Here is a 144,179-nt window from a genome sequence, read left to right as displayed (position 1 = left end):
GGGGGAAGGAGAGAGGGGGAAGGAGAGAGGGGAGAAGGAGAGAGGGGGGAAGGAGAGAGGGGAAAGAAGGGGAGAGGAGAGAGGGGAGAATGAGAGGGGGGCAAGTAGAGAGGAAAGGAAGGGGGAAGGAGAGAGGGGAGAAGGAGAGAGGAAGGAACGGGGAAGGAGAGAGGGGAGAAGGAGGGGGGAAGGAACGGGGAAGGAGAGAGGTGAGAAGGAGAGAGTGGAGAAGGAGGGGGGAAGGAACGGGGAAGGAGAGAGGTGAGAAGGAGAGAGTGGAGAAGGAGGGGGGAAGGAACGGGGAAGGAGAGTAGGGAGAAGGAGAGAGGGGGAAGTAGAGAGGGAAGGAAGGGGGAGGAGAGAGGGGAGAAGGAGAGGGGGAAAGAAGGGGGAAGGAGCGAGGGGAGAAGGAGAGATGGGGAAAGGAGAGAGGGGGAAGGAGGGGGGAAAGGAGAGAGTGGAGAAGGAGAGAGGGGAAGAAACAGGGAAGGAAAGAGGGGGAAGGGGAAGGAAGGGGGAAGGAAAGAGGGGCGAAGGAGAAAGGGGAAGGAAGGGGGACAGAGAGAGGGGGAAGGAGAGAGGGGGAAGTAGAGAGGGAAGGAAGGGGGAAGGAGATAGGGGAAAAGGAGAGGGGGGAGAAGGAGAGAGGGTAAAGGAATGGGGAAGGAGAGAGGGGAGAAGGGGACGGGTGGGGAACAAGAGAGGGGAAGGAAGGGGGAAGGAGGGAGGGGGGAAGTAGAGAGGAAGGGAAGGGGGAAGGAGAGAGGGGAGAAGGAGAGAGGAGAAGGAAGGGGGAAGGAGAGAGGGGGAAGGAAAGAGGGGAGAAGGAGAGAGGGGAGAAGGAGAGAGGGGAGACGGAGAGGGGGAAAGGAGGGGGGAGGAGAGAGGGAGAAGGAGGGAGGGGAAAGGAGAGGGGAAAGGAGAGAGGGGAGAAGGAGAGAGGGAGGAAGGAGAGAGTGGAGAAGTGGAGAGGGTTGAAGGAAGCGGGAAGGAGAGATGGGAGAAGGTGATAGGGGAAGGAAGTGGGGAAGGAGAGAGGGGAGAAGGAGAGATGGGAAGGAAGGCATTGATTAAGAAATAGGAAACGACAATGTATCTAGAAATGGAATAATCTAGTTCCAAGAATGCGAATTGGAAAACAGTTTATTGGATGAATGTCCTGTTCCTTCACACAATGCAACATCCTGACAGTATCGACGGATCCATTCCTCTTCACAGGTGGGTGTTAATATCTCTTCTGAAGTAGTGAGGTGTTTCCATTGTCCTGTTCCTGGAGGGTGTCCTTGCTGGGGCCTCTCTGTCTGACCCGCTCCTTGTGTGGCTTTAGTATTGCTGGGTTGTGAAACTGCCCTTAGGGCTTTAAGATATCTCTGGTGCCGTGTCATGTCCGAGGGACCAGGAAGCCTAATCCCTTGTATGCGTGCTGTCTGATTCGGCTTGTGAGCTGCTCGGGAATTCTGGGTGTTCTGGTACAGTTTGGCCAATTTTGCATTTGTGGGCCTATCCTGGGTTAGCAAATCTTTTTCTACACTAATTGGTCCTGACCTGAAATTTATCCAACTATCGGTGGTGACTGATTTGCACTGACCCCAAATTTTTTCCAAGTGTGGATGGTTACGGATTTGCACTGACCCAAATTTTTTCTAATGTCGTGGGTTACTGATTTGCACTGTCCAAAAATGTTTTGAAATGTCAGTGCTTACTGATTTGTACTGACCTGTAATTTTTACACTTTTTAGTGGTTACAGATTTGTACACACCCAAAATTTATCTAAGTGTCAGATATTACTGATTTGCACTGCCCCAAAGTTTGTCGAAGTGTCAGTGTTTCCTGATTTGCCCTAACCAGAAATGTCTCCATGTGTCAGTGGTTACTGATTTGTACTGACCCGAACATTTTCTCAGTATTGGTGGTTACTGATTTGTACTGACCCTAAGTTTTGCTAAGCGTGGATGGTTACTGATTTGCACTGACCCAAAATTGTTTTAAATGTCAGTGGTTACCAATTTGTACTGACCCGTAATTTTTCCACCTATCGGTGGTTAATGATTTGTACTGACCCAAAATTACTCTCAGTATCGCTGCTTACTGATTTGTAATGACTTGAAATTGATCCAACTCTCAGTGGTTACTGATTTGCACTGCCACGAATTTTTTCCAACTGTCGGTGGTTTCTGATTTGTACTGACCCCAAATTTTTCCAAGTGTGGATGTTTACTGATTTGCCCAGACCCAAAATCTTTCTTAGTGTCACTGGTTCCTGATTTGTACTGTCTTGAAATTTTTCAAACTGTCACTGGTTCCTGATTTGCACTGACCCGAAATGTTTCCAACTGTCTGTGGTTACTGATGTAAACTGACGGGAAATTTTTCAAAGTCTCGGTGGTTACTGATGTGTACTGACCCAAAGTTTGTCGAAGAGTCAGATCTTGTACTGACCCCAAATTTTTCCACCTGTCGGTGGTTTCTGATTTGTACAGAGCAGAAATTTTTCAAACTGATGGTTGTAACTGATTTGTATGGACCTGAATTTTCTCTTAGTGTCAGTGGTTACTGATTTGCACTAACCCAGCATTTTCTCAGTCAGTGGTTTCTGAGTTGTACCAACCCGAAAATTTTTCCACCTGTCAGTGGTTACTGATTTGCGCTCACATGAAATTTTTCAAACTGTCGGTGGTTAGCGATTTGTACTGACCCCAAATTTTTCAAAGTGTTGGTGGTTACTGATTTCTACTGACCTGAACCTTTTCTAAGTGTGGATGGTGACTGATTTGCACTGACCCAAAGTCTTTTGAAGTGTCAGTGCTCACGGATTTGTACTGACCCGTAATTTCTCTAACTGTTGGTGGTTACTGATTTGTACTCACCAAATATTTTTCCAAGAGTCAGTGCTTACTGATTTGAACTGACCATAAATGTTTCCACCTGTCGGTGGTTACTGATTTTCACTGACTGGAAATGTTTTGAAGTGTGAGTGCTTACTGATTTAAACTGAACCAAATATTTCCAACTGTCAGTTGTTTTTGATTTGCACTGACCAGAATTTTCTTTCCATGTATCAGTGGTTACTGATTTGTACTGACCCCAAATTATTCTCAGTTTTGGTGGTTACAGATTTCTACTGACCCGAACTTTTTCTAAGTGTGGATGGTTACTGATTTGCACTGACCTAAATTCTTTTGAAATGTCAGTGCTCACGGATTTGTACTGACCCGTAATTTCTCTAACTGTTGGTGGTTACTGATTTATACTCCCCCAATATTTTTCGAAGTGTCAGTGCTTACTGATTTGAACTGACCCTAAATTTTTCCAAATGTCGGTGGTTACTGATTTGTACTGACCCTAAATTTTTCTTACTGTCACTGGTTCCAGATTTGTACTGACTTGAAATTTTTCAAACAGTGAGTAGTTACTGATTTGCACTGCCCCAAAGTTTGTCGAAGTGTTGGTGTTTTGTGATTTGCACCGACCAGAATTTATTTCCATGTGTCACTGATTACTGATTTGTACTGACCCCAAATTGCTCTGTATCGGTGGTTACTGATTTCTACTGACCTGAACCTTTTCTAAGTGTGGATGGTGACTGATTTGCACTGTCACAAATTATTTTGAAATGTCAGTGCTCACCGATTTGAACTGACCCGTAACTTCTCTAACTGTCGGTAGTTACTGATTTTCAGTGACTAGAAATTTTTCAAAGTGTCCGTGGTTACTGAGTTGTACTGACTCAAACTTCATCCAACTGTCGGTAGTTACTGATTTGTAATGACCCGAAATTATTCCAAATGTCTGCGGTTACTGATTTGTACTGAACGCAAATGTTTCTTACTGTCACTGGTTTCTGATTTGTGCTGACTTGAAATTTTTCACACTGTCAGTGGTTACTGATTTGAACTGTCCCAAAGTTTGTCGAAGAGTCAGTGTTTCAACCAGAATTTTGTTTCCATGAATCACTGGTTACTGATTTGTACTGACCCCAAATTATTCTCAGTTTTGGTGGTTACTGATTTCTACTGATCTGAACCTTTTTCTAAGTGTGGATGGTGACTTATTTGCACAGACCCAAAGTCTTTGAAACGTCAGTGCTCACCAATTTTGGGTGATTACTGAATTGTAGTCACCCAATATTTTTCTCAGTGTCAGTGCTTACTGATTTGCACCAACCAGAATTATTTTCCATGTATCAGTGCTTACTGATTTGAACTGACCATAAAAGTTTCAAACTGTCAGTGGTTAATGATTTTCACTGACTAGAAATTGTTTGAAGTGTTAGTGCTTACTGATTTGAATTGACCCTAAATGTTCCCAACTGCCAGTGTTTCCTGATTTGCACCGACCGGAATGTTTTTTCCATGTATCAGTGGTTACTGATTTTTACTGACCCCAAATTATTCTCAGTTTTGGTGGTGACTGATTTCTACTGACCCAAACCTTTTCTAAGTGTGGATGGTGACTGATTTGCACTGTCCCAAATTCTTTTGAAATGTCAGTGCTCACCGATTTACACTGACCCGTAATTATTCCAAATGTCAGTGGTTACTGATTTGTACTGGCCTGTACAATTTCTACTTTTTTGTGATTACTGATTTGTACTTACCCAATATTTTTCGAAGTGTCAGTGCTTACTGATTTGAACTGACCCTAAATGTTTCCACCTGTCATGGTCACTGATTTTTACTGACTTGAAATTTGTCTGTCAATGGTTATTGATTTGAACTGAACCAAATTTTTCCAACTGTCGGTTCTTATTGATTTCTGCTGACCTGAAATTATTCCAAGTGTCAGTGGTTACTGATTTGCAGTGCCCTGAAGTTTGTCGAAGTATCAGTTTCCGGATTTATACCGACCAGAATGTGTTTTCCATGTATCAGTGGTGACTGATTTGTACTGACCGCAAATTATTCTCTGTGTCAGTGGTTACTGATTTTCACTGACTAGAAATTGTTTGAAGTGTCAGTGCTTACTGATTTGAATTGACCCGAAACTTTTCCAACTGTCAGTGCTTCGGGATTTGCACCGACCAGAATGTTTTTTCTATGTATCAGTGGTGACTGATTTGTACTGACCCCAAATTATTCTCAGTTTTGGTGGTTACTGATTTCTACTGATCCGAACCTTTTCTAAGTGTGGATGGTGACTGATTTACACTGACCCAAATTCTTTTGAAATGTCAGTGCTCACCGATTTGAACTGACCCGTAATTATTCCAAATGTCAGTGGTTACTGATTTGTAATGACCCAAAATGTTTCTGACTGTCACTGGTTCCTGATTTGTACTGACTTGAATTTTTTCAAACTGTCAGTGGTTCCTGATTTGCACTGCCTCAAAGTTTTTCGAAGTGTCAGTGTTTCCTGATTTGCACCGACCAGAATTTTTTCCATGTACCAGTGTTTACTGATTTGCACTGACCCGAACATTTTCTCAGTGTCGGTAGTGACTGATTTTTACTGAGCACAAATGTTGCTGAGTGTGGATGGTGACTGATTTGCATTGTCCCAAAGTTTTTCCAAGAGTCAGTGTTTTGACCAGAATTTTTTTCCATGAATCACTGGTTACTGGTTTGTACTGACCCCAAGTGTTTCTAAGTGCGGATGGTTACTGATTTAAACTGTCCCAAAATGTTTTGAAATGTCAGTGCTCACCGATTTGTACTGACTCGAAATTCATCCAACTGTCAGTGGTTACTGATTTAGAGTCGTAGAGTCATAGAGATGTACAGCACGGAAACAGACCATTCGGTCCAACGTGTCCAGGCCGACCAGATATCCCAACCCAATCTAGTCCCACGTGCCACACCCGGCCCATATCCCTCCAAACCCTTCCTATTCATATACCCATCCAAATGCCTTTTAAATGTTGCAATTGTACCAGCTTCCACCACTTCCTCTGGCAGCTCATTCCATACAAGTACCACCCTCTGGGTGAAATCTTTGCACCTTAGGTCTCTTTTATATCTTTACCCTCGCACCCTAAACCTTTGCCCTCTAGTTCTGGACTCCCCGACCCCAGGGAAAAGACTTTGTCTATTTATCCTATCCATGCCCCTCATAATTTTGTAAACCTCTATAAGGTCACCCCTCAGCCTCTGACGGTCCAGGGAAAACAGCCCCAGCCTGTTCAGCCTCTCCCTATCGCTCAAAACGTCCAAGCCTGGCAACATCCTTGTAAATCTTTTCTGAACCCTTTCAAGTTTCACAACATCTTTCCGATAGGAAGGAGACCAGAAATGCATGCAATATTCCAACAGTGGCCTAACCAATGTCCTGTATAGCCACAACATGACCTCCCAACTCCTGTATTCAATACTCTGACCAATACAGGAAAGCATACAAAAAGCCTTCATCACTATCCTATCTACCTGCGACTCTACTTTCAAGGAGCTATGAACCTGCACTCCAAGGTCTCTTTGTTCAGCAACACTCCCTCGGACCTTACCATTAAGTGGATAAGTCCTGCTAAGATTTGCTTTCCCAAAATGCAGCATCTCACATTTATCTGAGTTAGACTCCATCTGCCTCTTCTCAGCCCATTGGCCCATCTGGTCCAGATCCTGTTGTAATCTGAGGTAACCCTCTTCGCTGTCCACTACACCTCCAATTTTGGTGTCATCCGAAAACTTACTAACTGTACCTGTTATGCTCGTATCCAAATCATTTATGTAAATGACAAAAAGTAGAGGACCCAGCACTGATCCTTGTGGCACTCCACTCATCACAGGCCTCCAATCTGAAAAACACCCCTCCACCACCACCCTCTGTCTTCTACCTTTGAGCCAGTTCTGTATCCAAATGGCTAGTTCTCCCTGTATTCCATGAGATCTAACCTTGCTAACCAGTATCCCATGGGGAACCTTGTCGAAGGCCTTACTGAAATCGATTTAGATCACATCTACTGCTCTGCCCTCATCAATCCTCTTTGTTACTTCTTCAAAAAACTCAATCAAGTTTGACAGACATGATTTCCCACGCACAAAGCCATGTTGACTATCCCTAATCAGTCCTTGCCTTTCCAAATACATGTACATCCTGGGACTCAGGATTCCCTCCAACACCTTGCCCACCACCGAGGTCAGGCTCACCATTCTATGGTACCCTGGCTTGTCTTTACCGCCCTTCTTAATCAGTGGCACCACGTTTGCCAACCTCCAGTCTTCGGGCACCTGACCTGTGACTATCGATTATACAAATATCTCAGCAAAATGCCGAGCAATCACTTCTTGAGCTTCCCACAGAGTTCTCGGGAACACATGATCAGGTTCTGGGGATTTATCCACCTTTATGCGTTTCAAGACATCCAGCACTTCCTCCTCTCTAATATGGACGTTTTGCAAGGTGTCACCATCTATTTCCCTGCATTCTATATCTTCCATATCCTTTTCCACAGTAAATACTGATGCAAAATATACGTTTAGTATCTTCCCCATTTTCTGTGGCTCCACACAAAGGCCGCCTTGTTGATCTTTGAGGGGCCCTATTCTCTCCCTAGTTACCCTTTTGTCCTTAAAGTATTTGTAAAAACCTTTTGGATTCTCCTTAATTCTATTTGCCAATGCTATCTCATGTCCCCTTTTTGCCCTCCTGATTTCCCTCTTAAGTATACTCCTACTGCCTTTATACTCTTCTAAGGATTCACTCGATCAATCCTGTCTATACCCTACATATGTTTCCTTCTTTTTCTTAACCAAACCTTCAATTTCTTTAGTCATCCAGCATTCCCTGTACCTCCCAGCCTTCCCTTTCACCCTGACAGGATTATACTGTCTCTGGACTCTCGTTATCTCATTTCTGAAGGCTTCCCATTTTCCAGCCGTTCCTTTATCTGTGAACATCTGCCCCCAATCAGCTTTTGAAAATTCTTGCCTAATACCGTCAAAATTGGCCTTTCTCCAATTTAGAACTTCAACTTTTAGATCTGGTCTATCCTTTTTCATCACTATTTTAAATCTAATAGAATTATGGTCGCTGGCCCCAAAGTGCTCCCCCACTGACACCTCAGTCACCTGCCCTGCCTTATTTCCCAAGGGTAGGTCAAGATTTGCGCCTTCTCTAGTAGGTACGTCCACATACTGAATCAGAAAATTTTCTTGTACACACTTAACAAATTCCTCTCCATCTAAACCTTTAACACTGTGGCAGTCCCAGCCTATGTTTGGAAAGTTAAAATCCCTGAACATAACCACCCTATTATTCTTACAGATACTGAGATCTCCTAACAAATTTGTTCCTCAATTTCCCTCTGACTATTAGGGGGTCTATAATACAATCCCCAATAAGGTGATCATCCCTTTCTTATTTCTCAGTTCCATCCAAATAACTTTCCTGGATGTAATTCCAGGAATATCCTCCCTCAGCACAGCTGCAATGCTATCCCTTATCAGAAACACCACTCCCCCTCCTCTCTTGCCTCCCTTTCTATCCTTCCTGTAGCACTTTTATCCTGGGACATTAAGCTGCCAGTCCTGCCCATCTCTGAGCCATGTTTCCATAATTGCTATGATATCTCATAAATGTGAGGTGATGCATTTAGGCAAGACTAATTCGAGATTTGATTGGATTTGGTTCAGAACTGAAGGCTTCTGATTAGAGTGGATGAGATTCCCTACAGTGTGGAAACAGGCCCTTCAGCCCAACCAGTCCACACCGACCCTCCGAAGAGTAACCCACCCAGACCCATTTCCCTCTGACTAATCACTATGGATAATTTACCAAGGTCAATTCACCTCACCTGCACATTTTTAGACAGTGGAAGGAAGCTGGAGCACCCGGAAAAAACCCGCACAAACATGGGGAGAATGTGCAAACTCCACACAGACAGTCGCCCGAGGCTGGAATTCAACCTGGGAGCCTGGTGCTAACCACTGAGCCACCTTGTCGCCCAAATACTGGTGCGGTCAGACCTGCTGAGCTTCCCCAGCAATTTCTTGTTTGGATTTCAACCCCAATCCAGTTGGTGATGATCACGGTCTTGTTAAGTGTGTTTGGGAATGGGGAGGGAGCTGCTAGCAGGGTGATGGTGGGATAGTGGGGAGTATAGCTGCCTTCCAAGCAGTTAACCCGGGTTCGATTCCCAGCCATCGCAGTGTTGGGGTTTGTAAACAGCCTTTTAAAGGAAAGGCACTGGGATAAATTGAGGAAATAAATCTTTCATTCTGTGGTAAACCGGATCTGTCAGATTGCTCCTTGCTTTTCCTGGCGATGGTTCCTGTGAATTGCAGTGTGGAACCGGGCAGCATTACTCGGCATCTCGGAAGCTTTCCCCTCTGCTGCTTCCCATTTCTTATTGAAATATTGGTTGCAGCACAAGGATGGGTTTGTTTTGTTCGAAAAGTGAGAGACTGCTCCCATCAGGAACCTGAAATAATTACAGAAGCCGCTGGAAACACTGAACAGTTCTAACAGCTTCTGTCGTGGTGGGGAGGGAGGGTTAATGTGTCACATCTATACAAGGATAAAATAAACTCCAGCCACAAAACAGTCAGAGTTCCTAAGTTTTACAAACGTCAGTATAACATTTTTCTGAGCCATCAATTCACCTTAAACCCTTCCAATGTGGAATAGCATCTTTCTGATTCTCTCTTTGAGAGATGTCCCTCAGTGAGCTCCTCCACCATTCTTTCCATTTCACTGGGGACCCACTATCCGCAGTCTCCAATCAAATGACCTGAACTCAGACACACAGAGATCTTAAAGAGTGACACAATGCAGATAGGAAGTTGATTTCATTTCTGTTTCTGAGTCCAATCTTCACTCAGTGAGACAGAGTCAGGTATTCAAGGCTCCAACAAGAGCTGGATTCTGCTTCTGGTGATTGTCTTCATTCAGTGAGAAGGAGGGCCGTGGGCCGGAAGGAGCTCATCATTGTGCTTCGGGTTGTCCTGCTCAGTCTGCAGCATTGCAGGCCGTGGGAGCAGGGCAGTGGGAAAGGTACCTCGTGTGGACTGCAATAGGACTTTCCACACATTGTTCCAGGCCAGTTACAGAGCTCCAGGAATTCTGAATGCGGATCTGAAAAATGCATTGATTGAAGGAGGAGGATCAGGAAAACAGGATAAAGCTGATGAGATCAGCAGGATTTCTCGGTCTAACTCTGTACCATACTTTATTTTCTGCTTCATAAATCTACAATCTGGAGCTGAACCCACTCAGAGCAATATAAGCTCAGAAACAAATCATTCAGTCCAACACATCCATGCTGAACTGATATCTGATGTCAATCTCATCCTATTTGTCAGAATCTGGCCCATGTTCCTCTGAACCCTTTTTAATTCCTTCACCCACCCAGAGACCTTTTAAATGTTGTGATTGTACCAGCCTCCACTACTTCCTCTGGCAGCTCATGCACACAGTGCCCTCAGTGAAAAATGTTCCCCTTAGGTCCCTTATATGTTTCCCCTCTCAACTTTAACACATGCCATCTGCTTCTGGACTCCCCCACCATAGGGAAATCACCTTGCCTTTTTAGGAGAAAGTGAGGTCTGCAGATGCTGGAGATCAGAGCTGGAAATGTGTTGCTGGAACAGCGCAGCAGGTCAGGCAGCATCCAGGGAACAGGAAAATCGACGTTTCGGGCATAAGCCCTTCTTCAGGAATGAGGAAAGTGTGTCCAGCAGGCTAAGATAAAAGGTAGGGAGGAGGGACTTGGGGGAGGGGCGTTGGAAATGCGATAGGTGGAAAGAGGTCAAGATGAGGGTGATAGGTCAGACTGGGGTGGGGGCGGAGAAGATTGCAGGTTAGGAAGGCTGTGCTGAGGTCGATGGATTTGACTGAGACAAGGTGGGGGAGGGGAAATGAGGAAACTGGTGAAATCCGAGTTCATCCCTTGTGGTTGGAGGGTTCCGAGGCGGAAGATGAGGCGCTCTTCCTCCAACCGTCGTGTTGTTGTGGTCTGGCGATGGAGGAGTCCAAAGACCTGCATATCCTTGGTGGAGTGGGAGGGAGAGTTGAAATGTTGAGCTACAGGGTGGTTGGGTTGGTTGGTCCGGGTGTCCCAGAGGTGTTCTCTGAAACGCTCCGCAAGAAGCCGGCCTGTCTCCCCAATATAGAGGAGGCCACATCGGGTGCAGAGGATGCAATAGATGATGTGTGAGGAGGTGCAGGTGAATCTGTGGCGGATATGGAAGTTTCCTTTGGGGCCTTGGAGGGAGGTGAGGGGGAAGGTGTGGGCGCAAGTCTTGCACCTCCTGCGGTTGCAGGGGAAGGTGCGGGAGTGGAGGTTGGGTCGGTGGGGGGTGTGGATCTGACGAGGGAGTCACGGAGGGAGTGGTCTTTACGGAATGCTGATAGGGGAGGGGAGGGAAATATATTTTTGGTGGTGGGGTCCGTTTGGAGGTGGCGGAAATGACGGCGGATGATGCGCTGTACATGGAGATTGGTGGGGTGGTAGGTGAGGACCAGTGGGGTTCTGTCCTGGTGGCGGTTGGAGGGGCGGGGCTCAAGGGCGGAGGAGCGGGAAGTGGAGGAGATGCGGTGGAGGGTATCGTCGACCACGTCGGTGGGGAAATTGCGGTCCTTGAAGAAGGAGGCCATCTGGGTTGTACGTTTTTGGAACTGGTCCTCCTGGGAGCAGATGCGGCGGAGACGAAGGAATTGGGAGAATGGGATGGCGTTTTTACAGGGGGCAGGGTGGGAGGAGGTGTCGTCCAGGTAGCTGTGGGAGTCGGTCGGTCCGTGTTGATTCGGTCGCCTGAGATAGAAATAGAAAGGTCAAGGAAGGGGAGGGAGGAATCTGAGACTGTCCAGGTGAATTTGAGGTCGGGGTGGAAGGTGTTGGTGAAGTGGATGAACTGTTCAACCTCCTCGTGGGAGCACGAGGCGGCGCCGATACAGTCATCGATGTAGCGGAGGAAAAGGTGGCGGGTGGGGCCAGTGTAGTTGCGGAAGATGGACTGTTCCACATATCCTACGAAGAGGCAGGCATAGCTGGGGCCCATGCGGGTGCCCATGGCTACTCCTTTCGTTTGGAGGAAGTGGGAGGATTGGAAAGAAAAGTTGTTCAGGGTGAGGACCAGTTCAGTCAGTCGAAGGAGAGTGTCAGTGGAAGGGTACTGGGTGGTACGGTGGGAAAGGAAGAAGCGGAGGGCTTTGAGTCCTTCGTGATGGGGGATGGAGGTGTACAGGAACTGGATGTCCATGGTGAAAATAAGGCGTTGGGGACCGGGGAAGCGAAAATCATGGAGCAGATGGAGGGCATGGGTGGTGTCCCGAACGTAGGTGGGGAGTTCTTGGACTAAGGGGGACAGGACCGTGTCGAGGTATGCAGATATGAGTTCGGTGGGGCAGGAGCAGGCGGAGACAATGGGTCGGCCGGGGCAGTCAGGTTTGTGGATTTTGGGCAGGAGGTAGAAGCGGGAGGTGCGGGGTTGTGGGACTATGAGGTTGGAGGCGGTGGATGGGAGGTCCCCTGAGGTGATGAGGTTATGGATGGTCTGGGAGATGATGGTTTGGTGATGGGAGGTGGGGTCATGGTCAAGGGGGCAGTAGGAGGAGGTATCTGCGAGCTGGCGTTTGGCCTCAAAGGTGTATAGGTCGGTGCGCCAAACTACTACTGCGCCTCCCTTGTCAGCTGGTTTGATGGTGAGGTTGGGGTTGGAACGGAGGGAGTGGAGGGCTGCGCGTTCCGAGGGTGAGAGGTTGGAGTAGGTGAGAGGGGTGGGGGAGTTCAGGTGGCGGTTAATGTCGCGGCGGCAGTTGGCTATGAAGAGGTCGAGGGCAGGTAGGAGGCCAGCACGGCGTGTCCAGGTGGATGGGGTGTGTTGGAGGCGGGAGAAGGGGTTGTCAGAGGGTGGGCGAGAGTCTTGGTTGGAGAAGTAGGCACGGAGGCGAAGGCGGCGGAAGAATTGTTCGATGTCACGCCGCGTGTTGAACTCATTAATCCGAGAGCGTAGGGGAATGAAGGTGAGGACTGATCTTTTTACCCTATTGAGGCCCGTCATGATTTTGTGAACCTCTATGAGGTTACCCCCTCAACCACTGACACTCAGGGATGATACCCTCAACTTATACAGTGTTACCCTCCAGCACAAATCCTCCAACCTTGGCAACATCCTTGTAAATCTTTTCTGAACCCTTTCATGTTTCACAACACTCTTCTTCTCGGAGGGAGTCCAGAATTGCAAACTGTAGCCGAACCCATACCGCAACATGACCTCCCAACTCCTTTACACAGTTAACTGAGCAATAAAGACAAAAATGACAAACGCCTTTTTCGCTATCCTGTCGAAATGTCAGTCCATCTTCAACGATCTATGAAGCTGCACTCCAGGTCTCCTTGTTCAGCAACACCCCTAGTACCTTGCCATTCAGTGTATAAGTCCTGCTCTCTTTTGCCTTTCCAAAATGCAGCACCTCACATTTATCTAAATTAATCTCCATCTGCCACTCCTCAGCCCATTGGCCCATCTGATCAAGATCCCGTTGTCCTCTGAGGTATCCATCTTCACTGTCCTTCACACCTCCAATTTTACTGTCATCTGTAAACTTACTAACCATTCGTCCTATAGTCACATCCAAATCATTGATATAAATGACAAAACAACAGTGGACCCAGCACCGATCCTTGTGGCACACCGCTGGTCACAGTCCTCCAGTCTGAAAAGCAACCCTCCCCCACCACCCTCTGTCTTCTACCTTCGAGCCAGTTCTCTACCCAAAGGGTAATTCTACTGCCCCAATACACAAGTTTAACAATATGACACCAGTCTCAAACGTACAACAAGAATCTATTCCTGATGACAACAGGCGGGTCAGTTTGCCACCGGTGCTGTTTACACTTGGAATATACCTGGAGCAGAGCAAGATTAGAGAATTCTGGCAGCAGACTACAAATGTGAGAATTGTTGCGGGGAAATACTGAATGGAAGACCTGGTGCACAGTGGAGCTAAATTAGAGAATGGGTGCGGGCCATCAGTAAATGGGAGAATTAGAGTAGCGCACCCTTAAATTGTAGAATCGGGCTCGGGCATCAGTAAATGGAAGAATTAGTACAGGGACAAGAGTAAATGGGAGATTTGGTGGGAATCCATAAATGGAAGATTCAGTGCACAGTGCCGTTACATTGGAAAACTGGTGTGAGTGCCAATATATTGGAAAATTGGAGCAGAGCATGTCTAAATTGGGGAATAGGGGCCAGGGAATCAACAACATAAGATATGTTGCAAGCATCGGTAAATTGGAGATTCAGTTCAGTGCATCACTAAATGAAAACAATTCAGCAGGGCACCCGTACGTGGAAGATGTGTGTCAGGGAATGGCTAAATGGCAGGAACTGATGCAGAGCAACAATAATTGGAGAGTTCATGCAGATGCCATTAAATTCTAAGTGGGAGGACTGGGGCAGGGTAAGCTCAATGGGTGAGTTGGTGAAATTCCCGACTTCGTGCAGGATTGGTAAATGGGAGAATTGGTGCAGGGAAGTGGAGCACTAATTACAGCCTTAGAGATGTACAGCACGGACACAGACCCTTCAGTCCAACTTGTCCACACCTAAATTTAAGAATTCTGGCAGCTCTCCACTAAATTTGAGTATCATTGCAAGAAACGACTAAATGGAAAATTGGAATAGGGCTTCTCGAAATGTGAGAATTTGCAACAGGGCATCAGATAATGTGTGAATTAGTGCAGTTCAGCACTAAGTGGGTGAGTTATGCTGTGTTGCACGAAATGGGAGAATTGGGGCAGGAAAATACCTTTTGGGACATTGAGAGTAGGACACCCCTAAATTGGGTAAGGACATCAGTCAGTATGAGGATTGGTGTAAGGCAAAACTGAGTAGTGAACTTGTTCAGGGCGTCAGTAATTGGGGGAAATGGTGCTAAGCAACACTGAATTGGAGAATTGGTGCGGGCCATCAGTAAATGGGAGAATTAGAGTTGCGCACCCTTGAATGGTAGAATCGGGCTCGGGCATCAGTAAATGGGAGAATTAGTACAGGGATATGAGTAAATGGGAGATTCTGTGGGAATCAATAAATGGGAGATTTGATGCACAGTGCCATGACTTTGGAAAAATGGTTTATGTGTCAATATATGAGAGTATTGGTACCCAGCATGTCTAAATTAGGGAATCGGGCCAGGGAATCAATAAAAAGAAGAAATGTTGCAAGCATCGGTAAATTGGAGATTCAGTTCAGTGCATCACTAAATGAAAACAATTCAGCAGGGCACCCGTACGTGGAAGAAGTGTTTCAGGGAACAACTAAATGGAAGGAATTGATGCAGGGCATCAATAATGGGAGAATTCATGCAGGTGCCTTTAAATTGGCAGGATAATACTCAATGGGAGAGTTGGTGCAGTTTCAGGATTCGTGCAGGATGGGTAAATGGGAGACATGGTGCAGAGCAGCAGAGTCATAAATAGAGTCATACAATCATAGAAATGTACAACATGGAAACAGACACTTCACTCCAACTTGTCTATGACTCAATTTTAGAATTCTGGCAGCGCTCCAGGAAATTGGAGAATCATTCCAAGGAAATACAAAATGGAAGGATTGGGCAAGGGCTTATCGAAATCAGAGAATTTGGAACGTGGCATCCGATAATGGCAAATTGGTGCAGTGGGGCACGGATGTCCAGCACGGAAACAGACCCTTCAGTCAAACTTGTCCACGTCTAAATTTCAGAATTCTGGCAGCTCTCCACTAAATTTGAGAATCATTGCAACAAACTACAAAATGGAAAAATTGGGAAAGGGATTAACGAAGTGTGAGAATTTGCAACACGGCATCAGATAATGTGTGAATTAGTGCAGTTCAGCACTAAATGGGTGAGTTATTGCTGTGTTGCACTAAATGGGAGAATTGGGGCAGGAAACCTTTTGGGAGATTTAGTGTAGGGCACCCCTAAATTGGGCGAGAGTATCAGTCAGTATGAGGATTGCTGAGTGGAGACCTTGTTCAGGACATCAGTAATTGGGGGAAATAGTGCTGAGCAACACTGAATTGGAGAATTGTGTGGTGTATCAGTAAATGAAAGACCTGGTGCAGGTTGATGATAACTTAGAGAATTGGAGCAAATGGGAGAACACGGGCTGTGAATCAGTGAATAGGAGAAATGTTGCAAAGGATTAGTGGTGGAGATTCAATAGCGTGTACCATGAAATGGGGGAGTTGGTGCAGTTCACCACAAAAGGGAAGATATGTGTAGGATCGGTAATTTGGAGATTTCATGCAGGGATCGCAAGATCAGAGAATTCTGGCAGCGGACTACTAAATGGGAGAATTGTTGCAGGGAAATACTGAATGGAAGACCTGGTGCACAGTGGAGCTCAATTAGAGAATGGGTACATGGTAAATGGGGGAATTAGAGTAGCGCACACTTAAATGGTAGAATCTGCTAAGGCATCAGTCAATGGAAGAATTAGTCCAGGGACATGAGTAAATGGGAGATTTGGTGGAAACAATAATTGGGAGATCTGCTGCACAGTGCCGTTACATTAGAAAATTGGTGAAGTGCCAATATATTGGAAAATTGGAGCAGAGCCTGTCTAAATTGGGGAATAGCGGCCAGGGAATCAATAAAAAGAAGAAAAAAAATGTCGCAAGCATTGGTAAATTGGAGATTCAGTTCAGTGCATCACTAAAGGAAAAAAAATCTGCAAGGCATCCTAACGTTGAAGATGTGTATCAGGGAACAACTAAATGGAAGGAATTGATGCAGGGCAACATTAATTGGAGAATTCATGCAGGGGTGCCATTAAATTCTAAGTGGGAGGACTGGGGCAGGGTAAGCTCAATGGGTGAGTTGGTGAAATTCCCGAATTAGTACAGGATTGGTAAATGGGAGAATTGGTGCAGGGAAGCGGAACACTAATTACAGCCTTCGAGATGTACAGCACGGAAACAGACCCTTCAGTCCAACATGTCCACGCCAAAATTTAAGAATTCTGGCAGTTCTCCACTAAATTGGAGAATCATTGCAAGAAACTACGAAATGGAAAAATTGGAAAAGGGCTTATCGAAATGTGAGAATTTTAGGGCAGCAGGGCATCAGATAATGGGTGGATTATTGCAGTACAGCACTAAATGGGTGCGTTATGCTGTGTTGCACTAAATGAGAGAATTGGGGCAGGACATTACCTTTTTGGAGATATAAAGTAGGCCATCATTAATTTGGGCGAGGGCATCAGTCAGTATGAGGATTGGTGTAAGGCAACACTGAGTGGAGAACTTGTTCAGGACATCAGTAATTGGGGGGAATGGTGCTCAGCAACACTGAGTTGGAGAATTGGTGTGGGGTATCAGTAAATGAAAGACCTGGTGCACAGTGGAGCTAAATTGGTGCATGACAACAGAGAATTGGTGCATGACAACAGTGAATGGGAGAATTAAGGTAGCGCACCCTTAAGTGGTAGAATCAGTAAATAGAAGAATCAGCACAGGGATATGAGTAAATGGGAGATTTGGTGGAATTTGGGCGACGGCATCAGTCAGTATGAGGATTGGTGTAAGGCAACACTGAGTGTATAACTTGTTCAGGACGTCAGTAATTGGCGGAAATGGTGCTAAGCAACACTGAATTGTAGAAATGGTGCGGGCCATCAGTAAATGAGAGACCTGATGCACAGTGGAGCTAAATTAGAGAATTGGTGCATGGCAACAGTTCAATGGGAGAATTACAGTAGCGCACCCTTAAATGGTAGAATCAGGCTAAGGCATCAGTAAATGGAAGAATTACTACAGGGATTGGGGGGAATGGTGCTCAGCAACACTGAGTTGGAGAATTGGTGTGGGGTATCAGTAAATGAAAGACCTGGTGCACAGTGGAGCTAAATTGGTGCATGACAACAGAGAATTGGTGCATGACAACAGTGAATGGGAGAATTAAGGTAGCGCACCCTTAAGTGGTAGAATCAGTAAATAGAAGAATCAGCACAGGGATATGAGTAAATGGGAGATTTGTTGGAAATAATAAATGGGAGTTCAGCTGCACAGTGCTGTTACATTAGAAAATTGGTGTGAGTGCCAATATATTGGAAAATTGGAGCAGAGCATGTCTAAATTGGGGAATCGAGGCCAGGGAATCAATAGAAAGAAGAAATGTCGCAAGTATTGATAAATTGGAGATTCGGTGCACTGCATCACTGAATGAAAAATAAATCTACAGGACATCCGTACGATGAAGATGTGTGTCAGGGAACAACTAAATAGAAGGAATTGATGCAGGGCAACAATAATTGGAGAATTCATGCAGGTGCCATTAAATTCTAAGTTGGAGGACTGGAGCAGGATAACACTCAATGGGAGAGTTGGAGAGAAAATAAAGGAGCTGGAGCAGCGTCACTGCTTCCTCCTGTATTATAGAAAATGTGCTGGCACTCCCACCAATTTTCTGATGGAATGGCACTCTGCACTGAATCTCCCATGTATTGTTTCCACCAAATCACCCGTTTACTCATATTCCTGTACTAATTCTTCCATTTACTGATTCCCGAGCCCGATTCGACCATTCAAGGGTGTGCTACTCTAATTCTCCCATTTTCTGGTGCTATGCACTCATTCTGTAATTTAGCTCCAATGTGCCCCTGGTCTTCCATTCAGTATTTCCCTGCAACAGTTCTCCCATTTAGTAGTCCCCTGCCAGAATTGTCTCTTCTTGCGATCCCTGCATCATATCTCCAAATTACTGATCCAACACATATACTCCCCTCAGAGGTGAACTGCACCAGCTCCCCCATTTTGTGGTGCACTATATTAAATCTGGACCACTAATCCTTTGCAACATTTGTCCTATTTACTGATTCACTGCCCGTGTTCTCTCATTTGCTCCAATTCTCGAAGTTATCAGCACCCTGCACCAGGTCTTTCATTTACTGATGGTCCACACCAATTCTCCAATTCAGTGTTGCTCAGGACCATTTGCCCCAATTACTGATGTCCTGAACAGGTTCAGTGTTGCCTTACACCAATCCTCATACTGACTGATGCCCTCACCCAATTTAGGGGTGCCCTACTCTAAATCTCCCAAACGGTATTGTCCTGCCCCAATTCTCCCATTTAGTTGCAACACAACATAACGCACCCAATTAGCACTGAACTGCATTAAGTCACTCATTATCTGATGTCCTGTTGAAAATTCTCACATTTCGATAAGCCCTTTCGAAATGTATCCATTCAGTACTTTATTGCAATGATTCTCCAATTTAGTGTAGAGCTTACAGAATTCTTAAATTTGGGCGTCGACATGTTGGACTGAAGGGTCGGTTTCCGTGCTGTACATCTCTAAGGCTGTATTTAGTGCTCCTCTTCCCTGCACCATTTCTCCCATTTACCAATCCTGCACTATGTCGGGAATTTCACCGACTTACCCATTGAGGTTATCCTGCCCCAGTCCTCCCACTTAGAATTTAACGGCACCTGCATGAACTGTCCAATTATTGTTGCCCTGCATCAATTCCTTCGATTTAGTTTTTCCCTTATACACATTTTCAACGTACGATGTCCTGCTGATTATATTTGTTCATTCAGTGATGCACTGAACTGAATCTCCAATTTACCGATGCTTGCAACATTTCTTCTTTTTATTGATTCCCTGTCCCCTATTCCCCAATTTAGACATGCTCTGCTCCAATTTTCCAATATATTGACACTCCCACCAATTTTCCAATGGAATGGCACTGTGCACCGAATCTCCCATTTATTGTTTCCAACAAATCTCCCATTTACTCATATCCCTGTACTACCTTTTCTACTTACTGATGCCCGAGCCCGATTGTACCATTTAAGGGTGCGCTACTCTAATTCTCCAATTTACTGTTGCCATGTACCCATTCTCTGATTTAGCTCCACGGTGCACCAGGTCTTCCATTCAGTATTTCTCTGCAACAATTCTCCCATTTAGTAGAGCGCTGAGAGAATTCTCTAATCTTGGCAATCCCTGCATCATATCTCCAAATTCCCCAAACTGCAAATATCCCCCCTTTCGTGGTGAACTGCACCAACTCCCCCATTTCGTGGTACACTGTATTGAATCTGGACCACAAATCCTTTGCAACATTTGTCCTATTTACTGATTCACTGACCGTGTTCTCCCATTTGCTCCAATTCTCGAAGTTATCAGCACCCTGCACCAGGTCTCTCATTTAATGATACTCCACAACAATTCTCCAATTCAGTGTTGGTTAGCACCATTTCCCCCAATTACTGATGTCCTGAACAAGTTCTCCACTCAGTGTTGCCTTACACCAGTCCTCATAGTGACCGATGCCCTCGCCCAATTTAGGGGTGCGCTACTCTAAATCTCCCTGCCCCAATTCTCCCATTTAGTGCAACACAGCATAACGCACCCATTTAGTGCTGAACTGCACTAATTCACCCATTATCTGATGCCCTGTTGCAAATTCTCACATTTCGATAAGCTCTTTCCCAATTTTTCCATTTAGTAGTTTCTTGCAATGATTCTCCAATTTAGTGGATAGCTGCCAGAATTCTTACATTTAGGTGTGGACATGTTGGACTGAAGGGTCTGTACATCTCTAAGGCTGTACTTAGTGCTCTGTCTCCCTCCACAAATTCTCCCATTTACCAATCCTGCACTAATTCGGGAATTTCACCAACTCACCCATTGTGGTTATCCTGCCTCAGTCCTGCCACTTAGAATTAAAAGGCACCTGCATGAATTCTCCAATTATTGTTGCCCTGCATCAATTCCTTCCATTTAGTTGTTCCCTGAAACACATCTTCCCCGTACGGGTGCCCTGCTGAATTGTTTCCATTTAGTGATGCACTGAACTGAATCTCCAATTTACCGATGCTTGCAACATTCCTTCTTTTTATTGATTCCCTGCCCCTATTCCCCAATTTAGACATGCTCTGCTCCAATTTTCCAATATATTGGCACTCCCACAAATTTTCTAATGTAATGGCTTTGTGCACCAAATCTCCCATTTACTCATATCCCTGCACTAAATCTTCCATTTACTGATGCCCGAGCCCGATTCTACCATTGAAGGGTGCGCTACTCTAATTCTCCAATTTATTGATGACCCGCACCAATTCTCTAATTTAGCTCCACTGTGCACCAGGTCTCTCATTTACTGATGTCTTGCATCAATTCTCCAATTCAGTGTTGCCTAGCACCATTTCCCCCAATTACTGACGTCCAGAACAAGTTCTCCATTCAGTATTGCCTTACACCAATCCTCGTACTGACGGATGCACTCGCCCAATTTAGGGGCGTGCCCTACTCTCATTCCCGCATCAAGTATTGTCATGTCCCAATTCTCCCATTTACTGCGAAACTGAAACTCTCCCATATGGGTCTAACTGCACTAATTTGACAATATCAGATGCCACGTTCCAAATTCTCTTATTTCTATTAGCCCTTGCCCAATCCTTCCATTTAGCAGTTCCTTGGAATGATTCTCCAATTTCGTGGAGTGCTGCTAGAATTTTAAAATTGACCCATAGACAAGTTGGACTGAAGGGTCTGTTTCCATGTTGTACATCTCTATGATTGTATGGCTCTATTTATGACTCCGCTGTTCTGCACCATTTCTCCCATTTACCAATCCTGCACCAATCCTGATACTGCAACTCTCCCATTGAGTATTATCCTGCCCAGTTTAAAGGCACCGGCATGAAGTCTCCAATTATTGTTGCCCTGCATCAGTTCCTTCCATTTAATTGTTCCCTAAAACACTTTGTCCACGTACGAGTGTCCTGCTGAATTGTTTTCATTTAGTGACGCACTGAACTGAATCACTAATTTACCGAACTTTGCACATTTCTTTTTATTGATTCCCTGGCCCGATTCCCCAATCAGGAATAGGTTCTTGTTGGACTTGGCGTCATAATTTCAAATTTGTATGTTGTGGCAGTAGAATTACCCTTTGGGTAGAGAACTGGCTCGAAGGTAGAAGACAGAGGGTGGTGGGGGAGGGTTGCTTTTCAGACTGGAGGCCTGTGACCAGTGGTGTGCCCCAAGGATCGGTGCTGGGTTCATTGTTGTTTTGTCATTTATATAAATGATTTGGATGTGACCATAGGACGAATGGTTCGTAAGTTTGCAGATGGCAGTAAAATTGGAGGTGTGGAGGACAGTGAAGATGGTTACCCCAGAGCACAACGGGATCTTGATCAGATGAGCCAATGGGCCGAGGAGTGGCAGATGGATATTAATTTGGATAAATGTGAGGTGTTGCACTTTGAAAAGTCAAAAGAGAGCAGGACTTATTCACTTATTCATTGATTTATTCACAAGGTACTGGGTGTAGCTAAACAAATAGACCTGGAGTGCAGCTTCATAGATTGTTGAAGGTGGACTAACATTTCGATAGGAGAGTGAAGAAGGCGTTTGGCATTTTTGTCGTTATTGCTCAGTTAATTGTGTAAAGGAGTTGGGAGGTCATGTTGCGGTATTGGTTCGGCCACTTTTGGTACATAATGTGCAATTCTGGGAGAAAGTGAGGACTGCAGATGCTGGAGATCAGAGCTGAAAATGTGTTGCTGGAAAAGCGCAGCAGGTCAGGCAGCATCCAAGGAACAGGAGAATCGACATTTCGGGCATAAGACCTTCTTCAGGAATGAGGAAAGTGTGTCCCTCTTTTCACTGTGAACAAACGGAATATCAAGGAGTCGGATGGGGGAATGTATCCTCTCACAGAAACAGGAACAGGGAGATGTCATTCTCTCTGAAATAAACACAGGCCATGCTGAGAAATCCGATAAGGTCAGGCAGCATCTATAGGGAGAAGGGAAAGGTTAACCCGTGTGTTATGAGGGTGAGGGGACTCAGCAGAGCGGAAGGAAGTTAGAAAAGTAATGATTTCTGAGCAATTGGAATGGGGGTAACGCTGAAGAAAGAATGAGATGGTGTGTAATAGGGTGGAGGCTGCAGAGATTTAATGACAAGCGGTTTCATGGAACCAAATCCAAAGGGGATTGGGAGTTGGTTCAGTAAACATCTAAGAGGTTAGGAAATGTGAGCAGGAGGAGACTATACAGCCTGTTTAAACTGTTCAGTCTGTTCTGGCAGTCAATCCAATCAGAGCTGGTTTGAGATTTCAAATCCGGTTTCCTACCCACTCCCCATATCCCGTGACTCCCTGAGACCCCGGCAATCTGTCTATTCCAATCTGAAATGTACTCAGTGAGGGAGCATCCACAATCCTCAGGGACAGAGAATGTTAAAGACTCAGAGGCCTTAGAGTGAAGCGCTGTCTCCTCATCTCAGTCCCAAATAACCTGCCCCTTACCCTGAGAGGGTGGCAATCAAACCCGAATGAACTGTGGATGCTGTAACATTAACGCTGATTTCTCTGCACAGATGCTGCCTGACCTGCTGAGCTTTTCCAGCAACTCCTGAGACTGTGTTATCGTGTTTCAGATTCCCAGACCCACAGGATTAATTTCTCAGCATCTCCCTCTCAAGCCTCTTCACAATCTGTGATATTCAAATGAAATCGCCTTTCAGTTTTCTAGAATATAGACCCAATTTATTCAGATACTCAGCACTGGAGCACACGGGTCCCAAATACTGAGCTTTATTTTGTGATTCATTAATGTGTTTGGGTCATTGCCGCTGGGTCACCACGGATTGCTCAGATATAATTGCTCTGGTGAAGGTGACGGTGAGTTATTGCCTTGAACTGCTGCCATTTATTTGGTGCAGATAAACCCACAATGATGTAAGGGAGGGGGTTCCAGGATTTCCAACCAATGGCACTTGTGGGACTGAGATGTTTTTCCAAGCCAGGGTGGGGAGTGGCTTGATGTGGAATTGTCAACTGGTAGTGTTCCCGTGTATCTGCTGTGTTCAGCATTCCACATGATAGTGCCGTGGGTCTGGAAGCTGCTCTGGAAGGAACCTTGGGGAATTTCTACAGAGCATCTTGTCTCAGCTGAACTATCCCAGTCAGGCACATGAGCACTAATCCTGTAATCCAGTTAATCTACATCACAAGGACTCCTTCCATCGGTCATCACCTTCCTTTGAAGGGCATCTGTCAAGATCATCATACACGTTTTTCCCTGAATAAATCCATGCTCACTGGCCTGTGGTTAATCAATCCATCTCAAAATGATTATTTATGTGGTCCACCAGAACGTTTAAAACTCCTTTCCCCAGCTCTGAGCATGTAGACAATAGACAATAGGTTCAGGAGTAGGCCTTTCTGCCCTTCGACCCTGCAACGCCATTCAATATGATCATGCTGATCATCCTCAATCAGTATCCTGTTCCTGCTTTATCTCCATAACCATTGATTCCAACTCTATCCAACTCTTTCTTAAACAAATCCAGAGACTGGGCCTCCACTGCCTTCTGGGGCAGAGCATTCCACACAGCAACCACTCTCTGGTTCTAGAAGTTTCTCCTCAACTCTGTTCTAAATGGCCTACCCCTTATTTTTAAGCTGTGTCCTCTGGTTCGGCACTCACCCATTAGCGGGAATATGTTTCCTGCCGCCAGAGTGTCCAATCCTTTAAGAATCTTATATGTCTCAATCAGATCCCCTCTCAGTCTTCTAAACTCAAGGGTATACAAGCCCAGTCGCACCAATCTTTCAACATAAGATAGTCCCACCATTCAAGGAATTGACCTCGTGAATCTACGCTCTCCTCATTGTCTCAGTAAAATCCTGCTGCCAATACAAAATATATTACCTCTACCAGATTTCACTCCTGCTTGTTTCTGTAACATCATGCTGATCATAAACAACAATTATCTCGAACAGATTTCACTCTGAATTGTTTCTGTAACTTCTGGCAGATTATAAACAGCTATTACCTCATCCAGATTCCATTCCTGCTTGTCCCTGTAAAAACCTGCAGACCAGAAACAACTATTACCGCTTCCTTATTTCACTCCTGTTTGACTCTGCAACATCGTTCTGATTATAAACAACTATTACCTCTTCCAGATTTCACTCCTGCTTGTCTCTGTGCCATCCTGCAGATCATAAACAACTATTACCTCTTCCATATGTCACCCCTGCTTGTCGCTGCAACATCTGGCAGATTTAGGGTGTAGGTTTGCTCGCTGAGCTGTAGGTTTGATGTCCAGACATTTCATTACCTGGCTAGGTAACAGCATCAGTGGCGACCTCCATGTGAAGCGAAGCTGTTGTCTCCTGCTTTCTATTTGTATCTTTCTTCTGGATGGGGTTCCTGGGGTTTGTGGTGATGTCATTTCCTGTTTATATTCAGACGGGTTGTTGGATGGTATCTAGATCTATTTGTTTGTTTATGGCGTTGTGGTTGGAGTGCCAGGCCTCTAGGAATTCTCTGGCATGTCTTTGCTTAGCCTGTCCCAGGATAGATGTGTTGTCCCAGTCGAAATGGTGTTTTTTTTCATCCGTGTGTAGGGTTACTAGCGAGAGATGGTCATGTCTTCTTGTGGATAGCTGGTGTTCGTGTATCCTGGTGGCTAACTTTCTTCCTGTTTGTCCTACATAGTGTTTGTGGCAGTCCTTGTATGGAATTTTGTAGATGATGTTGGTTTTGTAATGGGTTGTACTTTTAAGTTTGTTAGTTTGTGTTTGAGAGTGTTGGTGGGTTGTGTGCTACTAGGATTCCGAGGGGTCTTAGTAGTCTGGCTGTCATTTCTGGAACTTCTTTGATGTATGGTAAGGTGGTTAGGGTTTCTGGCTGTGTTTGGTCTGCTTGTCGTGGCTTGTTCTTGAGGAATCTGCGCACTATATTTTTTGAGTATCCGTACTTCTTTCATACGTTGTATAGGTGGAACTCCTCTGTTTTCCGAAGTTCGTCTGTGCTGCAGTGTGAGGTGGCTCGTTGGAATAGTGTTCTGCTACAGCTTTGTTTGTGTGTGTTGGGATGGTTGCTGGTGCAGTTAAGTATTTGGTCAGTGTTTGTCGGTTTTCTGTATACGCAGGTTTGTAGTTCTCCGTTGTCCATTCCTGGACGTCACAGTCTAAAGAAAAGTCTACTCAGTTTAGCGCACTGACTGTGTGGTGGCTGGTTAAATAACTGGGTACATCCAGGAGATTTAGGGTCTCTTCAGCTTAGGGCATTGACTCTGTGCTGGCTGGTTAAAGATACATAACCAGGGGATTTGGAGTCTGCTCGTGTTAGGGCACTGATTCTATGCTGGCTGGTAAAATAAATATATATAACCTGGAGATTTAGAGTCTCCTCTGTTTGGGGCACTGACTTTTTGCTGGTTGGTTAAATATATATCACCAAAGATTTAGAGTCTGCTTATTATTGGGCACTGAGACTGTGCTGGCTGGTTAAATAAATGTATATAAACAGGAGATTTAGAGTCTCCTCAGGTTAGGGCATTGACATTCTGCTGGCTGGTTAAATAAATATATATAACCATTAGATTCAGATTCTCCTCAGTTTAGGGCACTGACTCAGTGTTGGCTGGTTAAATTTATAGAAGCAGGAGAATTACAGTCACCTCAGTTTAGGGCACTGACCTTCTGCTGGCTGGTTAAATACAGAAATATAACTAAGAGATTTAGTATCTCCTCTGTTAAGTGCATTAACTCTGTGCTGTTTGTTTAAATATATATAAGGAGGAGATTTAGAGTCTCCTCAGTTTAGGGCACTGCTTCTGGGCTGGCTGGTTAAATATATGTTACCTGGAGATTTAGAGTCTTGTCAGTTAAGGGGACTGACTCTGGGCTGGCTGGGTAAATAAATAAATATAACCCAGAGATTTAGTGTCTCCTCAGTTTAAGGCACTGGCTCAATGCTGTCCATTTAAATATATATAACCAGGATATTTAGAGTCTCCTCAGTTTAGGGCACTGACTCTGTGCTGACTGAATAAATAGATAAATATGAGCAGCACATTTAAACTCTGCTCATTATAGGGCAGTGACCCTGTGCTGGCTTGTTAAATACTGTATTATAACCAAGATATTTAGAGTCTCCTCAGTTTGGGGCACTGATTCTGTGCTCGCAGGTTAATTATATATAACCAGGAGATTTAGAGTCTCCTCATTTTAAGGCCCCGACTCTGTGCGAGATGGTTAATTAAATATAACCAGGAGATGTAGAGACTCCTCATTTTAAGGCACTGACTCTGTGGTGGCTGGTTAAAACTTTTATAGCCAGGATATTTAGAGTCTCCACAGTTTGGGCACTGACTCTGGGCTGGCTGGTTAAATGAATAGATATAACCAGGAGATTTAGAACCTGTTCAGTAAAGGGCACTGACTCTGTGCCTTCTGGTTAAATATATAAAACCAGTATATTTAGCATCTCCTCAGTTTTGGGTACTCTCTCAGGTCTGGCTGATTAAATAAATATATATATCCAGGAGATTTAGAGTCTCCTCAGTTTAGGGCACAGACTCGGTGCTGGCTGATTAAATATATATAACCAGGAGACTGAGAGTCTCCTCAGTTTATGGCACTGACTGTGGGCTGGCGGCTTAAATAAATATATATAAGTAGGAGATTTACAGTCTCCCTAGTTTAGGGTTCAGACTATGTGCTGGATGGATTAATACATATATATAGCCGGGAGATTTCGAGTCTCCTCAGTTTAGGGCACTGTCTCTTTGCTGTCTTTTTAAATATATATATCCAGGTGATTTAGAGTCTCCTCAGTTTGGAGCACTGACTCTGGGCTAGCTGGGTCAATATGCATAACCAGGAGATGTAGAGAATCCTCACTTTAGGTCACTGACTCTGTGCTGGCTGGTTAAATATATGCATGTAACCAGGAGATTTAAATTCTGTTCAATTTAGTGCACTGACTCTGTGCTGGCTGGTTAAATAAATATATATAACCAGGAGATTTAGCGTCTCCTCAGATAAGGGCATGACTCTGTGCTGGCTGGTTAAATGTATATAGCCAGGAGGGTTATAGTCTCCTCAGTTTGGGATACTGACTCTGGGCTGGCTGGGTAAACAAATATATCCTACCAGGAGATATAGAGTCTACCCAGATAAACGCACTGAGTCTGTGCTGTCTGTTTAAATATATATAACCAGGAAATTTAAAATCTCCACAGTTTAGGGCACTGCTTGTGGGCTGGCTGTTTAAATTAACAGACGTAACCAGGACATTTCGAGTCTGCTCATTTTGGGGCACTGTTTCTATGCTAGCTGATTAAATAAATATATAACCAGGAGATTTACAGTCTTCTCATTTTTAGGGCACTGACTGTGTGGTGGCTGGTTAAATTTTTTATAAATAGCGTATTTCGGGTCGCCACAGTTTGGGGCACTGACTCTGGGTTGGCTGGTTAAATATATATAACCAGGATATTTACAGTCTCCTCAGTTTAGGTCACTGACTTGCTGCTGGCTGGTTAAATAAATATATATAACCAGGATATTTAGCGTCTCTTCTGTGCTGACTGGTTAAATGTATATAGCCAGGAGGGTTAGAGTCTCCTCAGTTTGGGATACTGACTCTGGGCTGGCTGGTTATATAAATATATATAAAACCATGGGATTTAGTGTCTCCTCAGTTTAGAGCACTGACTCTGTGTTAGCTGGTTAAACAAATATATACAACCTGGAGATTTAGAGTCTCCTCTGGTGAGGGCAGTGACTCTGTGCTGTCTGTTTAAATATACATAACCACGAGATTCAGATTCTCCTCAGTCAAGGCAGAGACTCAGTGCAGGATGGTTAAATAAACATGCATATCCAGGAGATTTAAATTCTCCACACGTTAGGGCACTGACATTGTGCTGCCTGGTTACATAAATATATATAATCAGGAGATTTAGAATGTCCTCAGTTTAGAACACTGACTCTGTGTTAGCTGGTTTAAAACATATAAGCAGGGGATTTAGTGTCTGCTCAGTTTAGGGCACTGACTCTGTGCTGGCTTGTTTAATACATATAACCAGGGGATTTAGAGTCTGCTCATTCTGGGGCATTGACTCTGTGCTGTGTATTTAAATATACATAACCAGGAGATTTAGAGTCTACTTATGTCAGTTATGGGCACAGCCAGCACATTGTCTGAACCCTAAAATGAGCAGACTCTATATCTCCTGGTTATATATCGATTTACCCAGCCAGTCCAGAGTCAGTGCCCCAAACTGAGGAGACTAAATGTCCTGGTTACATATATTTATTTAACCAGCCAATACAGAGTCAGCACTGACTTTATGCTGGTTGACTAATTTCAAAACAACAGGAGATTTAGATTCTCCTCAGTAAAGGGCACTGTCTCTGTGCTGTCTGCTTAAATATATATATAAGACCAGAAATTTAGAGTCTCCTCAGTTTAGGGCACTGTCTTTGTGCTGGTGGGTTAATTAAATATATATATATTACTGAGAGATTTAGAATCTCCTCAGTTTAGAGCTCAGACTACGTGCTGGATGGATAAATACACATAAATTACCTGGAGTTTTAGAGTCTCCTCATTTTAAGGCACTGACTCTGTGCTGGCTGGTTGATTACCAGCAGATTTAGAGTCTCCTCATTTCAAGGAACTGACTGCTGTTTGTTTAAATATATATAACCAGGCGATTTAGAGTCTCCTCAGTTAAGGCACGGTCTTGTGCTGTCTGGTTAATTATATATAGCCAGGAGATTTAGAGTCTCCTCAGTTTCGGGCACTGACTTTCTCCTGGTTATATATATGTATTTATTCATCCATCACATCGTCTGAGACCTAAACTGAGGTGACTCTAAATCTCCTGGTTATATATTTATTTAACCCGCCAGCCTCAATCAGTGCCCGAAACTCAGGAGACTCTAAATATCCTGGTTATATATTTTTACTGAACCAGCCAGCCCAGAGTCAGTGCCCTACAATAAGCAGCCTCTAAATCTCCTGGTTATGTATATTTATTTAGTCAGCCAGCACAGAGTCAGTGCCCCAAAATGAGGAGAGCCAATCTCCTGGTTGTATATATTGAACTCGCCAACACAGTCAGTGCCCTAACCTGAGGAGACACTAAATCTCCTGGTTGTATATATTTAAACAACGGCACATAGTCTGAGCCCTAAACTGAGGAAACTGTAAATCCCCTAGTTATATAAATTTATTTAACTGGCCAGCCCACAGTCAGTGGCCTAATCTGCGGAGTCTACAAATATTCGGGTTTTATATAGTTAACCAGACATCACCGAATCAGTGCCCTTAACTGAGGAGTCTCTAAATCTCCTGGTTATATATAACTACCCAGCACAGAGTCAGTGCCCTAAAATGAGCAGACTCTAAATGCTGTGACTACATATATTTATTTAACTCACCAGCAGAAAGTCAGTGCCCTAAACTAGAGACTTTAAATCTCCTGGTTATATATATTAAACCAGCCAACACACTGTCAGTGCCCTAAACTAGAGACTCTAAATCTCCTGGTTGTATCTATTTATTTAACTAGCCAGCAAACTGAGGAGACTCTAAATATTCTCATTATAAAAATATTTGAACAGCCCCCATACAATCAGTGCCCTAAACTGAGGATATTCTAAATCTCCTAGTTATGTATATTTATTTAACCAGCCAGCTCAGAGTCAGTGCCCTAATTTGTGGAGAATTTAAATCTCCTGGATGTACATGTTTATTTAACCATCCAGCACAGAGTCAGTGCTCTAGACTGAGGAGAATCTGAATCTCGTGGTTTGACATATTTATTTAACTAGCCAGTAGAGAGTCAGTGCCCTTAACTGAGGAGACTCTAAATCTCCTAGTTACATCTGTTTTTTTAACCAGCCAGCCCAGAGTCAGTGCCGCAAACTGAAGAGACTCTAAATACTCTGGTTTTAATAGTTTTAAACAGCCGCCACCACAGTCAGTTCCTGAAAATGAGGAGATTATAAATCTCCTGGTTATATTTAATTAACCAGCTCGTTATATATATTAAGCAGACAGAACAGAGTCAATGCCAAAAATGGAGTAGAGACTAAATCTCCTGGTTATGTATATTTAAATACACAGCAGGAGTCAGTGCCCGAGAATGAGCAGACTCTAAATCTCCTGGTTTTATATATATAAGACAGCCAGCACAGAGTCAGTGCCCTAAACTGTGGAGAATTTAAATCTCCTGGATATGCATGTTTATTTAACCATCCAGCACAGAGTCTGTGCCAGAGACTGAGGAGAATCTGAATCTCGTGGTTAAATATATTTAAACAAACAGCACAGAGTCAGTGCCCTTGACTGAGGAGATTCTAATTGTCCTGGTTATATATATATTTATTTAACTAGCCAGCAAAAAGTCAGTGCCCAAAACTGAGGAGACTCTAAATATCCTGGTTATATAATTTATTAAACCCGCCAGCCCACAGTCACTGCCCTCACCTGAGGAGACTCTAAATCTCCTGGTTATATATATTTAACCAGCCAACATAGTCAGTGCCCTAACCTGCAGAGACTCTAAATTTCCTGGTTATATATATTTAACCGACAGCACAGGGCCAGTGCCCTTAACTGAGGAGACTTTAAATCTCCTGGTAGTTTATATGTATTTATAAATTCAGCACATAGTCTGAGCCCTAAACTGAGGTGACACTAAATCTCCTTGTTATATATATTTATTTAACCCGCCAGCCTCAGTCATTGCCCGAAACTAAGGAGACTCTAAATATCTTGGTTATATGTTTTTATTTAACCAGCCAGCCCAGAGTCAGTGCCCTACAATGAGCAGACTCTAAATCTCCTGGTTACGTTTATTTATTTAGTCAGTCAGCACAGAATCAGTGCCACAAAATGAGGAGACTCTAAATCTCCAGTTAATATTTAATTAACCAGCTCGTTATATATATTAAACAGACAGAACAGAGTCAGTGCCCATAATTGAGTAGACTCTAAATCTCCTGGTTATGTATATTTAAATCCACAGCACAGAGTCAGTGCCCTAGAATGAGCAGACTCTAAATCCCCTGGTTATGTATATTTAAATACACAGCACAGAGTCAGTGCCCCAGAATGAGCAGACTCTCAATCCCCTGGTTATGTATATTTAAATACACAGCACAGAGTCAGTGCCCTAGAATGAGCAGACTCTAAATCACCTGGTTATGTATATTTAAATACACAGCACAGAGTCAGTGCCCTAGAATGAGCAGACTCTAAATCCCCTGGTTATATATATTAGACCAGCCAGCACAGAGTCAGTGCCCTAACCTGAGGAGACACTAAATCTCCTGACTATATATTTATTTAACCAGGCAGCATAGAGTCAGTGTCCTAAACGGAGGTGACTCTAAATTTCCTGGTTTTATATATTTATGTATTTATCCATCCAGCACATAGTCTGAGCCCTAAAAAGAGGAAACTGTAAATCACCTAGTTATATAAATGTATTTAACCCGCCAGCCCACAGTCAGTGGCCTAAGCTGAGGAGACTCTAAATCTCCTGGTTATATATATTTAAATGGACAGCGCAGAGTCAGTGTTCTTAAATCAGGAGAATCTAAATCTCTTGGTTTTATGTATTTATTTAACCAACCAGCACAGAGTCAGTGCCCTATAAAGCACAGAATCTAAATCTCGTGGTTGTGTTTATTTATTTAATCAACCAGCATAGAATCAGTGCATTAAAATGAGGAGACTCTAAATCTCCTGGTTATATATATTTATTTAACCAGCCAGCACAGAGTCAGTGCTCTAAACTGAGAAGACACTAAACCTCCTGATTATATGTATTTATTTAACCAGCCAGCACAGAGTCAGTGCCCTAATCTGAGGAGTCTATAAATATTCTGGTTATACATATTTAACCAGACATCACAGAATTAGTGCCCTTAACTGAGGAGACTCTAAATCTCCTGGTTACATATATTTATTTAACTCACCAGCAGAAAGTCAGTGCCCAAAACTGAGAAGACTCTAAATCTCCTGGTTATATATATTAAACCAGCCAACACACAGTCAGTGCCCTAAACTAGAGACTCTAAATCACCTGGTTGTATCTATTTATTTAATCAGCTAGCACAGAGTCTGTGCCCTAAACAGAGGAGACTCTAAATACTCTCGTTATAAAAATTTTAACCAGCCACCATACAATCAGTGCCCTAAACTGAGGAGACTCTAAATCTCCTGGTTATTAATATCTATTTATCCATCTTGCACGTAGTCTGAGCCCTAAACTGAGGAGAATCTAAATCTCCTGGTTATATATATTTATTTAACCAGCCAGCACAGAGTCAGTGCCCTAAATTGTGGAGAATTTAAATCTCCTGGATATGCATGTTTATTGAACCATCCTGCACAGAGTCTCTGCCCCGACTGAGGAGAATCTGAATCTCGTGGTGATGTATATTTAAACAGACAGCACAGAGTCAGTGCCCCAGAATGAGCAGACTCTAAATCCCCTGGTTATATGTATTAAACAAGCCAGCACAGAGTCAGTGCCTGAAAATGAGCAGACACTAAATCCCTTGCTTATATATAGTCAACCAGCTAACACAGAGTCAGTGTTCTAAACTGAGGACATTCTAAATCTCCTGATTATATATATTTATGTAACCAGGCAGCACAATGTCAGTGCCCTAACGTGTGGAGAATTTAAATCTCCTGGATATGCATGTTTATTTAACCAGCCTGTACAGAGTCAGTGCCCTAACGTGTGGAGAATTTAAATCTCCTGGATATGCATGTTTATTTAACCATCCTACACAGAGTCTCTGCCTTGACTGAGGAGAATCTGAATCTCGTGGTTATGTATATTTAAACAGACAGCACAGAGTCAGTGCCCTCACCAGAGGAGACTCTAAATCTCAAGGTTATATATATTTATTTAACCAGCCAGCCCAGAGTCAGTATCCCAAGCTGAGGAGACTCTAATCCTCCTGGCTATATACATTTAACCAGCCAGCACAGAGTCAATGCACTAAATTGAACAGAATTTAAATCTCCTGGTTACATGCATATATTTAACCAGCCAGCACAGAGTCAGTAACCCAAAGTGAGGTTTCGCTACATCTCCTGGTTATGTATATTGACCCAGCCAGCCCAGAGTCAGTGCTCCAAACTGAGGAGACTCTAAATATCCTGGATATATGTATTTGAACAGACAGCAAAGAGGCAGTGCCCTAAACTGAGGAGACTCCAACTCTCCCGGCTATATATATGTATTAATCCATCCAGCACATAGTCTGAACCCTAAACTGAGGAGAGTGTAAATCTCCTAGTTACATATATTTATTTAAGCCGCCAGCCCACAGTCAGTGCCATAAACTGAGGAGACTCTCAGTTTCCTGGTTATATATATTTAACCAGACAGCACCGAGTCTGTGCCCTAAACTGAGGAGACTCTAAATCTCCTGGATATATATATTTATTTAATCAGCCAGACCTGAGAGAGTGCCCAAAACTGAGGAGATGCTAAATATACTGGTTTTATATATTTAACCAGAAGGCACAGAGTCAGTGCCCTTTACTGAACAGATTCTAAATCTCCTGGTTATATCTATTCATTTAACCAGCCAGCCCAGAGTCGGTGCCCAAACTGTGGAGACTCTAAATATCCTGGCTAAAAATGTTTTAACCAGCCACCACACAGTCAGTGCCTTAAAATGAGGAGTCTCTAAATCTCCAGGTTATATTTAATTAACCATCTCGCACAGAGTCAGGGCCTTAAAATGAGGAGACTCTAAATCTCCTGGTTATATATAATTAACCTGCAAGCACAGAGTCAGTGTCCCAAACTGAGGAGACTCTAAATATCTTGGTTATAATACAGTATTTAACAAGCCAGTACAGGGTCAATGCCCTATAATGAGCAGAGTTTAAATGTGCTGCTTATATTTATCTATTTATTCAGTCAGCACAGAGTCAGTGCCCTAAACTGAGGAGACTCTAAATATCCTGGTTATATGTCAGTATTTAAGCAGCCAGCACAGGGTCAATGCCGTATAATGAGCAGAGTCTAAATGTGCTGCTTATATTTATTTATTTAACCAGCAAGCACAGAGTCAGTGCCCTAAACTGAGGAGACCGTATATCGTCTGGTTATATATATTTATTTAACCAGCCAGCAGAAAGTCAGTGCCCTAAACTGAGGAGACTGTAATTCTCCTGCTTCTATATATTTAACCAGCCAACACCGAATCAGTGCCCTAAACTGAGGAGAATCTGAATCTAATGGTTATATATATTTATTTAATCAGCCAGCAGAATGTCAATGCCCTAGCCTGACGAGCCTCTAAATCTCCTGTTTATATGTATTTATTTAACTAGCCAGCACAGTCTCAGTGCCCTATAATGTGCAGACTCCAAATCTTTGGTGACATATATTTAACCATCCAGCACAGAGTCAGTGCCCTAAACTGGACAGACTCTAAATCTCCTGGTTTTACATATATTTATTAAACCATCCAGCACAGAGTCAGTCCCTAGTCTGAGGAGACTCTAAATATCCTGGTTATATATATATTAAAACAGCAGACACAGAGTCAATGCCCTTAACTGAGGAGACACTAAATCTCCTGGATATATCTATTTATTTAACCAGATAGCCAAGGGTCAGTGCCCTTAACTGAGGAGACTCTAAATCTCCTGGTTATGTTTTTTATTTAACCAGCCAGCACAGAGTCAATGCCCTAAACATGCTCTAAATCTCCTGTTTATATGTATTTATTTAACTAGCCAGCACAGTCTCAGTGCCCTATAATGAGCAGATTCTAAATTTTTGGTGATATTTATTGAACCATCCAGCACAGAGTCAGTGCCCTGGACTGAGAACATTCTCAATCTCCTAGTTAGATATGCTTATTTAACTAGCCGGCCAAAAGTCAGTGCCCTAAACTGAGGAGACTCTAAATCTCCTGGATATATATTTTTTAATGGAACGCATTGAGCTAGTTCCCTAAACTGAGAAGACTCTAAATCTCCTGGTTATATTTCTGTATTTAACCAGCCAGCACAGGGTCAATGCCCTATAATGAGCTGACTCTAAATGTGCTGCTTATATTTATTTATTTAACCATCCAGCACAGAGTCAGTGCCCTAAACTGAGGAGACCCTAAATCGTCTGGTTATATATATTTATTTAACCAGCCAGCAGCGAGTCAGTGCCCTAAACTGAGGAGACTGTAATTCTCCTGGTTCTATATATTTACCCAGCCAACACCGAGTCAGTGCCCTAAACTGAGGAGACTGTAATTCTCCTGGTTCTATATATTTAACCAGCCAACACCGAGTCAGTGCCTAAACTGAGGAGAATCTGAATGTAATGGTTATATATATATATTTAACCAGCCAGCAGAATGTCAATGCACTAACCTGAGGAGACTTTAAATCTCCTGGTTATATAAATTTGAACAGACAGCACAGAGTTAATGCCCTGAGCTGAAGAGACTCAAAATCTCCTGAACAGCATAGAGTCAGTGCATTAAACTGAGGAGACACTAAATATCCTTGTTATATATATTTAAACGAACAGCATAGAGTCAGTGCATTAAACTGAGGAGACACTAAATATCCTTGTTATATATATTTAAACGAACAGCATAGAGTCAGTGCATTAAACTGAGGAGACACTAAATGCCCTGGATGTAAACATGTATTTAACCAGCCAGCACAGAGATAGTGCCCTATAATGAGCTAACTCTACATCTCCTGGTTACATATATTCATTTAATCAGCCAGCACAGAGTCAGTCACCTAAACATGAGGAGACCCTAAATCTTCTGGGTATATATAAATATTTAACCACCCAGCACAGAGTCAATGCCCTAAACTGAGGAGAATCTGAATCAGCTGATTATATATATATTTATTCCAACAGCCAGCAGAAACTCAGTCCCCTTCAATGACGAGGCTCTAAATCTCCAGGTCATATATATTTAACCAGCCAACAGAGTCAGTGCCCTAAACTGAGGAGACTCTAAATCTCCTGGTTATATGTATTTAAACAGACAGCACAGAGTTAATGCCCTTAGCTGAGGAGACTCTAAATATCCTGGATATATATATTTAAACAGACAGCAAAGAGGCAGTGCCCAAAACTGAGGAGACTTGAAATATCCTGGCTATATATATGTATTAATCCATCCAGCACATTGTCTGAACCCTAAACTGAGGAGACTGTAAATCTCCTAGTTATATATATTTATTTAAGCCACCAGCCCACAGTCAGTGCCATAAACTGAGGAGACTCTCAGTCTCCTGGTTATATATATTTAGACAGCCAGCACCGAGTCTGGGCCCTAAACTGAGGAGACTCTAAATCTCCTGGAAATAGAAATTTATTTAATCAGCCAGACCTGAGAGAGTGCCCAAAACTGAGGAGACCCCCAATTGTCTGGTTTTATATATTTAACCAGAAGGCACAGAGTCAGTGCCCTAAACTGAACAGGTTCTAAATCTCCTAGTTATATCTATTCATTTAACCAGCCAGACCAGAGTCAGTGCCCTAAACTGTGGAGAATCTGAATCTAATGGTTATATATATTTATTTAACCAGCCAGCAGAATGTCAATGCACTAACCTGAGGAGACTCTAAATCTCCTGGTTATATATATTTAAACAGACAGCACAGAGTTAATGCCCTTAGCTGAGGAGACTTTAAATCTCCTGAACAGCATAGAGTCAGTGCATTAAACTGAGGAGACACTAAACCCCCTGGATGTAGACATGTATTTAACCAGCCAGCACAGAGATAGTGCTCTTATAATGAGCTGACTCTACATCTCCTGGTTACATATATTCATTTAATCAGCCAGCCCAGAGTCAGTCACCTAAACATGAGGAGACCCTAAATCTTCTGGGTATATATACTCATTTAACCACCCAGCACAGAGTCAATGCCGTAACAGAGGAGAATCTGAATCAGCTTTTTATATATATATATTTACGGGGCTCTGAATCTACAGGTCATATATATTTAACCAGCCAACAGAGTCAGTGCTCTAAAATGAGGAAACTCTAAATTTCCGCGTTATATATAATTATTAAAATGTAGAGTTGAGAGTCGGTGCCCAAAACTGGGGAATCCCTAAATATTCTGGTTATATATATATATATTAAAACAGCAGGCACAGAGTCAGTGCTCTAAACTGTGGAGACACTAAATCTCCTGAATATATCTATTTATTTAACCAACCAGCCCAGACTCAGTGCCTTAAACTGAGGAGACTCTAAATCTCCTGGTTATATATATTTAAACAGACAGCATAGAGTTAATACACTTAACTGAGGAGACTCTAAATCTCTTAGTTATATTTCTGTATTTAACCAGCCAGCAGAATGTCAATGCCCTAAACTGAGGAGACTCTAAATCTCCTGTTTATATGTATTTATTTAACTAGCCAGCACAGTCTCAGTGCCCCATAATGAGCAGACTCTAAATCTTTGGTGATATATATTTACTCAGCCAGCATAGAGTCTGTACCCTAAACTGAACAGACTCTAAATCTCCTGGTTTTACATATATTTAATTAACCATCTAGCACAGAGTCAATGCCCTAGACTGAGGAGATTCTGAATCTCCTGGTTATATATATTTATTTAACTAGCCAGTACAGTGTCAATGCCCTATTATAAGCAGACTCTAAGAGCGCTGGTTACATATATTTATTTAATCAGCAAGCACAGAGCCGATGCCCTAAACTGAGGAGAACTTAAATCGTCTGTTTATATATATTTATTTAACCAGCCAGCAGAAAGTCAGTGCCCTAAACTGAGGAGACTGTAATTCTCCTCCTTCTATATATTTAACCAGCCAACAATGAGTCAGTGCCCTAAACTGAGGAGAATCTGAATCTAATGGTTATATATATTTATTTAAACTGCCAGCAGAATGTCAATGCCCTAATCTGAGGAGACCCTAAATCTCCTGTTTATATGTATTTATTTAACTAACCAGCACAGTCTCAGTGCCCTGTAATGAGCAGACTCTAAATCTTTGGTGATATATATTTAACCATCCAGCACAGAGTCAGTGCCGTAAACTGAACAGACTCTAAATCTCCTGGTTTTACATATATTTATTAAACCATCCAGCACAGAGTCAGTGCCCCAAACTGAGGAGACTCTAAATCTCCTAGTTATATCTATTTATTTAACCCGCCAGCCCACAGTCAGTGCCCTAAAATGAGGAGAATCTAAATCGACCTGGTTATATATATTTAACCAGATAGCGCAGAGTCAGTGCATTAACTGAAAAGATTCTAAATCTCCTGGTTACATATATTTATTTAATCAACCAGCACACAGTCAGTGCCCTAAAAAGAGGAGACTCTAAATCTCCTGGTTATATTTCTGTATTTAATCAGCAAGCACAGAGTCAATGCCCTAAACTGAGGAGACCCTAAATCTTCTGTTTATATATATATTTATTTAACCAGCCAGCAGAAAATCAGTGCCCTAAACTGAGGAGACTGTAATTCTCCTGGTTCTATATATTTAACCAGCCAACACCGAGTCAGTGCCCTAAACTGAGGAGAATCTGAATCTAATGGTTATATATATTTATTTAACCAGCCAGCAGAATGTCAATGCCCTAACCTGAGAAGACTCTAAATCTCCTGTTTATATGTATTTATTTAACTCACCAGCACAGTCTCAGTGCTCTATAATGAGCAGACATTAAATGTTTGGTGATATTTATTGAACCATCCAGCACAGAGTCAGTGCCCAAGACTGAGAACATTCTGAATCTCCTAGTTAGATATGTTTATATAACTAGCCAGCCAAAAGTCAGTGCCCGAAACTGAGGAGATTCTAAATATACCGGTTATATATATTTAAGAAGACAGCACACAGTCAGTGCCTTAAACTGAGAAGATTCTAAATTTCCAAGTTATATAAATTTATTTAACCTGCCAACCCACAATCATTGCCCCAAAATGAGGAGAATGTAAATATCCTGGTTATAAATATTTAACCAGATAGCGCAGAGTCAGTGCATTAACTGAGGAGATTCTGATTCTCCTCGTTAAATATATTTATTTAATCGTAGAGTTCAGAGTCAGTGCCCAAAACTGGGGAAAACCTAAATATCCTGTTTATATATATTTTAACAGAAGGCACAGAGTCAGTGCCCGAAACTGAACAGACGCTAAATCGCCTGGTTATATCTATTTATTTAACCAGCCAGCCCAGAGCCGTAAACTGAGTCAGTGCCGTAAACTGAGGAGACCCTAAATCTTCTGGATATAGATATTTATTTAACCAGCCCGCGGAAAGTCAGTGCCATAAACTGAGGAGACTGTAATTCTCCTGCTTCTATATATTTAACCAGCCAACAATGAGTCAGTGCCCTATACTGAGGAGAATCTGAATCTAATGGTTATATATATTTATTTAACCAGCCAGCAGAATGTCAATGCCCTAACCTGAGGAGACTCTAAATCTCCTGTTTATATACATTTATCCAACTAGCCAGCAAAAAGTCAGTGCCCCAAACGGAGGAGACTCTAAATCTCCTGGTTATATATATTTATTTAACCAGCTAGCAGAGAGTCAGAGCCCAAGAATGAGCAGGCTCTAAATCTCCTGGTTATGTATATTTATTTAATCTGAAAATGTGTTGCTGGAAAAGTGCAGCAGGTCAGGCAGCATCCAGGGAACAGGAGAATCGACGTTTCGGGCATAAGCCCTTCTTCAGGGTTCCTGAAGAAGGGCTTATGCCCGAAACGTCGATTCTCCTGTTCCCTGGATGCTGCCTGACCTGCTGCGCTTTTCCAGCAACACATTTTCAGCTCTGATCTCCAGCATCTGCAGTCCTCACTTTCTCCTCATATTTATTTAATCAGCCAGCATAGAATCAGTGCCCTAACATGAGCAGACTCCAAATCCCCTGGTTATGTATCTTTAACCAGCCAGCACAGAGTCAATGCCCTAAGCTGAAGAGACCCTAAATCTCCTGGATGTATCCATTTATTCAATCAGCCACCACACAGTCAGTGCGCTAAGCTGAGGAGACTCTAAATCTCCTGGTTATTAATATGTATTTATCTATCCAGCACATCGACTGAGCCTTCAGCTGCGGAGACTCTAAATCTTAACCCGCCAGCACACAGTCAGTGCCCGAAACCAGCAGATTTAGAGTCTCATCAGCTTAGGGCACTGACTCTGTGCTGGCTGGTTAAATAAATGCATTTATCCAGAAGATTTAGAGTCTCCACAGTTTAGGGCACTGATTCTGGGTTGACTGGTTAAATAAATATACACAAGCAAGAGATTGAGACTCTCCTCAGTTTAGGGCACTGATTCTGTGCTGACTGTTTAGGTGTATATTAAAAGGAATCTTGGAGTCTTCTCAGTTTAGGGCACTGCCTGGCAGGTTAAATAAATATACATAACTAGGAGATTTAGAATCTCCACAGCTCAGGGATGTGACTATGTTCTGGATGGATAAATACAGATATAACCAGGTGATTTAGAGTCTCCTCAGTTTAGGGCACTGACTCTGTGTTGGCTGGTTAAATAAATATAGTTATCCAGGAGATTTAGAGTCTCCTCAGTTTTGGGCACTGTCTCTTTGCTGGCTGGTGAAATATATTTAAAACCAGAATATTTAGAGTCTCCTCAGTTTAGGGCACTGACTCTGTGCTGGCTGGCTTAATATACATAACCAGAAAATTTAGAGTCTCCTTAGGTAAGAGCACTGACTCCGGGCTGGCTAATGTTTTGGGAGTAATAGTTCTTTGTAGTCAAGACAGAGTAGTTTATGTATACATAATTCTTTGACTCTGAGTCTTTGTTTACTTGTGCTCAGCGCTTTGTAAGCAGGGTTCACTCTCCCAGGGGTTCAAGGGTCTCTGAAAGGGGATATGGCGAAGTGCCCTATTAAATATCAAGGGAAGTCATTACCCTGTTAAAAAGAACAAAAGATATTCTCTAGCCCTAAGAGGAAAAGGGTTGATATCAATTTGTTGCAGGAAATCCATCTTGAAGTTCTGAAATTACAACAGGGGTTTATGACTGGGTTTTTTTTTCATCCTTTACCACTAAAAGTAGGGGAGTGGTGGTACTTATCCAGATAAATCTCCTGCTCACATTATTAGAGCAGGTGAAAGATGAGCAGGGACAGTTTGTGATATTTAAGGCCCTGATACATGGGGAGGAATATGGCATTTTAAATGTCTACTGTCCTCCGGCACATCCTCTCAAATTTTTGATTCGTGCTTTCTCTAAACTGAGTGTCTTTGGAACATGGCACATTAGGATGGGGGCATTTTAAGTATCTTTTGGATCTGACAGTGGACAGAATGCCTTGTTGGCCCCTACCTATTTCTTCACAGGCCAAGCAAGTGGTTGACTTATGCGAGGAGTTGGGCTGGTGGATATTTGGAGATATCTTCACCCTACCGGCAGGGACTTCACATTTTTTTTCAAACCCACATGGCTCCCTTGGCCCTTTTGGATTCGATTATGGGTTGTAAAATTGCGAATATAGGTATCTCTGATCATGCAGCAATATATTTGAAGGTTAACGCCAAGAGTGAAGGGCTAGGTTTGCGGCACTGGCGTTTGGCACCTTTTCTCCTTAAGGATTCCAAATTTGTGGAATACTTTTTGACGGAGTTTCAGGAATTAATGACTATCAACTCAGGCATGGCTAGTAGTCCATCTATGCTGTGGGAGAGCGCTAAGGCCTTTGCTAGGGGATTAGATATTTCCTATTCAGCTTGCCAGAAATGACAGAAGGGAGAACAGCAGCATCTACTTGAGACACAGTTGAAAGCCACTGAAGCGGCAGGTTTTGCGCGGCCTGCGGTGACTAAGCTACAGGTCTAGGAGCAAGAGCTAGGAGTAACGATCTCTTCTGGAACATCGGAGAACATATGGGAGAATGCTCAAAAGATCTCAATCTGTAAAAAGAAGTGCACGATGCAGTTAAAAGTTCTGCACAGCGTTCATCTGGCGTCGGACTGTCTGGTGAAGTTTAAAAAAGGGGATATCTCCAATATGCCCCAAATATAAAATAAGTGTAGGTACTCTTACCCACTGCTTCTGGACATGCCACAGGCTCTGTGTTTATTGGAGTGCCGTGGTGGGAGAGATAGGGAGGGTATTGAGGACTGAAGTTCAAGTAGACCCAATATCTCTCCTCTTAGGTCTACCGAATTTACCATCTTTAGACGGGCAGGGGAAGAAACTATTTAATATTCTTACTTATTGTGCACGGAGGAATATTCTGATGAACAGGGTGTCTGAGAACCCGCTGGGAGTTCTGGGATGGCAGAAATTAATTATGGAACACATTCCCTTGGACTTTTTTACAAACATGGTGCACCACACAACAGACCATTTTATAAGACATGGCAGCCCTACTTGAGCTATTTGGGTATAGATTTGTCAGTTATCTTAACTAGAGCGTTCGTTTAACCAAGATGGTGGGTTTGTCAAGCCCTGGGCCCTGGAGCGGGGTCTCCTGAGTTCATACGGGTATATATACGATGCTCCCGTTCCTTTGTTTGGGAGCTTTGTGCTGAGCACAGCTGTTCTGTATTTTGCATTTTTTTGTGTGTTTTATTTTGCTTTTCTTTCTTTTGTTTTGATCTATTAGTTATTTACTTGTATATTGGTGTTGTTTTGCAGTGTTAGGGATTGTTTTGTATGCGAGGGTAGGTTAGTAGTTAGTAGACAGTAGTTGTATTGTAATTTGTGTTTTTTCCTCTTTATTATACTGATATTTCATATTGATTGTATTTTTCAATAATTTTATATGTTTGTAAAGTTAAAATAATTGCTAATAAATATATTTACAAAAAAGGTGTATAAGTCCTGCTCTGATTTGCTTTCCCAAAATGCAGCACCTCACATTTATGTAAATTAAACTCCATCTGCCACTTCTCAGGCCATTGGCCCATCTGATCAAGATCCCATTTTAATCTGATATAGGAAGGTTTAAACAGCATGTGGATTGATGCAGTAATTAAACACAAACAAACACACTTGATGCTGAGACCTGGTTCGAAGTTATCCAAAAGCTCGGATTTAAAACTGAGATTGGGAACTTTCTGAGACAATTCCCGGGAAGGTGTGGAGTATGTGATCTGCTGTCAAGTGATGACATTGACCCCTGTGCTGAATGTAGACTCAGTTCCTGGAACTGTCTCCAGCTTTTCTCCCAATCCTTTAGACAGGCTCCTTAGGCTGAGATACTTAATGTTCGCAATCATCATGTTTATAGATATAATCTATCTAGATTATCTCACTCCACTCACCCACCCCATCTCTCCCACCTCCCAATCACCTGAGCACTCTGAATAGGCAGCTGGAGAACAGAATACCACCGGCACCAGCTATTGGTGGGAGAATCAGAATGACATGAATAATTGGGATAAGAAGCATCCCAGCATCTACAAGGATTTTCATTTTGAAAACAGAAATGTTTGTTTCCTCGGATGGAAAGAGCTGAAAACCGAAGCAGCAGAGTTGGAGTGGACACCCTGGATCACTTCCTCTGATACAGGAGGAAGCAGAGATCCTGCTCCTGCTACTTCCCACCTGGTTATCTTGGACAAATCATGGCTTTTCCCCTTGCTCCACTGACCTTTGGTCTGTGCAGTGTCTCCAGCTCATTTACACTGGTCCCCAAAATGTTAAACCAAAACAAAACAGAAATTGTTGCAAAGACTCCGCAGGTTTGGCAGTATCTGTGGGAGAGAAATCAGAGTTCATGTTTCGGGTCCAGTGACCTTCTTTCAGGACCAAAATATTACCTCTGCTCTCTGAATGGGAAACCTGTGTCCTTATCTTCATCTTCTTTCAGTTCTCTTGATGTCTGCTAAATATTCTATCTTCTCTGATCTCTCTGACAGATTTGCATCTGTAGAAGGGTTCCCTTTGGTCCTCCATGGTCATTTCTTGCCCATCACCCATGGGAGTTTGAGCGTTTATCAGCTTTATACAGTGATTAGTTCAATAACTCTGGAAACTGGATATTTCACCGCCCTTTTGAACTGAGCTCTGAACTTGGGCAGAGCTGCCATATAAATAAGGGTGTTTGTGCAGCAGCTTACATTGCGCAGCATGTACCCAACCTGTTTAAAGATGTCATAGTCATAATCATTTAACTGATCCGGGACACGGATTATATATAAAACATATAATAGCCAGAGAATGATGAAATTTCCAGATATAACAGAGAGTAAAATCACTGCCTTAATTCTACTCTTCATCTCGGAGTCAACCTGCTTCCCTTCCTTACTCTGACCCCTCAGTCCCTTACGGACTTGACTTGACTTAAATAAAATGTGTGCGATTGTCAGAACATTAAGGAACACAATGAAAAAGAATGGTCCCAATGGGGTTAGAGCCACAGCAAATGAGCGGAATCCAATCCAGCGAGACTCAGTAAAGTAGCTTCGCTTATTCCTGCAGTAAAATGGTATGTTCCTGATTATCGTTTTCGGCTCAAATCTAAAATACCAAGGAACATTTTTTAAAAAAAGCAGAATACCGGTTATTGAGAGAATTGCAGATGCGTTTTTCCCAGTGCAATATTTAGTTTTCAGTTTGTGGCAACAAAAGCTGGCAAACCGATCGAAGGTGAATGCGACGGTGAACCAGACAGAACAGTCTATGGATGCACAGATCAGAACATTGATAACACTGCACACAGGAGTGATGTCCAGGAAACATACTGGGTAATAATAAAAACGAAATTGCCTGAGAATGACCTCACTGATAATGACCAGTAAATCTGCTGCTGCCATAGCCACCAGATAGCGTGTGGTGCAGGTAGCAAGGCCACACTTTCCCTGGGACAAGATCATAATCGCGACGAAATTCACTGCCAGAAGGATAACAGAAAAATAACTTAATGATAATGAACACTCTTTTCTGTATAAATTTACATGACAACAATATAAGATCAGGCAGTAGTTAAAACAATTGAGATGTAAACCTGTAACTTGTCAATTTCTCACTTGAACTGAAACAGGCAGCTGGTGAACAGCAGATGGAATGTAGGATACAAGTCATAAAAGTAACCACCAAAACATGTAACATTTAGAAGGTGAATTTACACAAGATAGAGCCATGATTCTCTCAAGAACAATCAACACAGCTGGATAATATGATCAGAGAATTGGATAAATCCACATGATAGGGAAATACTTAAAGTTGGACCACTCTTTTCTTTTCATTCCCTATTCCCGATGGGCGTGTGTGCCCCTCTCTCTCTGAGACTGTGTGTGTATGTGTGTATGCGTGCACATGCTCGCCTCTTTCTGGAGCCATTCCCTACCTTCTGAAAAGCGAAATGACTCTCTACAGTGAGTCATAGGATTAATTTATGAGGAGGAAAAACATCATCACAGCTGTGAAATATCAAAAAGGGGCAGATATAAATCAGTTGTCATGAAAGAGAAAAGGTGTATTGGGGAGGTAGAGAAAAGCTTTTTTATGATCGGTTTGAGGGCAGATGCAGTTCAATTACAAAGGAATGATGATCCGAGGCAGTGATAATACATGCTGTTAAAATGTGATTTCCAGGTGAAGGTAAATGCTTCATGTGCAAGCATTTGAAAGATGAGGGAGGTGGGATAGTTGTAAATCTAGTCAAACTTGAACCCCGACCATCTGTAAATATGATGGAGAATGAGGGGCAGATCCTACTGGTTGAACCAACATTGTGGATGCACGGAGATAGAGGTAACAGTAACAAAACAGCATTGTCAATCCCGACAAAGCTGCATTAACTCTCCTCAATTATCAACACATAACATCCAAGAAGATAACTGCAGTGAATTTTCACAGGAATCTTTACTTTCAATGTGGATTCTTGCAAGTTTTTGAAAATTAATAATATGCTGTTCATCATTCCGGTTAAAATGTAAAGATGTAGGAACCGTATACAAAGGGAGAAAGCCGAGTTAAGCTGGGTGTTGTGGAGATGCTCGGGCAGATCCCCAGGGCACCTTCAGCAAAATAAACTGTCCAGGCCTACACTGTAACTTCAGTGTTACAGAAGGTTTCGTGTGGACAGGTACCTACATTGAAAGAAGTGAACATTAATATCAGTCCCACCTACATACATTTGTATGCTCCTATAAGAGTAGATGAAAGGAAATAAGAGGGAATGAAACTCATGTACTCAAACAGAAATGTACCAAGTGCTCTGCTACTGCTCAGACCAGGACCTTAAGAAACTACAGAGAGTTGTGAACGCAGACAAGATCAGACACAAGCCAACCTTCCACCCATTGACTGAATGTACATTTCTTTTTGCCTCAGAAAGCCAGCCAACACCATTAAAGACCCTCCCACCCCGGTTAAACTCTCCTCTTACCTCTTTCATCAGTCAGGAGATACAAAACCATAAACACACAGAGCACTATGTTCAAGACTAGCTTCTTCCCCTGTTATTTGAATTCTGAATGGACCGCTCAAATGTTAAACCTCATGTTGATCTTGCTTCTTGTGCACCTTCCCTGTAGCTGTACCTCTGTATCCCTCACTCTGTTCAATCACCCGGTGGCCTTTGTGTCTTTCCATGGAATATTCGCGGCACCGAAAGCAAAACAAGTTTCTTTCCCACAGTACAGAGGTAAATGTGAGAATATAATAATAAATTAAATCAAATCAGGATTTAGAAATAAAGGTAAACAACAGAGATGATGGAAGAGTAACCCTGTCTATCAGCAGAGCCTGTGGAATACCTTGTGAGACAAGACACATTACATGGTGTCTATAGCTGAACAATGCGAAATGCCTGAGGATGGCTTGCTCAATTTTGGGGAGGGGGGAGGCACGGGGGTTACTGACAATTTCAAAGGTACTGACATGGAATGTTGCACCACGGGAAAGTTGTTGAAATGGCAGAGATGCTGCAAAAACAAAAAGATACCCCGCACAGTTTGGGATAATTGCAGTCAGGATCATTGTTGGAGTCAATGGCTCTGGAGGAAGTATTGATTGAAAAGACAATGGTCCAGGTGGGAGTTGGAGAAGGCTTGGATTGAATTCCTATTTCTAGCAATTTCTGTTTTACCAGTGAACTTTTCCTGGAAATTCCCTGATATGCAGAGTTCACAGCATTTCCGAGTACCACCTTTTCTCTTTCATGGAACATGTTAACCCTGTAACCTCCCTATTTCCGTCTTCAATGCATCCCACTGCTCTGACATGGATTTACTTAAAAGTCTCTGCTCTCTGTTCACTCGGAGGGAAACTTTGGGAAATTTTCGAGGTCATTTGACAGAAAATGATTTGCTGCTCTCAGTGAGAGTGGGTCATGGTCACTGTGGGTTTAAGGAATGCTCAGGTTTGTTGGATATTTTACAGTTGAGTTGATAGCCACAGTCAGAAAGGAAAGTCATCCTCAGTGTGTAGCTCTGTACTCATTCAGGAAAAAAAACTACTTGCAGGTGGGACAGGAGAAGTGTATGAGAAATGTCATGAAAATTCCAATGTTTAACAAGTCCGAGGGAACTGGGTATTTATTTTTAATTCTATTTCGATCCTATATTTTGGAATCCGAGAATGTACACCTGACCGTTACACTTGTCTGTCCTCATAGGGACACCCTCCATCCACAAACAGCAGGCCCCACTGCAGGTTACAGCTTTGAACCGAGACATGGATGGAACGAGCTGTGAGAAGCAGTGGTGATGGTGGGTAAAATTAAAACATTTAAAAGGCATGGGTATATGAACAGGAAGGATTTAGAAGGATATGGGCCAAATGCTGGCAAATGGGATTAGGTTAATTTGCGATATCTGGTCAGGATGGAGGAGTTGACAAAGGGGCCGTTTCTGTGCTGCATGATTGTATAAGAAGAAAATTATTCCTCAAATCTTCATCACTCCCATAATTGGAAAGGTCAATCCGTGCTCCTCAATAGTTACCCAAGCCGACAGTGGATTCTGAGCATCCAACAGTCAGAGCTAACAGAATCTGAAACCCACACGGTGTAAAGGAGATTAACCAGCTCAAAACCCTTTTACTGTAGTGCTCCCTAAAGTAGGAAGGAGGAAATGTGCTGCTATCAATACAACTGCACAAACACAGATACACGCAGGAATGTGGGAACACTGGGTTTATGAGATCCACTGCACTGACTGACCAAGATCCATTGCAGTTCTATACTTGCTGACATTTCCAATAACTCCTTCCCTGAAGGTAGCCTCCAGTCTAAGGTGCGACTCAGGAGTTCATTACATTTGACTAAGGGTGATCATGTAGTAAAGCAATGAAACGACACAATATTTAAAACATAAAATGTAACTGTGTGATCTTGCAACAACGGAGTGGGTATAACATTGAATATTACACGCGAACGCAAATCACTTAATTAACAAGGAAAACCAGGGGAAATCTCATCCACAAATTGTAAATAATTATAAGCACTTACCAGGGACACCAATGATGGCAAGAACCATGTAGAAAACTTTCCTGGCTAATTGAATTGGCCGATGCATTTTCAATGGAGAGTGGTAATCCTTTCTTGTTGCACACAATCTGCAAGTATTAAACTCTGCGGTGTTACATTCTCTGCGTGTTTCCATTATATTCTGTGTGATCTCCACTGGGAGATTGGTGTTGCAGCTCTGATGATGACAACTTTATCATTCCCAGTTGGTAGAAGATGTTTATCACTGAAATTGGATTGTGACAGGGAAGGGATGACCTCATCGAGGGAAGAATCATCATTGGAAACTGTGTTAATTGTTGTTGGATGCATTCCTCCAATTTGTCAACTCTCTGGAGACAGTTTTTAATCAATCTGCTCAGAGATGTAACACTGCACCGATGGAAAAGACAGAACTTGAAGCCAGGGCCAGCGGCCCAGAGCTGGGGACACTGCCCCTTTACTAGTCCATTCACTGTACATCATGGAGCTCTGTACCAATGCAAATAGGAACTTCAAGGCCGGATCATATCACGTTAAGGATGTGTAGCCGCTGTCTCATTAGAAAACCCAGTAATTGTCGCCACTTTATGAACAGAGAGGCAGCCTGCTGTTGTAATAATGCTGCCTTCACATAAAGAGATTACATTGCTTTCTAGTGGATGGATGTGATTTTGTTTGCTGCATCAACCCTGTTTTCCTCTTCCTTAATGCACCGCTAACATCGAAATTTGCTTTCTAATTTGTGTTGGACTTTTGTCCAGTAGCTTGGTGTTGAGGGAATGTACCTCACATTGTCTCCGTGATGTCAGTCATGATCATTTATTGTATGAATCCCTGACATTAGCGAGCCCTCTACTGTAGCTCTACCATGGGCTGTCATTACTCATGTCTCAGATAATTCCCATATCCTAGATTACCTGTAGGAATGTAGTTGACCTGTCATTGTACCATGTCCGTCCCATCTCTGTGTTGGAGAAATTCAGGTCCCCTCATTGTCACCCTCCTGCCGGGCATGGATTTGCTTTTCCCAGTTGCTGACGCAATACCGTTCTGGTATAATCTAGTTCCAAACCAGGCTCAGACGCTACCTTTCATTAAATTTGCTCTAATTCCCGGTAATTCCCCATTTTATTTCCCTGAATTAACCAGACGATGCTAAAAAAGGAGACTGCAAATGTCAGTGTTGGACAGATTGTGGCACAAATCCTATTTCCTCATTGACAATTGGTTTCTTTGCCAGGCATCACCAGTCCGTCCTTACCTTTACCATGACCAATGTAACCTGTCAGTTTCCCTTGTTGAACACACTGTCAGAGAGAGCCAGGGACTTGGAGACAGATGACAGCACGGAAAGCAGCCACACGGCGTTTCGGGTTTGTCTCAGTGAAGCCCCATCAACGCTGTGCCTGAAGGATGCTTGAACCAGCTTAGATCGGAGGGTCTAACACTCTCCTCACTGAGTTTATCCAGATACGCAAATGCAGCACGATTCCTATCATCCATTTTATCCCCATCACAAACACTCTCTCCATCGATCAATCTTTTTTCCTTCAATGAAATTCTCCCAAAGTGAGCAAGGTACAACCTTCCCTGAGAAACCCATGCTGACTCTCCTGGATTTAGCACTCCCTGTTGAAATAACCATTTCGAGAATCTCTCAGAGTTTTGCCAGCTCTGGAAGTGTAACAGCAGCTGGTATCCCATTCTAAAATGTTTGGAAAACTTCTGACAGATGGATCTCATTGACTTCATCTCGGGGTTTTCCATTGAACATCACTTCAAAGGTGCCACCATGCGATGGCTGAGAACCGAACCCATACCAACTGCTTGGAAGGCAGCCATGCTGCCCACTAAACCCCCATCCCCTGCCAGCTGGGTGCTCGCTATTCTCAAACACACTTAACAACACCGACATCATCACCAATTGAATTGGGGCTGAAATAAAAACAGAAATAGCTGGCGAAACGGTCCTGCTGAGTTTCTCCAACAATCTCCATGTTGGGGTTCAGCTCTCCAGGATCTGCAGGACTGTGTTTGTAATCCCAGAGACGTTGACCCACGGAAGGGGATATTGGGTCAGGTGACGGTCTACCTCATTCATTGGGGCAGATGTCAAGGAGCATCTTAAACCGGAGAGGGATCGGGGGGAATTGGAGCCGTTTAGAGAGAGAGTACAGAAGGTAAGACAGCTCAGCTCAAAGCACGGCACTTAATGCTGCCCCGATTAAAATATTGAAGATGGCAGAGGGGCAGATGAGCTGAGACAGGGTGGGAGCTGGGCGATATTGATGATGTGGAAGGACAGTGTGTGCATCTGATAACATTCTGTCAGTCTGACTAATAGCAGTCATTCCTGGCACTGGATTCACTGAGGGGTCAAGGGTCAGTGAACAGAGCGGACTGTCCCTGTAAAACTGGTTGGAAACAGAGTGGCTGAAACAGAGGGTGAGAAACAATGTGCGAGAAACAGAGGGGCTGAAACAGAGGTGCTGGATTTTGGGAAAGCAAATCTTATCAGGACTTATACACTTAATGATAAGTTCCTAGGGAGTGCTGCTGAACAATAAGACCTTGGAGTGCAGGGTTCATAGCTCCTTGAAAGTGGCGTCACAGATAGATAGGATAGTGAAGAAGACATTTGGTATGCTTTCCTTTATTAGAACATCGAACATAGAACAGTACAGCACAGAACAGGCCCTTCAGCCCACGATGTGCTGACCACTGATCCTCATGTATGCACCCTCAAATTTCTGTGGCCGTATGCATGTCCAGTAGTCTCCTAAATGTCCCCAATGACCTTACTTCCACAACTGCTGCTGACAACGCATTCCATGCTCTCACAACTCTCTGTGTAACGAACCCGGCTCTGACATCCCCTCGATACTTTCCTCCAACCAGCTTAAAACTATGACCCCTCACGTTAGTCATTTCTGCCCTGGGAAATAATCTCTGGCTATCGACTTTATCTATGCCTCTCATTATCTTGTATACCTCAATTAGGTCCCCTCTCCTCCTCCTTTTCTCCAATGAAAAAAGTCCAAGCTCAGTCAACCTCTCTTCATAAGATAAGCCCTCCAGTCCAGGCAGCATCTTGGTAAACCTCCTCTGAACCCTCCCCAAAACATCCACATCTTTCCTATAATAGGGTGACCAGAACTGGACACAGTATTCCAAGTGCGGTCTAACCAAAGTTTTATAGAGCTGCAACAAGATCTCACAACTCTTAAACTCAATCCCCCTGTTAATGAAAGCCAAAACACCATATGCTTTCTTAACAACCCTGTCCACTTGGGTGGCCATTTTAAGGGATCTATGTATCTGAACACCAAGATACCTCTGTTCCTCCATACTGCCAAGAATCCTATCCTTAATCCTGTACTCAGCTTTCAAATTCGACCTTCCAAGATGCATCACCTCACATTTATCCAGGTTGAACTCCATCTGCCACCTCTCAGCCCATCTCTGCATCCTGTCAATGTCCCGCTGCAGCCTACAACAGCCCGCTATACTGTCAACAACACCTCCAACCTTTGTGTCATCGGCAAACTTGCTGACCCATCCTTCAATCCCCTCATCCAAGTCATTAATAAAAATTACAAACAGTAGAGGCCCAAGGGCAGAGCCCTGTGGAACACCACTCACCACAGACTTCCAGGCAGAATATTTTCCTTCTACTACCAGTCGCTGTCTTCTGTTGGCCAGCCAATTCTGTATCCAGACAGCTAAGTTCCCCTATATCCCATTCCTCCTGACCTTCTGAATGAGCCTACCATGGGGAACCTTATCAAATGCCTTGCTGATGTCCATATACACCACATCCACAGCTCAACCCTCATCAACTTTTCTAGTCACATCCTCAAAGAACTCGATGAGATTTGTGAGGCATGACCTGCCCCTCACAAAGCCGTGTTGACTGCATTTAATCAAGCCCTGCTCTTCCAGATGGTCATAAATCCTATCCCTCAGAATCCTTTCTAACACCTTGCAGACGACAGACGTGAGACTTACTGGTCTGTAATTGCCTATTTCCATTCTTGAAGAGAGGAATTACATTTGCCTCTCTCCAGTCCTCAGGTACGACCCCAGTGGAGAGCGAGGATGCAAAGATCTTTGCAAGTGGCGAAGCAATTGCATTTCTCGTTTCCCAAAGCAGCCGAGGACAAATCTGGTCCGGGCCTGGCGACTTGTCAATCTTAATGTTTGACAAAATTTTCAGCACATCAGCTTCCTCTCTCTCTATCCATTCCAGCATGCACACCTGCTCTTCAAAGGTTTCATTCACTACAAAGTTTGTTTCTTTCGTAAAGACAGAAGCAAAAAACTTATTTAGGGCTTCCCCTACCTCCTCAGACTCCACACACAAATTCCCTATGCTATCCCTGATCGGCCCTACTCTTTCTTTGACCATTCTCTTATTCCTCACATAAGTGTAAAATGCCTTTGTGTTCTCCCTAATCCGTACCTGCTCCTGGCTCTCCTCAGACCATTTTTGAGCTCCTTCCTCACCTGCCTGTAATCCTCTAGAGCTGAGCTTGACCCTCGCTTCCTCCACCTTATGTAAACTACCTTCTTCCTTTTGACAAGAAGCTCCATCGCCCTCGTCATCCAAGGTTCCTTTATCTTACCCCTTCTTGTCTGTCTCAGAGGGACTTGCAACAACTGTTCCTTAAACAATCTCCACATGTCTATAGTACCTTTACCATGGAACAATTGCTCCCAGTCCATGCTTCCTAACTCATGTCTAATCGCATCATAGTTTCCTCTTCCCCAATTAAATATCCTCCCATTTTGCCTAATCCTCTCCTTCTCCATAGCTATGTGGAATGTGAGGCACTTGTGGTCACTATCAACAAAATGCTCTCCCACCACAAGATCTGATACCTGCCCTGGCTCGTTTCCGAGCACCAAGTCTAGAATGGCCTCTCCCCTCGTCAGCCTGTCAACGTACTGAGTTAGGAAACCCTCCTGAACACATCTTACAAAAACAGCTCTATTCAAATCTTCTGCTCGAAGGAGGTTCCAATCAATATTGGGAAAGTTAAAGTCACCCATTACAACAACCCTACTACGTCCACACTTTTCCAAAATCTGCCGACCTATGCTTTCTTCCATCTCCGTGCTGCTATTGGGGGGCCTGTAGTAAACCCCTAACGAGGTGACTGCTCCCTTGCTGTTCCCTAATTTCCCCCATACTGACTCGGTAGGCAGGTCTTCCTCGACAATGGGAGCTTCTGTAGCTGTGATACCCTCTCTGATTAGTAGTGCTACACCCCCTCCTCTTTTTCCCCCCTCCCTATTCTTTTTAAATGCTCTAAACCCTGGAACATCCAGCAACCATTCCTGCCCCTGAGAAACCCATGTCTCTGTTATGGCCACAACATCATAGCACCAGGTACTGATCCATGCTCTAAGTTCATCACTTTTATTTCTGATACTCCTTGTGTTAAAGCAAACACACTTTAACTGATACCTTGGTTCCTTGCCAGGAAAATCCTTCCCACTAGCTGGTCTACCTCTTGCTATTGCCTCATCTGCATCAACTCTCAACTCCGGTATATAGCTCAGGTTCCCACCCCCCTGCCATACTAGTTTAAACCCTCTCGAACTACTCGAGCAAACCTTCCACCCAGGACATTGGTCCCCTTCCAGTTCAGATGCAACGCGTCCTTCTTGTACAGGTCCCTCCTTCCCCAGAAGACATCCCAATTATCTACATATCTGAAGCCCTCCCTCCTACACCAGCTGCACAGCCACGTATTAAACTGCGCCCTCTCCCTGTTCCTCACCTCGCTATCTCGTGGCACTGGTAGTAAACTAGAGAACTCTACTCTGTTCGTCCTGCTTTGCAGCTTCCATCCTAACTCCCTGAAATCACTTTTTATATCCTCGATCCTTTTCCTGGCTATATCATTAGTGCCAATATGAAACACGATTTCAGGCTGTTCGCCCTCTGCTTTTAGAACCTTATACCACGATCGGAGACGTCCCGGACTTACTGTGTTCCTATCTCCCTGACACCATCACACTTACTGCGTCACTATCACCTTGTTCCCCTCACACTTACTGCGTCACTATCACCCTGATCCCCTCACACTTACCCTTTCACTCTCTCCCTGACCACATCACACTTACTGCGTCACTATCACCCTGACCCCCTCACACTTACTGCGTCACTATCATCATGATACCCTCACACTTACTCCTTCACTATCTCCCTGACCCCCTCACACTTATTGCGTCACTATCACCCTGACCCCACACACTTACTGCATCACTATCATCCTGACCCCTCAAACTTACTGCGTCACTATCACCCTGACACCATCACACTTACTGCGTCACTATCACCCTGATCCCATTACACTTACTGCATCACTATCACCCTGATCCCATCACACTTACTGCGTCACTATCACCCTGATCCCATTACACTTACTGCATCACTATCACCCTGATCCCATCACACTTACTGCGTCACTATCACCCTGATCCCATTACACTTACTGCATCACTATCACCCTGATCCCATCACACTTACTGCGTCACTATCACCCTGATCCCATCACACTTACTGCGTCACTAACTCCCTGATCCCATCACACTTACTGCGCCACTATCACCCTGATCGCCTCACATTTACTGCGTCACTATATCCCTGACCCCCTTACACTTACTGCGGCACAATCTCCCTGACCACTGCACACTTTCTGCGTCACTATCACCCTGATCCCATCACACTTACTGCGTCACTATCACCTTGACCCCTCACACTTACTGCCTCACTATCTCCCTGACTCCATCACACTTACTGCGTCACTATTTCCCTGATCCCCTCACAATTAGTGCATCACTGTCACCCTGATCCCCTCACACTCACTGCGTCACTATCACCCTGATCCCCTCACACTTACTGCATCACTACCTCCCTGACCCCTCACACTTACTGCGTCACTATCTCCCGGACTCCTCACAATTCCTGCATCAGTATCACCCTGACACCCTCACACTTACCGTGTCACTATCACCCTGATCCCCTCACATTTACTGCGTCACTATCTCCCTGATTCCTCACACTCACTGGGTCACTATCACCATGACCCCATCACACTGACTGTGTCACTATCACACTGACCCCCTCACACTTACTGCGTCACTTTCACCCTGATCGCCTCTCACTTACTGTGTAACATCACCCTGACCCCATCACATTTATTGCGTCACCATCTTCCTGACCCCTCACACTTACTGCGTCACTATCACTCTGACCCCCTCACACTTACTGCGTCACTATCTCCCTGACGCCCTTACACTTACTGCGTCACCATCACCATGACCCCCTCACATTTACGGCATCACGATCTCCCTGACCTCCTCACACTTACTGCATCACGATCTCCCTGACACCCTCACACTTACTGCGTCACTATTCCCATGACCCCCTCACACTGACTGTGTCACTATCACACTGACCCCCTCACACTTCACTGCGGCATTATCTCCCTGATTCTCTCACACTTACTGCCTCACTATCTCCCTGACTCCATCACACTTACTGCGTCTCTATCTCCCTGATCCCCTCACAATTAGTGCATCACTATCACCCTGATCCCCTCACATTTACTGCATCACTACCTCCCTGACCCCTCACACTTACTGCGTCACTATCTCCCGGACCCCTCACAATTCCTGCATCAGTATCACCCTGACACCCTCACACTTACCGTGTCACTATCACCCTGATCCCCTCACATTTACTGCGTCACTATCTCCCTGATTCCTCACACTCACTGGGTCACTATCACCATGACCCCATCACACTGACTGTGTCACTATCACACTGACCCCATCACACTTACTGCGTCATTTTCACCCTGACCCCATCACATTTATTGCGTCACCATCTTCCTGACCCCTCACACTTACTGCGTCACTATCACTCTGACCCCCTCACACTTACTGCGTCACTATCTCCCTGACCCATCACACTCACGGTGTCACTATCACCATGACCCCATCACGCTTACTGCATCATGATCACCCTGACACATTCACACTTACTGCGTCACTATCACCCTGACCCTATCACACTTACTGCATCACTATCACCCTGACCCCCCACACTCAATGCATCACTATCACCCTGACCTCCTCACATTTACTGTGAAACTATCTCCCTGATCCCCTCACACTTACTGCATCACCAATCCCTGAACCCCTCACACTTACTGCGTCACAATCTCCCTGATCCCCTCACACTCACTGCATCACTGTCACACTGATCCCCTCACACTTACTGTGTCACTATCACCCTGATCCCATCACACTTACTGGGTCACTGTACCCCATTCCCCTCACACTTACTGCGTCACTATCTCCCTGATCCCCTCACACTTACTGCATCACCAATCCCTGAACCCCTCACACTTACTGCGTCACAATCTCCCTGATCCCCTCACACTCACTGCATCACTATCACACTGATCCCCTCACACTTACTGTGTCACTATCACCCTGATCCCATCACACTTACTGGGTCACTGTACCCCATTCCCCTCACACTTACTGCGTCACTATCTCCCTGATCCCCTCACACTTACTGCGTCACTATCATCCTGACCCTTCACACTCAATGCATCACTATCACCCTGATCCCCTCACACTTACTCTGACACTGTCTCCCTGATCCCCTCACACTTACTGCATCACCATCTCCCTGAAAATCTCATACTTACTGCGTCACCATCTTCCTGACCCCTCACACTTTCTGCGTCAATATCACCCTGATACATTCACACTCATTGCTTCATTCTCACCTAACCACCTCATACTTACTGTGTAACTATCTCCCCGACCTCTCACGCTTACTGTATCACTATCACCCTGACCCCCTCACAATTACTGCGTCACTATCTCACTGACTCCTCAAATTCACTGCGTCACCATCACCATGACCCCTTCACACTTACAGAATCACTATCACCCTGACCCCATCACACTTACTGCTTCACTATCACCCTGAGCCCATCACACTTACTGCATCACTATCACCCTGAACCCCTCACGCTTACTACGTAACTATCTCCCTGACCCCTCACACTTACTGCGTCACTATCAATCTGACCCCATCACACTTACAGCGTCAACATCACCCTGACCCCCTCACACTTACTGCATCACTATCACCCTGACCCCATCACACATACTGCGTCACTATCACCCTGACTCCATCACACTTACTGCGTCACTATCACCCTGACACCCTCACACTTACCGTGTCACTATCACGCTGATCCCCTCACACTTACTGCGTCACTATCTCCCTGGTCCCAACACCCTTACTGTGTCACTATCACGCTGATCCCATCACACTTACTGCGTCACTATCTCCCTGATCCCATCACACTTACTGCGTCACTATCACCCTGAGCCCATCACACTTACTGCGTCACTATCACCCTGATCCCATCACTCTTACTGCATCACTACCTCCCTGACCCCTCACCCTTACTGCGTAACTATCTCCCTGATCCCATCACACTTACTGCGTCACTATCCCTCCGACCCTTCACAATTACTGCATTACTATCACCCTGATCCCCTCACACTTACTGCGTCACTATCTCCCTGATCCTATCACCCTTACTGTGTCTTTATCACCCTGATCCCATCACCCTTACTGCGTAACTATCTCCCTCACCCCTCACACTTACTGCATCACTATCACTCTGACTCCCTCACACTTACTGCATCACTATCACCCTGACCCCCTCACACTTACTGCGTAACTATCTCCCTGACCCCTCAAACCCACTGCGTCACGATCACCATGACCCCTTCACACTTACTGCATCACTATCACCCTGACCCCATCACTCTTACTGCGTCAATATCACCCTGACCCCATCACACTTAGTGCATCACTATCTCCCGGACCCCTCACACTTCCTGCATCACTATCACCCTGACCCCATCACATTTATCGCGGCACTATCACCATGACCCAATCACACTTACTGCGTCACTATCACCCTGACCCCCTCACACTTACTGCGTAACTATCTCCCTGACCCCTCAAACCCACTGCGTCACGATCACCATGACCCCTTCACACTTACTGCATCACTATCACCCTGACCCCATCACTCTTACTGCGTCACTATCACCCTGACCCCATCACACTTAGTGCATCACTATCTCCCGGACCCCTCACACTTCCTGCGTCACTATCACCCTGATCCCATCACATTTATCGCGGCACTATCACCATGACCCAATCACACTTACTGCGTCACTATCACCCTGACCCCATCACACTTACCGTGTCACTATCACCCTGATCCCCTCATACTTACTGCGTCACTACTTCCCTGATCCCATCACCCTTACTGTGTCACTATCACCCTGATCCCAACACAATTACTGTGTCACTATCTTCCTGATCACCTCACACTTACTGCATCACTATCACCCAAACTCATTCACACTTACTGTGTCACTATCACCCTGATCCCATCACCCTTACTGTGTCACTATCAGCCTGACCCCATCACACTTAGTGCATCACTATCACACTGATCCCCTCACACTTACTGCGTCACTCTCACCCGGACCCCTTACACTTCCTGTGTCACTATCACCCTGACACCCTCACACTTACCGTGTCACTATCACCATGATCCCCTCACAATTACTGCGTCGCTATCTCCCTGATCCCATCACCCTTATTGTGCCACTATCACCATGACCCCATCACAATTACTGTGTCACTATCATCCTGACCCCATCACACTTACTGTGTCACTATCTCCCTGATCCCCTGACACTTACTGCGTCACTGTCACCCTGACCCCTCACACTTACTGCGTCACTATCTCCCTGACCCCTCACACTTACTGCGTCACTATCACCCTGACCCCATGACACTTACTGCATCACTAACACCCTGCCCCTCACACGTACTGTGTAACTATCTCCCTGACCCCTCACACTCACTATGTCACTATCTTGCTGACCCCTTTACACTTACTGCGTCACCATCTCCCTGACCCCTCACACTTACTGCGTCACAATCATTCTGACCCGCTCACACTTACTGCATCACTATCTCCCTGATCCCCTCACACTTACTGCGTCACTATCACCCTGACCCCTCACACTCACTGCGTCACGATCTCCCTGATCCGATCACACTAACTGCGCCACTATCTCCCTGCTCCCATCACACTTACTGCGTCACTATCACCCTGACACCTTCACAATTATTGCGTCACTATCACCTTGATCCCATCACTCTTACTGCACCATTATTTCCATGGCCCCTCACACTTACTGCGTCACTATCACTCTGACCACCGCACACCTACTGCATCACTATCACCTTAACCCCAACACACTTACTGCGTAACTATCTCCCTGACCCCTAACACTCACTGCGTCACTATCACCATGATGCCATCACACTTACTGTGTCACTATCACCCTGACCCTCTCACATTCACTGTGTCAATATCACCATTACCCCCTCACACTTACTGTATCACTATCGCCCTGATCCGCTCACACATACTGCGTCACTATCACCCTGAACCCATCAGACATACTGCGTCACTATCACCCTGATCCCCTCACACTTAGTGCGTCACTATCACCCTGACCCCTCACACTCAATGCATCGCGATCACCCTGATCCCCTCACACTTACTCTGACACTATCTTCCTGAACCCTTCACACTTACTGTGTCACCTTCTCACTGAACCCCTCACACTTACTACATCACTATCTACTGATCCCCTCACAATTCGTGCGTCACTATCTCCCTGATCCGCTCACACTTATTGCACCACCCTCCCTGACCCCCTCACACTTACTGCATCATTATCTCCCTAATCGCCTGACACTTACTGTGTCAATATCACCCGAACTCATTCACACTTACTGTGTCACTATCACCCTGATACCTTCACACTTCCTGCGACACTATCTCCCTGATACCCTAATACTTACTGCATCACTATCACCCTGACACCCTCACACTTACCGCGTCACTATCACCCTGATCCCATCACACTTACTGCACCACTATCTCCCTGATCGCCTCACACTTACTGCATCACCATCACCCTGACACCTTCACACTTACTGCATCACGTTCACCCTGAACCCCTCACACTTACTGCGTCACTATCTCTCTGAACGCCTCACACTTACTGCGTCACTATCACCCTGACTCCCTCACACTTATTGTGTCACTATCTCCCTGATCCCATCACCCTTACTGTGTCACTATCACCCTGACACCCTCACAGTTACCGTGTCACTATCACTCTGATCCCATCACACTTACTGCATCATTATCACCCTGACCCCTCACACTCAATGCATCACTATCACCCTGATCCCCTTACACTTACTGCATCACCTTCTCCCTGAACCCCTCACACTTACTGCGTCACTATACCCCTGACCCCATCACACTTATTGCGTGACTATCTTCCTGATCCCCTCACACTCACTGCATTACTATCTCCCTGATCCCGTCACCCTTACGTCATCACTATCACGCTGACCCCCTCACACTTACTATGTCACTATCACTCTGATCCCATCACACTTACTGTGTCACTATACCCCTGATCCCCTCACACTTTCTGCGTCACTATCTCACTGATCCCCTCACACTTACTGCGTCACTATCTCTCTGAACGCCTCACACTTACTGCGTCACTATCACCCTGACTCCCTCACCCTTACTGTGTCACTATCACCCTGACACCATCACACTTACCGTGTGACTATCACCCTGATCCCCTCACACTTACTTCGTCACTATCTCCATGATCCCATCACCCTCACTGTGTCACTATCACCCTGATCCCATCACAATTACTGCGTCACTATCTCCCAGATCACCTCACACTTACTGCGTCACTATCTCCCTGACCCCTCACACGTACAGCGTCACTATCACCCTGACCTCCTCACACTTACTCCGTAACTATCTCCCTGACCCCGCACACTTACTGCGTCACTATCACTCTGACCCCCTCACACTTACTGCGTCACTATCACCCTGACCCCATCACACTTAGTGCATCACTATCACACTGATCCCCTCACATTTACTGCGTCACTCTCACCCGGACCCCTCACACTTCCTGCGTCACTATCACTCTGACCCCCTCACACTTACTGCATCACTATCTCCCTGATCCCATCACACTTACTGCGTCACTATCTGCCTGACACCTCACACTTACTGCATTACTATCACCCTAACCTCCTCACACTTACTGTGTAACTATCTCCCTGACCCCTCACACTTACTGCGTCACTATCACTCTGACCCCCTCACACTTACTGCGACACTATCACCCTGACCCCATCACACTTACTGCATCACTATCACACTGATCCGCTCACACTTACTGCGTCACTATCTCACTGATCCCCTCACACTTACTGCGTCATTATCAATCTGACCCCCTCACACTTACTGCGTCACTATCTCCCTGATCCCATCACACTTACTGCGTTACTATCACCCTAACCTCCTCACACTTACTGTGTAACTATCTCCCTGACCCCTCACATTTACTGCATCACTATCACCCTGACCCCCTCACACTTACTGCGTCACTATCACCCTGACCCCATCACACTTTGTGCATCACTATCACACTGATCCCCTCACACTTACTGCGTCACTATCACCCGGACCCCTCACACGTCCTGCGTCACTATCACCGTGACACCCTCACACTTACCGTGTCACTATCACCCTGATCCCATCACACTTACTGCGTCACTATCTCCCTGATCCCATCACACTTACTGCGTTACTATCACCCTAACCTCCTCACACTTACTGTGTAACTATCTCCCTGACCCCTCACATTTACTGCATCACTATCACCCTGACCCCCTCACACTTACTGCGTCACTATCACCCTGACCCCATCACACTTTGTGCATCACTATCACACTGATCCCCTCACACTTACTGCGTCACTATCACCCGGACCCCTCACACGTCCTGCGTCACTATCACCGTGACACCCTCACACTTACCGTGTCACTATCTCCCTGATCCCATCACACTTACTGCGTCATTATCTCCCTGACCCCTCACACTTACTGCATTACTATCACCCTAACCTCCTCACACTTACTGTGTAACTATCTCCCTGACCCCTCACACTTACTGCGTCACTATCACTCTGACCCCCTCACACTTACTGCGACACTATCACCCTGACCCCATCACACTTTGTGCATCACTATCACACTGATCCGCTCACACTTACTGCGTCACTATCTCACTGATCCCCTCACACTTACTGCGTCACTATCTCCCTGACCCCTCACACTTACTGCGTTACTATCACCCTAACCTCCTCACACTTACTGTGTAACTATCTCCCTGACCCCTCACATTTACTGCATCACTATCACCCTGACCCCCTCACACTTACTGCATCACTATCACCCTGACCCCATCACACTTTGTGCATCACTATCACACTGATCCCCTCACACTTACTGCGTCACTCTCACCCGGACCCCTCACACTTCCTGCGTCACTATCACCGTGACACCCTCACACTTACCGTGTCACTATCACTCTGATCCCATCACACTTACTGCATCATTATCACCCTGACCCCTCACACTCAATGCATCACTATCACCCTGATCCCCTTACACTTACTGCATCACCTTCTCCCTGAACCCCTCACACTTACTGCGTCACTATACCCCTGACCCCATCACACTTATTGCGTGACTATCTTCCTGATCCCCTCACACTCACTGCATTACTATCTCCCTGATCCCGTCACCCTTACGTCATCACTATCACGCTGACCCCCTCACACTTACTATGTCACTATCACTCTGATCCCATCACACTTACTGTGTCACTATACCCCTGATCCCCTCACACTTTCTGCATCACTATCTCACTGATCCCCTCACACTTACTGCGTCACTATCTCTCTGAACGCCTCACACTTACTGCGTCACTATCACCCTGACTCGCTCACCCTTACTGTGTCACTATCACCCTGACACCATCACACTTACCGTGTGACTATCACCCTGATCCCCTCACACTTACTTCGTCACTATCTCCATGATCCCATCACCCTCACTGTGTCACTATCACCCTGATCCCATCACAATTACTGCGTCACTATCTCCCAGATCACCTCACACTTACTGCGTCACTATCTCCCTGACCCCTCACACGTACAGCGTCACTATCACCCTGACCTCCTCACACTTACTCCGTAACTATCTCCCTGACCCCGCACACTTACTGCGTCACTATTACTCTGACCCCCTCACACTTACTGCGTCACTATCACCCTGACCCCATCACACTTAGTGCATCACTATCACACTGATCCCCTCACATTTACTGCGTCACTCTCACCCGGACCCCTCACACTTCCTGCGTCACTATCACTCTGACCCCCTCACACTTACTGCATCACTATCTCCCTGATCCCATCACACTTACTGCGTCACTATCTGCCTGACACCTCACACTTACTGCATTACTATCACCCTAACCTCCTCACACTTACTGTGTAACTATCTCCCTGACCCCTCACACTTACTGCGTCACTATCACTCTGACCCCCTCACACTTACTGCGACACTATCACCCTGACCCCATCACACTTACTGCATCACTATCACACTGATCCGCTCACACTTACTGCGTCACTATCTCACTGATCCCCTCACACTTACTGCGTCATTATCAATCTGACCCCCTCACACTTACTGCGTCACTATCTCCCTGATCCCATCACACTTACTGCGTCACTATCTCCCTGACCCCTCACACTTACTGCGTTACTATCACCCTAACCTCCTCACACTTACTGTGTAACTATCTCCCTGACCCCTCACATTTACTGCATCACTATCACCCTGACCCCCTCACACTTACTGCGTCACTATCACCCTGACCCCATCACACTTTGTGCATCACTATCACACTGATCCCCTCACACTTACTGCGTCACTATCACCCGGACCCCTCACACGTCCTGCGTCACTATCACCGTGACACCCTCACACTTACCGTGTCACTATCTCCCTGATCCCATCACACTTACTGCGTCACTATCTCCCTGACCCCTCACACTTACTGCATTACTATCACCCTAACCTCCTCACACTTACTGTGTAACTATCTCCCTGACCCCTCACACTTACTGCGTCACTATCACTCTGACCCCCTCACACTTACTGCGACACTATCACCCTGACCCCATCACACTTTGTGCATCACTATCACACTGATCCGCTCACACTTACTGCGTCACTATCTCACTGATCCCCTCACACTTACTGCGTCACTATCTCCCTGACCCCTCACACTTACTGCGTTACTATCACCCTAACCTCCTCACACTTACTGTGTAACTATCTCCCTGACCCCTCACATTTACTGCATCACTATCACCCTGACCCCTCACACTTACTGCATCACTATCACCCTGACCCCATCACACTTTGTGCATCACTATCACACTGATCCCCTCACACTTACTGCGTCACTCTCACCCGGACCCCTCACACTTCCTGCGTCACTATCACCGTGACACCCTCACACTTACCGTGTCACTATCATCCTGATCCCCTCACATTTACTGCGTCACTATCACCCTGACCTCCTCACACTTACTGCGTAACTATCTCCCTGACCCCATCACACTCACTGCGTCACTATCACCATGACCCCATAACAATTACTATGTCACTACAATCCTGACCCTGTCACATTTACTGCATCACTATCTCCCTGATCCCTCACATTTACTGCGTCAATATCACCCTGACACACTCACACTTACCGTGTCACTATCACTCTGATCCCATCACACTTAGTGCATCATTATCACCCTGACCCCTCACACACAATGCATCACTATCACCCTGACCCCATCACACTTACTGCATCACCCTTTCCCTGAACTCCTCACACTTACTGCAGCATTATCTCCCTGATCCCCTCACACTTACTGTGTCACTATACCCCTGATCCCCTCACACTTACTGTGTCACTATCTCACTGATCCCCTCACACTTACTGCGTAACTATCTCCCTGACCCCTCACACTTACTGCATCACTATCAGCCTGACCCCCTCACACTTACTGCGTAACTATCTCCCTGACCCCTCAAACCCACTGGGTCACGATCACCATGACCCCTTCACTCTTACTGCGTCACTATCACCCTGACCCCATCACACTTAGTGCATCACTATCACCCTGATCCCCTCACACTTACTGCATCACTATCTCCCGGACCCCTCACACTTCCTGTGTCACTATCACCCTGACACCCACACACTTACCGTGTCACTATCACCCTGATCCCCTCACACTTACTGCGTCACTACTTCCCTGATCCCATCACCCTTAAGGTGTCACTATCACGCTGATCCCATCACACTTACTGCATCAGTACTTCCCTGACCCCTCACAATTACTGCGTCACTATCACCCTAACCCTATTACACTTACTGCGTCACTAACACCCTGCCCCTCACACTTACTGTGTAACTATCTCTGTGACCCCTCACACTCACTATGTCACTATCTCGCTGACCCCTTTACACTTACTGCGTCACCATCTCCCTGACCCCTCACACTTACTGCGTCACAATCATTCTGACCCCCTCACACTTACTGCGTCACTATCTCCCTGATCCCCTTTACACTTACTGCATCACCATCACCCTGACCCCTCACACTCACTGCGTCACTATCTCCCTGATCCCCTCATACTTACTGCATCACTATCACCCTGACCCCTCACACTCACTGCGCCATTATCTCCCTGATCCCATCACACTTACTGCGTCACTATCACCCTGACACCTTCACAATTATTGCGTCACTATCACCCTGATCCCATCACTCTTACTGCATCATTATTTCCATGGCCCCTCACACTTACTGCGTCACTATCACTCTGACCACCGCACACCTACTGCATCACTATCACCTTAACCCCATCACACTTACTGCGTAACTATCTCCCTGACCCCTAACACTCACTGCGTCACTATCACCATGATGCCATCACACTTCCTGCATCACGATCACCCTGACAACTTCACACCTACTGCGTCACTATCTCCCTGATCCCATCACACTTACTGTGTCACTATCACCCTGACCCTCTCACATTCACTGCGTCAATATCACCATTACTCCCTCACACTTACTGTGTCACTATCACCCTGATCCCATCAGACATACTGCGTCACTATCACCCTGATCCCCTCACACTTACTCTGACACTATCTCCCTGAACCCCTCACACTTACTGCATCACCTTCTCCCTGAATCCCTCACACTTAGTACATCACTATCTACTGATCCCCTCACAATTAGTGCGTCACTATCTCCCTGATCCGCTCACACTTATTGCAGCAGCCTCCCTGACCCCCTCACCCTTACTGCATCATTATCTCCCTGATCGCCTGACACTTACTGTGTCACTATCACCCTGATACTTTCGCAATTAGTGCGTCACTATCTCCCTGACCCCTCACACTTACTGCGCCACTATCACCCTGACACCCTCACATTTACTGCGTCACTATCTCCCTGAACGCCTCACACTTACTGCGTCACTATCACCCCGACTCCCTCACACTTACTGCGTCACTATCACACTGACACCCTCAAACTTACTGCGTCACTATCACCCTGATCCAATAACACTTTCTGCGTCACGATCTGCCTGATCGCCACAAACTTACTGCGTCACTGTCACTCTGACCCCCTCACCCTTACTGTGTCACTATCACCCTGATACCTTTGCAATTAGTGCGTCACTATCTCCCTGACCCCTCACACTTACTGCGTAACTATCTCCCTGACCCCTCAAATTCACTGCATCACTATCACCATGCCCCCTTCACACTTACTGCATCACTATCACCCTGACCCCATCACACTTACTGCGTCATTATCACCCTGATCCCCTCACACTTACTGCGTCACTGCTTCCCTGATCCCATCACCCTTACTGTGTCACTATCACGCTGATCCCCTCACACTTACTATCACCCTGATCCCCTCACACTTACTGTGTCTCTATCACCCTGATCCCAACTGACATACTGCGTCACTATCTCCCTGAACCTGTCACCCTTACTGCGTCACTAACGCGCTGACACCCTCACACGTATTGTGTCACTATCACCCTGACCCCAACACACTTACTGCTTCACTATATCCCTGTTCCCCTCACACTTACTGCATCACTATCTCCCTGATCGCCTCACACTTACTGTGTCACTATCACCCTGATCCCATCACACTTACTGCGTCACTATCACCCTGAACCCTCACACTCAATACATCACTATCACGGTGATCCCCTCACATTTACTGTGTCACTATCACACTATCGTGTCACTATCTCTCTGACCCCATCACACTTACTGCGTCACAATCTCCCTGATCCCTTCACCCTTACCTTGTCACTATCACCCTGATACCTTCGCACTTAGTGCATCACTATCTCCCTGACCCCTCACACCTACTGCGTAACTATCTCCCTGACCCCTCAAATTCACTGCATCACTATCACCATGCCCCCTTCACACTTACTGCATCACTATCACCCTGACCCCATCACACTTACTGCGTCATTATCACCCTGATCCCCTCACACTTACTGCGTCACTGCTTCCCTGATCCCATCACCCTTACTGTGTCACTATCACGCTGATCCCCTCACACTTACTATCACCCTGATCCCCTCACACTTACTGTGTCACTATCACGCTGATCCCCTCACACTTACTATCACCCTGATCCCCTCACACTTACTGTGTCACTATCACGCTGATCCCCTCACACTTACTATCACCCTGATCCCCTCACACTTACTGTGTCTCTATCACCCTGATCCCAACTGACATACTGCGTCACTATCTCCCTGAACCTGTCACCCTTACTGCATCACTAACGCGCTGACACCCTCACACGTATTGTGTCACTATCACCCTGACCCCATCACACTTACTGCTTCACTATATCCCTGTTCCCCTCACACTTACTGCATCACTATCTCCCTGATCGCCTCACACTTACTGTGCCACTATCTCCCGGACCCCTCACACTTCCTGCGTCACTATCACCCTGACACCCTCACACTTACCGTGTCACTATCAACCTGATCCCCTCACACTTACTGTGTCACTATCTCCCTGATCCTATCACATTTACTGCGTCACTATCACCCTGATCGCATCGCTCTTACTGCATCACTATCACCCTGACATATTAAAATTACTGCGTCACTATCTCCCTGATCTCATCACACTTACTGTGTCACTATCAACCTGATACCTTCACACTTACTGCATCACACTCACCTGACCTCCTCACACTTACTGTGTAACTATCTCCCTGACCCCTCACACTTACTGCGTCACTGTCTCCTGGACCCCTCACACTGCGTCACTATCACCCTGACACCCACACACTTACTGCGTCACTACTTCCCTGATCCCATCACCCTTACTGTGTGACTATCACGCTGATCCCCTCACACTTACTGTGTCACATTCACCCTGATCCCCTCACTCTTACTGCATCACTATCACCCTGATCCCATCCGACATACTGCGTCACTATCTCCCTGATCCCGTCACCCTTATTGCGTCACTATCGCGCTGACCCCCTCACACTTATTGTGTCACTATCACCCTGACCCCATCACACTTACTGCTTCACTATACCCCTGTTCCCCTCACACTTACTGCGTTACTATCTCGCTGATGCCATCACCCTTAGTGTGTCACTATCACCCTGATCCCATCACACTTACTGCATCACTATATCCCTGATCCCCGCACACTTACTGCGTCACTATCTCCCTGATCCCATCACGCTTCGTGTGTCACTATCATCCTTATCCCATCACACTTACTGCATCACTATCACTCTGACCCCCTCACTCTTACTGTGTCACTATCTCCCTCATCCCATCACACTTACTGTGTCACTATCACCCTGATCCCATCAAACTTACTGCGTCACTATCACCCTGACCCCTCACACTCAATGCATCACTATCACGGTGATCTCCTCACATTTACTGTGTCACTATCACACTATCCCCTCACATTTACTGCATCACTATCTCTCTGACCCCATCACACTTACTGCGTCACAATCTCCCTGATCCCCTCACACTCAATGCATCATTAACACCCTGATCCCCTCACACTTATTGTGACACTATCTCCCCTATCCCATCACACTTACTGCATCACCTTCTCCCTGAACCCCTCACACTTACTGCGGCATTATCTTCCTGATCCCCTCCCACTTTCGGCGTCTCTATCTCCCTGAACCCCTCACACTAACTGCGTCACAATCTCCCTGATTCCCTCACACTTACTGTGTGACTATCTTCCTGATCCCCTCACAATTTGTGCATAATTTCACCCTGATCCCCTCACACTCACTGCGTCACTACCACCATAATCCGCTCACACTCACTGCATTACTATCTCCCTGATCCCGTCACTCTTACTGCATCACTATCACGCTGACCCCCTCACACATACTGTGTCACTATCACCCTGACCCCATCACAATTACTGCGTCACTATACCACTGTTCCCCTCACACTTACTGCTTCACTATCTCCCTCAACGCCTCACACTTACTGCGTCACTATCGCCATGACACCCTCACACTTAGTGCGTCACTATCACCCTGATCCCATCACACTTCATGCGTCACTATCTCCCGGATCTCCACACACTCACTGCGTCACTATCACCCTGACTCCCAAACACTTACTGCATCACTATCACCCCAATACCCTCACACTTCCTGCGTCATTATCACCCTGACACCCTCACACTTACCGTGTCACTATCATCCTGATCCCCTCACATTTTCTGCGTCACTGTCTCCCTGATCCCATCACCCTTACTGTGTCACTTTCACCCTGACCCCATCTCACTGTTTCACTATCACCCTGATCCCATCGCACTTACTGCGTCACTATCTCCCTTACCTCCTCACACTTAATGTATCACTATCTCCCTGACACCTCACACTTATTGCATCACTATCACTCTGACCCCTTCACACTTACTATGTCACTATCACCCTGACCCCCTCACACTTACTGCCTCATTATCTCCCTGACCCCTCAAACCCACTGCGTCACTATCACCCTGACACCTTCACACTTACTACATAACCATCTCCCTGACCCCTCACACTTACTGTGTCACTATCACTCTGAACCCCTCACACTTACTGCGTCTCTATCACCCTGACCCCTCACACTCACTGTGTCAGTATCTCTGTGATCCCATCACACTCACTGCCTCACTATCACCATGACCTCCTCACACTTACTGCGTCACTATCTCTGTGATCCCATCACACTCACTGCCTCACTATCACCATGACCTCCTCACACTTACTGCGTCACTATCTCTGTGATCCCATCACACTCACTGCCTCACTATCACCATGACCCCCTCACACTTACTGCGTCACTATCTCCCAGATCCCATCAAACTGACTGCATCACTATCACCCTGATCCCCTCACACTTACTGCGTCACTATCTCCCTGATCACATCACACTCACTGCGTCACTATCACTCTGACCCCCTCACACTTACTGCGTCACTATCACCATGTGCCCATCACTCCTTCTGCATCACTATCTCCCTGACCCCATCACACTTACTGCGTCACTATCAATCTGACCCCCTCACACTTACTGCGTCACTATCACCCTGATGCCCTCACACTTGCTGCGTCACGATCATCCTGTTCCCATCACACTTGCTGTGTCACTATCACCCTGACCACCTCACACTTACTGCGTCACCTTCTCCCTGACCCAAACACACTTACTGCGTCACTATCACCCTGCCCCTCACACTTACTGTGTAATTATCTCCCTGACCCCTCTCACTCACCGTGTCACTATCACCCTGACCCCATCAGACTTACTGCGTCACTATCTCCCTGATCCTCTCTCACTTACTGCGTCACCTTCTCCCTGAATCCCTCACATTTACTGCATCACTATCTTCCTGAGTCCCTCACACTTACTGCGTCTCTACTTCCCTGATCCCATCACATTCACTGCATTACTATCTCCCTGATCAAATCACACTTACTGTGTCACTATCACTCTGATCCCCTCACACTCACTGCATTGCTATCTCCCCGTTCCCCTCACACTCACTGCGTAACTATCACCCTGACCCCCTCACACTTAATGCGTCACTATCACCCTGACCCCCTCACACTTACTGCATCACTATCACCCTGACGCCCTCACACTTACTGCGTCACTATCTCCCTGATCCCCTCACACTTATTGCATCACTATCTCCTTGAACGCCTCACACTTACTGCGTCACTATTACCCTGACCCCCTCACACTTACTGCGGCACTATCACACTGACACCCTCAAACGTACTGCGTCACTATCACACTGATCCCATCACACTTCCTACGTCACTATCACCCTGATCACCACACACTTACTGCGTCACCCTCACCTTGACTCATTCACACTTACTGCATCACTATCACCCCGATAACATCACACTTCCTGCATTACTATAACCCGAACACCATCACACATACCGCATCACTATCTCCCTGACCCCCTCACACTATCTGTGTCACTATCCCCCTGATACCTTCACACTTACTGCGTCACTATCTCCCTGACCCTTCACATTTACTGCGCCACTATCACCCTGACACTCTCACACTTACCGTGTCACTATCTCCCTGATCCCCTCACACTTACTGTCACTATTACCCAGATCCCATCACACTCAACTCGTCACTATCTCCCTGATCCCATGACACTTACTGCGTCACTATCTCCCGGACCACTCACCCTTACTGTGTCACTATCACCCTGACACCCTCACACTAACCGTGTCACTATCACCCTGATCCCCTCACACTTACTGCGTCACTATCTCCCTGATCCCATTCACCCTTACTGTGTCACTATCACCCTGATCTCATCACACTTACTGCATCACTATCACCCTAACCCCATCATATTTACTGCGTAACTATCTCCCTGACCCCTCACGCTCACTGTGTCACTATCACACTGACCCCATCACACTTACTGCATCACTATCACCCTGATCCCCTCACACTTATAGAGTCACTATCACCCTGATCCCATCACACTTACTGCGTCACTATCACCCTAACCACATCACACTTAATGCGTAACTATCTCGCTGACCCCTCACACTCATTGCGTCACTATCTCCTTGATCCCCTCACACTTAGTGCGTCACTATCTCCCTGACCCCCTCACAAATACTACGTCACTATCACCCTGACCCCTTCACACTCACTGCATTACTATCTCCCCGTTCACCTCACACTCACTGCGTCACTATCACCCTGACCCCCTACACACTTACTGCGTCACCATCTCCCTGACCCCCTCACACTTACTGCGTCACTATCTCCCTGATCCCCTCACACTTACTGCGTCACCATTACCCTGACTCCATCACGCTTACTGCGTCACTATCGCACTGACACCCTCAAACTTACTGCGTCACCATCTCCCTTATCGCCACACACTTACTGCGTCACTATCACCTTGACTCATTCAGACTTACTGTGTCACTATCACCCCGATAAACTCATATTTCCTGATTACTATCACCCTGACACCATCACACATACCGCGTCACTATCTCCCTGACCCCCTCACACTAACTGTGTCACTATCACCCTGATACCATCACACTTACTGCGTCACTATCTCCCAGATCCCATCAAACTGATTGCATCACGATCACCCTGACCCCCTCACATTCACTGCGACAATATCACCATTACCCCCTCACACTTACTGTGTCACTATCACCCTGATCCCCTCACACTTACTGCGTCACTATCACCCTGATCCCCTCACACTTACTGCGTCACTATCACCCTGATCTCATCAGACATACTGCATCACTATCACCCTGAACCCCTCACACTTACTGCGTCACTATCACCCTAACCCCATCATACTTTCTGCGTAACTGTCTCCCTGACCCCTCACACTCACTGTGTCACTATCACCATGACCCCATCACACTTACTGCATCACTATCACCCTGATCCCCTCACACTAATGGAGTCACTATCACCTGATCCCATCACACTTACTGCGTCACTATCACCCTAACCCCATCACACTTCCTGCATCACTATCACTCTGATCCCCTCACACTAATGGAGTCACTATCACCTGATCCCATCACACTTACTGCATCACTATCACCCTAACCCCATCACACTTAATGCGTAACTATCTTGCTGACCCCTCACACTCACTGCGTCATTATCACCATGATCCCATCACACCTACTGCATCACTATCACCCTGAACCCCTCACACTTACTGCATCACTATCACCCTAACCCCATCATAATTTCTGCGCAACTGTCTCCCTGACCCCTCACACTCACTGTGTCACTATCACCATGACCCCATCACACTTACTGCATCACTATCACCCTGATCCCCTCACACTAATGGAGTCACTATCACCTGATCCCATCACACTTACTGCGTCACTATCACCCTAACCCCATCACACTTCCTGCATCACTATCACCCTGATCCCCTCACACTAATGGAGTCACTATCACCTGATCCCATCACACTTACTGCGTCACTATCACCCTAACCCCATCACACTTCCTGCATCACTATCACCCTGATCCCCTCACACTAATGGAGTCACTATCACCTGATCCCATCACACTTACTGCATCACTATCACCCTAACCCCATCACACTTAATGCGTAACTATCTCGCTGACCCCTCACACTCACTGCGTCACTATCACTCTGACCCCATCACACCTACTGCATCACTATCACCCTGACCCCATCACACTCACTGCATTACTATCTCCCCATTCCCCTCACACTCACTGCGTCACTATCACCCTGACCCCCTCACACTTACTGCGTCACTATCTCCTTGATCGCCTCACACTTAGTGCGTCACTATTTCCCTGACCCCCTCACACATACTACGTCACTATCACCCTGACGCCCTCACACTTACTGCATCACTATCACCCTGACCCCCTCACACTTACTGCGTCACTATCTCCCTGATCTCCTAACACTTATTGCGTCACTATCTCCCTGAACGCCTCACACTTACTGCGTCACTATTACCCTGACTCTCTCACACTTACTGCGTCACTATCACACTGATGCCCTCAAACTTACTGCGTCACTATCAATCTGATACCTTCACACTTACTGCGTCACTATTAACCTGCCCCCTCACACTTACTGTGTAATTATCTCCCTGACCCCTCTCATTCACCGTGTCACTATCAACCTGACCCCATCACATTTACTGCGTCACTATCTCCCTGATCCTCTCTCACTTACTGCGTCACCTTCTCCCTGAATCCCTCACACTTACTGCGTCACTATCTTCCTGAGTCCCTCACACTTACTGCGTCTCTACTTCCCTGATCCCATCACACTCACTGCATTACTATCTCCCTGATCAAATCACACTTACTGTGTAACTATCACCCTGACCCCCTCACACTTACTGCGTCACTATCTCCTTGATCCCCTCACACTTAGTGCATCACCATCACCCTGACCCCCTCACACATACTACGTCACTATCTCCATGATCCCGTCACACTTAATGCGTCACTATCTCTCTGAGCCCCTCACAAATACTTCAACACTATCACCCTGACCCCCTCACACTTACTGCGTTACTATCACCCTGACCCCCTCACACTTACTGCGTCACTATCTCCCTGATCCCCTCACACTTAGTGCGTCACAATCTCCCTGAACGCCTCACACTTACTGCGTCACTATCACACTGACACCCTCAAACGTACTGCGTCACGATCACACTGATCCCATCACACTTCCTACGTCACTATCACCCTGATCACCACACACTTACTGCGTCACACTCACCTTGACTCATTCACACTTACTGCGTCACTATCACCCCGATAACATCACACTTCCTGCATTACTATAACCCGAACACCATCACACATACCGCATCACTATCTCCCTGACCCCCTCACACTATCTGTGTCACTATCCCCCTGACACCATCACACATACCGCGTCACTATCTCCCTGACCCCCTCACACTAACTGTGTCACTATCACCCTGATACCATCACACTTACTGCGTCACTATCTCCCAGATCCCATCAAACTAATTGCATCACGATCACCCTGACCCCCTCACATTCACTGCGACAATATCACCATTACCCCCTCACACTTACTGTGTCACTATCACCCTGATCCCCTCACACTTACTGCGTCACTATCACCCTGATCCCCTCACACTTACTGCGTCACTATCACCCTGATCTCATCAGACATACTGCATCACTATCACCCTGAACCCCTCACACTTACTGCGTCACTATCACCCTAACCCCATCATACTTTCTGCGTAACTGTCTCCCTGACCCCTCACACTCACTGTGTCACTATCACCATGACCCCATCACACTTACTGCATCACTATCACCCTGATCCCCTCACACTAATGGAGTCACTATCACCTGATCCCATCACACTTACTGCGTCACTATCACCCTAACCCCATCACACTTCCTGCATCACTATCACCCTGATCCCCTCACACTAATGGAGTCACTATCACCTGATCCCATCACACTTACTGCATCACTATCACCCTAACCCCATCACACTTCCTACATCACTATCACCCTGATCCCCTCACACTAATGGAGTCACTATCACCTGATCCCATCACACTTACTGCATCACTATCACCCTAACCCCATCACACTTAATGCGTAACTATCTCGCTGACCCCTCACACTCACTGCGTCACTATCACTCTGACCCCATCACACCTACTGCATCACTATCACCCTGACCCCATCACACTCACTGCATTACTATCTCCCCATTCCCCTCACACTCACTGTGTCACTATCACCCTGACCCCCTCACACTTACTGCGTCACTATCTCATTGATCGCCTCACACTTAGTGCGTCACTATTTCCCTGACCCCCTCACACATACTACGTCACTATCACCCTGACGCCCTCACACTTACTGCATCACTATCACCCTGACCCCCTCACACTTACTGCGTCACTATCTCCCTGATCTCCTAACACTTATTGCGTCACTATCTCCCTGAACGCCTCACACTTACTGCGTCACTATTACCCTGACTCTCTCACACTTACTGCGTCACTATCACACTGATGCCCTCAAACTTACTGCGTCACTATCAATCTGATACCTTCACACTTACTGCGTCACTATTAACCTGCCCCCTCACACTTACTGTGTAATTATCTCCCTGACCCCTCTCATTCACCGTGTCACTATCAACCTGACCCCATCACACTTACTGCGTCACCTTCTCCCTGAATCCCTCACACTTACTGCGTCACTATCTTCCTGAGTCCCTCACACTTACTGCGTCTCTACTTCCCTGATCCCATCACACTCACTGCATTACTATCTCCCTGATCAAATCACACTTACTGTGTAACTATCACCCTGACCCCCTCACACTTACTGCGTCACTATCTCCTTGATCCCCTCACACTTAGTGCATCACCATCACCCTGACCCCCTCACACATACTACGTCACTATCTCCATGATCCCGTCACACTTAATGCGTCACTATCTCTCTGAGCCCCTCACAAATACTTCAACACTATCACCCTGACCCCCTCACACTTACTGCGTCACTATCACCCTGACCCCCTCACACTTACTGCGTCACTATCTCCCTGATCCCCTCACACTTAGTGCGTCACAATCTCCCTGAACGCCTCACACTTACTGCGTCACTATCACACTGACACCCTCAAACGTACTGCGTCACGATCACACTGATCCCATCACACTTCCTACGTCACTATCACCCTGATCACCACACACTTACTGCGTCACACTCACCTTGACTCATTCACACTTACTGCGTCACTATCACCCCGATAACATCACACTTCCTGCATTACTATGACCCGAACACCATCACACATACCGCATCACTATCTCCCTGACCCCCTCACACTATCTGTGTCACTATCCCCCTGACACCATCACACATACCGCGTCACTATCTCCCTGACCCCCTCACACTAACTGTGTCACTATCACCCTGATACCATCACACTTACTGTGTCACTATCTCCCAGATCCCATCAAACTGATTGCATCACGATCACCCTGACCCCCTCACATTCACTGCGACAATATCACCATTACCCCCTCACACTTACTGTGTCACTATCACCCTGATCCCCTCACACTTACTGCGTCACTATCACCCTGATCCCCTCACACTTACAGCGTCACTATCACCCTGATCTCATCAGACATACTGCATCACTATCACCCTGAACCCCTCACACTTACTGCATCACTATCACCCTAACCCCATCATAATTTCTGCGCAACTGTCTCCCTGACCCCTCACACTCACTGTGTCACTATCACCATGACCCCATCACACTTACTGCATCACTATCACCCTGATCCCCTCACACTAATGGAGTCACTATCACCTGATCCCATCACACTTACTGCGTCACTATCACCCTAACCCCATCACACTTCCTGCATCACTATCACCCTGATCCCCTCACACTAATGGAGTCACTATCACCTGATCCCATCACACTTACTGCATCACTATCACCCTAACCCCATCACACTTAATGCGTAACTATCTCGCTGACCCCTCACACTCACTGCGTCACTATCACTCTGACCCCATCACACCTACTGCATCACTATCACCCTGACCCCATCACACTCACTGCATTACTATCTCCCCATTCCCCTCACACTCACTGCGTCACTATCACCCTGACCCCCTCACACTTACTGCGTCACTATCTCCTTGATCGCCTCACACTTAGTGCGTCACTATTTCCCTGACCCCCTCACACATACTACGTCACTATCACCCTGACGCCCTCACACTTACTGCGTCACTATCTCCCTGATCTCCTAACACTTATTGCGTCACTATCTCCCTGAACGCCTCACACTTACTGCGTCACTATTACCCTGACTCTCTCACACTTACTGCGTCACTATCACACTGATGCCCTCAAACTTACTGCGTCACTATCAATCTGATACCTTCACACTTACTGCGTCACTATTAACCTGCCCCCTCACACTTACTGTGTAATTATCTCCCTGACCCCTCTCATTCACCGTGTCACTATCAACCTGACCCCATCACACTTACTGCGTCACCTTCTCCCTGAATCCCTCACACTTACTGCGTCTCTACTTCCCTGATCCCATCACACTCATTGCATTACTATCTCCCTGATCAAATCACACTTACTGTGTAACTATCACCCTGACCCCCTCACACTTACTGCGTCACTATCTCCTTGATCCCCTCACACTTAGTGCATCACCATCACCCTGACCCCCTCACACATACTACGTCACTATCTCCATGATCCCGTCACACTTAATGCGTCACTATCTCTCTGAGCCCCTCACAAATACTTCAACACTATCACCCTGACCCCCTCACACTTACTGCGTCACTATCACCCTGACCCCCTCACACTTACTGCGTCACTATCTCCCTGATCCCCTCACACTTAGTGCGTCACAATCTCCCTGAACGCCTCACACTTACTGTGTCACTATCACACTGACACCCTCAAACGTACTGCGTCACGATCACACTGATCCCATCACACTTCCTACGTCACTATCACCCTGATCACCACACACTTACTGCGTCACACTCACCTTGACTCATTCACACTTACTGCGTCACTATCACCCCGATAACCTCACATTTCCTGCATTACTATCCCCTCACAATTAGTGCGTCACTATCACCCTGCTCCCCTCACACTTACTGCGACACTATCACCCTGATCCCCTCACACTTATTGCGTCACTATCTCCCGGATCACTCACCATTACTGCGTCACTATCACCCTGACACTCTCACACTTACCGTGTCACTATCACCCTGATCCCCTCACACTTACTGTGTCACTATCTCCCTGATCCCATTCACCCTTACTGTGTCACTATCCCCCTGATCCCCTCACACTTACTGCGTCACTATCTCCTGGACCACTCACCATTACTGCGTCACTATCACCCTGACACCCTCACACTTACCGTGTCACTATCACCCTGATCCCCTCACACTTACTGCGTCACTATCTCCCTGATCCCATTCACCCTTACTGTGTCACTATCCCCCTGATCCCATCACACTTACTGCGTAACTATCTCTGTGACCCCTCACACTCAGTGTGTCACTATCACCCTGATCCCATCACACTCACTGTGTCACTATCACCCTGATCCCCTCACACTCACTGCATTGCTATCTTCCCGTTCCCCTCACACTCACTACATCACTGTCACCCTGACCCCCTCACACTTACTGCGTCACTATCTCCAGGGTCCCCTCACACTTACTGTGTCACTATCACCCTGAACCCCTCACACTTACTGCGTCACTATCTCCCTGATCCCCTCACACTTAGTGCATCACTATCTCCCTGATCCCCTCACACTTACTGCGTCACTATTACCCTGACTCCCTCACACTTACTGTGTCACTATCACACTGACACCCTCAAACCTACTGCGTCACTATCTCACTGATCACCACACACTTACTGCGTCACTATCACCCCGATAACCACACACTTCCTGCATTACTATCACCCTAACACCATCACACATACCGAGTCACTATCTCCCTGACCCCCTCACACTAATTGTGTCACTATCACCCTGATACCTTCACACTTACTGCGTCACTATCTCCCTGACCCCTCAAACTTACAGCATCACTAACACCATGACCCCTCACATTTACTGCGCCACTATCACCCTGACACTCTCACACTTACCGTGTCACTATCTCCCTGATCCCCTCACACATACTGCATCACTATCTCCCTGATCCCATCACCCTTACTCCGTCACTATCACCCTAGCCCCTTCAGACTTACTGCGTAACAATCTTGCTAACCCCTCACACTCACTGCGTCACTATCACCCTGACCCCATCACACTCACTGCGTCACTATCACCCTGATCCCCTCACACTCACTGCCTTACTATCTCCCCGTTCCCCTCACACTCACTGCGTCACTATCACCCTGATCCCCTCACACTCACTGCATTGCTATCTCCCCGTTCCCCTCACACTCACTGCGTCACTATCACCCTGACCCCCTCACACTTACTGCGTCACTATCTCCAGGGTCCCCTCACACTTAGTGCGTCGCTATCCCCCTGAGCCCCTCACACATACTACATCACTATTACCCTGATCCCCTCACACTTACCGTGTCACTATCAACCTGACCCCCTCACACTTACTGTGTCACTATCTCCCTGATATCCTCACACTTAGTGCGTCACTATCTCCCTGACGGCCTCACACTTACTGCGTCACTATTACCCTGTCTCCCTCACACTTACTGTGTCACTATCTCCCTGACACCCTCAAACGTACTGCCTCACTATCACACTGATCCCATCACACTTCCTGCGTCACGATCTCCCTGATCACCACACACTTACTGCGTCACTATCACCTTGACTCATTCACACTTACTGCGTCACTATCACCCCGATAACCACACACTTCCTGCATTACTATCACCCTAACACCATCACACATACCGCGTCACTATCTCCCTGACCCCCTCACACTAACCGTGTCACTATCTCCCTGATCCCCTCACACATACTGCGTCACTGTCTCCCTGATCCCATCGCCCTTACTGCGTCACTATCACCCTAACACCATCACACTTACTGCGTAACTATCTTGCAGACCCCTCACACTAACTGCGTCACTATCACCCTGACCCCATCACACTCACTGCGTCACTATCACCCCGATAACCTCACACTCACTGCATTACTATCTTGCCGTTCCCCTCACACTTACTGCGTCACTATTACCCTGACCCCCTCACACTAACTGCGTCACTATCACCCTAACCCCATCACACTCACTACGTCACTATCACCCTGATCCCCTCACACACTGCATTGCTATCTCGCCGTTCCCCTCACACTTACTGCATCACTATCACCCTGACCCCATCACTCTTACTGCATCACTATCTCCCGGACCCCATACACTAACTGCTTCATTATCACGCTGACCCCCTCATACTTACTGCGTCACTATTACCCTGACCCCCTCACACTTACTGCATAACTTCCTTCCTGACCCCTCAAACTCACTGCATCACTACCACCGTGACCCCTTCAGACTTACTGCATCACTATCACCCTGACCCCATCACACTCACTGCGTCACTATCACCCTGATCCCCTCGCACTCACTGCATTGCTATCTCCCCGTTCCCCTCACACTCACCGCGTCACTATCACCCTGACCCTCTCACACTTACTGCGTCACTATATCCAGGGTCCCCTCACACTTAGTGCGTCACTATCCCCCTGACCCCCTCACACTTACTGCGTCACTATCTCCCTGAAGGCCTCACACTTACTGCGTCACTATTACCCTGACTCCCTCACACTTACTGTGTCACTATCATACTGACACTCTCAAACGTACTGCGTCACTATCACACTGATCCCATCACACTTCCTGCATCACTATCTCCCTGATCGCCACACACTTACTGCGTCACTATCACCTTGACTCATTCACACTTACTGCGTCACTATCACCCAGATAAACTCACACTTCCTGCATTACTATCACCCTAACACCATCATACATACCACGTCACTATCTCCCTGACCACCTCACACTCACTGCGTCACTATCACCCTGACCCCATCACACTCACTGCGTCACTATCACCCCGTTCCCCTCACACTCACTGCGTCACTATCACCCCGTTCCCCTCACACTCACTGCGTCACTATCACCCTGACCCCCTCATACTTACTGCATCACTATCTCAGGGTCCCCTCACACTTAGTGCGTCACAATCACCCAGACCCCCTCACACATACTACATCACTATCACCCTGACCCCCTCACACTTACTGTGTCACTATCACCCTGACCCCCTCACACTTATTGAGTCACTATCTCCCTGATCCCCTCACACTTAGTGCGTCACTATCTCCCTGAAGGCCTCACACTTACTGCGTCACTATTACCCTGACTCCCTCACACTTACTGTGTTACTATCACACTGACACCCTCAAACCTACTGCGTCACTATCACACTGATCCAATCACACTTCCTGTGTCACGATGTCCCTGATCACCACACACTTACTGCGTCACTATCACCTTGACTCATTCACACTTACTGCGTCACTATCACCCCGATAACCACACACTTCCTGCATTACTATCACCCTAACACCATCACACATACCGCGTCACTATCTCCCTGACCCCCTCACACTAACTGTGTCACAATCACCCTGATACCTTCACACTTACTGCGTCACTATATCCCTGACCCCTCACATTTACTGCGCCACTATCAACCTGACACTCTCACACTTACCATGTCACTATCTCCCTGATCCCCTCACACTAACGGTGTCACTATCACCTGATACCTTCACACTTACTGCGTCACTATCTCCCTGACCCCTCACATTTACTGCGCCACTATCACCCTGACACTCTCACACTTACCGTGTCACTATCTCCCTGATCCCCTCACACTTACTGTGTCACTATCTCCCTGATCCCATTCACCCTTACTGTGTCACTATCACCCTGATCCCATCACACTTACTGCGTAACTATCTCCCTGACCCCTCACACTCACTGTGTCACTATCACCATGACCCCATCACACTTACTGCATCACTATCACCCTGATACCCTCACACTCACTGCGTCACTATCACCCTGATCCCCTCACACTCACTGCGTCACTATCACCCTGATCCCCTCACACTCACTGCATTACTATCTCCCCGTTCCCCTCACACTCACTGCGTCACTATATCCCTGACCCCATCACACATACTACGTCATTATCACCCTGACCCCCTCACACTTACTGCGTCACTATCACCCTGACCCCCTCACACTTACTGCGTCACGATCTCGCTGATCCCCGAACACTTATTGCGTCACGATCTCCCTGAATGTGTCACACTTACTGCGTCACTATTACCCTGACTCCCTCACACTTACTGCATCACTATCACACTGACACCCTCAAACTTACTGCGTCACTATCATCCTGATCCCATCACACTTCCTGCATCACCTTCTCCCTGATCGCCACACACTTACTGCGTCACTATCACCTTGACTCATTCACACATACTGCGTCACTATCGCCCCAATAAACTCACACTTCCTGATTACTATCACCCTGACACCATCACACATACCGCGTCACTATCTCCATGACCCCCTCACACTACCTGTGTCACTATCACCCTGATACCTTCACACTTACTGCATCACTATCACCCTAATCCCATCACACTTACTGCGTAACTATCTCCCTGATCCCCTCACACTCACTGCGTCACTATCACCCTGACCCCATCACACTAACTGTGTCACTATCACCCCGATAACCTCACACTCACTGCATTACTATCTCGCTGTTCCCCTCACACTTACTGCGTCAATATCACCCTGCCCCCCTCACACTTACTGTGTCAATGTCACCCTGACCCCCTCACACATACTGCGTCACTATCTCCTTGATCCCCTCACACTTAGTGCGTCACTATCACCCTGACCCCCTCACACTTACTGCGTCACTATCACCCTGACCCCCTCACACTTACTGCGTTACTATCTCTCTGGTCCCCTCACACTTAGTGCGTCACTATCTCCCTGAAGGCCTCACACTTAGTGCGTCACTATTACCCTGACTCCCTCACACTTACTGTGTCACTATCACACTGACACCCTCAAACGTACTGCGTCACTATCTCACTGATCGCCACACACTTACTGCGTCACTATCACCCCGATAACCACACACTGCCTGCATTACTATCACCCTGATCCCATCACACATACCACGTCACTATCTCCCTGACCCCCTCACACTAACTGTGTCACTATCACCCTGATACCTTCACACTTACTGCGTCACTATCTCCCTGACCCCTCACATTTACTGCACCACTATCACCCTGACACTCTCACACTTACAGTGTCACTATCTCCCTGATCCCCCACACATACTGCGTCACTATCACCCTGATCCCATCACCATCACCCTAACCCCATCACACTTACTTTGTAACTATCTCGCTAACCCCTCACACTCACTGCGTCACTATCATCCTGACCCCATCACACTCACTGCTTCACTATCACCCTGATCCCCTCACACTCACTGCATTACTATCACCCCGTTCCCCTCACACTCACTGCATCACTATCACTCTGAACCCCTCACACTTACTGCGTCACTATCTTCCTGATCCCCTCGCACTTAGTGTGTCACTATCTTCCTGACCCCCTCACACATATTACATCACTATCACCCTGACCCCCTCACACTTACTGCGTCTCTATCACCCTGACCCCCTCACACTTACTGCGTCACTACATCCCTGATCCCCTCACACTTACTGTGTCACTATCTCCCTGAAAGCCTCACACTTACTGCTTCACTATCTCCCTGACCCCTCACATTTACTGCGCCACTATCACCCTGACACTCTCACTCTTACCGTGTCACTATCTCCCTGATCCCCTCACACTTACTGCGTCACTATCTCCAGGGTCCCCTCATACTTACTGCGTCACTATCTCCCTGATCCCCTTACACTTAGTGCGTCACTATCTCCCTGAAGGCCTCACACTTACTGCGTCACTATCACACTGACACCCTCAAACGTACTGCTTCACTATCTCCCTGACCCCTCAAACTTACTGCATCACTAACACCATGATCCATCACATTTACTGCGTCACTATCACCCTGACCCCATCACTCTTACTGCATCACTATCTCCCGGACCCCTTACACTAACTGCTTCATTATCACGCTGACCCCTCATACTAACTGCGTCACTATTACCCTTACACCCTCACACTTACTGCATAATGTTCTTCCTGACCCCTCAAACTCACTGCGTCACTACCATCGTGACCCTTTCAGACTTCCTGCATGACTATCACCCTGACCCCATCACACTCACTGCGTCACTATCACCCTGATCCCCTCACACTCACTGCATTGCTTTCTCCCCGTTCCCCTCACACTCATTGCGTCACTATCACCCTGACCCTCTCACACTTACTGCGTCACTATCTCCAGGGTCCCCTCACACTTAGTGCGTCACTATCACCCTGACCCCCTCACACATACTACATCACTATCACCCTGACCCCCTCACACTTGCTGTGTCACTATCACCCTGACCCCCTCACACTTACTAAGTCACTATCTCCCTGATCCCCTCACACTTACTGCGTCACTATCTCCCTGAAGGCCTCACACTTACTGCGTCACTATTACCCTGACTCCCTCACACTTACTGTGTCACTATCACACTGACACCCTCAAACGTACTGCCTCACTATCACACTGATCCCATCACACTTCCTGCGTCACTATCTCCCTTATCGCCACACACTTACTGCGTCACTATCACCTTGACTCATTCACACTTACTGCGTCACTATCACTCCGATAACCACACACTTCCTGCATTACTATCACCCTAACACCATCATACATACCACGTCACTATCTCCCTGACCCCCTCACACTAACTGTGTCACTATCACCCTGATACCTTCACACTTACTGCGTCACGATCTCCCTGACCCCTCACATTTACTGCACCACTATCACCCTGACACTCTCACACTTACTGTGTCACTATCTCCCTGATCCCCTCACACTAACGGTGTCACCATCACCCTAATACCTTCACACTTACTGCGTCACTATCACCCTAACCCCATCACACTTACTGCGTAACTATCTCCCTGATCCCCTCACACTCACTGCGTCACTATCACCCTGACCCCATCACACTAACTGTGTCACTATCACCCCGAAAACCTCACACTCACTGCATTACTATCTCGCCGTTCCCCTCACACTTACTGCGTCAATATCACCCTGCCCCCCTCACACTTACTGTGTCAATGTCACCCTGACCCCCTCACACATGCTGCGTCACTATCTCCTTGAGCCCCTCACACTTAGTGCGTCACTATCACCCTGACCCCCTCACACTTACTGCGTCACTATCACCCCGATAACCTCACACTTACTGCGTTACTATCTCCCTGATCCCCTCACACTTAGTGCGTCACTATCTCCCTGAAGGCCTCACACTTACTGCGTCACTATTACCCTGACTCCCTCACACTTACTGTGTCACTATCACACTGACACCCTCAAACGTACTGCGTCACTATCTCACTGATCGCCACACACTTACTGCGTCACTATCACCTTGACTCATTCACACTTACTGCGTCACTATCACCCCAATAACCACACACTGCCTGCATTACCATCACTCTAACACCATCACACATACCACGTCACTATCTCCCTGACCCCCTCACACTAACTGTGTCACTATCACCCTGATACCTTCACACTTACTGCGTCACTATCTCCCTGACCCCTCACATTTACTGCACCACTATCACCCTGACACTCTCACACTTACAGTGTCACTATCTCCTGACCCCCTCACACTAACGGTGTCACTATCACCCTGATACCTTCACACTTACTGCGTCACTATCACCCTGACCCCTCACATTTACTGCGCCACTATCACCCTGACACTCTCACACTTACCGTGTCACTATCTCCCTGATCCCCTCACACATACTGCGTCACTATCTCCCTGATCCCATCACAATCATCCTGACCCCATCACACTCACTGCTTCACTATCACCCTGATCCCCTCACACTCACTGCATTACTATCACCCCGTTCCCCTCACACTCACTGCATCACTATCACTCTGAACCCCTCACACTTACTGCGTCACTATCACCCTGATCCCCTCACACTTAGTGCGTCACTATCTTCCTGACCCCCTCACACATACTACGTCACTATCACCCTGACCCCCTCACACTTACTGCGTCACTATATCCCTGATCCCCCCACACTAACTGTGTCACTATCTCCCTGAACGCCTCACACTTACTGCTTCACTATCTTCCTGACCCCTCACATTTACTGCGCCACTATCACCCTGACACTCTCACACTTACCGTGTCACTATCTCCCTGATCCCCTCACACTTACTGCGTCACTATCTCCAGGGTCCCCTCACACTTAGTGCGTCACTACCACCCTGGCCCCCTCACACATACTGCGTCACTATCACCCTGACACCCTCACACTTACTGCGTCACTATCTCCCTGATCCCCTTACACTTAGTGCGTCACTATCTCCCTGAAGGCCTCACACTTACTGCGTCACTATCACACTGACACCCTCAAACGTACTGCGTCACTATCTCCCTGTTCGCCACACGCTGACTGCGTCACTATCACCTTGACTCATTCACACTTACTGCGTCACTATCACCCCGATAACCTCACACTTCCTGCATTACTATCACCCTAACACCATCACACATAACGCGTCACTATCTCCCTGACACCCTCAAACGTACTGCGTCACTATCACACTGATCCCATCACACTTCCTGCGTCACTATCTCCCTGATCGCCACACACTTACTGCGTCACTATCACCCCGACAACCACACACTTCCTGCATTACTATCACCCTAACACCATCACACATACCGTGTCACTATCTCCCTGACCACCTCACACTAACTGTGTCACTATCACCCTGATACCTTCACACTTACTGCGTCACTATCTCTCTGACCCCTCACATTTACTGCGCCACTATCACCCTGACACTCTCACACTTGCCGTGTCACTATCTCCCTGATCCCCTCACACTAACGGTGTCACTATCACCCTGATCCCATCACCCTTACTGTCACTATTACCCTGATCCCATCACACTCACCTCGTCACTATCTCCCTGAACCCATCACACTTACTGCGTCACTATCACCCTAACCCCATCACACTTACTGCATAACTATCTCACTCACCCCTCACACTCACTGCGTCACTATCACCCTGACCCCATCACACTCACTGTGTCACTATCACCCCGATAACCTCACACTCACTGCATTACTATCTCCCCGTTCCTCTCACACTTACTGCGTCAATATCACCCTGCCCCCCTCACACTTACTGTGTCAATGTCACCCTGACTCCCTCACACTTACTGCATCACTATCACTCTGATCCCATCACACTTCCTGCGTCACGATCTCCCTGATCCACTCACATTTACTGCGTCACTATCACCCTGACCCCATCACACTTACTGCGTCATTGTCACCCTGACCCGCTCACACTTACTGCATCGATATCACCCTGAACCCTCACAATTAGTGTGTCGCTATCACCCTGAACCCATCACACTTACTGCATCACTATCACCCTGATCCCCATCACACTTACTGCGTCACTATCATGCTGATCCCATCCACTTAGTGCATCACGATCACCCTGACCCCATCACACTACTGCATCACTATCACCCTGATCCCATCACACATATTGCATCACTATCACCCTGACCCCCTCACACTTACTGAGTCACTATCTCCCTGATCCCCTCACACTTACAGCGTCACTATCTCCCTGAAGGCCTCACACTTACTGCGTCACTATTACCCTGACTCCCTCACACTTACTGTGTCACTATCACACTGACACCCTCAAACGTACTGCCTCACTATCACACTGATCCCATCAAACTTCCTGCGTCACTATCTCCCTGATCGCCACACACTTACTGCGTCACTATCACCTTGACTCATTCACACTTACTGCGTCACTATCACTCCGACAACCACACACTTCCTGCATTACTATCACCCTAACACCATCACACATACCGCGTCACTATCTCCCTGACACCCTCACACTAACTGTGTCACTATCACCCTGATACCTTCACACTTACTGCGTCACTATCTCCCTGACCCCTCACATTTACTGCGCCACTATCAACCTGACACTCTCACACTTAACATGTCACTATCTCCCTGATCCCCTCACACTAACGGTGTCACTATCACCCTGATACTTTCACACTCACTGCGTCACTATCTCCCTGACCCCTCACATTTACTGCGCCACTATCACCCTGACCCCATCACACTCACTGTGTCACTATCACCCCGATAACCTCACACTCACTGCATTACTATCTCACCGTTCCCCTCACACTTACTGCGTCAATATCACCCTGCCCTCCTCACACTTACTGTGCCAAAGTCACCCTGACTCCCTCACACTTACTGCGTCACTATCACACTGACACCTTCAAACTTACTGCATCACTATCACTCTGATCCCATCACACTTCCTGCGTCACGATCTCCCTGATCGCCACACACTTACTGCGTCACTATCACCCTGACCCCATCACACTTACTGCGTCATTGTCATCCTGACCCGCTCACACTTACTGCATCGATATCACCCTGAACCCTCACACTTAGTGTGTCGCTTTCACCCTGAACCCATCACACTGACTGCATATCTATCACCCAGATCCCCTCACACTTAATGCATCACAATCACCCTGACCCCATCACACTTACTGCATCACTATCATCCGGATCCACTCACACTTACTGCGTCACTATCACCCTGACCACATCACACTTACTGCGTCATTGTCACCCTGATCCCCTCTCACTTACTGCATCACCATCATCATGATGCACTCACACTTACTGCGTCACTATCTCCTTGACCCCATCACACTTACTGCGTCACTATCACCCTGACCCGCTCACACGTACTGCATTGCTATCACCCCTACCCTCACACTTAGTGCATCACTATCAGCCTGACCTCATCACACTTACTGCGTCACTATCACCCTGATCCCCTCTCACTTCCTGCATCACTATCATCCTGATCCACTCACTCTTACTGCATCACTATCACCCTGAACCCTCACACTTAGTGTGTCGCTATCAGCCTGAACCCATCACACTTACTGCGTCACTATCACCCTGACCCCATCACATTTACTGCGCCATTATCACCATGGCCCTCTCACACTTACTGAGTCATTGTCACCCTGACCCCATCACACTTACTGCATCACTATCACCCTGATCCCATCACACTTACTGGGTCACTATCACCCTGACCCCTCACACTTACTGCGTCAATATCACCCTGACCCCCCTCACACTTACTGTGTCAATATCACCCTGACCCCATCACACTTACTGTGTCACTATCATCCTGACCCCTCACAGTTACTGCATCACTATCACCCAGATCCCCTCACATTTCCTGCATCACTATATCACTGACCCCTTACACTTATTGCCCCATGATCTCCCTGACCCCCTCACACTTACTGCATCACTGACATCCTGACCCCATCACAATTACTGCGTCACTGTCTCCCTGACCCCCCCCCCGACACTTACTGAGTCGCAATCACACTGACCACCTCACACTTACTGCATCATTACCACCATGACCCCCTCGCACTTACAGTGTCACTATCATACTGATCCCCTCACACTTAATGCATCACGATCTCCCTGACACCCTCACACTTATTGCATCACTATCACCATGACCCCCTCACACTTACTGTGACACTACCACCCTGACCCCATCACACTTACTGCGTCAATATCACCCTGACCCCTCACACTTACTGTGTCACTATCATCCTGACCCCCTCACACTTACTGCATCACTATCCCCCAGATCCCCTCACATTTCCTGCATCACTATATCACTGACCCCTTACACTTATTGCCCCATGATCTTCCTGACCCCTACACACTTACTGTGTCACTATCACACTGATACTTTCACACTCACTGCGTCACTATCTCCCTGACCCCTCACATTTACTGCGCCACTATCACCCTGACCCCATCACACTCACTGTGTCACTATCACCCCGATAACCTCACACTCACTGCATTACTATCTCACCGTTCCCCTCACACTTACTGCGTCAATATCACCCTGCCCTCCTCACACTTACTGTGCCAAAGTCACCCTGACTCCCTCACACTTACTGCGTCACTATCACACTGACACCTTCAAACTTACTGCATCACTATCACTCTGATCCCATCACACTTCCTGCGTCACGATCTCCCTGATCGCCACACACTTACTGCGTCACTATCACCCTGACCCCATCACACTTACTGCGTCATTGTCATCCTGACCCGCTCACACTTACTGCATCGATATCACCCTGAACCCTCACACTTAGTGTGTCGCTTTCACCCTGAACCCATCACACTGACTGCATATCTATCACCCAGATCCCCTCACACTTAATGCATCACAATCACCCTGACCCCATCACACTTACTGCATCACTATCATCCGGATCCACTCACACTTACTGCGTCACTATCACCCTGACCACATCACACTTACTGCGTCATTGTCACCCTGATCCCCTCTCACTTACTGCATCACCATCATCATGATGCACTCACACTTACTGCGTCACTATCTCCTTGACCCCATCACACTTACTGCGTCACTATCACCCTGACCCGCTCACACGTACTGCATTGCTATCACCCCTACCCTCACACTTAGTGCATCACTATCAGCCTGACCTCATCACACTTACTGCGTCACTATCACCCTGATCCCCTCTCACTTCCTGCATCACTATCATCCTGATCCACTCACTCTTACTGCATCACTATCACCCTGAACCCTCACACTTAGTGTGTCGCTATCAGCCTGAACCCATCACACTTACTGCGTCACTATCACCCTGACCCCATCACATTTACTGCGCCATTATCACCATGGCCCTCTCACACTTACTGAGTCATTGTCACCCTGACCCCATCACACTTACTGCATCACTATCACCCTGATCCCATCACACTTACTGGGTCACTATCACCCTGACCCCTCACACTTACTGCGTCAATATCACCCTGACCCCCCTCACACTTACTGTGTCAATATCACCCTGACCCCATCACACTTACTGTGTCACTATCATCCTGACCCCTCACATTTACTGCATCACTATCACCCAGATCCCCTCACATTTCCTGCATCACTATATCACTGACCCCTTACACTTATTGCCCCATGATCTCCCTGACCCCCTCACACTTACTGCATCACTGACATCCTGACCCCATCACAATTACTGCGTCACTGTCTCCCTGACCCCCCCCCCGACACTTACTGAGTCGCAATCACACTGACCACCTCACACTTACTGCATCATTACCACCATGACCCCCTCGCACTTACAGTGTCACTATCATACTGATCCCCTCACACTTAATGCATCACGATCTCCCTGACACCCTCACACTTATTGCATCACTATCACCATGACCCCCTCACACTTACTGTGACACTACCACCCTGACCCCATCACACTTACTGCGTCAATATCACCCTGACCCCTCACACTTACTGTGTCACTATCATCCTGACCCCCTCACACTTACTGCATCACTATCCCCCAGATCCCCTCACATTTCCTGCATCACTATATCACTGACCCCTTACACTTATTGCCCCATGATCTTCCTGACCCCCTCACACTTACTGTGACACTACCACCCTGACCCCATCACACTTACTGCGTCAATATCACCCTGACCCCTCACACTTACTGTGTCACTATCATCCTGACCCCCTCACACTTACTGCATCACTATCCCCCAGATCCCCTCACATTTCCTGCATCACTATATCACTGACCCCTTACACTTATTGCCCCATGATCTTCCTGACCCCTACACACTTACTGTGTCACTATCACACTGATCCCCTCACACTTAATGTGACACTACCACCCTGACCCCCTCACACTTACTGCGTCACTATCAACCTGACCGCCTCATACTTCCTGCGTCACTATCACTCTGATCCATCACACTCACTGCGTCAAAATCACCCAGAGCCACTCACACTTATAGCATCATTATCACCATGACCTCTTCAGACTTACTGCGTCACTATTACTCTGACCCCATCACACTTACTGTGACACTACCACCCTGACCCCCTCACATTACTGCGTCACTATCAACCTGACCACCTCACACTTACTGTGTCACTATCACACTGACCCCCTCACACTTACTGCATCACTATCACCCTGACCCCATCACATATACTGCGTCACTATCACCCTGACCCCATCACACTTACTGCGTCATTATCACCATGACCCCCTCACATTTACTACGTCATTATCACCATGGCCCTCTCACACTTACTGAGTCACTGTCACCCTGACCCCATCACACTTACTGCGTCACTATCACCCTGATCCCATCACACTTACTGCATCACTATCACCCTAACCCTATCACATTTACTGCGTCATTATCACCATGGCCCTCTCACACTTACTGAGTCACTGTCACCCTGACCCCATCACACTTAATGCGTCACTATCACCCCTGCTCCCATCACACTTACTGCGCCACTATCACCCTGACCTCTCACACTGAAGGCATTACTATCACTCTGACCCCATCACACTTACTGCGTCAATATCACCCTGCCCCCCTCACACTTACTGTGTCAATATCACCCTGACCCCATCACACTTACTGTGTCACTATTATCCTGATCCCCTCACACTTACTGCGTCACTATCACCCTGACACAATCACACTTACTGAGTCACTATCACCCTGATCCCCTCACACTTACTGCATAACTACGACCCTGTTCCCCTCACACTTACTACATCACTATCACCCAGGTCCCCTTACATTTCCTGCGTCACTATATCCCTGACCCCTTACACTTATTGTGGCATAATCTCCCTGACCCCTGCACATTTACTGCGTCACTAACACCCTGACCCCATCACAATTACTGCGTCACTGTCTCCCTGACCCCATCACACTTACTGAGTCGCAATCACACTGACCCCCTCACACTTTCTGCATCATTATCACCATGACACCCTCACACTTACTGTGACACTACCAACCTAATCCCTCACACTTACTGCGTCACTATCACCCTGACCCCCTCACACTTCCTGCGTCACTATCACCCTGATCCCATCACACTCACTGCGTCAAAATCACCCAGAGCCACTCACACTTATTGCATCATTATCAGCATGACCTCCTCACACTTACTGTGTCACAATCACACTGACTCCCTCACACTTACTGCGTCACTATCACCCTGACCCCATCACACTTACTGCATCGCTAACAGTCTCACCCCATCACACTTGCTGCGTCATATCAAACTGACCCCATCACACTTTCTGCGTCACTATCAACCTGACCACCTCACACTTACTGTGTCACTATCACACTGACCCCCTCACACTTACTGCGTCACTATCACCCAGAACACATCACACATACTGCGTCATTATCACCATGACCCCCTCACATTTACTACGTCATTATCACCATGGCCATCTCACACTTATTGAGTCACTGTCACCCTGACCCCATCACACTTACTGCGTCACTATCACCCTGACGCCATCACACTTACTGCGTCATTGTCACCCTGAACCCTCACACTTAGTGTGTCGCTATCACCCTGAACCCATGACACTTACAGCATCACTATCACCCTGATCCCCTCACACTTAGTGCATCACTATCAACCTGACACCATCACACTTACTGCGTCACTATCACCCTGACCCCATCACACTTACTGCGTCATTGTCACCCTGACCCGCTCACACTTACTGCATCGATATCACCCTGAACCCTCACACTTAGTGTGTCGCTTTCACCCTGAACCCATCACACTGACTGCATCACTATCACCCTGATCCCCTCACACTTAAAGCATCACTATCACCCTGACACCATCACACTTACTGCGTCACTAAAACACTGACCCCATCAAAAGTACTGGGTCACTGTCTCCCTTACCACCTAACACGTACTGAGTCACTATCACCCTGATCCCGTCAAACTTACTGCATCACTATCTCCCTGATCCCCTCACAATTAGTGCGTCACTATCTCCTGGTTACCCTCACACTTACTGCGTCACTATCTCCCTGATTCCCTCACAATTAGTGCGTCACTGTCTCCTTGGTACCCTCACACTTACTGTGCCACTATCCCCTGAACCCCTCACACTTACTGTGTCACTATCACACTGACACCCTCAAACTTATTGTGTCACTATCATCCTGACCCCATCACACATCCAGCGTCACTATCTCCCTGATCGCTTCACACGTACTGCGTCACTATCACCCTAACTCATTCACACTTACTGCGTCACTATCTCCCTGATCCCATCACACTTACTGTGTCACTATCACCCTGATACCTTCACACTTACTGTGTCACTATCACCCTGACACCCTCACACTTACCATGTCACGGTCACCCTGATCCCGTCACACTTACTATGTCACTATCTCCCTGACCCCTCACACTTACTGTGACACTATCACCCTGACACCCTCACACTTACCGTGTCACTATCACCCTGATCCCATCACACTTACTGCGTCACTATCTCCCTGATCCCATCACACTTACTGCGTCACTATCACCCTGACCCCTCACACTCAATGCATCACTATCAGCCTGATACCCTCACACTTACTGTGACACTATCTCCCTGACCCCATCACACTTATTGAGTCACTATCACCCTGATCCTCTCACACCTACTGCGTCACTATTACCCTGACCCCCACACACTTACTGTGTCACTATCACTCTGATCCCCTCACGTTTACTGCGTCACTATATCCCTGACCCCCTCACGCTTACTGCGTCACTATCACCCTGACACCTGCACACTTACTGCGTCACTAACACCCTGACCCCATCACAATTACTGCGTCACTGTCTCCCTGACCCCCTCACACTTATTGAGTCGCAATCACACTGACCGCCTCACACTTACTCCGTCACTATCACCCTGATCCCCTCACACTTATGGTGTTATTGTCTCCCTGACCCCATCACACTTACTGCATCACTATCACCCTAATCCCATCACACTTACTGCGTCAATATCACCCTACCCCGCTCACACTTACTGCATCGCTATCACTCTGACCCCATCATACTTACTGAATCACTCTCCCCCTGACCTCATCACACTTACTGCATCACTATCACCCTGACCTCATCACACTTACTGCATCACTATCACCCTTACCACCTCACACTTAGTGTGTCACTATCACCCTGACCCCATCACACTTACTGAGTTACCATCTGCCTGACCCCATCACACTTACTGCATCACTATCACCCTGATCCCATCACACTTACTGCGTCACTATCACCCCGATTCCATCACACTTACTGCATCACTATCACCCTGACCCCATCACACTTACTGCATCACTATCACTCTGACCCCATCACACTTACTGCGTAACTATCACCCCGATTCCATCACACTTACTGCATCACTATCACCCTGACCCCATCACACATACTGCATCACTATCACCCTGACCACATCATACTTACTGCGTCACTGTCACCCTGATCCCCTCACCCATACTGTGGCACTATCACTATCATCATGACCCCATTACACTCACTGCGTCACTATCACCCTGACCACATCATACTTACTGCGTCACTGTCACCCTGATCCCCTCACCCATACTGGCACTATCACTCTGACCCCATCACACTCACTGCGTCACTATCACCCTGACCCCATCACACTTACTGCATCGCTGTCACTCTGACCCCATCACACCTGCTGCGACACTATCACTCTGACGCCATCACACTTACTGCATCACTATCACCTTGACCCCATCACACTTACTGCGTCAATATCACCCTGATCCCCTCAAACTTACTGTGTCACTATCCCCTGAACCCCTCACACTTACTGTGTCACTATCACACTGACTCCCTCACACTTACTGCATCACTATCACCCTGACCCCATCACACTTACTGCGTCACTATCACCCTGACCCCATCACACTTACTGCATCGCTAACAGTCTCACCCCATCACACTTGCTGCGTCACTATCAAACTGACCCCATCACACTTTCTGCGTCACTATCAACCTGACCACCTCACACTTACTGTGTCACTATCACACTGACCCCCTCACACTTACTGCATCACTATCACCCTGACCCCATCACATATACTGCGTCACTATCACCCAGAACACATCACACATACTGCGTCATTATCACCATGACCCCCTCACATTTACTACGTCATTATCACCATGGCCATCTCACACTTATTGAGTCACTGTCACCCTGACCCCATCACACTTACTGCGTCACTATCACCCTGACGCCATCACACTTACTGCGTCATTGTCACCCTGAACCCTCACACTTAGTGTGTCGCTATCACCCTGAACCCATGACACTTACAGCATCACTATCACCCTGATCCCCTCACACTTAGTGCATCACTATCAACCTGACACCATCACACTTACTGCGTCACTATCACCCTGACCCCATCACACTTACTGCGTCATTGTCACCCTGACCCGCTCACACTTACTGCATCGATATCACCCTGAACCCTCACACTTAGTGTGTCGCTTTCACCCTGAACCCATCACACTGACTGCATCACTATCACCCTGATCCCCTCACACTTAAAGCATCACTATCACCCTGACACCATCACACTTACTGCGTCACTAACACACTGACCCCATCAAAAGTACTGGGTCACTGTCTCCCTTACCACCTAACACGTACTGAGTCACTATCACCCTGATCCCGTCACACTTACTGCATCACTATCTCCCTGATCCCCTCACAATTAGTGCGTCACTATCTCCTGGTTACCCTCACACTTACTGCGTCACTATCTCCCTGATTCCCTCACAATTAGTGCGTCACTGTCTCCTTGGTACCCTCACACTTACTGTGCCACTATCCCCTGAACCCCTCACACTTACTGTGTCACTATCACACTGACACCCTCAAACTTATTGTGTCACTATCATCCTGACCCCATCACACATCCAGCGTCACTATCTCCCTGATCGCTTCACACGTACTGCGTCACTATCACCCTAACTCATTCACACTTACTGCGTCACTATCTCCCTGATCCCATCACACTTACTGTGTCACTATCACCCTGATACCTTCACACTTACTGTGTCACTATCACCCTGACACCCTCACACTTACCATGTCACGGTCACCCTGATCCCGTCACACTTACTGCGTCACTATCTCCCTGACCCCTCACACTTACTGTGACACTATCACCCTGACACCCTCACACTTACCGTGTCACTATCACCCTGATCCCATCACACTTACTGCGTCACTATCTCCCTGATCCCATCACACTTACTGCGTCACTATCACCCTGACCCCTCACACTCAATGCATCACTATCAGCCTGATACCCTCACACTTACTGTGACACTATCTCCCTGATCCCATCACACTTATTGAGTCACTATCACCCTGATCCTCTCACACCTACTGCGTCACTATTACCCTGACCCCCACACACTTACTGTGTCACTATCACTCTGATCCCCTCACGTTTACTGCGTCACTATATCCCTGACCCCCTCACGCTTACTGCATCACTATCACCCTGACACCTGCACACTTACTGCGTCACTAACACCCTGACCCCATCACAATTACTGCGTCACTGTCTCCCTGACCCCCTCACACTTATTGAGTCGCAATCACACTGACCGCCTCACACTTACTCCGTCACTATCACCCTGATCCCCTCACACTTATGGTGTTATTGTCTCCCTGACCCCATCACACTTACTGCATCACTATCACCCTAATCCCATCACACTTACTGCGTCAATATCACCCTACCCCGCTCACACTTACTGCATCGCTATCACTCTGACCCCATCATACTTACTGAATCACTCTCCCCCTGACCTCATCACACTTACTGCATCACTATCACCCTGACCTCATCACACTTACTGCATCACTATCACCCTTACCACCTCACACTTAGTGTGTCACTATCACCCTGACCCCATCACACTTACTGAGTTACCATCTGCCTGACCCCATCACACTTACTGCATCACTATCACCCTGATCCCATCACACTTACTGCGTCACTATCACCCCGATTCCATCACACTTACTGCATCACTATCACCCTGACCCCATCACACTTACTGCATCACTATCACTCTGACCCCATCACACTTACTGCGTAACTATCACCCCGATTCCATCACACTTACTGCATCACTATCACCCTGACCCCATCACACATACTGCATCACTATCACCCTGACCACATCATACTTACTGCGTCACTGTCACCCTGATCCCCTCACCCATACTGTGGCACTATCACTATCATCATGACCCCATTACACTCACTGCGTCACTATCACCCTGACCACATCATACTTACTGCGTCACTGTCACCCTGATCCCCTCACCCATACTGGCACTATCACTCTGACCCCATCACACTCACTGCGTCACTATCACCCTGACCCCATCACACTTACTGCATCGCTGTCACTCTGACCCCATCACACCTGCTGCGACACTATCACTCTGACGCCATCACACTTACTGCATCACTATCACCTTGACCCCATCACACTTACTGCGTCAATATCACCCTGATCCCCTCAAACTTACTGTGTCACTATCCCCTGAACCCCTCACACTTACTGTGTCACTATCACACTGACTCCCTCACACTTACTGCATCACTATCACCCTGACCCCATCACACTTACTGCGTCACTATCACCCTGACCCCATCACACTTACTGCATCGCTAACAGTCTCACCCCATCACACTTGCTGCGTCACTATCAAACTGACCCCATCACACTTTCTGCGTCACTATCAACCTGACCACCTCACACTTACTGTGTCACTATCACACTGACCCCCTCACACTTACTGCATCACTATCACCCTGACCCCATCACATATACTGCGTCACTATCACCCAGAACACATCACACATACTGCGTCATTATCACCATGACCCCCTCACATTTACTACGTCATTATCACCATGGCCATCTCACACTTATTGAGTCACTGTCACCCTGACCCCATCACACTTACTGCGTCACTATCACCCTGACGCCATCACACTTACTGCGTCATTGTCACCCTGAACCCTCACACTTAGTGTGTCGCTATCACCCTGAACCCATGACACTTACAGCATCACTATCACCCTGATCCCCTCACACTTAGTGCATCACTATCAACCTGACACCATCACACTTACTGCGTCACTATCACCCTGACCCCATCACACTTACTGCGTCATTGTCACCCTGACCCGCTCACACTTACTGCATCGATATCACCCTGAACCCTCACACTTAGTGTGTCGCTTTCACCCTGAACCCATCACACTGACTGCATCACTATCACCCTGATCCCCTCACACTTAAAGCATCACTATCACCCTGACACCATCACACTTACTGCGTCACTAACACACTGACCCCATCAAAAGTACTGGGTCACTGTCTCCCTTACCACCTAACACGTACTGAGTCACTATCACCCTGATCCCGTCACACTTACTGCATCACTATCTCCCTGATCCCCTCACAATTAGTGCGTCACTATCTCCTGGTTACCCTCACACTTACTGCGTCACTATCTCCCTGATTCCCTCACAATTAGTGCGTCACTGTCTCCTTGGTACCCTCACACTTACTGTGCCACTATCCCCTGAACCCCTCACACTTACTGTGTCACTATCACACTGACACCCTCAAACTTATTGTGTCACTATCATCCTGACCCCATCACACATCCAGCGTCACTATCTCCCTGATCGCTTCACACGTACTGCGTCACTATCACCCTAACTCATTCACACTTACTGCGTCACTATCTCCCTGATCCCATCACACTTACTGTGTCACTATCACCCTGATACCTTCACACTTACTGTGTCACTATCACCCTGACACCCTCACACTTACCATGTCACGGTCACCCTGATCCCGTCACACTTACTGCGTCACTATCTCCCTGACCCCTCACACTTACTGTGACACTATCACCCTGACACCCTCACACTTACCGTGTCACTATCACCCTGATCCCATCACACTTACTGCGTCACTATCTCCCTGATCCCATCACACTTACTGCGTCACTATCACCCTGACCCCTCACACTCAATGCATCACTATCAGCCTGATACCCTCACACTTACTGTGACACTATCTCCCTGACCCCATCACACTTATTGAGTCACTATCACCCTGATCCTCTCACACCTACTGCGTCACTATTACCCTGACCCCCACACACTTACTGTGTCACTATCACTCTGATCCCCTCACGTTTACTGCGTCACTATATCCCTGACCCCCTCACGCTTACTGCGTCACTATCACCCTGACACCTGCACACTTACTGCGTCACTAACACCCTGACCCCATCACAATTACTGCGTCACTGTCTCCCTGACCCCCTCACACTTATTGAGTCGCAATCACACTGACCGCCTCACACTTACTCCGTCACTATCACCCTGATCCCCTCACACTTATGGTGTTATTGTCTCCCTGACCCCATCACACTTACTGCATCACTATCACCCTAATCCCATCACACTTACTGCGTCAATATCACCCTACCCCGCTCACACTTACTGCATCGCTATCACTCTGACCCCATCATACTTACTGAATCACTCTCCCCCTGACCTCATCACACTTACTGCATCACTATCACCCTGACCTCATCACACTTACTGCATCACTATCACCCTTACCACCTCACACTTAGTGTGTCACTATCACCCTGACCCCATCACACTTACTGAGTTACCATCTGCCTGACCCCATCACACTTACTGCATCACTATCACCCTGATCCCATCACACTTACTGCGTCACTATCACCCCGATTCCATCACACTTACTGCATCACTATCACCCTGACCCCATCACACTTACTGCATCACTATCACTCTGACCCCATCACACTTACTGCGTAACTATCACCCCGATTCCATCACACTTACTGCATCACTATCACCCTGACCCCATCACACATACTGCATCACTATCACCCTGACCACATCATACTTACTGCGTCACTGTCACCCTGATCCCCTCACCCATACTGTGGCACTATCACTATCATCATGACCCCATTACACTCACTGCGTCACTATCACCCTGACCACATCATACTTACTGCGTCACTGTCACCCTGATCCCCTCACCCATACTGGCACTATCACTCTGACCCCATCACACTCACTGCGTCACTATCACCCTGACCCCATCACACTTACTGCATCGCTGTCACTCTGACCCCATCACACCTGCTGCGACACTATCACTCTGACGCCATCACACTTACTGCATCACTATCACCTTGACCCCATCACACTTACTGCGTCAATATCACCCTGATCCCCTCAAACTTACTGTGTCACTATCCCCTGAACCCCTCACACTTACTGTGTCACTATCACACTGACTCCCTCACACTTACTGCATCACTATCACCCTGACCCCATCACACTTACTGCGTCACTATCACCCTGACCCCATCACACTTACTGCATCGCTAACAGTCTCACCCCATCACACTTGCTGCGTCACTATCAAACTGACCCCATCACACTTTCTGCGTCACTATCAACCTGACCACCTCACACTTACTGTGTCACTATCACACTGACCCCCTCACACTTACTGCATCACTATCACCCTGACCCCATCACATATACTGCGTCACTATCACCCAGAACACATCACACATACTGCGTCATTATCACCATGACCCCCTCACATTTACTACGTCATTATCACCATGGCCATCTCACACTTATTGAGTCACTGTCACCCTGACCCCATCACACTTACTGCGTCACTATCACCCTGACGCCATCACACTTACTGCGTCATTGTCACCCTGAACCCTCACACTTAGTGTGTCGCTATCACCCTGAACCCATGACACTTACAGCATCACTATCACCCTGATCCCCTCACACTTAGTGCATCACTATCAACCTGACACCATCACACTTACTGCGTCACTATCACCCTGACCCCATCACACTTACTGCGTCATTGTCACCCTGACCCGCTCACACTTACTGCATCGATATCACCCTGAACCCTCACACTTAGTGTGTCGCTTTCACCCTGAACCCATCACACTGACTGCATCACTATCACCCTGATCCCCTCACACTTAAAGCATCACTATCACCCTGACACCATCACACTTACTGCGTCACTAACACACTGACCCCATCAAAAGTACTGGGTCACTGTCTCCCTTACCACCTAACACGTACTGAGTCACTATCACCCTGATCCCGTCACACTTACTGCATCACTATCTCCCTGATCCCCTCACAATTAGTGCGTCACTATCTCCTGGTTACCCTCACACTTACTGCGTCACTATCTCCCTGATTCCCTCACAATTAGTGCGTCACTGTCTCCTTGGTACCCTCACACTTACTGTGCCACTATCCCCTGAACCCCTCACACTTACTGTGTCACTATCACACTGACACCCTCAAACTTATTGTGTCACTATCATCCTGACCCCATCACACATCCAGCGTCACTATCTCCCTGATCGCTTCACACGTACTGCGTCACTATCACCCTAACTCATTCACACTTACTGCGTCACTATCTCCCTGATCCCATCACACTTACTGTGTCACTATCACCCTGATACCTTCACACTTACTGTGTCACTATCACCCTGACACCCTCACACTTACCATGTCACGGTCACCCTGATCCCGTCACACTTACTGCGTCACTATCTCCCTGACCCCTCACACTTACTGTGACACTATCACCCTGACACCCTCACACTTACCGTGTCACTATCACCCTGATCCCATCACACTTACTGCGTCACTATCTCCCTGATCCCATCACACTTACTGCGTCACTATCACCCTGACCCCTCACACTCAATGCATCACTATCAGCCTGATACCCTCACACTTACTGTGACACTATCTCCCTGACCCCATCACATTTATTGAGTCACTATCACCCTGATCCTCTCACACCTACTGCGTCACTATTACCCTGACCCCCACACACTTACTGTGTCACTATCACTCTGATCCCCTCACGTTTACTGCGTCACTATATCCCTGACCCCCTCACGCTTACTGCGTCACTATCACCCTGACACCTGCACACTTACTGCGTCACTAACACCCTGACCCCATCACAGTTACTGCGTCACTGTCTCCCTGACCCCCTCACACTTACTGAGTCGCAATCACACTGACCGCCTCACACTTACTGCGTCACTATCACCCTGATCCCATCACCCTTACTGCGTCACTATCACCCTGATCCCCTCACCCATACTGCGGCACTATCACTCTGACCCCATCACACTCACTGCGTCACTATCACCCTGATCCCCTCACAGTTACGTGTCACTATCTTCCAGACACGATCACACTGCGTCACTATCACCCTGACCCCCTCACACTTACTGCGTCACTATCACTCTGACCCCATCACACTTACTGCGTCACTATCATCCTGATCCCCTCACACTTACTGCATCAACATCACCCTGACTCCCTCACGCTTACTGTGTCACTATCACCCTGAATCCATCACACTTACTGTGTCACTATCACCCTGACCCCATCACACTTACTGCAGCACTATCATCCTGACCCCATCAAACTTACTGCGTCACGATCACACTGATCCCCTCACACTTACTGCGTCACTATCATCCTGACCCGATCACACTTAGTGCGTCACTATCTCCCTGACCCCTCACACTTACTGTGACACTATCACCCTGACACCTTCACACTTACCGTGTCACTATCACCCTGATCCCATCACACTTACTGCGTCTCTATCTCCCTGATCCCATCACAATTACTGCATCACTATCACTCTGACCCCTCACACTCAATGCATCACACTTATTGCGTCACTATCTCCCTGTGCCCTCACACTTACTGCATCACTATCACCCTGTTCCCAACTCACTTACTGCGTCACTATCTCCCTGACCCCATCACACTTACTGCGTCACTATCACCCTGATCCCCTCAAACTTACCGCGTCACTATCACCCTGACCCCTCACACTCACTGCACCACTATCTCCCTGATCCCCTCACACTTACTGCGTCACTATCACACTGACAACCTCAAACGTATGCGTCACTATCACCCTGACCCCATCACACTTACTGCGTCACTATCACCCTGATCGCCTCACACTTACTGCGTCACTATCACCCTGATCCCCTCACACTTACTGCGTCACTATCTCCCTGATCCCATCACACTCACTGCGTCAATATCACCCTGATACCCTCACACTTACTGCATCACTATCATCCTGATACCCTCACACTTACTGCGTCACTATCTCCCTGATCCCCTCACAATTAGTGCGTCACTATCTCCTTGATAGCCTCACAATTAGTGCATCACTATCTCCTTGATACCCTCACACTTACTGCGTCACTATCTCCCTGATCCCCTCACACATCCAGCGTCACTATCTCCCTGATCGCTTCACACGTACTGCGTCACTATCACCCTAACTCATTCACACTTACTGCATCACTATCTCCTTGATACCCTCACACTTACTGCGTCACTATCACTCAGATGCCCTCACACTTACTGTGTCACTATCATCCTGATCCCATCACACTTACTGCGTCACTATCTCCCTGATCCCCTCATACATCCAGCGCCACTATCTCCCTGATCGCTTCACATGTACTGCGTCACTATCACCCTAACTCATTCACACTTACTGCGTCACTATCTCCCTGATCCCCTCACACTTACTGCGTCACTATCTCCCTGGTCCCATCACCCTTAATGTGTCACTATCACCCTGATACCTTCACACTTATTGCGTCACTATCACCCTGACACCCTCACACTTACCATGTCACTATCACCCTGGTCCCGTCACACTTACCATGTCACTATCACCCTGATCCCATCACACTTACTGCATCACTATCACTCGAACCTCATCACACATACTGCATCACTATCACCCTGACCACCTCACACTTACTGCGTCACTGTCACCCTGATCCCCTCACCCATACTGTTGCACTATCACTCTGACCCCATCACACTCACTGCGTCACTATCACCCTGATCCCCTCACACTTATGTTTCACTATCTTCCTGACCCAATTACACTGCGTCATTATCACCCTGATCCCATCACACCTACTGCTTCATTATCATCCTGACACACTAACACCTGCTGCATCACCATCACCCTGACCCCCTCACACTTGCTGCGTCACTACCACCCTGACCCCCACACACTTCGTGTGTCACTATCATCCTGACCCCATCACACTTATTGCATCATTATCACCCTGATCCCCTCACTGTTACTGCGTCAATATCACCCTGACCCCATCACACTTACTGCGACTCTATCACCATGACTCCCTCACATTTACTGAGTCACTATCACCCTGATCCCCTCACACTTACTGTGTCACTATCACCCTGAACACATCACACTTACTACATCGCTATTCCTCTGACCCCATCACAATTACTGCGTCACTATCACCCTGTCCCCTCACACTTACTGCATCACTATCACCCTGACCCCCTCACACTTACTGCGGCACTATCACCCTGACACTAACACACTTAGTGCGACACTATCACGGTGACCCGATCACACTTGCTGTGTCACTATCACCCTGACCCCATCACACTTACTGCATCACTATCACCATGTACCCATCACACTTACTGCGTCACTATCACTCTGACCCCATCACACTTACTGCGTCACTGTCACCCTGATCCCCTCACACTTACTGCATCACTATCACCCTGACCCCATCACAGTTACGTGTCACTATCTTCCAGACTCGATCACACTGCGTCACTATCACCCTGATCCCATCACACTTAGTGCATCACTATCACCCTGACACACTAAAACCTACTGCATCACCATCACCCTGACCCCCTCACACTTACTGTGTCACTACCACACTGACCCAGTCACACTTAGTGTGTCACTATCACCCTGAACCCATCACACTTACTGTGTTACTATCTCCCTGACCCCATCACACTTACTGCATCGCTGTCACTCTGACCCCATCACTCCTGCTGCGACACTATCACTCTGACGCCATCACACTTACTGCATCACTATCACCTTGACCCCATCACACTTACTGCGTCAATACCACCCTGATCCCCTCAAACTTACTGTGTCACTATCCCCTGAACCCCTCACACTTACTGTGTCACTATCACACTGACACCCTCAAACTTATTGTGTCACTATCATCCTGACCCCATCACACATCCAGCGTCACTATCTCCCTGATCGCTTCACACGTACTGCGCCACTATCACCCTAACTCATTCACACTTACTGCGTCACTATCTCCCTGAACCCATCACCCTTACTGTGTCACTATCACCCTGATACCTTCACACTTACTGTGTCACTATCACCCTGACACCCTCACACTTACCATGTCACGGTCACCCTGATCCCCTCACACTTACTGCATCACTATCTCCCTGACCCCTCACACTTACTGTGACACTATCACCCTGACACCCTCACACTTACCGTGTCACTATCACCCTGATCCCATCACACTTACTGCGTCACTATCTCCCTGTTCCCATCACACTTACTGCGTCACTATCACCCTGACCCCTCACACTCAATGCATCACTATCAGCCTGATACCCTCACACTTACTGTGACACTATCTCCCTGACCCCATCACACTTATTGAGTCACTATCACCCTGATCCTCTCACACCTACTGCGTCACTATTACCCTGACCCCCTCACACTTTACTGCGTCACTATCACTCTGATCCCCTCACGTTTACTGCGTCACTATATCCCTGACCCCCTCACGCTTACTGCGGCACAATCTCCCTGACACCTGCACACTTACTGCGTCACTAACACCCTGACCCCATCACAATTACTGCGTCACTGTCTCCCTGACCCCCTCACACTTACTGAGTCGCAATCACACTGACCGCCTCACACTTACTGCGTCACTATCACCCTGATCCCTTCACACTTACGGTGTTATTATCTCCCTGACCCCATCACACTTACTGCATCACTATCACCCTGATCCCATCACACTTACTGCGTCAATATCACCCTGACCAGATCACACTCACTGCGTCACTGTCACCCTGACCAGATCACACTTACTGCGTCAATGTCACCCTGATCCCCTCACACTTACTGCGTCAATATCACCCTGACCCCATCACACTCACTGCGTCACTGTCACCCTGATCCCCTCACACTTACTGCGTCAATATCACCCTGACCCCATCAGACTCACTGCGTCACTGTCACCCTGATCCCCTCACACTTACTGCGTCAATATCACCCTGACCCCATCACACTCACTGCGTCTCTATCTCCCTGATCCCATCACAATTACTGCATCACTATCACTCTGACCCCTCACACTCAATGCATCACACTTATTGCGTCACTATCTCCCTGTGCCCTCACACTTACTGCATCACTATCACCCTGTTCCCAACTCACTTACTGCGTCACTATCTCCCTGACCCCATCACACTTACTGCGTCACTATCACCCTGATCCCCTCAAACTTACCGCGTCACTATCACCCTGACCCCTCACACTCACTGCACCACTATCTCCCTGATCCCCTCACACTTACTGCGTCACTATCACACTGACAACCTCAAACGTATGCGTCACTATCACCCTGACCCCATCACACTTACTGCGTCACTATCACCCTGATCGCCTCACACTTACTGCGTCACTATCACCCTGATCCCCTCACACTTACTGCGTCACTATCTCCCTGATCCCATCACACTCACTGCGTCAATATCACCCTGATACCCTCACACTTACTGCATCACTATCATCCTGATACCCTCACACTTACTGCGTCACTATCTCCCTGATCCCCTCACAATTAGTGCGTCACTATCTCCTTGATAGCCTCACAATTAGTGCATCACTATCTCCTTGATACCCTCACACTTACTGCGTCACTATCTCCCTGATCCCCTCACACATCCAGCGTCACTATCTCCCTGATCGCTTCACACGTACTGCGTCACTATCACCCTAACTCATTCACACTTACTGCATCACTATCTCCTTGATACCCTCACACTTACTGCGTCACTATCACTCAGATGCCCTCACACTTACTGTGTCACTATCATCCTGATCCCATCACACTTACTGCGTCACTATCTCCCTGATCCCCTCATACATCCAGCGCCACTATCTCCCTGATCGCTTCACATGTACTGCGTCACTATCACCCTAACTCATTCACACTTACTGCGTCACTATCTCCCTGATCCCCTCACACTTACTGCGTCACTATCTCCCTGGTCCCATCACCCTTAATGTGTCACTATCACCCTGATACCTTCACACTTATTGCGTCACTATCACCCTGACACCCTCACACTTACCATGTCACTATCACCCTGGTCCCGTCACACTTACCATGTCACTATCACCCTGATCCCATCACACTTACTGCATCACTATCACTCGAACCTCATCACACATACTGCATCACTATCACCCTGACCACCTCACACTTACTGCGTCACTGTCACCCTGATCCCCTCACCCATACTGTTGCACTATCACTCTGACCCCATCACACTCACTGCGTCACTATCACCCTGATCCCCTCACACTTATGTTTCACTATCTTCCTGACCCAATTACACTGCGTCATTATCACCCTGATCCCATCACACCTACTGCTTCATTATCATCCTGACACACTAACACCTGCTGCATCACCATCACCCTGACCCCCTCACACTTGCTGCGTCACTACCACCCTGACCCCCACACACTTCGTGTGTCACTATCATCCTGACCCCATCACACTTATTGCATCATTATCACCCTGATCCCCTCACTGTTACTGCGTCAATATCACCCTGACCCCATCACACTTACTGCGACTCTATCACCATGACTCCCTCACATTTACTGAGTCACTATCACCCTGATCCCCTCACACTTACTGTGTCACTATCACCCTGAACACATCACACTTACTACATCGCTATTCCTCTGACCCCATCACAATTACTGCGTCACTATCACCCTGTCCCCTCACACTTACTGCATCACTATCACCCTGACCCCCTCACACTTACTGCGGCACTATCACCCTGACACTAACACACTTAGTGCGACACTATCACGGTGACCCGATCACACTTGCTGTGTCACTATCACCCTGACCCCATCACACTTACTGCATCACTATCACCATGTACCCATCACACTTACTGCGTCACTATCACCCTGATCCCCTCACACTTACTGCGTCACTATCACTCTGACCCCATCACACTTGCTGTATCACTATCACCATGTATCCATCACACTTACTGCGTCACTATCACTCTGACCCCATCACACTTACTGCGTCACTGTCACCCTGATCCCCTCACACTTACTGCGTCAATATCACCCTGACCCCATCACAGTTACGTGTCACTATCTTCCAGACTCGATCACACTGCGTCACTATCACCCTGATCCCATCACACTTAGTGCATCACTATCACCCTGACACACTAAAACCTACTGCATCACCATCACCCTGACCCCCTCACACTTACTGTGTCACTACCACACTGACCCAGTCACACTTAGTGTGTCACTATCACCCTGAACCCATCACACTTACTGTGTTACTATCTCCCTGACCCCATCACACTTACTGCATCGCTGTCACTCTGACCCCATCACTCCTGCTGCGACACTATCACTCTGACGCCATCACACTTACTGCATCACTATCACCTTGACCCCATCACACTTACTGCGTCAATACCACCCTGATCCCCTCAAACTTACTGTGTCACTATCCCCTGAACCCCTCACACTTACTGTGTCACTATCACACTGACACCCTCAAACTTATTGTGTCACTATCATCCTGACCCCATCACACATCCAGCGTCACTATCTCCCTGATCGCTTCACACGTACTGCGCCACTATCACCCTAACTCATTCACACTTACTGCGTCACTATCTCCCTGAACCCATCACCCTTACTGTGTCACTATCACCCTGATACCTTCACACTTACTGTGTCACTATCACCCTGACACCCTCACACTTACCATGTCACGGTCACCCTGATCCCCTCACACTTACTGCATCACTATCTCCCTGACCCCTCACACTTACTGTGACACTATCACCCTGACACCCTCACACTTACCGTGTCACTATCACCCTGATCCCATCACACTTACTGCGTCACTATCTCCCTGTTCCCATCACACTTACTGCGTCACTATCACCCTGACCCCTCACACTCAATGCATCACTATCAGCCTGATACCCTCACACTTACTGTGACACTATCTCCCTGACCCCATCACACTTATTGAGTCACTATCACCCTGATCCTCTCACACCTACTGCGTCACTATTACCCTGACCCCCTCACACTTTACTGCGTCACTATCACTCTGATCCCCTCACGTTTACTGCGTCACTATATCCCTGACCCCCTCACGCTTACTGCGGCACAATCTCCCTGACACCTGCACACTTACTGCGTCACTAACACCCTGACCCCATCACAATTACTGCGTCACTGTCTCCCTGACCCCCTCACACTTACTGAGTCGCAATCACACTGACCGCCTCACACTTACTGCGTCACTATCACCCTGATCCCTTCACACTTACGGTGTTATTATCTCCCTGACCCCATCACACTTACTGCATCACTATCACCCTGATCCCATCACACTTACTGCGTCAATATCACCCTGACCAGATCACACTCACTGCGTCACTGTCACCCTGACCAGATCACACTTACTGCGTCAATGTCACCCTGATCCCCTCACACTTACTGCGTCAATATCACCCTGACCCCATCACACTCACTGCGTCACTGTCACCCTGATCCCCTCACACTTACTGCGTCAATATCACCCTGACCCCATCAGACTCACTGCGTCACTGTCACCCTGATCCCCTCACACTTACTGCGTCAATATCACCCTGACCCCATCACACTCACTGCGTCACTGTCACCCTGATCCCCTCACAGTTACGTGTCACTATCTTCCAGACTCGATCACACTGCGTCACTATCACCCTGATCCCATCACACTTAGTGCATCACTATCACCCTGACACACTAAAACCTACTGCATCACCATCACCCTGACCCCCTCACACTTACTGTGTCACTACCACACTGACCCAGTCACACTTAGTGTGTCACTATCACCCTGAACCCATCACACTTTCTGTGTTACTATCTCCCTGACCCCATCACACTTACTGCATCGCTGTCACTCTGACCCCATCACACCTGCTGCGACACTATCACTCTGACGCCATCACACTTACTGCATCACTATCACCTTGACCCCATCACACTTACTGCGTCAATATCACCCTGATCCCCTCAAACTTACTGCATCACTATCTCCCTGATCGCCTCACACTTACTGTATCACTATCACCCTGACCCCAGCACACTTACAGCGACGCAATCACCCTGACTCCCTCACACTTACTGAGTCACTATCACCCTGATCCCCTCACACTTACTGCGTCACGATCTCCCTGTTCCCATCACACTTACTGCCTCAATATCACCCTGACACCATCACACTTACTGAGTCACTATCACCCTGCACTCCTCACACTTACTGCATCACGATCACCCTAATCCCATCACACTTATTGCGTCACTATCATCCTGATCCCCTCACACTTACTGCATCAACATCACCCTGACTCCCTCACGCTTACTGTGTCACTATCACCCTGAATCCATCACACTTACTGTGTCACTATCACCCTGACCCTCTCACACTTGCTGCATCACTATCACCCTGATCCCCTCACACTTACTGCGTCACTTTCACCATGACAACATCAAACTTACTGCGTCACTATCACCCTGATCCCCTCACACTTACTGCGTCACTATCGCCCTGACCCCTCACACTTACTGTGACACTATCACCCTGACACCTTCACACTTACCGTGTCACTATCACCCTGATCCCATCACACTTACTGCGTCACTATCTCCCTGATCCCATCACAATTACTGCATCACTAGCACCCTGACCCCTCACACTCAATGCATCACTATCAGCCTGATACCCTCACACTTACTGTGACACTATCTCCCTGATCCCCTCACACTTACAGCGTCTCTATCTCCCTGACCCAAGCACACTTATTGAGTCACTATCTCCCTGACACCCTCACACTTACTGCGTCACAATCTCCCTGATCCCCTCACACTTACCGCGTCACTATCACCCTGACCCCTCACACCCACTGCACCACTATCTCCCTGATGCCCTCACACTTACTGTGTCACTATCACACTGACAACCTCAAACGTATGCGTCACTATCACCCTGACCCCATCACACTTACTGCGTCACTATCACCCTGATCGCCTCACACTTACTGCGTCACCATCAGACAGACTGCCTCACACTTACTGTGTCACTAACAGCCTGATGCTCTCACACTTACTGTGTCACTATCACCCTGATGCCCTCATATATACCCTTAAAGACTTACCTTGAGTGTGGGAGTCCTCCATTTCTGTTTTGCAGCCGCAGCAGCAGTGTGAAGGGTGAGAGCTTGCACTAGGGGCCTGTCGGGAGTGGTCAGTCACTAAGTTGAGCTTTCACATTTGAAATCAGAGAGCAGAGGTTTCTGGGAATGGAGGGACTTGTTCCATCCAGAAAGATCAGTCAGTGTTTTCGAGACCTGAGACCCTACCATTGTAGGGCCTCCCACCCAACCACCTCCTCCAACCTTAGAGACCAGGGACACATCAGCTAAGTGTCTCTTCTTTTTGACTTTCTGATAAGGGGACAAGCAGGGATGGCAGTGCAGGGAGAGCAATGTTCCTCCTGCATGATGTTTGAGGTGAGGGATGCCATTAGTGTCCCATCCCAAGTACATCTGCAGGAAGTGCACTCAGCTCTCGCTCCTCCAAGACCGTGTTAGGGAACTGGAGCGGGAGCTGGATGAACGTCGGAACACTCGGGAGGCAGAGGATGGGATAGGTTAGAGTTGCAGGGAAGTGTTACTTTTAGGCATGGAGAGAGCTGGGTGACTGTTTGAAGGGGAAAAAACAGTCAGTGGAGGGATCCCCTGTGGTCGTTCCCCTGAAAAACATGTATACCGGTTTGGATACTGTTCAGGGGTATGCAGTGGGGCCCAGGTCTCTGGCACAGAGCCTGTCCCTGTTGCACAGAAGGGAAGGAGGGAAAGGAGGAGAGTGTTAGTCATTGGGGACTCAATAGTTAGAGGCTCAGATAGAAGGTTTGTTGGAAATGAAAGAGACTCGCAGTTGGTGTGTTGCCCCCCAGTGCCAGGGTCCATGATGTCTTGGATCGTATCTCTGGGGTCCTGAAGGGAGACGGTGACCAGCCTCAAGTCGTGGTCCATGTAGGTACCAACGACATAGATAGAAAGAGGGATAGGGATGTAAGGCAGGATTTTGGGAGCTAGGGTGGAAGCTGAGAGCTAGAACAAATAGAGTTGTTATCTCTGGTTTGTTACCCGCACCACGTGATATCGAGGCAAGGAATAGGCAGAGGTATCAGTGGAACACGTGGCTGCAAGGATGGTGCAGGAGGGAGGGTTTCAGGTACTTGGATAATTGGGGCTCATTCTGGGGAAGGTGAGATTTGAGTCGTCATTATCTACAGGTTCAGTACCAGAGGACTGGAGGATTGTAAATGTTGTGCCCTTATTCAAGAAGGGCAGTAGAGATGACCCAGGTAATTATAGACCAGTGAGCCTTACTTCGGTTGTAGGAAAGGCTTTGGAAAGGATTATAAGAGATAAGATTTATAATCATCCAGCAAGCAACAATTTGATTTCAGGTCGTCAACATGGTTTCATCAAGGGCAGGTCGTGTCTCACCAACCTCAGTGAGGTTTTTGAGAAGGTGGCCAAGCATGTAGATGAGGGTCGGGCAGTTGACGTGGTGTACATGGACTTCAGTAAAGTCTTTGATAAGACAATAGACAATAGACAATAGGTACAGGAGTAGGCCATTCAGCCCTTCGAGCCTGCACCACCATTCAATATGATCACGGCTGATCATTCCGAATCAGTATCCTGTTCCTGCCCCATAACCCTTGATTCCACTATCTTTGAGAGCTCTATCCCCAAATCTTTCTTAAACGAATCCAGAGACTGGGCCTCCACTGCCCTCTGGGGCAGAGCATTCCACACAGCCACCACTCTCTGGGTGAAGAAGTTTCTCCTCATCTCTGTCCTAAATGGTCTACCCTGTATTTTTAAGCTGTGTCCTCTGGTTCGGCACTCACCCATCAGCGGAAACATGTTTCCTGCTGCCAGAGTGTCCAATCCTTTAATAATCTTATATGTCTCAATCAGATCCCCTCTCAGTCTTCTAAACTCAAGGGTATACAAGCCCAGTCGCTCCAGTCTTTCAGTGTAAGGTAGTCCCCCCATTCCAGGAATTGACCTCGTGAACCTACGCTGCACTCCCTCAATAGCCAGAATGTCTTTCCTCAAATTTGGAGACCTGAACTGCACACAGTATTCCAGGTGTGGTCTCACCAGGACCCTGTACAGCTGCAGAAGCACCTCTTTGCTTCTATACTCAATCCCTCTTGTTATGAAGGCCAGCATGCTATTAGCCTTCTTCACTACCTGCTGTACCTGCATGCTTACCTTCATTGACTGGTGGACAAGAACACCCAGATCTCTCTGTACTGCCCCTTTACCTAAATTGATTCCATTGAGGTAGTAATCTGCCTTCCTGTTCTTGCCACCAAAGTGGATAACCACACATTTATCCACATTAAACTGCATCTGCCATACATCTGACCACTCACCTAACCTGTCCATGTCACCCTGTAATCTCCTAACATCCTCCTCACATTTCACCCTGCCACCCAGCTTTGTATCATCAGCAAACTTGCTAATGTTATTGCTAATACCATTTTCTATATCATTCACATATATTGTAAAAAGCTGCGGTCCCAGCACGGATCTCTGTGGTACCCCACTGGTCACTGCCTGCCAGTCCGAAATGGAGCCGTTTATCACTACCCTTTGTTTCCTATTCGCCAGTCAATTTTCAATCCAATCTAGTACTTTGCCCCCAATACCATGCGCCCTAATTTTACTCACTAACCTCCTGTGTGGGACTTTATCAGAAGCTTTCTGAAAGTCCAGGTACACGACATCTACTGGATCTCCCTCGTCCAACTTCAGACTTACATCCTCAAAAAATTCCAGAAGATGAGTCAAGCATGATTTCCCCTTCATAAATCCGTGCTGACTCTGTCCTATCCTGTTACTACTATCCACGTTCTCCTTCCTCCTCCCCCTCCCTCATTCTCCTCCCCCTCCCCCTCCCTCATTCTCCTTCCCCTCCCCCTCCCCATTCTCCACACCCCTCTCTCATTCTCCTTCCCTCTCCCTCTCCCTCATTCTCCTCCCCCTCACTCATTCACCCACCCTCCCTCATTCTCTTTCCCCCTCCCTCATTCTCCTCCCCTCCCTCATTCTCCTTCCCCCTCCCTCTCCCTCATTCTCCTTCCCACTCCCTCATTCTCCTCCCCCTCCCTCATTCTCCTCCCCTCCCTCATTCTCCTTCCTCTGCCCTCCTCCCTCATTCTCGTTCCCTCTCCCTCATTCTCCTTCCCTATCTCTCATTTTCATGCCCCCTCCCTCATTCTCCTTCCCCCTCACCTCCCTCATTCTCCTTCCCTCTCACTCATTCTCCTTCCCCCTCCCCTTCCCCCTCCCCATTCAACTCCCCCTCCCTCATTCTCCTTCCTCCTCCCCCTCCCTCATTCTCCTTCCCCATCCACCTTCCCCTCCCCTTCCCCCTCCCCTTCTCCTTCCCCACCCCCTCCCCTTCCCCTTCCCCCATTCACCTACCGCTCCCTCATTCTCCTTTCTCCTCCCCCTCCCTCATTCACCTTCCCCCTTCCCCCTCCCTCTCACCCTCCCTCATTCTCCTTCCCCCTCCCTCATTCTCCTTCCCCTCCCCCTCCCCAATCTCCAACCCCCTCCCTCATTCTCCCTTCCCCTCTCTCTCCCTCATTCTCCTTCCCCCTCCCTCATTCTCTTCCCCCATTCTCCTCCCCCTCCCACATTCACCTTCCTCCTCCCCCTCCTTCATTCTCCTTCCCCTTGCCTCTCCCTAATTCTCCTTCCCCCTCCCCTCCCTCATTTTCTTCCCCCTCCCTCATTCTCCTTCCCCCTCCCTCATTCTCATTTTCTTTCTCTCTCCCTCATTCTCCTCCCCCCCCTTCGCTATCCCTCTCCCTCTCCCTCACTCTCCTTCCCCCTCTCTCATTTTCCTTTCCCCTCCCCCTCTCACATTCTTCTTCCTCCTCCCCTCCCTCATTCTCCTTCCCACTCCCTCTCCCTCTCCCCATTTTCCACCCCCCTCTCACATTTTCCTTCTTCCTCCCCCTCCCTCATTCTCCTTCTCTCTCCCTCTCCCTCATTCTCCTTCCCTCTCCCTCATTCTCCTTCCCCCTCCCTCTCCCTCATTCTCCTCCCCTCCCTCATTCTCCTCCCCCTCCCTCATTCTCCTCGCCCTCCCTCATTCCCCTCCCCCTCTCTCATTCTCCTTCCCACTCCCTCTCCCACATTCTCCTCCCCCTCCCTCTCCCTTCCCTCATTCTCCTCCCCCTCCCTCATTCTCCTCCCCTCCCTCATTCTCCTCACCCTCCCTCATTTTCCTCCGCCTCCCTCATTCTCCTACCCCTCCCTCTTTCTCCTTCCCCTTCCCTCATTCTCCTTCCCCCTCCCTCTCCCTCATTCTCCTCCCCCTCCCTCTCCCTCATTCTCCTCCCCCTCCCTCATTCTCCTCCCCTTCCCACATTCTCCTTCCCCCCCTCTCCCTCATTCTCCTCCCTCACCCTCATTCTCCTTCCCCCTCCCTCATTCTCCTCCCCTCCCTCATTCTCCTTCCCCCTCCCTCTCCCCATTTTCCACTCCCCTCTCACATTCTCCTTCTTCCTCCTCCTCCCTCATTCTTCTTCCCCCTGCCTCTCCCTCATTCTCCTCCTCTCCCTAATTCTCCTCCCTCTCCCACATTCTCCTTCCCCTCCCCCCCTCATTCTCCTTCCTCCTCCCTCATTCTCCTTCCTCCTCCCTCATTTTCCTCCCCCTCCCTCATTCTCCTTCCCCATCCCTCATTCTCATTCCGCTTCCCCCCTCCCCCTTCCCCCCTCTCCCTCCCACACTTCCCCCTCTCCCTCCCACACTTCCCCCTACCCCTCCCCCTTCCCCCTACCCAATTCTCCTCCCCCTCCCTCATTCTCCTCACCCTCCCTCATTCTCCTCGCCCTCCCTCATTTTCCTCCCCCTCCCTCATTCTCCTTCCCCCTCCCTCATTCTCCTTCCCCTCCCCCTCCCCAATCTCCAACCCCCTCCCTCAATTCTCCCTTCCCCTCTCTCTCCCTCATTCTCCTCCCCCTCCCACATTCACCTTCTTCCTCCCCTCCCTCATTCTCCTTCCCCCTCCCTCTCCCTCTCCCTCATTCTCCTTCCCCCTCCCTCTCCCTCATTCTCCTCCCCTCCCTCATTCTCCTCCCCCTCCCTCATTCTCCTCCCCTCCCTCATTCTCCTCCCCCTCCCTCATTCTCCTCGCCCTCCCTCATTTTCCTACCCCTCCCTCATTCTCCTCCCCCTCACTCATTCTCCCACCCTCCCTCATTCTCTTTCCCCCTCCCTCATTCTCCTTCCCCCTTCCTCATTCTCCTCCCCCTCCCTCATTCTCCTCCCCCTCCCTCATTCTCCTTTCCCATCCACCTTCCCCTCCCCTTCCCCCTCCTCTTCTCCTTCCCCTCCCCCTCCCCTTCCCCCTCCCCCATTCTCCTACCGCTCCCTCATTCTCCTTTCTCCTCCCCCTCCCTCATTCACCTTCCCCCTCCCTCTCACCCTCCCTCATTCTCCTTCCCCCTCCCTCATTCTCCTTCCCCTCCCCCTCCCCAATCTCCAACCCCCTCCCTCATTCTCCCTTCCCCTCTCTCTCCCTCATTCTCCTTCCCCCTCCCTCATTCTCTTCCCCCATTCTCCTCCCCCTCCCACATTCACCTTCCTCCTCCCCCTCCTTCATTCTCCTTCCCCTTGCCTCTCCCTAATTCTCCTTCCCCCTCCCCCTCCCTCATTTTCTTCCCCCTCCCTCATTCTCCTTCCCCCTCCCTCATTCTCATTCTCTTTCTCTCTCCCTCATTCTCCTCCCCCCCCTTCGCTATCCCTCTCCCTCTCCCTCACTCTCCTTCCCCCTCTCTCATTTTCCTTTCCCCTCCCCCTCTCACATTCTTCTTCCTCCTCCCCTCCCTCATTCTCCTTCCCACTCCCTCTCCCCATTTCCACCCCCCTCTCACAAATTCCTTCTTCCTCCCCCTCCCTCATTCTCCTTCCCTCTCCCTCTCCCTCATTCTCCTTCCCTCTCCCTCTCCCTCATTCTCCTTCCCCCTCCCTCTCCCTCATTCTCCTCCCCTCCCTCATTCTCCTCCCCTCCCTCATTTTCCTCGCCCTCCCTCATTCCCCTCCCCCTCTCTCATTCTCCTTCCCACTCCCTCTCCCACATTCTCCTCCCCCTCCCTCTCCCTTCCCTCATTCTCCTCCCCCTCCCTCATTCTCCTCCCCTCCCTCATTCTCCTCACCCTCCCTCATTTTCCTCCGCCTCCCTCATTCTCCTACCCCTCCCTCTTTCTCCTTCCCCTTCCCTCATTCTCCTTCCCCCTCCCTCTCCCTCATTCTCCTCCCCCTCCCTTTCCCTCATTCTCCTCCCCCTCCCTCATTCTCCTCCCCGTCCCACATTCTCCTTCCCCCCCTCTCCCTCATTCTCCTCCCCCTCACTCCTTCTCCCACCCTCCCTCATTCTCTTTCCCCCTCCCTCATTCTCCTTCCCCTTCCCTCATTCTCCTTCACCCTACCTCTCCCTCTCCCTCATTCTCCTTCCCTCTCCCTCTCCCTCATTCTGCTCCCCCTCCCTCATTCTCCCACCCCTCCCTCATTCTCCTCCCTCACCCTCATTCTCCTTCCCCCTCCCTCATTCTCCTCCCCTCCCTCATTCTCCTTCCCCCTCCCTCTCCCCATTTTCCACCCCCCTCTCACATTCTCCTTCTTCCTCCTCCTCCCTCATTCTTCTTCCCCCTGCCTCTCCCTCATTCTCCTCCTCTCCCTAATTCTCCTCCCTCTCCCACATTCTCCTTCCCCTCCCTCCCTCATTCTCCTTCCTCCTCCCTCATTCTCCTTCCTCCTCCCACATTTTCCTCCCCCTCCCTCATTCTCCTTCCCCATCCCTCATTCTCATTCCGCTTCCCCCTCCCCCTTCCCCCCTCTCCCTCCCACACTTCCCCCTCTCCCTCCCACCCTTCCCCCTCCCCCTCCCCCCTCCCCCCTACCCAATTCTCCTCACCCTCCCTCATTCGCCTCGCCCTCCCTCATTTTCCTCCCCCTCCCTCATTCTCCTTCCCCCTCCCTCATTCTCCTTCCCCCCTCCCCAATCTCCAACCCCCTCCCTCAATTCTCCCTTCCCCTCTCTCTCCCTCATTCTCCTCCCCCTCCCACATTCACCTTCTTCCTCCCCTCCCTCATTCTCCTTCCCCCTCCCTCTCCCTCATTCTCCTTCCCCCTCCCTCTCCCTCATTCTCCTCCCCTCCCTCATTCTCCTCCCCCTCCCTCATTCTCCTCCCCCTCCCTCATTCTCCTCCCCTCATTCATTCTCCTCCCCCTCTCTCATTCTCCTCGCCCTCCCTCATTTTCCTACCCTTCCCTCATTCTCCTCCCCCTCACTCATTCTCCCACCCTCCCTCATTCTCCTTCCCCCTTCCTCATTCTCCTCCCCCTCACTCATTCTCCTCCCCCTCCCTCATTCTCCTTCCCCCTTCCTCATTCTCCTCCCCCTCACTCATTCTCCTACCGCTCCCTCATTCTCCTTTCCCCTCCCTCATTCTCCCCTCCCTCATTCTCCTTCCCCCTCCCTCTCCTCATTTTCCACCCCCCTCTCACATTCTCCTTCTTTCTCCTCCTCCCTCATTCTTCTTCCCCCTGCCTCTCCCTCATTCTCCTCCTCTCCCTAATTCTCCTCCCTCTCCCACATTCTCCTTCCCCTCCCCCCTCATTCTCCTTCCTCCTCCCTCATTCTCCTTCCTCCTCCCTCATTTTCCTCCCCCTCCCTCATTCTCCTTCCCCATCCCTCATTCTCATTCCGCTTCCCCCTCCCCCCTTCCCCCCTCTCCCTCCCACACTTCCCCCTCTCCCTCCCATCCTTCCCCCTCCCCCTCCCCCCTTCCCCCTACCCAATTCTCCTCCCCCTCCCTCATTCTCCTCACCCTCCCTCATTCTCCTCGCCGTCCCTCATTTTCCTCCCCCTCCCTCATTCTCCTTCCCCCTCCCTCATTCTCCTTCCCCCCCCTCCCCAATCTCCAACCCCCTCCCTCAATTCTCCCTTCCCCTCTCTCTCCCTCATTCTCCTCCCCCTCCCACATTCACCTTCTTCCTCCCCTCCCTCATTCTCCTTCCCCCTCCCTCTCCCTCATTCTCCTTCCCCCTCCCTCTCCCTCATTCTCCTCCCCTCCCTCATTCTCCTCGCCATCCCTCATTTTCCTCCCCCTCCCTCATTCTCCTTCCCCCTCCCTCTCCCTCATTCTCCTTCCCCCTCCCGCTCCCTCATTCTCCTCCCCTCCCTCATTCTCCTCCCCCTCCCTCATTCTCCTCCCCTCCCTCATTCTCCTCCCCCTCCCTCATTCTCCTCGCCCTCCCTCATTTTCCTACCCCTCCCTCATTCTCCTCCCCCTCACTCATTCTCCCACCCTCACTCATTCTCTTTCCCCCTCCCTCATTCTCCTCCCCTCCCTCATTCTCCTCCCCCTCCATCATTCTCCTCCCCCTCCCTCATTCTCCTTCCCCATCCACCTTCCCCTCCCCTTCCCCCTCTCCTTCTCCTTCCCCTCCCCTTCCCCTTCCCCCTCCCCCATTCTCCTACCGCTCCCTCATTCTCCTTCCCCCTCCCCTCCCTCATTCTCCTCCCCCTCCCTCATTCTCCTCGCCCTCCGTCATTCCCCTCCCACTCTCTCATTCTCCTTCCCACTCCCTCTCCCACATTCTCCTCCCCCTCCCTCTCCCTTCCCTCAATCTCCTCCCCCTCCCTCATTCTCCTCCCCTCCCTCATTCTCCTCGCCCTCCGTCATTCCCCTCCCCCTCTCTCATTCTCCTTCCCACTCCCTCTCCCACATTCTCCTTCCCCCTCCCTCTCCCTCATTCTCCTTCCCCCTCCCTCTCCCTCATTCTCCTCCCCTCCCTCATTCTCCTCCCCTCCCTCATTCTCCTCCCCCTCCCTCATTCTCCTCACCCTCCCTCATTCTCCTCCCCCTCCCACATTCTCCTTCCCCCCCTCTCCCTCATTCTCCTCCCCCTCACTCCTTCTCCCACCATCCCTCATTCACTTTCCCCCTCCCTCATTCTCCTTCCCCTTCCCTCATTCTCCTTCACCCTACCTCTCCCTCTCCCTCATTCTCCTTCCCTCTCCCTCTCCCTCATTCTGCTCCCCCTCCCTCATTCTCCCACCCCTCCCTCATTCTCCTCCCTCACCCTCATTCTCCTTCCCCCTCCCTCATTCTCCTCCCCTCCCTCATTCTCCTTCCCCCTCCCTCATTTCCTTCCCCCCCTCCCCAATCTCCAACCCCCTCCCTCAATTCTCCCTTCCCCTCTCTCTCCCTCATTCTCCTCCCCCTCCCACATTCACCTTCTTCCTCCCCTCCCTCATTCTCCTTCCCCCTCCCTCTCCCTCATTCTCCTTCCCCCTCCCTCTCCCTCATTCTCCTCCCCTCCCTCATTCTCCTCACCCTCCCTCATTCTCCTCGCCATCCCTCATTTTCCTCCCCCTCCCTCATTCTCCTTCCCCCTCCCTCTCCCTCATTCTCCTTCCCCCTCCCTCTCCCTCATTCTCCTCCCCTCCCTCATTCTCCTCCCCCTCCCTCATTCTCCTCCCCTCCCTCATTCTCCTCCCCCTCCCTCATTCTCCTCGCCCTCACTCATTCTCTTTCCCCCTCCCTCATTCTCCTTCCCCCTTCCTCATTCTCCTCCCCCTCCCTCATTCTCCTTCCCCATCCACCTTCCCCTCCCCTTCCCCCGCTCCTTCTCCTTCCCCTCCCCTTCCCCTTCCCCCTCCCCCATTCTCCTACCGCTCCCTCATTCTCCTTCCCCCTCCCCTCCCTCATTCTCCTCCCCCTCCCTCATTCTCCTCGCCCTCCGTCATTCCCCTCCCCCTCTCTCATTCTCCTTCCCACTCCCTCTCCCACATTCTCCTCCCCCTCCCTCTCCCTTCCCTCAATCTCCTCCCCCTCCCTCATTCTCCTCCCCCTCCCTCATTCTCCTCGCCCTCCGTCATTCCCCTCCCCCTCTCTCATTCTCCTTCCCACTCCCTCTCCCACATTCTCCTTCCCCTCCCTCTCCCTCATTCTCCTCCCCCTCCCTCATTCTCCTCGCCCTCCGTCATTCCCCTCCCCCTCTCTCATTCTCCTTCCCACTCCCTCTCCCTCATTCTCCTCCCCCTCCCTCTCCCTCATTCTCCTCCCCCTCCCTCATTCTCCTCCCCCTCCCACATTCTCCTTCCCCCCCTCTCCCTCATTCTCCTCCCCCTCACTCCTTCTCCCACCATCCCTCATTCACTTTCCCCCTCCCTCATTCTCCTTCCCCTTCCCTCATTCTCCTCCCTCACCCTCATTCTCCTTCCCCCTCCCTCATTCTCCTCCCCTCCCTCATTCTCCTTCCCCCTCCCTCTCCCCATTTTCCACCCCCCTCTCACATTCTCCTTCTTCCTCCTCCTCCCTCATTCTTCTTCCCCCTGCCTCTCCCTCATTCTCCTCCTCTCCCTAATTCTCCTCCCTCTCCCACATTCTCCTTCCCCTCCCCCCTCATTCTCCTTCCTCCTCCCTCATTCTCCTTCCTCCTCCCTCATTTTCCTCCCCCTCCCTCATTCTCCTTCCCCATCCCTCATTCTCATTCCGCTTCCCCCTCCCCCCTTCCCCCCTCTCCCTCCCACACTTCCCCCTCTCCCTCCCACCCTTCCCCCTCCCCCTCCCCCCTTCCCCCTACCCAATTCTCCTCCCCCTCCCTCATTCTCCTCACCCTCCCTCATTCTCTTTCCCCCCCTCCCCAATCTCCAACCCCCTCCCTCAATTCTCCCTTCCCCTCTCTCTCCCTCATTCTCCTCCCCCTCCCACATTCACCTTCTTCCTCCCCTCCCTCATTCTCCTTCCCCTTCCCTCTCCCTCATTCTCCTCCCCTCCCTCATTCTCCTCCCCCTCCCTCATTCTCCTCCCCTCCCTCATTCTCCTCCCCCTCCCTCATTCTCCTCGCCCTCCCTCATTTTCCTACCCCTCCCACATTCTCCTCCCCCTCACTCATTCTCCCACCCTCCCTCATTCTCTTTCCCCCTCCCTCATTCTACTTCCCCCTTCCTCATTCTCCTCCCCCTCCCTCATTCTCCTCCCCCTCCCTCATTCTCCTTCCCCATCCACCTTCCCCTCCCCTTCCCCCTCTCCTTCTCCTTCCCCTCCCCTTCCCCTTCCCCCTCCCCCATTCTCCTACCGCTCCCTCATTCTCTTTCCCCCTCCCTCTCCCTCATTCTCCTCCCCTCCCTCATTCTCCTCCCCCTCCCTCATTCTCCTCCCCTCCCTCATTCTCCTCCCCCTCCCTCATTCTCCTCGCCCTCCCTCATTTTCCTACCCCTCCCTCATTCTCCTCCCCCTCACTCATTCTCCTCGCCCTCCCTCATTTTCCTACCCCTCCCTCATTCTCCTCCCCCTCACTCATTCTCCCACCCTCCCTCATTCTCTTTCCCCCTCCCTCATTCTCCTTCCCCCTTCCTCATTCTCCTCCCCCTCTCTCATTCTCCTTCCCTCTCCCTCTCCCTCATTCTGCTCCCCCTCCCTCATTCTCCCATCCCTCCCTCATTCTCCTCCCTCGCCCTCATTCTCCTTCCCACATTCTCCTTCCCCCTCCCTCTCCCCTTCCCCCTCCCCCTCTGCTTCTCCCTCCCCCATTCTCCTCCCCCTCCCTCATTCTTCTTCCACCTCCCTCATTCTCCTTCCCCATCCACCTCCCCCTCCCCTTCCCCCTCCCCTTCTCCTTCCCCCTCCCCCTCCCCTTCCCCCTCCCCCTCTGCTTCTCCCTCCCCCATTCTCCTCCCCCTCCCTCATTCTTCTTCCACCTCCCTCATTCTCATTCCCCCTCCCCCTCCCCAATCTCTAACCCCTCCCCTCCCCTTCCCTCTCCCTCATTCTCCTTTCTCCTCCCCCTCCCTCATTCTCCTTCCCCCTCCCTCATTCTCCTTCACCTCCCCCTCCCCAATCTCCAACCCCCCCCTCATTCTCCCTTCCCCTCTCTCTCCCTCACTCTCCTTCCCCCTCCCTCATTCTCCTTCCCTCTCCCTCATTGTCCTCCTCTCCCTCATTCTCCTCCCTCTCCCACATTCTCCTTCCCCTCCCCCACCTCATTCTCCATCCCCAACCTCATTCTCCTACCCCTCCCTCATTCTCCTCCCCTTCCTCATTCTCCTCCCCCTCCCTCTCCCTCATTCTCCTTCCTCCTTCCTCATTCTCCTCCCCCTCCCTCATTCTCCTCCCCTCCCTCATTCTCCTCGCCGTCCCTCATTCTCCTCACCCTCCCTCATTCTCCTCGCCCTCCCTCATTTTCCTCCCCCTCCCTCATTCTCCTCCCCCTCCCTCATTCTCCTTCCCCCTCCCTCTCTCTCATTCTCCTTCCCCCTCCCTCTCCCTCATTCTCCTTCCCCCTCCCTCATTCTCCTTCACTCCCTCATTCGCCTTCCTCCTTCCTCATTCTCCTCCCCCTCCCTCATTCTCCTCCCCTCCCTCATTCTCCTCGTCGTCCCTCATTCTCCTCACCCTCCCTCATTCTCCTCGCCCTCCCTCATTTTCCTCCCCCTCCCTCATTCTCCTCCCCCTCCCTTATTCTCCTTCCCCCTCCCTCATTCTCCTTCCCTCCCTCATTCTCCTTCCCCCTCCCTCTCCCTCATTCTCCTTCCCCCTCCCTCTCCCTCATTCTCCTTCTCCCTCCCTCTCCCTCATTCTCCTTCCCCCTCCCTCATTCTCCTTCCCCCTCACTCATTCTCCTTCCCTCTCCCCCTCCCCAGTCTCCAACCCCCTCCCTCATTCTCCCTTCACCTCCCTTCCCCCTCCCTCATTCTCCTCCCCCTCCCTCATTCTCCTCCCCCTCCCACATTCGCCTTCCCCTTGCCTCTCCCTAATTCTCCTTCCGCCCTCCCTCATTCTCCTCCCCCTCCCCTCCCCTCCCTCATTTTCTTCCCCCACCCTCATTTTCTTCCCCCACCCTCATTCTCCTTCCCCTCTCTCATTCTCCTTCCCCCTCCCCTCCCTCATTCTCCTTCCCCTCCCTCTCCCTCTCCCTCATTCTCCTTCCCCCTCCCTCTCCCCCTCCCTCATTCTCCTTCCCCTCCCTCTCCCTCATTCTCCTTCACCCTCCCTTCCCCCTCCCTCATTCTCCTTCCCCCTCCCTCTCCCTCATTCGCGTTCCCTCTCCCTCATTCTCCTCCTCCTCCCTCATTCTCCTTCCCTCCCCCTCCCTCATTCTCCTTCCCCCTCCCCCTGTCCCCCTGCCCCCTCCCCATTCTCCTCCCTCTCCCTCATTCTCCTTCCCCCTCCCCCTGTCCACCTGCCCCCTCCCCATTCTCCTCCCTCTCCCTCATTCTCCTTCCTCCTCCCCCTCCCTCATTCTCCTTCCCCCTCCCTCATTCTCCTTCCCCTCCCTCATTCTCCTCCCCCTCCCTCATGCTCCCTTCCCCTCCCTATCCCTCATTCTCCTCCCTCTCCCTCATTCTCCTTCCCCCTCCCCCTGTCCACCTGCCCCCTCCCCATTCTCCTCCCTCTCCCTCATTCTCCTTCCTCCTCCCCCCTCCCTCATTCTCCTTCCCTCTCCCCCTCCCTCATTCTCCTCCCCCTCCCTCATTCTCCTTCCCCCTCGCTCATTCTCTTCCCCCATTCTCCTCCCTCTCCCACCGTCTCCTTCCTCCTCCTCTCTTTCCTCATTCTCCTCACCCTCCCTCTCCCTCTCACTCATTTCCTTCCCCCTCCCTCATTCTCCTTCCCCCTCCTCCCTCATTTTCTTCCCCCACCCTCATTCTCTTCCCCCTCCCTCATTCTCCATCACCCTCCCTCTCCCTCATTCTCCTTCCCCCTCCCTCTCCCTCATTCTCCTTCCCCTCCCTCATTCTCCTTCCCCCTCTCCCTCCCCAATCTCCAACCCCCTCCCTCATGCTCCCTTCCCCTCCCTCTCCCTCATTCTCTTCCCCTCATTCTTCTCCCCCTCCCTCCTTCTCCTCCCCCTCCCACATTCAACTTCCTCCTCCCCCCTCATTCTCATTCCCTCTCCCTTATTCTCTTCCCCCTCCCTTTCCATCTCCCTCAATCTCTTCCCCCTCCCTCCCCCTCATTCTCCTTCCCTCTCCCTGTCCCTCTCCCTCATTCTCGTTCCCTCCCCCTCAGTCTCCTCCCCCTCCCCATTCTTCTCCCCCTCCCCATTTCACTTCCACTCCCCCTCATTCTCCCTCTCCCTCATTCTACTTCCCCCTCCCTCATTCCCATTCTCCCTCTCATTCATTTACCTCCCCTCCCTCATTCTCCTCCCCCTCCCTCTCCCTCTCATTCATTTACCTCCCCTCCCTCATTCTCCTTCCCCTACCTCATTCTTCTTCCCTTACCTCCTTCTCCTCCCTCTCCCTCATTCTCCTTCCCCCTCTCCCTCATTCTCATTCGTTCTCCCTCAATCTACTTCCATCTACCTCTCGCTCATTCTCCTCCCCTTCCTACATTCTCCTTCCTCCTCCCCTCTCCCTCCTTCTCCTCCCCCTCCACATTCAACTCCTCCCCCCTCATTCTCCTTCCCCCTCCCTCCTTCCCCCTCCCTCTCCCTCATTCTCCTTCCCTCTCCCTAATTCTCCTCCCCCTCCCCATTCTCATTCCCCCTCCCTCATTCTCATTCTTCTTCCCCCTCCCTCATTCTCCTCCCCCTCCCTCCCCCTCATTTTCCTTTCCATCCCTCATTCTCCCTCTGCCTCATTTTCCTTCCCCTCCCTCTCCCTCATTCTACTTCCCTCTCCCTCATTCTCATTCTCCTTCCCTCTCCCTCTCCCTCATTCTCCTCCCTCCTCCCTCATTGTCCTTCCCCCTCCCCCTTCCCCTCCCTCATTCTCCTTCCCCTACCTCATTCTCCTCCCCCTCCCTCATTCTCCTCCCCCTCCCTCATTCTCCTTCCACAACCCTTATTCTCCCTCATTCTCCTTCCCTCCCTCATTCTCCTTCCACCTCCACCCTCCCTCATTCTCCTTCCTCCTCCACCCTCCCTCATTCTACTTCCCCCTCTCCCACATTCCCTTTCCCTCTCCATCTCCCTCGTTCTTGTTCCCTCTCCCCTCCCTCATTCTCCTCCCCTCCCTCATTCTCCTCCCATCCCTGATTCTCATTCCCCCTCCCTCAATTTCCTTCCCACTACCTCATTCTCATTCTCCTTCCCTCTCCCTCATTCACCCTCCTCCTCCCTCATTCTCCTCCCCCTCCCTCATTCTCCTCCCTTTCCCACATTCACCTTTCTCCTCCCTCTCCCTCATTCTCCTTCCCCCTCCCTCTTTCTCCTTCCACTCCCCCTCCCTCTCCCTCATTTTCCTCCCCCTCCCCCATTCTCCTCCCTCTCCCTCCCCCTCATTCTCCTTCCCCCTCCCTCATTCTCATTCTCCTTCCCCCTCCCTCTCCCTCATTCTCCTTCCCCCTGCCTCATTCTCGTTCCCTCTCCCTCCCCCTCCTCCCCCTCCCTCATTCTCCTCCCCCCCTCATTCTCCTTCGCTCTCCCGCTCCCTCATTCTCCTGCCCCGCCCTCATTCTCCTTCCCCCTCTCTCATTCTCCCTCACCCTCCCCCTCCCCCTCCCACATTCTTCTCACCCCTCCCTCTTCCACATTCTCATTCCCCCTCCCCCTCCCTCATTCTCCTTCCCCCTCTCTCTCCCTCTCCCTCATTCTCATTCGTTCTCCCTCATTCTCCTCCCCCTCCCTCTTCCTCATTCTCCTTCCCCCTCCCTCTCCCTCTCCCTCATTCTCATTCGTTCTCCCTCATTCTCCTCCCCCTCCCCCTCCCTCATTCTCCTTCCCCTACCTCATTCTCCTCCCCCTCCCTCATTCTCCTTCCCCCTCTCTCTTCCTCATTCGCCTCCCCCCTCCCTCTCCCTCTCCCTCATTCTCCTCCCCCTCCCACTCCCTCATTCTCCACCCCCACCCTCATTCTCCCCCCACCCTCATTCTCCTCCCCCTCCCTTATTCTCCTCGCCTCCTTCATTCTCCTCCCTCTCCCTCATTATCCTCCCCCTCCCGCATTCTCCTCCACTCTCGCTCGTTCTCCTCCCCTCTCCCTCTCCTTCATTCTCCTTCCCCCCTCTCATTCTCCTTTCCCCCCTCTCCCTCATTCTCCTTCCCCCTCCCTCATTCTCACTCTCCTTCCCCCTCCCTCATTCTCCTCCCCCTCCCTCATTCTCCTTCTTTCTCCCCCTCACTTTTTCACCTTCCCCTCCCTCTCCCTCATTCTCCTTCCCTCTCCCTCATTCTCCTTCCCTCTCCCTCATTCTCCTCCCCCTCCCTCATTCTCCTCCCCCTCACACATTCACCTTCCCGTCACACTCCCTCATTCTCCTTCTCCCTCTCCCTCCCTCATTCTACTTCCCTCTCCCTCATTCTCCATCCTCCTCCCTCTCCCTCATTGTCCTTCCCCCTCCCTCATTCTCCTCCCCCTCCCACTCCCTCATTCTCCACCCCCACCCTCATTCTCCCCCCACCCTCATTCTCCTTCCCCCTCCCTCATTCTCCTTCCCCTCCCTCCTTCTCATTCTCCTTCCCTCTCCCTCATTCTCCTTCCCCTACACATTCTCGTTCCTCCTCCCCCTCCCTCCTTCTCTTTCCCACTCCCTCTCCCTTATTCTCGATCCCCCCTCATTCTCCTTCCCACTCCCCCCTCATTCTCCTTCCCACTCCTCCCTTATTCTCCTTCCCCCTCCCTCATTCTCAATCCCCTCCGTCATTCTCCTTCCCTCTCCCTCATTCTCCTTCCCTCTCCCTCATTCTCCTTTCCCCTCCCTCATTCTCTTTCTCCTCCCCTCCCTCATTCTACTCCCCATCCCTCTCCCTCATTCTTCTCCCCTTCCCTCCTTCTCCTCCCCCTCCCACATTAAACTTCCTCCTCCCCTCCCTCATTCTCTTTCCCTCTCCCTCTCCCTCATTCTCGTTCCCTCTCCCTCATTCTCCTCCCCCTCCCTCTCCCTTTCCCTTTCTCCTCCCCCTCCCTTTCCCTCTCACTCATTCTCCTCCCCATCCCTCATTACCTCCCCCTCCCTCATTCTCCTTCCCCCTCACTCATTCTCCCTCATTCTCCTCCCCCTCCCTCATTCTCCTTCCGTTCCCTCTCACTCATTCTCCTGCCCCTCCCTCATTCTCCTTCCCCCTCCCTCATTCTCCTCCCCTCCCTCATTCTCCTTCCCCCTCCCTCATTCTCCTTCCCTCTCCCTCATTCTCCTTCCGTTCCCTCTCCCTCATTCTCCTGCCCCTCCCTCATTCTCCTCACCCCCCTCATTCTCCTTCCCCCTCCCTCTTCCTCATTCTCCTTCCCTCTCCCTCTCCCTCATTCTCATTCGTTCTCCCTCATTCTGCCCCCCACTCTCATTCTCCTCCCCCTCCCTCATTCTCCTCCCCTCCCGCATTCTCCTCCACTCTCCCTCGTTCTCCTCCCTTCTCCGTCATTCTCTTTCCCCCTCCCCCTCCCTCTCCCAAATTCTCCGTCCCCCTCCCTCATTCTCCTTCCCTCTCCCTCATTGTCCTTCCCCCACCCTCTCCCTCATTCTCCTTCCCCCTCCCTCATTCTCCGTCCCCCTCCCTCATTCTCCTTCCCCCTCCCTCATTCTCCTCCCCCCTCCCTCATTCTCTTTCCCACTCCCTCTCCCTCATTCTCTTCCTCCTCCCTCCTTCTCATTCTCCTTCCCTCTCCCTCATTCTCCTCACCCTCCACATTCTCGTTCCTCCTCCCCCTCCCTCCTTCTCTTTCCCACTCCCTCTCCCTCATTCTCGATCCCCCCTCATTCTCCTTCCCACTCCCCCCTCATTCTCCTTCCCACTCCCCCCTCATTCTCCTCCCCCCTCATTCTCATTCCCCCTCCCTCATTCTCATTCCCCCTCCCTCATTCTTCTTCCCTCTCCCTCATTCTCCTTCCCTCTCCCTCATTCTTCTTCCCTCTCCCTCATTCTCCTCCCCTCCCTCACTCCCCTCCCCGTCTCCCATTCTCTTCCCCCCTCCCCCTCCCTCCTTCTCCTTCCCCTCCCACATTAAACTTCCTCCTCCCCCTCATTCTCGTTCCCTCTCCCTCATTCTCCTTCCCTCTCCCTCGCCCTCATTCTCCTTCCCCCCCCTCTCCCTCAATCTCCTTCACCCTCCCCCTCCCTCATTCTCATTCCACCTCCCTCTCCCTCTCCCTCATTCTCTTCCCCCCTACATCTCCCTCTCCCTCATTCTCCTCCCCCTCCCTCATTCTCCTCCCCCTCCCTCATTCTCCTTCCCCAACCTTCATTCTCTCTCATTCTCCTTCCCTCTCACTCATTCTCCTTCCCCCTCCCTCTTCCTCATTCTCCTTCCCTCTCCCTCTCCCTCATTCTCATTCGTTCTCCCTCATTCTGCCCCCCACTCTCATTCTCCTCCCCCTCCCTCATTCTCCTCCCCTCCCGCATTCTCCTCCACTCTCCCTCGTTCTCCTCCCCTCTCCGTCATTCTCTTTCCCCCTCCCCCTCCCTCTCCCAAATTCTCCGTCCCCCTCCCTCATTCTCCTTCCCTCTCCCTCATTGTCCTTCCCCCACCCTCTCCCTCATTCTCCTCCCCCCTCCCTCATTCTCCGTCCCCCTCCCTCATTCTCCTTCCCCCTCCCTCATTCTCCTCCCCCCTCCCTCATTCTCTTTCCCACTCCCTCTCCCTCATTCTCTTCCTCCTCCCTCCTTCTCATTCTCCTTCCCTCTCCCTCATTCTCCTCACCCTCCACATTCTCGTTCCTCCTCCCCCTCCCTCCTTCTCTTTCCCACTCCCTCTCCCTCATTCTCGATCCCCCCTCATTCTCCTTCCCACTCCCCCCTCATTCTCCTTCCCACTCCCCCCTCATTCTCCTCCCCCCTCATTCTCATTCCCCCTCCCTCATTCTCATTCCCCCTCCCTCATTCTTCTTCCCTCTCCCTCATTCTCCTTCCCTCTCCCTCATTCTTCTTCCCTCTCCCTCATTCTCCTCCCCTCCCTCATTCCCCTCCCCGTCTCCCATTCTCTTCCCCCCTCCCCCTCCCTCCTTCTCCTTCCCCTCCCACATTAAACTTCCTCCTCCCCCTCATTCTCGTTCCCTCTCCCTCATTCCCCTTCCCTCTCCCTCGCCCTCATTCTCCTTCCCCCTCCCTCTCCCTCAATCTCCTTCACCCTCCCCCTCCCTCATTCTCATTCCACCTCCCTCTCCCTCTCCCTCATTCTCTTCCCCCCTACATCTCCCTCTCCCTCATTCTCCTCCCCCTCCCTCATTCTCCTCCCCCTCCCTCATTCTCCTCCCCCTCCCTCCCCCTCATTTTCCTTTCCATCCCTCATTCTCCCTCTGCCTCATTTTCCTTCCCCTCCCTCTCCCTCATTCTACTTCCCTCTCCCTCATTCTCATTCTCCTTCCCTCTCCCTCTCCCTCATTCTCCTCCCTCCTCCCTCATTGTCCTTCCCCCTCCCCCTTCCCCTCCCTCATTCTCCTTCCCCTACCTCATTCTCCTCCCCCTCCCTCATTCTCCTCCCCCTCCCTCATTCTCCTTCCACAACCCTTATTCTCCCTCATTCTCCTTCCCTCCCTCATTCTCCTTCCACCTCCACCCTCCCTCATTCTCCTTCCTCCTCCACCCTCCCTCATTCTACTTCCCCCTCTCCCACATTCCCTTTCCCTCTCCATCTCCCTCGTTCTTGTTCCCTCTCCCCTCCCTCATTCTCCTCCCCTCCCTCATTCTCCTCCCATCCCTGATTCTCATTCCCCCTCCCTCAATTTCCTTCCCACTACCTCATTCTCATTCTCCTTCCCTCTCCCTCATTCACCCTCCTCCTCCCTCATTCTCCTCCCCCTCCCTCATTCTCCTCCCTTTCCCACATTCACCTTTCTCCTCCCTCTCCCTCATTCTCCTTCCCCCTCCCTCTTTCTCCTTCCACTCCCCCTCCCTCTCCCTCATTTTCCTCCCCCTCCCCCATTCTCCTCCCTCTCCCTCCCCCTCATTCTCCTTCCCCCTCCCTCATTCTCATTCTCCTTCCCCCTCCCTCTCCCTCATTCTCCTTCCCCCTGCCTCATTCTCGTTCCCTCTCCCTCCCCCTCCTCCCCCTCCCTCATTCTCCTCCCCCCCTCATTCTCCTTCGCTCTCCCGCTCCCTCATTCTCCTGCCCCGCCCTCATTCTCCTTCCCCCTCTCTCATTCTCCCTCACCCTCCCCCTCCCCCTCCCACATTCTTCTCACCCCTCCCTCTTCCACATTCTCATTCCCCCTCCCCCTCCCTCATTCTCCTTCCCCCTCTCTCTCCCTCTCCCTCATTCTCATTCGTTCTCCCTCATTCTCCTCCCCCTCCCTCTTCCTCATTCTCCTTCCCCCTCCCTCTCCCTCTCCCTCATTCTCATTCGTTCTCCCTCATTCTCCTCCCCCTCCCCCTCCCTCATTCTCCTTCCCCTACCTCATTCTCCTCCCCCTCCCTCATTCTCCTTCCCCCTCTCTCTTCCTCATTCGCCTCCCCCCTCCCTCTCCCTCTCCCTCATTCTCCTCCCCCTCCCACTCCCTCATTCTCCACCCCCACCCTCATTCTCCCCCCACCCTCATTCTCCTCCCCCTCCCTTATTCTCCTCGCCTCCTTCATTCTCCTCCCTCTCCCTCATTATCCTCCCCCTCCCGCATTCTCCTCCACTCTCGCTCGTTCTCCTCCCCTCTCCCTCTCCTTCATTCTCCTTCCCCCCTCTCATTCTCCTTTCCCCCCTCTCCCTCATTCTCCTTCCCCCTCCCTCATTCTCACTCTCCTTCCCCCTCCCTCATTCTCCTCCCCCTCCCTCATTCTCCTTCTTTCTCCCCCTCACTTTTTCACCTTCCCCTCCCTCTCCCTCATTCTCCTTCCCTCTCCCTCATTCTCCTTCCCTCTCCCTCATTCTCCTCCCCCTCCCTCATTCTCCTCCCCCTCACACATTCACCTTCCCGTCACACTCCCTCATTCTCCTTCTCCCTCTCCCTCCCTCATTCTACTTCCCTCTCCCTCATTCTCCATCCTCCTCCCTCTCCCTCATTGTCCTTCCCCCTCCCTCATTCTCCTCCCCCTCCCACTCCCTCATTCTCCACCCCCACCCTCATTCTCCCCCCACCCTCATTCTCCTTCCCCCTCCCTCATTCTCCTTCCCCTCCCTCCTTCTCATTCTCCTTCCCTCTCCCTCATTCTCCTTCCCCTACACATTCTCGTTCCTCCTCCCCCTCCCTCCTTCTCTTTCCCACTCCCTCTCCCTTATTCTCGATCCCCCCTCATTCTCCTTCCCACTCCCCCCTCATTCTCCTTCCCACTCCTCCCTTATTCTCCTTCCCCCTCCCTCATTCTCAATCCCCTCCGTCATTCTCCTTCCCTCTCCCTCATTCTCCTTCCCTCTCCCTCATTCTCCTTTCCCCTCCCTCATTCTCTTTCTCCTCCCCTCCCTCATTCTACTCCCCATCCCTCTCCCTCATTCTTCTCCCCTTCCCTCCTTCTCCTCCCCCTCCCACATTAAACTTCCTCCTCCCCTCCCTCATTCTCTTTCCCTCTCCCTCTCCCTCATTCTCGTTCCCTCTCCCTCATTCTCCTCCCCCTCCCTCTCCCTTTCCCTTTCTCCTCCCCCTCCCTTTCCCTCTCACTCATTCTCCTCCCCATCCCTCATTACCTCCCCCTCCCTCATTCTCCTTCCCCCTCACTCATTCTCCCTCATTCTCCTCCCCCTCCCTCATTCTCCTTCCGTTCCCTCTCACTCATTCTCCTGCCCCTCCCTCATTCTCCTTCCCCCTCCCTCATTCTCCTCCCCTCCCTCATTCTCCTTCCCCCTCCCTCATTCTCCTTCCCTCTCCCTCATTCTCCTTCCGTTCCCTCTCCCTCATTCTCCTGCCCCTCCCTCATTCTCCTCCCCCCCCTCATTCTCCTTCCCCCTCCCTCTTCCTCATTCTCCTTCCCTCTCCCTCTCCCTCATTCTCATTCGTTCTCCCTCATTCTGCCCCCCACTCTCATTCTCCTCCCCCTCCCTCATTCTCCTCCCCTCCCGCATTCTCCTCCACTCTCCCTCGTTCTCCTCCCTTCTCCGTCATTCTCTTTCCCCCTCCCCCTCCCTCTCCCAAATTCTCCGTCCCCCTCCCTCATTCTCCTTCCCTCTCCCTCATTGTCCTTCCCCCACCCTCTCCCTCATTCTCCTTCCCCCTCCCTCATTCTCCGTCCCCCTCCCTCATTCTCCTTCCCCCTCCCTCATTCTCCTCCCCCTCCCTCATTCTCTTTCCCACTCCCTCTCCCTCATTCTCTTCCTCCTCCCTCCTTCTCATTCTCCTTCCCTCTCCCTCATTCTCCTCACCCTCCACATTCTCGTTCCTCCTCCCCCTCCCTCCTTCTCTTTCCCACTCCCTCTCCCTCATTCTCGATCCCCCCTCATTCTCCTTCCCACTCCCCCCTCATTCTCCTTCCCACTCCCCCCTCATTCTCCTCCCCCCTCATTCTCATTCCCCCTCCCTCATTCTCATTCCCCCTCCCTCATTCTTCTTCCCTCTCCCTCATTCTCCTTCCCTCTCCCTCATTCTTCTTCCCTCTCCCTCATTCTCCTCCCCTCCCTCACTCCCCTCCCCGTCTCCCATTCTCTTCCCCCCTCCCCCTCCCTCCTTCTCCTTCCCCTCCCACATTAAACTTCCTCCTCCCCCTCATTCTCGTTCCCTCTCCCTCATTCTCCTTCCCTCTCCCTCGCCCTCATTCTCCTTCCCCCCCCTCTCCCTCAATCTCCTTCACCCTCCCCCTCCCTCATTCTCATTCCACCTCCCTCTCCCTCTCCCTCATTCTCTTCCCCCCTACATCTCCCTCTCCCTCATTCTCCTCCCCCTCCCTCATTCTCCTCCCCCTCCCTCATTCTCCTTCCCCAACCTTCATTCTCTCTCATTCTCCTTCCCTCTCACTCATTCTCCTTCCCCCTCCCTCTTCCTCATTCTCCTTCCCTCTCCCTCTCCCTCATTCTCATTCGTTCTCCCTCATTCTGCCCCCCACTCTCATTCTCCTCCCCCTCCCTCATTCTCCTCCCCTCCCGCATTCTCCTCCACTCTCCCTCGTTCTCCTCCCCTCTCCGTCATTCTCTTTCCCCCTCCCCCTCCCTCTCCCAAATTCTCCGTCCCCCTCCCTCATTCTCCTTCCCTCTCCCTCATTGTCCTTCCCCCACCCTCTCCCTCATTCTCCTCCCCCCTCCCTCATTCTCCGTCCCCCTCCCTCATTCTCCTTCCCCCTCCCTCATTCTCCTCCCCCCTCCCTCATTCTCTTTCCCACTCCCTCTCCCTCATTCTCTTCCTCCTCCCTCCTTCTCATTCTCCTTCCCTCTCCCTCATTCTCCTCACCCTCCACATTCTCGTTCCTCCTCCCCCTCCCTCCTTCTCTTTCCCACTCCCTCTCCCTCATTCTCGATCCCCCCTCATTCTCCTTCCCACTCCCCCCTCATTCTCCTTCCCACTCCCCCCTCATTCTCCTCCCCCCTCATTCTCATTCCCCCTCCCTCATTCTCATTCCCCCTCCCTCATTCTTCTTCCCTCTCCCTCATTCTCCTTCCCTCTCCCTCATTCTTCTTCCCTCTCCCTCATTCTCCTCCCCTCCCTCATTCCCCTCCCCGTCTCCCATTCTCTTCCCCCCTCCCCCTCCCTCCTTCTCCTTCCCCTCCCACATTAAACTTCCTCCTCCCCCTCATTCTCGTTCCCTCTCCCTCATTCCCCTTCCCTCTCCCTCGCCCTCATTCTCCTTCCCCCTCCCTCTCCCTCAATCTCCTTCACCCTCCCCCTCCCTCATTCTCATTCCACCTCCCTCTCCCTCTCCCTCATTCTCTTCCCCCCTACATCTCCCTCTCCCTCATTCTCCTCCCCCTCCCTCATTCTCCTCCCCCTCCCTCATTCTCCTTCCCCAACCTTCATTCTCTCTCATTCTCCTTCCCTCTCACTCATTCTACTTCCCCCTCCCTCATTCTCTTCCCTTTCCCACATTCACCTTCCTCCTCCCCTCCCTCATTCTCCTCCCCCTCCCACATCTGCCTTCCCTCTCCCTCATTCTCCTTCCCTCTACCTCTCCCTCATTCTCCTTCCCTCCCCCTCATTCTCCTTCCCCCTCCCTCATTCTCCCTCTGCCTCATTCTCCTTCCCTCTCCCTCACCCTCCTCACCCTCCCTCATTCTCCACCCCCTCCCTCATTCTCCTCCCCCTCCCTCATTCTCCTTCCCCAACCCTCATTCTCCCTCCCTCTCCCTCATTCTCCTTCCCTCTCCCCCTCCCTATTTCTCCTCCCCCTCCCTCATTCTCCTCCCCCTCCCTCATTCCCCTCCCCCATTCCCCTCCCCTTCCCTCATTCTCATTCCCCCTCCCTCATTCTCATTCTTCTTCCCCCTCCTTCATCCTCCTCCCCCTCCCTCTCCCTCATTCTCCTTCCCCCTCCCTCATTCTCCTCCCCCTCCCTCTCCCTCATTCTCCTTCCCCCTCCCTCTCCTTCATTCTCTTTCATCCTCCCTCTCCCTCATTTCCCCCCCCTCCCTCTCCCTCATTCTCCTTCCCTCTCCCTCACCCTCCTCATCCTCCCTCATTCTCCTTCCCTCTCCCACATTCTCCTTCCCCCTCCCTCTCCCTCATTCTCCTTCCCTCTCCCTAATTCTCCTTCCCCCTCCCTCTCCCTCATTCTCCCTCCCCCTCCCTCATTCTCCTGCCCTTCAAACATTGTCCTTCCTTCCCCACCCTCCCTCATTCTCCTTCCCCCTCCCTCTCCCTCATTCTCCTCCCGTCTCCCACTCCCTCATTCTCCTTTCATCTCCCTCTCCCTCTTTCTCCTCCCACTCCCTCTCCCACATTCTCCTTTCCTCTCCCTCTCCCTCATTTACCTTTGCCCTCCCTCACCCTCATCCTCCGTCCTCCTCCCTCTCCCTCATTCTCCTTCCCTCATTCTCCTGTCCTTCCCTCATTATCCTCCCTCTCCCTCATTCTCCTTCCCCCTCCCCTCCCTCTTCCTCATTCTCCTCCCCCTCCCACATTCTCCTTCCACCTCCCTCAATTTCCACCCCTTCCCTCATTCTCCTTCCCTCATTCTCCTTTCATCTCCCTCTCCCTCATTCTGCTCCCCTCCCTCTCCCTCAATCTCCTCCCCCTCCCTCGCCCTCATTCTCCCCCCTCCCTCATTCTCCCTCCCTCATTCTTCCTCCCTCTCCCACATTCTCCTTTCCTCTCCCTCTCCCTCATTCTCCTCCCCTCCCTCATTCTCCCCCTCCCTCATTCTCCCTCCCTCATTCTCCCTCCCTCATTCTTCCTCCCTCTCCCACATTCTCCTTTCCTCTCCCTCTCCCTCATTCTCCTCCGCTCCCTCATTCTCCCCCTCCCTCATTCTCCCCCCTCCCTCATTCTCCCTCCCTCATTCTTCCTCCCTCTCCCACATTCTCCTTTCCTCTCCCTCTCCCTCATTCTCCTTCGACCTCCCTCACCCTCATCCTCCTTACCCCTACCTCATTCTGCTTCCCTCATTCTTCTTCCCCCACCCCCTCCCCCTCCCCCAACCCCTCCCCCTCCCCCTCCCCCTCCCCGTCGCCCTCCCTCATTCTCCTCCCCATCCCCCTCCCCATCCCCTGCCTCGTTCTCCTTTCCCCTCCCTCATCCTCATTCTCCTTCCCCCTCCCTCATCCTCATTCTCCTTCCCTCTCCCTCATTCTCCTTCCCCCTCCCACTCCCTCCCTCTCCCTCCACCTCCCTAATTCTCCTCCCACCTCCTTCTCCCTCATTCCCCTCCCCTCCTTCTCCCTCATTCTCCTCCCCCTCCCTCATTCTCAACCCCTCCCTCTCCCTCATTCTCCTCCCCCTCCCTCATTCCCCTTCCTCCTCCACCCACCCTCATTCTCCTCCCCCTCCCTCTCCCTCATTCTCCTTCCCTCTCCCTCATTCTCCTTCCCTCATTATCCTCCCCCACTCTCATTCTCCTTGCCCCTCCCTCCCTCTCATTCTCATTCCCCCTCCCCGATTCTCCTCCCCCTCCACCTCCCTTTCTCTCATTCTCCTCCCTGACCCTCATTCTCCTCCCCCTCCCCCATCCCCCTCCCCCTCCCTCATTCTCCTTCCCCCTCCCTCATTCTGCTTCCCCCTCCCTCACCCTCCTGCCCCCTCCCTCATCTTCATTCTCCTTTCCCCTCTCCCTCATCCTCCTCCACACTCCCTCCCCCTCATTCTCCTTCCCCCGCCTCATTCAACTTTCCCCTCCCTCTCCCTCATTTTCCTTCCCTCTCCATCTCCCTCATTTTCCTCCCCTCCCTCAGTCTCTTCCCCCACCTTCATACTCCTTCCCCCTCCCTCGCTCTCATTCTCCATTCCCCTCCTTCCCTCCCTCATTCTCATTCCCCCTCCCCGATTCTCCTCCCCTCCACCTCCCTCTCCCTCATTCTCATTCCCCCTCCCTCATTCTCCTCCCCATCCCTCATTCTCCTTCCCCTCCCTCAATTTCCTTCCCCTTACCTCATTCTCCTTCCCTCATTCTCCTTTCATCGCCCTCTCCCTCATTCTCCTTCCCCTCCCCCCTGCCCCTCCCCCTTCCCCTCCCCCTTCCCCTCCCCCTCCCTCTCCATCTCCCTCTCCCCCTCCCCCTCCCCTCCCTCATTCTCCTTCCCCCTCCCCCTTCCCTCCCCCCTCCCCTTCCCCCTCCCCCTTCCCCTCCCCTCCCCCTCCCCCTCCCTCATTCTCCTTCCCCCTCCCACATCCTCCTTCCCCCACCTCTCCCTCTTTCTCCTCCCCTTACCTCTCCCTCATTCTCCTTCCCCCTTCTCTCCCTCATTCTCCTTCCCTCTCCCTCTGCCTCATTTTCCTCCCCCTCCCTCTCCCTCATTCTCCTCCCCCTCCCTCTCCCTCATTCTCCTTCCCCCTTCTCTCCCACATTCTCCTCCCCCTCCCTCTCCCTCATTCTCCTTCCCCCTTCTCTCCCTCATTCTCCTTCCCTCTCCCTCTCCCTCATTTTCCTCCCCCTCACTCTCCCTCATTCTCATCCACCCTCCCTGTCCCTCTCCCTCATTCTCCTCCGCCTCCTTCTCCCTCTCCCTCTCCCTCATTCTCCTCCCCCTGCCTCTCTCTCCCTCATTCTCCTCCCTCTCCCTCTCTCATTCTCCCCTCCCTCTCCCTCTCCCTCATTCTACTCCCCTCATTCTCCTCCCCCTCCCTCATTCTCCTTCCTCCTCCCTCTCCCTCATTCTCTTTCCCTATCCAACATTCTCCTTCCCCTCTCCCTCAGCCTCCCCCTCCCTCTCCCCCACGTCTCACCGTCCGTCATTCTCCTCCCCCTCCCTCACCCTCATTCTCCTTCCCCCTCCCTCATTCTCCCACCCCTCCCTCTCCCTCATTCTCCTCCTCCCTCCCTCATTCTCATTCCCCCTCCCTCATTATCCTCCCCACCCTCATTCTCCTTCCCTCATTCTCCTTTCATCTCCCTCTCGCTCATTCTCCTCCCCCCTCCCGCATTCTCCTTTCCCCACATATCCCTCTTTCTCCTCCCACTCTCTCATTCTGCTCACCTACCTCTCCCTCATTCTCCTCCCCTAACTCTCCCTCATTCTCCTCCCCATCCCTCTCCCACATTCTCCTCCCCCCTCCCTCTCCCTCAATCTCCTCCCCTCCCTCTCCCTCATTCTCCTCCCCCTCCCTCTCCCTCATTCTCCTCCCTCTCCTACATTCTCCTTCGCCCTCCCTACCCTCATTCTCCTTCCCTCATTCTCCTGTCCATCCCTCATTCTCCTCCCCTCCCTCATTCTCCATCCCCCTCCCTCCCTCCCTCATTCTCATTCCCCCTCCCCGATTCTCCTCCCCCTCAACCTCCCTCTCCCTCATTCTCCTCCTCCTTCCCTCTCCCTCTCCCTCATTCTCCTCCCCTTCCCTCTCCCTCTCCCTCATTCTCCTCCCCTTCCCTCTCCCTCTCCCTCATTCTACTCCCGCCTCCCTGTCCCTATCCCTCAATCTCCTCCCCCTCCCTCTCTCTCCCTCATTCTTCTCCCCCTCCCTCTCCCTCTCCCTCATTCTCCTTCCCCTTCCCTCATTCTCCTTCCCCCACCTCTCCCTCTTTCTCCTCCCCCTCCCTCTCCTCTCCCTCCCTCTCCCTCATTCTCCTCCCCCTCCCTCTCCCTCATTCTCCTCACCTCCCCTCATTCTCCTCCCCCACCTTCATACTCCTTCCCCCTCCCTCGCTCTCATTCTCCATCCCCCTCCTTCCCTCCCTCATTCTCATTCCCCCTCCCCGATTCTCCTCCCCCCTCCCCAATTCTCCTCCCCCTCCACCTCCGTCTCCCTCATTCTCCTCAACCTCCCTCATTCTTCTCCCCCTGACTCATTCTACTTCCCCCTGACTCATTCTACTTTCTCCTATCCTCCCTCATTCACCTTCCCTCTCCCTCTCCCTCATTCTCCTCCCTCTCCCTCATTCTACTCCACCTCCCTCTTTCTCTCCCTCATTCTTCTCCCCCCCTTCTCTCGCCCTCTCCCTCATTCTCCTTCCTCCTCCCCTTCCCTCATTCTCCTTCCCTATCCCTCATTCTCATTCCTCCTCCCCCTCCTTCATTCTCCTCCCCCCTCACTCTCCCCCTCCACCTCCCTCTCCCCTCCCTCATTCTCCTCCCCCTCCCTCTCCCTCATTCTACTCCCCCTCATTCTGCCCCTCCCTCATTCTCCTCCCCCTCACCCACCCTCATTCTCCTCCCCCCTCTCTCTCTCTCTCCCTCATTCTTCTCCCCTTCCCTCTCCCCCTCCCTCATTCTCCTCCCCTCACTCATTCTCCACCCCCTCCCTCATTCTCCTCCCCTCCCACATTCTCCTCCCCCTCCCTCATTCTCCTTCCCCCTCCCTCATTCTCCTTCCCCCTCCCTCATTCTCCTCCCCCTCACCCACCCTCATTCTCCTCCCCCCTCTCTCTCTCTCTCCCTCATTCTTCTCCCCTTCCCTCTCCCCCTCCCTCATTCTCCTCCCCTCACTCATTCTCCACCCCCTCCCTCATTCTCCTCCCCTCCCACATTCTCCTCCCCCTCCCTCATTCTCCTTCCCCCTCCCTCATTCTCCTTCCCCCTCCCTCATTCTCCTCCCCCTCCCTCTCCCTCATTCTCCTTCCCCACCCTCTCTCTCTCCCTCATTGTCCCACCCCTCCCTCTCCGTCATTCTCCAACCCTCCCTCTCCCCTCCCTCAATCTCCTTCCCCCTCTCCCTCAGCCTACCCCTCCCTCATTCACCTCCCCCTCCCTCTCCCACATTCTCCTTCCCCCAGCTCTCCCTCTTTCTACTCCACCCTCCCTCATTCTCCTCCCCTCCCTCTCCCTCATTCTCCTCCCCCCTCTCTCTCCCTCATTCTCCTCCCCCTCTCTCTCCCTCATCCTCCTTCCCCTTCTCTCTCCCTCATTCTCCTCCCCCTCCCTCTCCCTCATTCTCCTTCCCCCTGACTCATTCTACTTTCCCCTCCCTCTCACTCATTCACCTTCCCCCTCCCCTCCCACATTCTCCTCCCTCTCTCTCCCTCATTCTTCTCCC

This window comes from Chiloscyllium plagiosum, unplaced genomic scaffold (assembly GCF_037043375.1).
Source record: "Chiloscyllium plagiosum isolate Xiang-an unplaced genomic scaffold, Cpla_swu_hap1 HiC_scaffold_43, whole genome shotgun sequence".
Classification (NCBI taxonomy): domain Eukaryota; kingdom Metazoa; phylum Chordata; class Chondrichthyes; order Orectolobiformes; family Hemiscylliidae; genus Chiloscyllium; species Chiloscyllium plagiosum.
The sequence above is the reverse complement of the archived record's forward strand: the minus strand, read 5'-3'. Positions refer to the sequence as shown.